This window comes from Diadema antillarum, unplaced genomic scaffold (assembly GCF_040938485.1).
Source record: "Diadema antillarum isolate AM-2024a unplaced genomic scaffold, OU_Dant_1.0 seq00000597_RagTag, whole genome shotgun sequence".
Classification (NCBI taxonomy): Eukaryota; Metazoa; Echinodermata; class Echinoidea; order Diadematoida; family Diadematidae; genus Diadema; species Diadema antillarum.
The window spans coordinates 1,244,696-1,388,874 of record NW_027271528.1 but is presented as its reverse complement, the minus strand read 5'-3'; the positions used below and the strand labels follow the sequence as shown (position 1 = coordinate 1,388,874).

Sequence of the window (144,179 nt, the reverse complement as noted above, 5' to 3'; positions counted from 1 at the left end):
AAAGGGGGAATGAAATTACAGTTTTGACTTGTTAATTTCTGTCCAGTTCAGATGAGATGACTATTTTTTGGCTTGGAGGCTCAGTGGCCGAATTGGTTGTATGTACCATGGTGGTCAATCTTAGTTTGGCTATACCTTATGCTACATGATTCACCATTACTCTTCAAATTTGGGATCATATTTCCACCACATATACAATAGTGAGTGACTTATTATTGGATTTGTGTACCTCTGTAAACTTGTATTTGCAAAGGGGGAGGGGCCAGGGTCCAGAATGTGAGTGAACAGGGTGTAACTGCGCCACGCCCTATCCATGAATGATTGGCTCAGCTTTTGGACAGGTGCTTTTAAGTTTGAGATACCTACAGTATGTCCCAGTGAATGTTTATGTTTGAAGAAGTGAAAAAGACATATTGTGCTATCAAGTATTCTTTAAATTGTATCATTTGTTCAGGTGCTCAGAGGTTTTAACACCTTGTTACTACTGTTATGATTTTTATCCTAAAAGCCAGTGTTAAGTTTCAGGAAGTGATTGGAAAAAAAAAAGGCATTGCAAAACGGTTCCATGACATTTGCTCCTGCGACAATTACTCCCATGATATATCTGCATGCTAAGCCAAACGTAAATTCAACCCATAAACATAACCCTAACCCTAATCCTAATTCTCACATCAAACTAAACCTAAAACCCTATCACAACCCTAACCCTAAGTCCTTAGAGAAAATAAGACCGGAGCAATTGTCGCAGGAGCAAATGTTGTGTCACCTTGCAAAACACAGCCTCATTTTCATAATTATACAAATATGTGATACATGCAATGCATTTGTAAATCTTACAGTGATTTTTTTTTTCTAAGAAAACTGCAGCAAGACAAAGGATGTGGCATTCATTATGAATGCACAAGTGTTGAGGTTTCTTGTCGCATATGTACATTCCTCTCAATACTGGATTATGTCATTGTCTGCTGTGATCTTCAGCAAGTTTTGTAATGTTCAACTTTTATTAACCCCATTATCAAGACTAGTGTAGATTTGCCCAATCAATATATCAGAACTTAACCCTTTAGCAACTAAACATTCGGTACTGATGGTTCCCTAGAAGGTACAGCATTATACTACTCTTATTTCAACAACTTTCTAAGTTATGTAAAATAGCTCACTGCATGTTTATATTTGTCTATCATAAGGTATGTTTATATGAAAGCCTATTCAGACTTTACCAAGAGAATTGTGGATCACAGAAGTAATTCTGACATACTTTTGTCGACCTTTCACCTCTTGCAAATTACGTAATTATATATTCTATATGAAAACAATAAAATGGTAAAGCATAAAACTATATTTAAAAAAACAGACGGGCAGTGTCTGGCATTTTAGGGAGTAAAAAGACGAGTGGTTTCAGGCAGTTCAGTTGCTAATGGGTTAAATTCAGACATACACCATTTTATCTCTCTCTGTGATAAGTACCCTGTGCAAAATGTTATCAAAAGCTCTAAAATCCCAGCTTGAACCAAACCTTCAAGAACAACAAGACCAATGGGTTTGAAGAAATTGACTGTGTGTGAGTGAGAAGGGCACTGATATCTTTCAGGTGTGAAGTGGGGGTCATAGATTCAGAGCACCAGCATGTAGAGGTTCAAATGTCAGATGAAATTGCTAGGTAGCTGCATACAATACATGGCTGCAGGGATACAACTGATGAGATTTGAGCCTGGTGGGGGCAAAGATGTCATGTATTACTTCACGGATATTGATGGGAATCGATTGGAACATATCCGATGGCCGTGGAAATTATGCATGTATCACTCCTGTAACATGAATCCATTTTACACTGAAAGAAAAAATATCTTTTGACAATTCATGAAGACCTACTAGTCACTTAAAAGCATTAGCGATAAAAAGTGATAATGATGATCGTAATGGCGTTGATGGAATTAGCAGTGACAGAAACAGTAAGAAACATTTGGTAAAGAATGTGCTTGAGGTAATTGTCATGCTTATATTGATTGGTAGACGATGTAATATAAGATACAGCCAGGGACAAGACGTGTATTGATCAATATCGATTAGAATGTATCCAATGGCCGTGGATATTGTTTAGCATGCCTGTGATATGTTTCCATTTGTACATTGAAGCATGATATATCTTGAAAATTCATAAAGATTAAATACATTAAAGAGAAATGAATGATGATGATTGAAATAATAATGCTGATGGAAGAAGCCGTGTTGGCAGTAGCAATAAACATTGAGTCAGCCTTGAGAAATTAGCCTTCTCTCAAGGCTGACGTGTGTATGCTGAATTGAAGGAAGATGCGACTCTCAAATGATAGGGTGTTTCTGTGGTGTTATACACGTGCATTTTTTAGGATACTGTGGAAAATGTATTATTTGAACAATTTAGCTGTTTGTGCAATGCTCTACATGTCATATAATTGAAAAAGTTGTCATGGTAAACATTGGGTAGATAATTACTTGTATGTAATAAGATATAGCAAGGGACAAGATACAATTGTAACCTGTGTATATGATACCACTTCATGACATGATCATTTCAGAAAGTTCATCAAATATATTTAGCAAATTTGGTAGAGAGTCACTATTCAGTATTAAATTGTTCTGTGTATATATTATGTCATTGTATTATGAAGATGGTCTTTCAGAGAGAAATACTTGTGTAGAATATATTATATATTTAATACAGCTGTTGAAGGACACACAAGTGATTTATATATATGGTAATGAAAATCAGCTCACATGGTAATCATAAGCATGACTGATAAATTGATGATTGGTTAGATTCAAACCACCTGTCCATCCACCAAGAGTAGCTTGAGACTACCTCTGGGCCCTTAATCTAGAATTGATTGCAATCTTCTTTAGATTTCTGGGAGATGAATTCTAAGGCAGAATCAACCAGTAGCCTAAATTCAAGGTCAAATCCTATCCATGTTCTAGTAGATGTTAATTTCAAAGTGAAGTGAAATAAAATGTACTGAAGATTGAATGTTTCACCAAGGGTCAGACAAAATATGAGAAATATCATGGAACTTAATAAACACATGCATTCCTCAAACGCTATAGCAGTGGCAGTCATATTAACAAGCATATTCAATGAGGTAATGATGAAGGGGCCTCACAAATCCCATTTGCATGCACCAGAGTGTTTACCAAAAGAAATACCACAGGTTCATGAAAAATACATTACGTCGCTGGGGTGATAAGACCTCATAGATACAAAATGTCCAGGAGAGCCAAAAAACATGGCGGCCAAAGCACTGTGGCGAATGGGATAGCCTTTCCTTTGACATGCCGTGGTGGCTTCATTTTTGGAGTAAGACAGTTGGGATTTGGACAGGACATCACTTAACCCATTATTTGACCATTAATCAAAAAAACTCATTTTCACCAAAATTGCAGATACAAGGTCTTATCACCCCAGCGACGATTATGTACTGTTCTTCCTAAATTGTATTACGACATATTTTGCACAAATCTATTGTGCTTACAGGCAAAATGACCCTGCTTTTCCACCTAAACTTGGCCTCAGAATACAGCAATGATGTTTATAAGGTTGGAATTCCTGATGCATACAAATTATCCACATTAAACCAGTAGGACAGTTGTGTGGACCTGAAATTGTTGCCGTCTCAATTTCATATCTGATTTCGACTATAAATAACCCTGTCTGCAAGTCATATCAAGTTTCACCTTCCGTACCTTTGCTTTTGTGTGATTATGATGAAATTTCTTGATGTTCCATTATGTTAGCTTAAATCTTCATGATTAATGAAGTTTAATACATGAGTATTATAGAGTAGATTATCCTTTTAACTTTGCTATAGGTGGACTTGTCATGAGTTAACCCTCAGTGACTAAGCCTACTCAAATGTAATCATGTTGTATCAAATATGTGCAAACTGAACTGCAGTAGTGGGCATCCTTGTGTCTGTGTGTATCTCATGAATGGTCAGCTGTATGGTGATTCATCATCACATTCTTCTCACTCTGTCCCCTCCCCCCCCCCCCCCCCTCCATGGTCAGCTGGTCTAAATGCAAATTAAGATCCCTGGAAGCTGTGAATGATGAGTAATGTGTTGACCAAAAACTCCCCGCTCCCACTGACCAGGACACTTCCCAGGACTAAGCTCAAGCTCTAGGAATTATAGCCACTTTTTGCAGGTTCCTCAAATTGTCAAGAGATGTGAAATTGTTATCTATGTTTACCATCCATTGAAAATCATATGTTACAATATCTTAGTTTGTACTCTTGCCTATATTATCTTGGCGTCTAGATATATTATTAAAGGCAATGGGTAATATCCTATAAAACCAGAAACATTTGCTGCATGAAATTTCAGCAAATTGGAGCCAGCAGCTTTTTTCATGGCATGAAAACTCATGAATTGCCTCTGGCATTTCACTGTCATTCACTGGCATGCACTGTGTACAGACAAGAACTTTCACATGAATTCTACCGTCACAAATCCTGTCTCCTTGCAAAATTTGCAAAGGTTTCATGCATACAGCACAATTATTGTATGCTACTTGAGAAGACAACCATTCATTTTGATACATGTATGACAGTATACATTAATTGTACTTGTCAGATAATGTTGCAGATCATTGTCATATGATTGGCTGAAAGTTGATGGTTACAAGATGTTTATTTGGCCTTCCTTGGAAACAACAGTTACCAACGATCAGTCATTCTAAGTAAATTAGCCATAGCTGATGGTGTAGCTACAGATGTATGTACCATACAGTCAGCAGGAGATGAACTTCTTTAAAAATAAAGTAAACGTCATAGTGAAGGAAGTAAAGGTGTCAAATGACGTGGATCCATAATTCTATCTTATAACAAATGACAACAGATAATGCAAATTTTGAGCAGTATGATTGATTAGCTGTCTGCCCATTATCTCTGTTTCATTGTGTCCTGCATACATTACTTGAAAGAGGTGTTGGTAAATTAAACATTCAAGTACTTGATTTCAACTCGTAGGCAGCTTCTCTTGAAGAAATTTTCTGGCCCAACTGTGCGGATGCTTAAATATTTCAGTATGCAGCAGTTGAACACTGAAGTTGTGAATATTGCATTCTCTTCTAATTAAATCTTTCAAATCCATTGTGCCCTGAAATTCTGTCCTACCTTAAGTTCTACCTCCAATGTCTATATCACTTCTGTGCAGTCTTACAATTTGTTGCAGTTTCAGAGGGGGACAGAATTCTGCGAGACTCACTTGTCAATGTGTCGCAGGAAATTTGGTCTGCAGATCGGGGATGTGTAACCAGAGCGTTGCACATTCCAGAATGTCAACTGACATGGTCCATTTACTTATGCCCACATCACAGCTCTAGGATAGTTTTGCAAGTGGAGCAATCTATCAAGACATGCTGTCTACACTTTCTGCCAAATTATTTGTTCTGCAAATGTCTATGCACTCTGATTCATGCTAGCAGGAAAAGGGAGAACAAATCCTGAAAAAAAGAAGGAAACGAACAAACACACTCACATAAAGTTTCAGAAACTGAAACAGAAACTGTATTTATAAAGTAGAAACTGCCAAACTGAATGTGGGTGTTTGAGAGTAACATATTGTTTGTGCAAGTAAGTTCAAGTTTCTTTTCAACTGCGAAAAATCAAGATGCCAGCGTGAGATAATTTTGTGATGTATTGATTTCGATATGGTTTGTTTTTTATACCATACCTTCCCTTGCCGTGTTTGGTATCTTCTACCTTCATACTGCAAAATGAATGTGAAAACAAGAGAGATATATTTTGGGGTGAGAGACCAAAACTATGCTCGTGCTGTGATGATTGTGGATTTTGTCTGCGTATATTTCCAAATTTCAAACTCTTGGAGGAATGTACTTTGCATTTTCTTTGAATACCAGAAATAACTCCCACTAGGCATCTCATTTCAGTCTAAATCATATCTCTCAATACTGAAATAATTTAAGTAACATTTAATGCTGCTGAACTAATAATCTTAAAGTCATATGAATGATAGCTCTGATGCTTCCTTATTTGATTTGACATCACAATGAGGAATCACATTCCTTGAATAGCTACTGGGTCACTTTTTAGTGTAAGGAATTGTTGCTCCAAAGTCACCTCTGTCGTATGCTAGCATTTTCTCTTATATCTTGTGTAATTTCCAGTTACCCTGACACTTGCCTTCTGTTTTGAACACATATATTAACCCTTTGTATTGTTGCATGTCAGTTGGCACAGACAACCCCATATTGTTTGACATACTGTCCAAAGTCCCTGGCACAGAAAGAGTTAAAGGTGCGTAGACCCGGTAGTTACGGGGGCGCTGTTGGATGATAGTGCCGATCACCGTTAGCATTGATACGAAGATTGCCGAAGTTGAGCTGTCATCAAGAGTAAAGCGCATAGGTGTTGCCAAGTAACATTGCCTTCATTGTCTTCTCTGCACATCACACAGTCTGTAGTGATGCCAGAGTGCTTGCTTCTTAGTATGACGTCACAGAAGAAGTTTGCTAAAGCTGTCATCAGCCGAATCATGAGCCGAACTGTGATCGGACCACTGACTGTAGTGGATCAGACTTCTTTGGACTCATGGAAATGGGTCACAGCATAAGCACTTTTAAGAGGAGTCGATAGCATAGGTCTCTGTAGGAAAATTGCACTGTAAACTACCAGGTCTATGTGTCTTTAAGAGGTGATTTGTCTCTACTCAAGTCTTGAACAACACCATAGAGTAGGGATGGCAGAATAGCTAAAAGCATTTTTAACTTCTTTTCAAATAGGGGAATGGTAATTGGTGTCTTGAGAATAGTATAGATCCCTTGGAGAATAGAACCAACTCATGTGAGGCTTGGGATGACATGGTACTCACCCATCAGGAATGCACATAATTAAGCTTCCCACTGGGGGATTCTCAGGCTTTGCTGGCTTCTATTTTGTACCAAGGGAGGAGCCATCACACAAATTCAGATGCGAGATTCTTGCAGTTCTTTCATTTTGAGTGTAGTTTTCTAGATATATTTTTAGTTCTCTTTGCCAAAGAGACAGACAGCCATCTAAGACAAGTGGCCATGTTTTCATCCAGTTTTGAAGAACATGTCAGAACCATGTAGTTTAGTGTCATAAGCCTGAAACACCTCAATGTATTTGCACAGAAAATGACGGATGAAATTGGAACGATTAAAGAATATACACCTACATACAAGAGAAAAGGGGTAGGGAGAGAAAGGGAAAGAATTTTTCTCTGAAAATGAATGATACTTGAGAATGACCTCTTTGGTTTGATGCTGTAAAGTCATATTGTGACCACTCACCTTTGTATTTCCCTTTATTCCCATGGATTGCAAAAGAGCTTTGCTACATTCAATGCAAGAAAGCAAATGCATTTATCACTATAAGCAAAACTGGAAGATGCCTGGAGCATCACAGAAAAAGGACTAAAAAAGAATAGAAGAAAAAAAGAAAGAGGATAGGAATGCAAAGAATGTTAAATGAATCTAAAGCATATTGTAAAGCCTAGCTGGCTGATATTGTAACAAAATTGACCTAAAGCAATGACCATGCCTAGTGTTACCCCTTCCAGAGAAATGGAACTCCCAGAGAACAGACCTACTTTGTTGTACATGTATGCTCCCTGAGCACAAGCTACGAGGTAGTAGTGTTTGTGTGAATAAGTGTGTGTGTGTGTGTGTACGAGAGAGGGGTATCCTCCTTGTGCATGGCAATGATGTTGGGGGTAGGCAGGGACCACCTCCCTGGTGTACACTGTAGGGCTGTGTACGCCCAAGATTATGTAACTAGCTAGGTAGTGAGAGAGAGGGAGGGAGAGAGGGACAGAAAGAAAGAGAGAGAGGGGATAAAAGTTTGGACGGTCAGTATAAAAGTCCGAGTAGATGGAGAGAGGAGAGAGTCTGGTTTTGGTCCTGGTAGAAGAAACTAATCTCCAGTGGACAAGTTTGTCTTTGTGCTGATCCTTGCCTGAATAAAGTCAACAGCGAACGGTATGTACTTGTCTTGCGACCTACTTTATTAAGTCTCTTCTGAGATGACTTGGGTATTGGTGATGGTGATTTGAGTACATGACTGCGTGAGTGGCATGATTGTCATGAATTTGCTGTGCGAGTTAAAACAAAAGGAGTGCCTCTTCAGCCATATATTTTGGCAAGCAACCCAGGCAGATTGTACATCGTGTTTTGCTCGGGATAGTGTGCTTGTATGATTAAAGCATTTAGGCACAATTCTTTCACAACACAAAAATACGTTACAAATGGTGGCAGCGGTGGGATAGACTTAATTTGGCATCGTTTTAACTCTCGTCAGCATCTTCCGTGCAACATGCAGCGTACATGTTATGCCATGGTAGAAAGCTATTCAAACTCAGAAGTGATGCAAACATTTGCTCAAAACTGAAGTTACCTCATGACAGTGACCTATCCAGACTCAGAAGTGATGCAAACACTTGCTCATAACTGACGTGAAGATGGACTAACTGATGCCTAGTTTGCTCAAAATAGTCCCTCACATGTAGTAACTCAAATGTACTCTCTTGAATTTTGAGAAAGGGCCTGACTTATGAGCACTCAAGAGTCCTCATGAGCACTCATGAGAAGCAGGTTAGAATGCATCTTTATGCAATTGATATATATGCTCATGGCAGTGCATTAATAATCAACTAAAAGTCCGGTTATTCACAGCTAGAAAATATGCCTTGTCTCAGTGATTGACGCAAGTATTGCTCAAGTCAAAATATGATGACAAAGGGGTATATACATGGAGTGAGGAAGAGTGGTACTCAGTCATATACACTGTCCGTGAGTAAACGGAATGGTCAAGATAGAGCTCACGAGCACCCAAGAGCAAAGTGAACTCACGAGCACACATGAGCAAAGTGAACTCACGAGCACTCACGAGCACTCACGAGCAAAGTGAAGTCATGAGCGCTCCTGAGCATTGTTGTTCATGCCTGAGTGTGTTATATGAGGTACAATAGAGTTCCATATCTGTGTATAATCAGTCAGTTTGATATTGGACTGTTATCAACTAGTTGGCGAGCCTAGAGTAAGTTTGCCTGAATTGTTCTGAATCTACTGTGATAAAGAGACAGACGGAAAGAAAATGGAACGTTCTGGAGAAAAGGTCGTGGAGATGGAGAGAGAGCTATCTCGGTTGAGGGAAGCATTGAACCGTTCTAGGATGGAGGTGGAATTGTTGGAATGGGAAAAGTCCCAATCTGAAACCCCAGAAAAAGAACGGCAGGGAAATGCAGCAAATCCTCATCCAGGGAAAAGCCATAATACTTCTCCTGACACAGAAAAACCAGAGTCTTTCCATGAAGTTGATTCTGAAGTAGCTTTCAAAGTCTTACATCCACCAAATGCGAACAGTGACATTGGCTCTACACAAGTAGGACAACCACAGGTGCTGACAAATCCAACCACACATTCCACCCCAAACAGGATGTATGATATCGCGTCCACTCCTCTTGCCCCAAAAGTTAGATTAACTGCTGGCATGGCAGACATTGGAAATGTGCCAAATACAGGGAGATATGAAATGTCTCACCCTCCAGGCCATATGAAGGGATATCATGAGGCTGCAGGCACCAAGATAGACGAAGTAAGGCCAGCCTTCAATTACCATGCAAACCCCTACACCAATTACCAAGGAAGACGGGAGAGACCATTGATAATACCGGACAAGTTTCAAGGTCAAACCTCATGGAGCGAATACATGCAGCATTTTGAAGCATGTAGAGAGGTTAACGGCTGGGACAACCGCGAGTCAGCCATATACCTAGCTGCCAGTTTGCAAGGAAAAGCGCTCCGTGCAATAAGTGACCTCCCCCCAAGCCTTAAGAATTCCTATAGAGACTTGACAAGACTCCTCGGACAAAGGTTCGGGCCCAGCCTACAAGCCGAGAACTATCTGGCAGAGCTGCGTCACAGGAGACAGCGACAAGGGGAGACAATACAGGAGTTGGGTCAAGCGATCCACGAACTCTCGGTTAGGGCATACCCAGAAATCCCTCCAGTCTCAAGGGAGAGACTGGAGAAGAATCATTTCATTGACGCCGTGGAAAGCCAATCGATCCGAGAGGCCATTCATAGATCACGTCCGGCATCATTGGATGATGCAATCAGGGCAGCCATAGAAACAGAAAACTTCGAGAGGATTGAAACGCAAAGAAGAAGTGAGCATGGAACTGGTAAGCCTGGGAGATATACCCGTGGCATCGAACATGAAACAGACCAGCGCTTACAACAAATTGAAACGGTCCTTACCCAGCAAGCAAAGCAGATGAGTATGCTGACAAACTTGCTAGTACAAAGAGAGAAAGAAGCTAAGGCTTCATCAACGTCTAACGGACCTCATCACAATGAAAGGGGAGGGCAATTCCCACAGAAAGAAACAAGAAAATGCTATGGCTGTGGCAAAGTTGGTCATCTAAAGCACAATTGCTGGTCCTCCAAGAGGAATGATAGCAATAAGGGAAACGACCGGCAGCCGACCGAAGGGTCCGCGGAAAAGCTGTCAGAGACAAAGGATCCGCCGAAATCAAAACCGAGCAACAAGGAATCAAATGCACAGTAAGCGATACAGTCATCACAATCCCAAATCTTGGTGCAGAGGCAAAACATGGGCTTTATGTGACAGGTAAATTGCGCTCAATGGAGTGTAAATTTCTTGTTGACACTGGCTCTACAGACACAATAATCAACTCAAGCGTCTATCACCTCCTTGAAAATGAACGCAAACCACAGTTGATGAGCCCCACTGTAAAACTCCTTCAAGTTGATGGCACTCCACTATCAGTTCTAGGTGCTGCCTGGATGGAAGTAAGCATTGGGAGAACAACCCAGTTGGTGAAAGTGATTTTTGCCGATATCAAAGGCCAAGCAATCCTTGGCATGGACTTTCTCCTCCCAACAGGAGGTAGTTTAGATTTTAGGACATTATCTCTGAACATCAACGGAGAACAAATCCAGTGCTCCAACTCTGTAGGAAGACCCTTTGTTGCGAGGATAGTGACAGTGCGACAAATCACAGTGCCTCCTGGGCACGAGGCTATCGTTCCCGTGAGGATAGCTGATCGTCATGAAGGGATGGGCGGCCCAGCACTCATCGAGCCAGTAGAGGGAGGAGGAGAACTGGCGTTAAAAGGACTGGTGCTTGGCAGGACACTTGTCGATGCTGGAACAGATGTTGTTCCAATGAGGGTCCTAAACCCCCATGATGAAGAACTTGAAATTCCAGCAGGAATCACGGCGGGAACAATAACCTCTGCCGAAATAGAGGATGATGCGTCAAAGGGGACAACACAAACTAACGATCTCCCACGACATTTACAAGACTTATACATCAGAAGCAAGGTGAATCTAGAGCCAAAACACCACGATACTCTGAGGCAGTGTTTGATCGAATATGCTGATGTATTCTCAACCTCCTCCCTAGATATCGGTCGCACTGACATAGTCAAGCATACCATCAAAACTGGAGACGCACACCCAATAAAACAAAAAGCAAGAAGACATCCATTCTCTCACCGACAAGAGATTGACAAACAGGTGCAAGACCTCCTAGAAAGAGGAGTGATAGAGCCTTCAGATAGCCCCTGGGCATCTAACATCGTCCTGGTCAAAAAGAAAGATGGATCCAGAAGACTCTGCGTGGACTATCGAGACCTCAATGAGGTAAGCATCAAAGATGCATATCCGATACCCAGAATTGATGAAACCCTGGACGCTTTAGGCTCCGCAAAGTGGTTTTCAACCCTTGATCTATCGGCCGGATATTGGCAGGTTGCACTTGATGAAGACGCGCAAGAAAAATCCTCCTTCATTGCACGCAATGGCCTCTACAAATGGAAAGTTATGCCATTTGGGCTAACAAATGCGCCAGCAACATTCGAACGACTAATGGAGAAGGTAATGAGGGGTCTTCAGTTTGAAATCCTACTCATTTACCTTGATGATGTGATTGTCTTTGGAAGGACAGTCGAGGAGGAAATCAAACGTCTCTCCCTAACCTTCTCACGGCTAAGAGGCGCGAACCTAAAGCTGAAGCCAAGTAAGTGCCAGCTCTTCCAGAAATCCGTCCTCTACTTGGGACACATTGTCTCATCATCAGGAGTGTCAACTGACCCAGACAAGGTGAAGTCGATAAGAGAGTGGCCAAGACCAAGCTGCAAGAAGGATGTCAGGAGTTTTCTTGGACTTGCCTCCTATTACCGACGATTTGTCAAAGACTTTGCAGAGATTGCATCTCCACTGCACGCACTTAGCGCTAAGTCAGCCAAATTTCTTTGGGACGATAAGTGCGAGGAAGCTTTCAATGAGCTCAAACAGCGACTTCAGTCGACACCCATACTGACATTCCCAACTCAACACGACGCCTTCGTGCTCGACACCGACGCTAGTGCAGATGCAATGGGAGCAGTGCTTTCCCAACTGCAAAATGGGGAAGAGAAAGTCCTGGCCTACTTCAGTAAGCGCTTCAGCAGGGCTGAAAGAAACTACTGTGTCACGCGTCAAGAACTGCTTGCTCTGGTATCTGCGTTGAAACACTTCAGACAGTACCTGTATGGCCGTACAGTAAAAGTGCGAACCGATCACGCATCACTGAAGTGGTTGTTGAACTTCAAAGATCCAGAGGGACAGCTTGCGCGATGGCTTGAACGTCTCACTGAATATGACTTGAAAATCGAACATCGACCTGGACGAAAACATGCGAATGCTGATGGCCTGTCACGTCAACAATGCAAACAGTGTGGTAGGAGAGATGAAGCTCCAGTAGCTACCAGTAAGCCTGATGAGGAAGACTTGTCCAAGGATGGGTCTACAGTCCACATCAGAGGTATAGGAGCTCAATCTACATTGACACACACACAACTGCGTGACATGCAATTAGCAGATGATACGATTGCATGGATTCTCTCTGCGAAAGAGAAGGAAGATCCACGACCTGAGTGGAGAAGTATATCACATGAGTCAGCAGCAAGGAAGACATATTGGTCCCAATGGAACCAATTGGAAGTCCATGATGGTGTGCTGTTTAGACGTTGGGAGGCTGACGATGGAAAGTCGGTCACGAGGCAATTGGTATTGCCGGAGAAAATGAGAAAAGACGTCATAACACACACTCATGGGGGACCCTTGGGGGGTCATTTAGGGTTGAGAAAAACCCTGGCCAAAGTGAAGGCAAGGTTCTTTTGGCCGAAGATGACTGCTGACGTGCGATCACATCTCCGAATGTGTAACCTTTGTGAAAGGAGAAAATCCCCATCCAAGAAACGGAAAGCACCATTGCAACAGTACAGAGTAGGGGCAACCATGGAACGGGTAGCAATAGACCTCATGGGCCCATTTCCTAAAAGCGACTCAGGAAATCAATGGATATTGGTGGTTGGCGAGTACAATACTCGCTGGATGGAAGCCTATGGACTTCCGGACGCTAGGGCTGAAACTGTTGCAAGGAAATTGGTGGACAAATTTATTTGCCGTTTTGGGGTTCCTCACGAATTACACACAGATCAAGGATCCAACTTTGAATCAAACCTTTTCAAAGAGGTATGTAACATCCTCCACATCAGAAAAACAAGAACGACAGCGTATAACCCAAAGTCCGATGGGTTAGTGGAGAGGTTTAATAAAACGCTGATTAACATCATCTCCATGATGATGGAAGAAGACAACACAAGGAACTGGGATGAAAAGCTGGCATGCGCAACCAGTGCATATCGGGCTTGCCCACAGGAATCAACTGGCGAGTCACCCAATATGATGATGTTGGGTAGAGAATTAAGTCTCCCCATCGACCTGGAAATGCCATCAGTGTCTGATGATGAGGACCAGGGAGAAGTGAAAGGTGACTTTGCCCAACAGCTACGGTGGCGCATACAGGCCGCTCACCATCGTGCCCAGCAATGCCTAAGCAAGAAAGCTAGACATCAGAAAACGGAATACGATCGACACACCCAGAAGGTAGGACTAAGGGAGAATGACTTTGTGTGGCTTCATGACCCTGCAAAGAAGAAGGGAGTTTCACCAAAGTTTCAATTACGATGGAAGGGTCCATTCCTAATCGTGACGAAACTGTCCGATGTCATATTTCGTATTCAGAGGTCTCCCAAATCAAAACCCCTAGTAGTACACTGTGACAGGCTAAAGCCATATTGTGGGGAGAATTTAACCCCCTGGACATGGAAAAAACCAGAAGATATTGTCATCTTGGATCCCTTGAATGACAAGGCGAACACAAATGAGGAAGTCCAGGGAAGCCACACTCAGGAACCTCCTGGAGTGGAAAGGTCCCCAACTGACAGCAACCCACCGTCTCACGACGAGAATCATGCTCAAATTCCAGCCTCCTCCTCAAAACCCCAAATGAACAGCCCCTCAGAAGACAATGCTGGAACACTGGGAAAGAAAAGCCATAGGTATCCCACACGCACCAGAAAACGTCCAGCTTACCTAGGTCAACATTCCAATTAATATTTCAACCACTATTGAAATATCCTCTCTATTCACAGACACGATGCCGAGGCATGGACGAGATACCGTGTACTGCCGGGACTGTGGGCGGAGATGCGTAAACAACACTGATCTCCAGCGCCATATACAGGATAGACACCGACAGCGGACCTATGCCTGCAGGCGATGCAATTACATTAGCAGCCGCTCCTCCAATCTGGCCCGACATTATCGGACTCAGCATCCCAGCCTTCCCCCACCAATCAAGCCAATAACCTCAACCGTTAATGAAGCGCCAGAACCAACGACCAACCTATCAAAGGCACCCACCAATGATAGACCTGCAGCAACTGTGCAACTTCCACCCAACATTCTGGTTAAGCCGTCACCCCCCGATGAGACTCAGCCTGGACCTGTTCCACCAGTCACCAATGCCACTACTGTGTTCGGAAGCCCAATGGTCTCCCTCTATGCGTCCCCGACTCCCTCACCATCGCCCCCCAAAATGACCGGAAAGCCCCTTTCCATGTTAATCCAATCTTTAGAAGAAGAAGAAGAAGAAGAAGAAGACAACGACAACTCATCCGATAGCGACGACGAGGAGAAAGACGAGCAACTTGAGAACTCAGAGGAGGGAAAGAAAGTTGAGGGCAATATTCTTGTTTCGGTTGTAGAAAGACGAATTATTAAGTATTTTTCTCGCGGGAAGCTAATTAAGAACTGTGACACTACAGATTCTTATGTCAAATCGGTACCGAAAGAATGGGATCAAAAGGTTACACCAGATTACGGTTTGAAGACAGAATGATTTTAACATGTTTATTCAGGAGTTGCTCGCTCTTCTTCTTAGATTGTTTAACCCCTTCTCCACCTCCTAAGTCTTCACTACTGTCTTATCCTAGTTCTTTTCTCCGCTTCTCTTCCTGACTCCAATATTTCTCTGTGCTTTTTCTGTATCAACTTAATTCTTCAAATAGGAGTAAGAATAAAGGGAAGTTCTGTTTGTTAAATGATAATTTCCAGCTTCCACTAGTTGCACGTAATCTCGTGGAACATTCAAGACAACTCTAATTGAAGGAGATAAAAGTCACATAATTGTCTTCATAAATGGATAATTCTAACTCAGGTTGGGAAGTTTATGCTTATTTTACTTTTGAGTTATTCCCTCCTTCATGATCATTGCCAAAGATTTGTTCATTATCCAGTGTGTTTGCTGAATCTTGACATCATTCACCTTGCCAGTGTGTGCAAAAGTTATGTACTATATGTCTATGTATTTATATAAACAACAATAATATAGGAAAGCCTAAACTGCAGTACTCTCCTGTCGCGAAGGGTTTTTGGAAATGTTTCAAAAATATGTTATTGGACATGTAAATTGTCTTTAGGATGCGATACACATTCCTTGCCATAGTATATTTTTGCCACATATATATTTTCTATTATCAAGTGACTTTCTATCAAAGAAACGGATGATAAACTGTGAAACAAATTGCTGCAGTTTAATGAAGTTTTATGTACGTATGTCGAATTGTGAACGCTTTACAGTTTATGAATTTTACATGTAGCCGAAAGAACATTCCTTAACGCGCGTTGTGCCTTGAGTTTCTTACCATTTTGTACTTTTATACTATTGTATTCAAGCATCATGTGAGTTATAAGCCTACCTCACAGTTTTTAATGGCATAAGTCTGCCTTGGAAGTAGTACATAGGACATAAGTCTGTCTATGTTTATAGTTTTGTATAAAAAGTATGTATATAGTTTTTTATTTGTTTTTTTTACGTCTGTTTTACAAAGCGGAATCTATTCTAGTTTACGTTTAAGATAATTATTTCTTTATACCTGTCCTTGTCTTGACTTTCATTTTTTTTCGTTCTAATCATTTCTATCTTTTTCTTTCCAACATTACCTGAAAATCGTACTGAATGGAATTTGATGATACCATTACTCGTGTGGATGAGTAATGTCCACAGCTTTTGTCATGGGATCGCATTTAAATGTTTTGAGTTTGTTCACATTTTTTATGACAGAATACATGTTTTTCTACATTTAAAGGAAAAGAAGTTAATTCTCAAACATTCACAAATGTATGCAGTTAACACATCTGAAAATGATATTGTTGGACTTGTGTATAGAGCTGCATCATATATTTTTCAAAACATGCTCCAACCGATTCCGAGAAGTTATCCTTAAAGTATGGTTTTGAAATTGGCAGGACATTCTACTTGGATAGTACAAAACGTGTATTATCAAAATTTTGCTTATGTTTGTTTTAATTGCATGTTTTATGTGTTATTTTTTGCAGAAGAATATTAGTCAAAAGATGAGAAAGTGAACGAAACTGCGTTAAGATTAATGTAGTCATGCGACATGTCTGCAGCACCAATGCCTAACATAAAAGGTGTAGGCATGATAGTGTTATTCGTATGGTTTTGATGATATGTTTTACCAGGCTTGTGTTTTTTTTTCTTTCGTTACGTTAGTTACTGTGTTTATTCATAGGTTAGAAGTAGTTTGTTTAAAAAAATTATATTACCGTCCAATTTTGTTTGTTATTCATGGAATCGTTTGAAACGAGGACGTTTCAAGCTGGGTAGGGAGTTGTGTAACAAAATTGACCTAAAGCAATGACCATGCCTAGTGTTACCCCTTCCAGAGAAATGGAACTCCCAGAGAACAGACCTACTTTGTTGTACATGTATGCTCCCTGAGCACAAGCTACGAGGTAGTAGTGTTTGTGTGAATAAGTGTGTGTGTGTGTGTGTACGAGAGAGGGGTATCCTCCTTGTGCATGGCAATGATGTTGGGGGTAGGCAGGGACCACCTCCCTGGTGTACACTGTAGGGCTGTGTACGCCCAAGATTATGTAACTAGCTAGGTAGTGAGAGAGAGGGAGGGAGAGAGGGACAGAAAGAAAGAGAGAGAGGGGATAAAAGTTTGGACGGTCAGTATAAAAGTCCGAGTAGATGGAGAGAGGAGAGAGTCTGGTTTTGGTCCTGGTAGAAGAAACTAATCTCCAGTGGACAAGTTTGTCTTTGTGCTGATCCTTGCCTGAATAAAGTCAACAGCGAACGGTATGTACTTGTCTTGCGACCTACTTTATTAAGTCTCTTCTGAGATGACTTGGGTATTGGTGATGGTGATTTGAGTACATGACTGCGTGAGTGGCATGATTGTCATGAATTTGCTGTGCGAGTTAAAACAAAAGGAGTGCCTCTTCAGCCATATATTTTGGCAAGCAACCCAGGCAGATTGTACATCGTGTTTTGCTCGGGATAGTGTGCTTGTATGATTAAAGCATTTAGGCACAATTCTTTCACAACACAAAAATACGTTACAATATCCACACAGCAGTGGGCGTATTGTAGGGTAATTGTAGTAATGCTTTGGGATTTCAGTATATACCAGAGATTCTGGACTTGCTTCCTACCTGTTTTACCATTTTTTACAAGGCGCATTTACATATCCCTCTCAACCTGAGGTAAGCAAATGAATGGGTACCTAGCAGTACTGGTCCAGGAAGGCAGGAAATCTACCCTGTGGCTGGGCTGGTAGTAGTTGTACTGTCACAATAGGGGAGAACCCTACAGTATTTAACAACACTGATCGTGCTACCCTTGAATGAATTTGAAAACACACTGTTGTATCAGTTGTGAGTTACCTACCTACTGGTTATTAGACACCAACTGATTGAAATGAATGATTACTGCTAATTGACCATAGCCATGATATACTGCTGAGGTGGTAGCAGCAATGAATTAAAGTGGTGCTATCGCTTGTGCTAAATGACACAGGTTCCAGATGGCAGTCCTATTAAAAACATGACATCATCCCTCGATGGTGTCAAAGGACATCTAAAGATAGGAGTATTTGATGGAAATTGAAAAGACAAGCAATTAGTATTGGCCAAACGCTTTTCAGGATCATCCAGTCCTAGGTTATCAATCACACACACACACACACACACACACACACACACACACACACACACACACACACACACACACACACACGAGTCATCATTTAAAGGGATGGTACAGTATTGGTTGAGATGAGAATTTGGCTTTTAACTTTTTTGCGAGATACTAAGAAAACACTTATGATATAGTACAGAGCATACCATTTTAAGAGGAATTCAAATTTTATTTGATGAAATTTGGGTGTGGAATGACTGAAACATCCAAAAACAAAGTAAAACAAAGCGATCGTAATAAAGTGTGGGTCCCACACCTTATTAGAATCACTCATTTTTGGATATCTCAGCCATTTCAAAACCAATTTTCATCAAATAAACATTGAATCCATCATAGAATTACATGCTCTTTCATATTTCACAAGAGGTTTCTCATTATCTCACAAAAAAAAAAAAATTAGAAACCTGAAATTAGGTCTCAGCTAAAGCTGTACAATCCCTTTAAGGGGAATTATTTTTAAGATGCAAAATAAATCACAGTAGGTTTCTGAGTCATCCAAGGGAAAATACGTAATGCAGTTTCTTGTCACTCAGACTTGTGTTAAACAGGAAGTGGTACATCTGTATATAGAATGACTAGATGTTCAGATATGAAAAAAGATTTATAAGGATGACTTATGACACACAGTCACCACAATATGATTCCCTTAATGCAGTATTTATCACTGCAGGACTTCTAAACCCCAAAGTGTCTTCAATATATTGAGGAAGAGTAAAAGAGGTCCTCCACTAAAACGTCTCCTCAGGAAATGTGATCTAATGATGACACAAATACTAGGAGACGGTTATATACTGAGCGGGCGATTTGATCCCGTTATTTCTCTCAGCCCTGCTGCATTGTGTCTGGATTTGCCGAGCTCCCATTCACAGCTGTCTCCTGCGCTCATATCTGGCTCAATTTTACTCCGCGAGCGATTCATGCCTTTGCCGCTGCCGACAAAGCCGTTGGCAGCCTCCCGCACGGTATTCATATCTTCATTTATACGTATGAAGTGGCTCTAATGATTTTTGAATTGGATTTAAATTGCCCAATGCTATGCTTGCTTTCATCGTCATCTTTTCTGCAGCAAAAACTGGCTTGGCCTTTGTTACAATTACCACTTCTCTATGACAGAGTTTTCTACATCTTGTTAATTTTGGTGTACTTGGCTTTCTATACAATGATTCACAGTTGCCAGAGGCTTCATTTAAAGCCCTTATTTACAATTAATCAAGGGGGAGGGGGGAAGGGAATTGAGATGAAAATTTGCTAAAGGTATCCCATAACAGTGATTCAGTTATAGCCAATAGGATGCTTGAAACATTAGATTTCCAATACGACTCACAAAGTCAGGTTCTGCATCTGATAACAACCGGATGAAGTCTGAAAATTGGAGCTGATATAAAATGGTTCCAAATGAACTAAAACACTACAATTTACTTGATCCTGCTCTAGGAAATTTACTTTGGATTGTGATTCCACATCACTCTCAAGTTGACTGTAAAAGATAGAGTAAAATGAGATAGACAGAATGGTAGAACTTTCATGAAGATCTGATGTATGATAAGGTTTTTTAATCAATCTTAATTTGAAGGTTTCATTTGTTTTATGAAACAGTGATCTTGGTGAGGAGCAGCCACATACACAATTGGGAAGAAGTCATGATTGTTAAGTCTGCCACTGACCTAGGTACAGAAATCTTCACTTGATTTCTTCTTCTTTGTTGTTGGGTATGAAATCAATAGGAATAAGTTTTGTCCTTTCCATCAAATCATTGTCATCATGTAAAATCCCAGCAATGTTAAGTATAGTGGGAAAGGGGCTGTAGTTGCTAAATAAATGCCCAAAAAACATAACTTTACAGTATTTTTATGTAGAAAACCGAGAAGAGAATTGAGGGAGTTGATAACATCATCACCACTTCTAATTTGTGCTAGTGGTTGTGGCTACTCTCACTACTGTAAAAGTGGACATTTTCATGGGGTTGAGATTTATGCATTTCTCGCAACACGAAACTAGGATTAAATTAAAAATGCACAATTTTGTTATTTGTATGTTATCTTATGATCTCCTTTATATCTATGATTTCAAGGTATGTGCATTGTAGGAGTAGAACTGCTATGTTATGTGTAGTTTTCTTCACATTTGGTAGTGAATTTGCATTTGTAATTTGGACCAATTACCTTTATAAAAGTGTAATGCTACCAAAGCCCTTAACTTCGGTGTCAGTAGTGAGCTGTTTGAAGTGCTTGGTCAATTGTAACAGTTGTGACTGTCTGTAACATTAGCATTACACTATGAAATCTCAAAATTTATTTTTTTCACAATGCGTTACACAATGAAATCTCCCAACATTTTTTTTTTCAATCTATATTTGTTTTTATTGACACTTCTGCCATTCCATTGAAGTCATGTGATGACTTGAATATGGCTTGGAATGTATAGCTATACAAATAATTTATGAGTTGTGAGTGCATTAGGCACGGATATCGCATGAGGCGCGAGATAAGCCACTGGTCTATTCAACAAGGCGCGTAGCGCCGCGTTGAATAGACCAGTGGCGAATTTCGCACCAAGTGCGATATTACGTGCCCCAATGCACGAACAAAATCATAAATTATTCGTTTTATACAACACCTTATCCGTAATCACAGTACTAAATCAATGAACGGCAACTCGGGAAGGTCCAAAAATAAATGTAACAATTAGGCCGAGAATTCTAAACCAAACACTCGCAATGATTCGACCACACAGTCACAGGAATCGCAAACTCTGCAGGGTCTAACGTTAGGACCTACCCATTCTAACCGTTGCGTTACGGCATTTACTGATCACACTATCGTTAGATCGAGAACGCTAATGCTAGGTCCAAGCTAATCTGAGATGTCGGTAGATCGTAGGTCTAGACTATGTATATTTCCGACAATGATTTTGTATAAAACCACAGGAAAAAAAAATCAAATTACGGCTTCTCAACTTGATTTTGAGATCACTGTGGTCCACGTAGCAGATCCGAGTCAAAAGTAAAAACACAGCCGTAGGTCCTACGTATGCAATACATATCACTCATATACAGTACACATAGCTGCAGCTGCGCACACACGTTGCATGTACTCAATCGCTGCGCCTTTCCTGTGAATGATCCCGATGAACCAGTGCAGCGCTCTGCAGCCAGCACATACAGTATGTACTTTGCTTGTGAAGTCGAGCGGCCGTGCATTAGTAGCCCCCGCGAAGCCGTGCATTAGTACCTGCGAGCCGTGCAATAGGGGGCCTAATGCACGGCTGTCACACTCAATGAGTTTGATAGGTATTTTCTAATGAATGTCATGTGACATGTTCTTGGCCAATCACAATTCGACATCATTCTAAGGTGTTGTATAATAAATTATATCGTATACGATCCTGCAGGCATATTGATAAATCTGTACCTAGTGTTATAAAATCACATTTACAGTTTGAAGCAGCATATAGCTACAATATTGGAATGGTATGTTACTTACTTGTTACTGGTATGTCATCTCCACATAGGAATTGAATGAAAAGAAATACTTGTAGCAGAAGAATGATATCTTTGACCATAATGACGGTATGCACTTACGTCATCAGTTGTGAATAGGTGTTGGTATTTTGGGAATAGGTGATGTGCGAAACTGTTTTGTCATGATTGCAAGATTACAGTTGCCAAACAAAAGTTATCTTATAGAGAAACAAGACAAACAGGAGGTAGCTACAACTTTCTTTGTCCCTGTTTTCAAGGATCCCAAAAGCTCTGAGTTTCCATGTAGTGATGAAAGAAAAAATAATTCTCGACTTGAGACAAAACATTGATAAATGCAGCACCGCTAGAAACCCTGTTTCCAGGCAAAAACTTGATAAGTGCAACCTGTGACATTTAAGATGAAAAAGGGATGGAAAGCAAAATTGAGGTCTCCTCCATGTGATCCACGAAAAGGACCTGCGTAGCAGAAATAAAAAATGAAAACATGTTGCTGCCGTGATGATAAAAAGTTCATCTAAACTTGGACGCTATCCTAGCTACTTTTAGAAGTGATGATGATTCCAGATTAGTTTAAAATCCCATCAGAAAGGCCAGAAGAGATTGAATTGAATCCACAACAAAAACTATTTCCATGGCAACCTATTAATTTCCAACCTTCAGATATGATCGCCAGGTTTCCTGTAGAAGGGGGGGGGGAGGCGTAGAGTGGTCTCAACAATAGAAAACTAAACATGTTTCAGAGGGTTGATGTACACGGTGGCTCCTAAACAGTGTACTGTTTCAGTATTCTTACAGTCATTGATATCTAAACCTTTCGAGGCTGGGTAGATACTCTAGTACATGTATGCACAAATCTTGTTCTGCTGATGGAACAATGGATTAGCACCTGAAAGAAGAGTCGAGCCACACCCAAGAGACAATAAACAAACAAACAAACAAACAAACAAGTCACATGCTCAACTGCACTGTACACATACACACACACGCACACACACACACGCACACACAAATACACACCATTACAGACATATAAACACTCTTTACAAACCATGGAAGAGTATTGTTTGTCAAAGCATATGAGCTGAACTGGAATATTGTGTGGCAATGAAGCATCTCTTTGCAGCCTATAACCATATACAGAGTACTCACTGGTTTGTGATATATTCATACTTGTATGGTTATCTGATGTATTGTTTGTAGATCTACTGTGATGTGATTCTGTCATCCAGAGAAAAATAATTTCTGTGAAATGACAACAGATACCTAATCAAATCAAATCAAGTTGGCTTTGATTAGCAGGGTAAATTGAAATTACACATCATTTGAAGTCTTAGTGTAATTGGACATGAAATCAGAGAAGTATGGGACTTAATAATTCACAATGTTTGCTGTGCAGAATGCATATCTAATGATGCTTGATGTAGGGCAGTTGAAACCATCTAGTTCACACTCAAACACTCTTTCTCTATCCCTCTCTTTCTCTCTATTTTTATGCCTCCGCCACGAAGTGGTGCCGGAGGCATTATGTTTTCGGGTTGTCCGTCCGTCCGTCCGTCCGTCCGTCCGTCCGTCCGTCCGTCCTTCCGTCCGTCCGTCCGTCCTTCCGTCCGTCCGTCCGTCCTTCTGTCCGTCCGTAATGAATTTTGTGGACAGGGTAACTATCAAAACCTTTTGAGGTAGACTAATGAAACTTGGCATGTATGTGTATTAGGGGGTGAAGTTGTGCCTATCAACTTTTGGGTGCACATGCTCAAGGTCAAAGGTCAAAAGGTCAAGGTCAAATGCTTAAAATTGCACTATTTCCCCCATATCTATGCAATGCCTGAAGATATTTTCTTGAAAATTAGTGTATACATGTATTACCCAATTAAGATTCTTTGGTGAAAGTTTGGGGTCATGAGGTCAAAAGGTCAAGTAAAATGTTAAAATTTCACTTTTTTCTCTGTATCTTGGAAATTGTTCAAAGTATCTTTATGGAACAAAGTATACATGCATGTACTGACTGTCAGTAGTTAGCTAGGGAATTTGGGGTTTATGGGGTCAAAGGTCAGGGGTCAAAGGTCAAGGGCAATACTTCGAAATTTTACTATTTTCCTTATATTTACGCAATGCCAGCAGGATTATTTTTTTAAAACTTAATGTATGCATGTATATTACCCACTAGAGATTCTCTGGGATTTTTTTTTTTTGCCAAGAAGGTCAAAGGTCAAAAGGTCAAAGATCAAGTGAAAGTGCTGAACTTACTACTTTTTCCATATCTCGGAAGCGGCTCAAGTAATCTTTAAACTTAGTACATATTTATGTATGTTCTGCCTGACAGTGATTCTCTTATGAATCAAAGGCCAGATGAAAATGAAAACAATTTACTGTTCAATACAGAAATTGCACTTTTTCTCCATACCTTGAAAATTACTCAAGTGCGTAAACTTATGAAAGGGTCAAAGTCGAAGTTAAAGTACATGCTCTCCTATTCATCCAATTAAACATAGGTCAAGGAAGGTAAACATTCGATGCATTTGTGACAAACATGTCATTTTAATATTTTGCCAATTTTGTGAAAATGTAATCACACATTGTCCACATGTACTATAGACCTATTAGGAGAATCGTGCATTATGGCGGAGGCATACCAGTCGCCATAGCGACATTTCTAGTTTTGTTTTGTCTCTTTAGTGTTTCTTCTCCCCCCCCCCCCATGCATCACCACCACACCCCCATGTATGTTGGTTCCTGTATTTTTATTTCCTCTTTTTGATACACTCTGTATAGCACCAGTTTATCTGCTGCGTTGATCGCTTAATGTGCGTGCGTCATATTGAGATACTCTGGTGAAGTCATCACAGTTGTTGTTTTCCTACGCGCTCCAGAAAAATCTCAGGGTGGTTTAGCAGCCACAGCCTCGGAGGATGTTTGCCCTGCGTTGCCTGGCAACGGACAACAATACAGGTCCGTATCTGCCGAGCAGCAAGGAAGCGGGAATGGTATCAGCTCCTCCCGTGTCCTGGGCAGTCGGTTACCCAGTGTCTCCTGTGTCACGTATAAAGTCCACTGGGGTTTTTTAAGGTGCTATGCACTTGGCTTCCCTCCAAAGCAGCTCTTAAATAATAGAGTCACTCCTCTCCACTGGAGAACTGTATTCTTATGACGACAGCCTTATAGACAGTATCGCATCCCTCGCGTAGAAAATATTCTGTGATATTGTAGTGAAAAAGAGCATTGATGTATTTCTAGATTATGCCAAGAATAATCAGACATGATCTCATGATGTATCATTGTGGAGTAGTGATTTGCACAAAGGAGATGTATATCCTTTTTTTTTTTCATAAGCAAAGATGGATGTACACACTAAAATGATGTTGAAGGCTGCATCTTGCGACTACTGGGAATGTAGTCTCATATTTCTATATTTCCGTCAGCTTGCATACATGGATAAATCACAGCCATTAAATTATTGAGTGTAGGAACCATGAAAATGGACCACCTCAAAGCTCTCATGGTATGGTCTCACATTCTTTGAACACAGGGCATTTGGAGCATATGGTTGACCAGTGTGTATCTTGTACACTTTATTTGTTCAGATATGTGCAACAATGCACTGAGTGAATACAGTGGACTCTTGTTTGAACGAAGTCCTTGGGACTGGCAGTTTTCTTTCGTTATATCGCAATTTCGTTATAACCGAATAACTGAACAATAGAAATGCATAGGGTGGATAATGTTGCAGCCTGAATTTTTACCTCGTTGTTACCGGAATTTCGGTATAACTGTATTCGTTGTAATGGGAGTGCACTGTGGTGGCCATTGAATTGTGAAACCATTTGTATAAATGCTGACCTACAAAATTTTACTGGCTCGATTGATAGAGGTCGAACACCATTCTCTCAAGGACAAAGATCTCTGTCACCATTGCACTTCACTTTGTGGAAATGAGTCATGGTTAAAGTGTAATCAGTACTCCTGAATATCAAAGCTTTCTCTCTGATCTTTACTTGATAACAAACTGCCATGTCACACAAGTTATTAGATTGGAAGGTTATGTATACCAGCAAGAGGGGTGGGCCATAAGACTTTGCTAAGAACGAAGTCTGTGAAATTGTGAATGTGTGTTGGTGATCACATATAACCATTAAAATATGTGGCTTTAGAACCAAATTTTTGAATTACAAACAAAGTGTTTAAATATTAAACATGTTTTCAAAATAGTTGAATAGCTTTTAACATGGAATACTTGCCCTAAACTTCCATATACTGAAAATATCAATTTTCGGTAAAAAGGTACTTTTTTTTTCCAATTTTTTCCTCTTTTTTTTTAGCAGCGAGCATAAAACCCTCTTACCTTTTGTCCTGATTTTTTTTTCTTTCTCTCCTTTTTCATGATGTCAAATTCAGTCACTCATTAAGTTGTGAATACAAGTCCCAATTCACAAAATATTCTACTTTCAAAATATATGGTAGATATAGTAATTGATTAAGTAATTAATCAATTGAATCTTATGTATCTCCACTTCATCTTATCAATTTCCATGTCAAGAACTGAAGATGAGCGGACCTAAGAGAGGAAAACTTAAACTAAACATGAATGACAAGATGACAATATATGTGTATGGGATAAGAAGAATTTGAAATGCCATGCAATAAAAATCAAACCTTTTCATTAAGGATTATACATGGAATATTCATAAAATACTGTACATAATGGAATGACTTGATTACTATTGTAATGCTGCATGCACCATATATTTAGAGAGTCTGTTTTCTTTTTGCCAATCAGGATTTCCTGAGGTTAAAGTTGTGATCTTGGAGTACAGTAGTGAACGGAAAAGTGTATGTATGCACCATGGAGCTACAACACAGATCCATGTATGCACATAGTATTTGCGTCTAGCTCAGAGTTGATATTTTCACATGTTGTTAAACTCACGAAGAGCTTCCAATCCTTGAAATTCACAAAAATAGTTTTAAAAATGCAAAATATATGTTGTGCATATAATACAGTAGTTGACTTTCAAGAAAGTATTTGGAGTTCACAACATCTTGATTGTTTTGTATGCAATTATGACTTTCTCACTTCAATAAATGTGGTATTATCATCAGCTGGTGTAATACATGTTCTGCCTTTCTCTCCTGTAAACCTTCCTTTAAAAAAAAAAAGCTGTACATGCAGAGCCGCTGGAGTTGGCGTGACACCGTCTTCCTCCGCCCACTGGTCCAGGTCATTGCTCTGTACCTCGCCCTCTACACCTGCCTCAGCCGCATCTCGGACTACAAGCACCACTGGAGTGATGTCTTCGGCGGAGCCGTGATGGGTGGCAGTGTTGCCGCGGCGATGGTATGGTGAGAAAGAGGAAAAAAAAGAATCACCAGGGAGATTTATTTTTTAATTTTGAAGGAATGCTGCAATATTGAAAGTGACTTTAATTGGTCTCTTTTCTTGTTTTTTTTTTTTTTTTTTTTTGATGTTTCATTGATTGGAACTCATTTCGGAATTCAAAGTGGAATGCACAATCTAAAATTTACCACACAAGAAAATGCCCATTTGGTTTTCAGGATGTTGTTGTGTGCAATTAAATACAAATTCTCTGTTTACAGAGAAAACACCAAGCAACATTGTTTGTTGGGGGACAAAATGACACAGACTAAGGCAAACTGCTGTAAACTTTTCAGTCTCTGGACAAATTCACCTATTATGATGTTTGCCAAAAATGATGTACTTACTTAAACAAATAAACAAAGTAACAGAATGGAACATTCAAACTCCAACACACATTACAGGAAAAAATGATACATTGCTGCACAATTTGTAAGCAACACATGCAAGGGGATGACAAGAAACATTGTCATCATGACAGCAATAAAATATCAAATTGCATGGGGGAGGAATGAAGGAATTTGTGTCCATTTTCTTTTCAATGCAAACTTTAAAATCTTGATAGTTTGCGTTTGTGACTTCTTTGGTTCTCAATCTCTGAAGTTTTCCCCCATAGGACCTGTGAAACAAATTCTTGTTCTAATTGTCATTTGATGGGTTTTTGTTCACATATCTTCCATTTTAGTTATGGAATGTCTAGCATGATTTCTTGCATGAAATGATTCACAAGAAAATATAGGAGAAAGTCTCACCTAATAAAAGGAATGAAATATCAGTTTTACTACTTTCTTTTAATCACCACTACCTGGATTTTTGTTACAAAATTCTGTGCTGGCATGCTGGTCGTACAATACATAAAATATCCCTTTTTCTGTTGCTTTACCCTAGCATGTATGTTATGTACCTAGGTTCCACTACTATTAAATTCTTTTGTGTTTCCACCTTTATTTTGTTCACCAGTTAGTGATTGAAAATGAAATATATGACCAAAAACAAAACAAAAAAACAACAAATCAACATGTTTTCAGACATTTTCATTTATTACAAATTACATCCATTGTCCTTCTTTATTATGGACAGTGACAAAACTTTTTTTTTTTGAAGATCAGATACATCTAGTTCAGGATTTGTTCACCTTTTAACAATCTGAATGGAAAATCTAGAGCAAGAGCAAGTTGTTACAAATTGTATCTTCTATACATCAATGGTAACAAACTGCCCTTTTATTTGAAACTAATCACATTCACCTTAGAATGATTTGCCTTCTCAATACTCAACTGAAATATCAGAAATACTCTCAGAACCATTTTGATTGCACCAAAAATAATGGTCATTAAAACTGTTAAGTATCATATCTACTAAGTAGGTGAAGAATTATATTTTTCTCAATTTTGAGAACAAATCTACTAATGAAAGAGACTTAGAAAGCAAAATATTGCTCATATGAAAGAGACTTAAAAAGCGAAACATGGATTCACAAATGCTCAATTAGTCTTTTTTCCCCTCAAAAGTTTAGCAAACAGCCTGAGCTGCTGTGAGACGTGCCAGACAAATTTGCAGCATCGTCTAAAGATCTAGAGATACAAGATGACTCAGCAGTGTCTGATTAGACTACAGTGTCTTCATGGAAATCATTTCTAGGGCAGCAAAAAAGATAGAAAGAACCACTCCCCCCCCCCCCCCCCCCCCCCCCCCCCCAAAAAAAAAAGCCCTGAAAATTCCTCCTGATATGCCAAATGCAGGAGATTTGGTCACATCACAGGGTCACATCCATTATCTTTGATCAGCTGGCGCTTCATTGCCATGGCAACAGGGGATGAAGTGATGGAGCTGTCCGGATGATGCGTAGTAGTTGTTGACAGATGCTATCCCAGGTCTGACTTTGAAGTGAGTGGGTCTAGCATATACATCTAAACTCACACCCTTATCTTCATTTCTCTGGAGGAATAATCCTTAATGATGGCGTTCCCTTTGTATATTGGATGTGCCAACAGGGCGGGGGGGGGGGGGGGGGGGGGGGGTATGGGTGTGGCTGGGATGGTGGAGATTTGGAGGGAGTAGGTTCCATGTACAATCAGATTTTGAGAGCTCTTCAAAATGCAAAGCAGTATCTATATTTGCACATTATGATGAACAAAGCTGATTGGGTGTCATTTTGTCCACCACCACCATGTTTGCTTGTCTGCTGTCTCATATTGACACTGATGAATATCCAGAATATACATAGCGCTATTAATTAGTAGTGATATACCACATCAATTTTGCCATTCCTTCTACTCCTTGGTTGATGATTTTTTTTCTCTCTCTTTTTATTCGTATGCAATGATCATGAACTAACAGTGACATATGACTTGCTCGTGTAAATTATGGTACAAAATGAGTGCTTAGCTGCAGATGCATATAATATTTGTCTGTGTTACATTATACAAGGTTCTGCATCCATGCTTGATAAACCTAACCAAGATATAGCAGTAGATGATTTCACACATACTAATGCTTTACTCTGAGATTTGTTTAACTTCTGTATTGCATGTCATCTAGTTGTCTTAATAAGAACCAAAATTGTTTTCTTTTTTCTCTTTATCTTCTTCTCTTTTTTTTTTCTTTTTGACTGTGTAAATCTCATATAATGTTCATAAAATCTGTATTAAAAATATGTGTAGTTATTCAAATGCCTTGGCCTTTATATCATGATCTTCCTCATCATCATCTTTTACCCCTCTTTCCTGTCAGTTGCATACGAAGCCTTGGTATAATTTTGGTATATAATATACAAAATCTTTTGATTTGATATGTTGAAATTGCATTAACAAGGTGGAGTCAAGATTTGTTTGTATGCTGCCAAAAACTACCCGTGCGGAAATAACCTATTTTGATTCAGGGACATTGTTTACTGTGAGGGTGAAAATATATTTGCCATGCCCAAAGTTATTTGGGTCATCACGCACACAAAGCACTCAAAGTATTAGGATCCATTCACAGGGGGTTACAATGAAAATGCCACCCTAACCAAAATTAAATGAAAACATATATATTTGAATAATATGTCAAAATGGTCAGCTTGCCAATAGTTTGTAAACTTGTGAAATACTGCATTTCTTCTTTCTTTCATTCAGGCCTCAATATTGTCCTGTGTATATCGCTGCAATTCTGCCATCAAATTGTCATCCATAAGCTGTTCCTTTGAGGACAAATAAAATCCGCAGCAAGGCATTGACAAATTATTTCCTGTAGGGTGCATTTGTTTATGAGATGAAGGTTCTGTTTGCCATAAGTGGGTGGGTTTACAGTTTGAAGTTAATGGTGCAGTTGAATAATCGGCGTTCACTGTACAGCTATTTCAGCAATCAAAAGTTTGTTGATAGTTTTGACCACAGTTCTCTGTCATAGTTAACCTATGGCATCTCACAAAAGTTACTGATTGCCAGCTCATTGCTAATGCAGCAACAATTAATTGTGCATTCCATGCTTATTTACTTTTATTCAGACACAAGAATTAGTGTAACTAGCATCAGTCACTTAGATTGGTTATATTTGTATACATTTTGATATCAATTTGTGGCTGTAGATCTAAGTTCTGAAATATGAAGCACCAAATGGGTACATGTCACAGAAGTAGGGAGCTTTTAACTGCATAATAAAACGTATTTAAAAAAAATGAAAACAGCAAATCTGGTAGCAATATTGTTCTAAGGCAATGCTCTATTTTATACTCCTTTGGGTAGGACTTGGATATCCTGTGGAATATATGCTTGAAATACCCATTGACGTGTATGTTTGCTGAAACAGAAACTCTTGGATGCCTTATACCATAGATGCTTGAGGCGTGGTAGATGATGGGTTAATATATCTGGGCGTGTCCTCAGGAAGGGTGCCAAAATTCCCTCCTACGAGTCTGTCATCTACCAGGGGTGTGTCCTTGGGAAGCTCCTAGGGTTAAGACCCATTGACAGTCTGGATAAGTTTAACTAGTTCGTTTGGATGGTGGTGGTGGGGGGGGGATCTTTTGAGGGGTGTTTTATGGAAGAAAAAAAGAGAGTATATCCTTGAGAAAGTTAGGAAACTTCTCGTTGTCATCAAAATCTATTTTCAGCATGCTCACAAGTTTTTAGCGTGTATCCTGTTCAACTCTATTTCATTTAACTTACCTCATTCCATCTTCTCTTCTGTACATCACACACCAACTACAAGTATCAGAAAGGCAGTTAGTCAGTGTACTTTATGCTGTCAATACCTTTTGCCTCTCAAACCATTGATATGTAAAAAAAAAAGGTTAGAAAATACTTGTTAGATTGCTGACTGTAGCAGCTTCCCATCAACTTCGTATTGATTTGTTTTTACCCATCATATGCTATAGATGCCAAATATTTGTGGGCATAAAATTATAAGATTCCAGAAATCGGGAAGTAAAAGACTATTTCGCAGTTGACTGAATTCAAGAACATGATTGTAAATATCGTGCTGCTCACGTGCGCTCAGCATGTAGGCATGCATGTGCACATACATGTAGTAGTCTGAGCGTCTTAGTGCAACTGCTGCCTGCCCATATTTCATGTACATTGCTTGCATACTCTGATAGTACTTATGCAACAAGAGGGCAGTATTTTGTTGGTTTGTTAAATTATTTTTTTTAATAAAAAAACTCACAGAAATACAAAGTATACAGCATCTATAGCATACTCTCTATTCCATTACCACGTCTTCCTTTCTGCTAAGCACATTTAAAGGATCTCCTCTTCCCTTATTTGTCACTTTACTGTTCTTTATCTTCTATCCACTGTCCATGTCATCACTTTATTTCTTCTCTGTTAATTTCATTCAGCTTACTAGTTTCATGAATCAGCCTGAAGAACCAAGTTATTGAGTACTTACAATTGCATAATGAACATGTTAAATTTTTCTCATTGCATTGGTATGCCTTCATATGCATTATCTTGATGTAAGAAACATAAGAGCACAATTTTTCTAGAGTACCGGTATGAATATATTCAGAGATTATAAATGAAAGCTTATGAAATGTGCTTATGAAATGAAATCTTTCTTAGTTACCTCAATACCAGCAAGACTTCACACAGCTTTGATAGTAATACTCGCATGGATGCATTTGTCAGTATGAATGTAAGCATTTATATAAAGTCTAAATTTGATCTATTTCTTTTTCTTTACCCCCTCCCCCCGCTTTCTCATGCACTCCAATCTCTCCCTACCTATCTACACTCTGCTTACCTATGTATTATCAAAACCAACCCCACCCTCACTAAAATTACTGCACCCCATTCTCCTGTGCATTCTACCACCTATTCTTCACTCTAATACTCTCCTCACCCCACCCATCGTTCTATTTTTAATACCCTCTTCCAATTTTACCCTATCGCACCTAACCCCCTCCCCAATCCTTTATCCATTCAATTCCATCATACTCTTCCTCCCTGTATCCCACTCATCCTCCATCCATTTAACTATCCCCCAATTCTGTCCCCCTCTCTCTCTGCTCCACCCCAACTTGCCCCACCTGTAATCCTCAACCGACCCATCTCATACTTCTCTGCCTGACCCACATGGCCCCACCCTTTCTCCATTGCAACCTCCCTCTATCCAAACCCTTCTCCCTCTACCATTCCTCCTCTCCCCCTAACACTTGTTACTTTCATCCATCCCACCAACAACCCTCCTCCCCCACCACCTCCCTCTCTCCGTGCCCCCTGCCCCACCCCACCCCAGGCATTTGGAGTCTCAGATCTCTTCCAGCCAGGCAGCACCCCTGACAATCTCTCAGGGGGGCGGGGCCACGACCTCGTCTTTATGGAAATGAACCCACGCAACCGGCACAAAACAGACGGCCTGATGTAAACCTGAGTTTAACATCGCTGCCAGAATGTATTTCATATTCTTTCTCCATATACTTCGTTCTTTTTTGGCAATTTATGGCAACTTCTAATTCATATCCAGTCTTATTCATATTATTTTTTTTTTCATGTGTCTTTTTGTGTTTTCATAAAGCTGCATTTCAGATATTGGATGATTGTTAAAGAGATGTCCTATCATTATTCAAGGAATCATCTTAATGTGCCTGACACCAACAGGTGATCATTAAAAAAAAAAAAATACTGCCCTTAAATTATTTTTCGAGGGGGAGGGAAAGCAGTTGATCTGCTTCCCTAACAATTTGCATACTCTTTAAAAGAAAAAAAACTGAGAATATAACAGAATCAACTGTGATCGTTCTGAAGCTTTAATGTAAAAAGTGATCTTTTCTCATAAAGAGTATGACTTATCATATGAACTACTCATCTTAATCATGTTTTCCCTTTTTTATGAGAATATCATTTTTAAGTGTTATCACTTTCCCAAATTTACCATCACCCACTGGGTTATCAGTTGATGTCCCAATTGATGTGAAGGAATATTTTCTTTTAAAACTTTTTACATTACCATACTAATCGGTGCCTTTGATATTTGCCACAAAATGTTTTTGGTAATGCTTAATGGGATTTTAGCTGGTGATGTATATTCTGTAGGTTGGTGAGATGTAAAATATATGTCCCTTCTTATGAGTCACTGTCAGATATATTTTAGGAGGTAAGCATTTTATTCCAATATGGAACATCTGCTGTCTGGTATAGGTTCAGAGTCTCAGTAACGTAGAAGAATTCTGTCTGTTCTCCTCACCAAACATGCATAATCTGAAAAATGTTGATAGTGAAATTGAAATCTGTCAAAACTTGGCAGAAATTGGAATAAAAAATGTGAGTTTTATTCATGGGAATGTATTTGTAAGCTTTATATTTAGCATACCAGTAGGTGTGGATTCACGTGTGTACATTGAATACTCACTTGTATTAAAGCCATGATGGTTGTACAGGTGCAGATGTGTAGAACACAAATGCATCTTTGCCATGATGAAGCCTGAAAGGTTCCAACTGCTGAAATAACTTCTTACAAAATTATGATGACATTTCCACAGATGTGAACACTGTTTAAGGTGCTTTTCTTTTTGTTGTGGATTAGTGCAATAAACAAAACATTTATTTTTTTAAAGCTGCAAATGTTCCACGTGCATGTCATCTTGCAACTTTTAATACAAAAGACTGTTTGTATACATAACTTGTCCTTGATTGCTGTTGAGCAATGTGTGTTCATGTCTCCATCAGAGTCATAAGCCATTGATATTAAATGTGCAACAGGCATCAGTGCATCTTTGGATTTCTATATGTGATTGTTGTTAAAAGATATATGTGTGAAATATGCTGATAAGCACGAATCCTAAAAGAAAGCAAGGACATACTTCTATCATGGTTTGTTTGACACGTCACATTGTTGGTCATATTATTCACACTTGTAGGAGAATGATAAAGCTCATTTGCTATTTTTGTCCGTGGAGATCAGCCATGACAAATAATCCCTGGAGCATGAGAGAGGAAGGGTTAATACCTTAATGAGAGGGGTCACATACAGCCACCATGTCAGACAGGTGTTTAAGGAATTGGACCCTGGTAGTCTCCCCCCTCTGGGGATGTCTCCGCTGGCCCCTGGAGGCGGTTTGGGTAACATTTAGCCTCACATCCTGTTGTCAGTGATAGCGGCACCTGCTGTCCAGTGGAAAGCATGCATGTGCAATATTATGTGCCCGGGCAAGCCACAACCTCGAGGTGAGCCCCACTCACACTTGCAACATAAGACAATTCTTTTTCAGGATTGCACTCATGCTAGGCTTTCTGTATGAACTGGGACATCACCACACCCTTGGGCATTCTCGTACTGGACCACTCATGTGGACCATACCTAACTCAATCTGCTCTCTTATAATAAATCTCGAGACTACTTTAAAAGCCGTAGGTCACAGTATAGTGGTACACTGTATATATTATACTAAGTGATGCTGTTCACATTGTTAAAGTAATTTTTGAGATCAAATGCCAATGGTATGTCTATAAATGAGATGTACCATTGCGTCAGTCTTGAGAATTCCTGCACAGAATGTTCGTATTTTGCAAGTGTGAATAGGGTCAGATTTTTGCTAGGATTAGCTTACATTGTGTCTGAGCTTTGTCTCTGCTTCCTCTCTCTTCCCTTTGTGGTCCTTCTTGTCCGTACGGCAAGTGACACCAAATGTCATACAAAAAGCAGCTAAAAATGATACCCCTTGTTCCGTAGATAGGTTTATGAAACCGCAAATTCCGCTGCTAAATCTGCCGCCATTGTTTCAATCATCCTTCCTTAAACCATGGGACGAACAGCCTCCCAACATCGTTACCCGAATATCTTCAGGCAACAGCATGTGACATGAATGTAATGCATCTGCGGTACACCTGGGCTGAAAATATTTGGATTTTTCTAGATGTGGCATACACTTGCATCATACTGATCGACAGGTGGTAGAGTAATCCAGTGCCAGTGACTTTTTGGCTCAGTCAGTAAAATGTGGTCGGCAGGTTCAGCTATTTACCCCAACAATACAAAACTACGGCTTCAGATGTTTGAGTGTGTCTATATTATGGTGAGGTCTTTGTCAATGCAGTTATCAGAGTATGATAAATGTGAATGGCCCAAAGTATGCCCAGAATGATAAGAAACTGTCATGTGAATTTCAAATAGGGCTTGATGAAAGATTTCCATGTACAGAATGACATAAATCATTACCTGTCCAGCAGAAGGACCCTAGCATGAAATTTCTATCCCAGAATCAAATTTTGGTTCATGACATGATTCAACAGAGTTTTGAAAGCTCTTTCATATGATGTAACCATAATTTTTTTTTCAGTGACTTTTTAAGTGCAAGATTTAGGGCCCTTCTTCCAGGAAGGCGAGAAAATGGTCTCTGCACATTGTTGAATCTCAATGCTTTCATGATACTATTGCCAAAATTTGCAAGTGAGGGGATGTACCGTGTTGGAAGACTCATATTGGCAAGGTGCTTGTTATGTAACATTGAAGAGAAAATATACGAGCCAGCTGCAATACTGGCTGTCAGTGGATGTTTGCCGTAAATAACTTTCCCCTCGCTCTTCGTGCATTGGCAGGGAATGATGTCTACTCGATGCGATTCCCCGTCTGAGATGTGTAGGAAGGGGATAGGGCGGAGAGGAAGTAGGGAATTTAGTCGAAAACCTGTCTGGGATTTTCCCTCGGCTCGGCCGGCTCTTGGCAAAGCTTATCACGCATTACCAGTCTGACTCTGTCTGTCTTCTCTCACACCTTCTTTCTCTCTCTCTCTCTCCATCTCTATCTCCCCCTCTTTCTCTCCCTCTATCATGTCTTTCTTTTTTATATATCTTTCTCTATCAAAGCTTTCTCTATCATATGTTTCTCTGTCATATGTTTCTCTGTCATATGTTTCTCTGTCATATGTTTCTCTATCATATCTTTCTCTATCATATGTGTCTCTGTCATATCTTTCTCTATCATATCTTTCTCTATCATATATTTCTCTATCATATCTTTCTCTGTCATATCTTTCTCTATCATATGTTTCTCTATCATATGTTTCTCTATCATATGTTTCTCTGTCATATGTTTCTCTATCATATCTTTCTCTTTCATATATTTCTCTATCATATCTTTCTCTGTCATATCTTTCTCTATCATATCTTTCTCTATCATATGTTTCTCTGTCATATGTTTCTCTGTCATATCTTTCTCTATCATATCTTTCTCTATCATATGTTTCTCTGCCATATGTTTCTCTATCATATGTTTCTCTGTCATATGTTTCTCTGTCATATCTTTCTCTATCATTTGTTTCTCTGTCATATCTTTCTCTATCATATCTTTCTCTATCATATGTTTCTCTGCCATATGTTTCTCTATCATATGTTTCTGTCATATGTTTCTCTGTCATATCTTTCTCTATCATATATTTCTCTGTCATATCTTCCTCTATCATATCTTTCTCTATCATGTTTCTCTGTCATATCTTTCTCTATCATATCTTTCTAGTTATATCTTTCTCTATCATATCCTTCTCTGTCATACGTTTCTCTGTCATATCTTTTGTTGTCATATCTTTCTCTACATATGTTTCTCTATCATATCTTTCTCTATTATATGTTTCTCTTACTCTTGCTCTGATACTTCGTCCATCTTTCTTCTGATGTGTCGTAGTATGCCTCTGTTGCTGTTTTTTTAGATACATGTGTACATTTATTTCTCTCTCTCTCTCTCTCTATATATATATATATATATAATATATATATATATACTTATATGACTGTCTTTGCTCAATTTCTCTAGCAGTGCTGTTAGTCTCTTCTTTTCTATTACTATCTTTTCCACTTTGTAGTGTTGGCTGATAAAAGCAGCATGCCAGGGCACCATGCAATATTGTCTGTCTGCTGCTTTACAAATGCAACAAAAAATATTCATTACTATAAAATGTGTATCATAATTCCTTGTGATAGCTTTATCTCCACTGGAAAGTGCTTAGAGCAGGCTTCTTTGTTAGTTTTGTTCACTTGTTTATGTGCCTGATGCAAATATGTGTGGGATATCATTCAGATTTTCACACGTTTTTATGGTGAATGCAATGGTATCCCCAATAATTTTCAGTCTCATTGACAATGATGGAGGTCCATGTCTTAGAGGCGATAATGTCTTTCTGATCCCTGGGATTTTTCTAAAGGACTTTGTGGAAAAGAGTAAACCTAATGATAAGGACATGTACAGCTGTCTTGTGGATTCAAAGGTTGTAAATACTCAAAAGTAGTCATCATCTTCTTTTTCTTTTTTTTATGTCATGTACATGTATCAAAAGTTTATGAATGTACAGAATGCATGGTCTAGCTGTTTGCAATAGAAGATCAAGTTTTATTGATGTCTCATGTTGATAATGGAGAGAGGGGATGGGAATGAAGTGACAAGTCAGTATGGCATTTGTTCAAATATTTGTCGCAGATGTCCAGATGTCGCACGACTCCACTATCACCAGCGGTTTGCCTGGTGCAGAGTTTGCCATCCAGCAGGTGTATATTGTGTATGGACATTTTGAAATAGGTGCGATGAATAAGATCATATTCATATGGGGAACTTTATAGTTTATCTGCATCTGCTGACTTGATACTTCCTACCTATCTCCACAAATCACTGTATTTCCAAGATTGTTTGCCCAAAGGTCAATTTTGTATGCTTGATTTTATCTCTGCATTCCCATTTTGTACATTAATGTGACACAGAGTTAATGAAACAAAGTTATTGAGTAATATCTGAATCTAACAGAAAAATAATTGAAAACAGGATGATTAACTTAAATGTGCAACATTCTTTCATAATAATACAACATGAAGATGAGCACGCGTCATTTCATGCAAATTCAAGATTAAGAATCTCACATTCTTGTGGTTCAAAAAAAAAACACAAATCAAGCTAATCTAAGCATAATCAAAATACATGAGACGATTATCATAAGTGTTGAAGGGTATATTCTAGCTGTGGCTGTTTTGTAAAACAAACAAAGCTCTTTTGTGAACATTGATGGAATGCTGATGTCCATGATCGCTGTTATATAAAAAGATTTTTTTAGATATACTGTAGATGAGATAAATAGTTCACCATGATACTTATTTTCCACATGAAAGTGTAAAAAGTGTCCTCTTTTATTGTTAAATGACAGTAGCAAGCAGCCGTTTCAACCTCTAAACTCTAACACCAAATAATGTAGAACTTAATTAGAAAGGGTTTCTAGAATTTTTTCATTGCTTGTTGGCTCTTTTTACTTCTGAGCCTTTCCTTGTGTTAAAGAACACACAGTTAATGAAGTTTATGATACACAAAGTAAAATGATGGTGTATCAATCTGATAATTGTATGTATTGACACAAAGACTTGCAACTTATGTGAAAGATATTTTTCTATCATGCTAGGTTAATTGGATGTAGCAGCATGTTATTACAGAGAACCTAGAAGATGTGATTGTATAAGTTCTAGTTCTTTTGTTTTACCAGAAAAGAAAAATTGTGTTGCATGTTGAAAAGACAGAGAATGTGTAATGATTTAGAACTTTGCTTATCCTTCATCTGTTATATACCTTCAGCTTTCTTACAGATAACATTACAAAAATGTTTCAAAATTAAAAGTAAATGATCAGAGGACAGTATTTCCCCTGTGTTTGTATTGTAAGTGTGTATACCAGCCATGATACTTTGTGTTAATGATGTTTTGTCAGTGTCAAAGTAATCATTAGTAATTGTGTTGTTGTTTTTTTCCAAATCAGATATTGCATTTGTAAATACATGTACAAGCAGTATAACCACCATTAAATATCATTGTAGTGTACATTTAACATCAGTGTTTGTGCGTGATTCAATTTTATTGTATGTGTGTAGTTCTCTCTGTCTCATGCTCATTGCAGAAAAAAAAAAATTGGTTTGCTAACATATTCGATTTACTTGCATACCTTATATAATTATGACAAAGTTATTATGACACAGCATTTTATTACAAATAAAAAAGAAACTGCCTGACATAGCATCAACCAAGGCATGCAAAGTTGATTTAGCAAGTCATGAAATGCATAGTGTATGTATAAATGTTGATGGAATTATTTGTTAATCAAAGGAATATTATCCATAAATTTTATTATATTCATAAACCAACCTTTTGAAATATAGATATGAAAATATATTTTAGTACGAGAATATCTTAGAGAAATGCATACTTTCCTTTGCCCAGTAATTTGATTTAAATATCAAGCTGATTCAGGGGAGATATGAAATCAGCAAAGCTGACCCGCTTTCTCCGACTGTACTCGAAGGGCGTGCCCTGATGACAACTTGTATGACGTAGCTCTGACGCTGTTCTCTGATTGGCGCGTCGAGAGTGCTAAGAGATCGAGGCGATCATCGTGTCTCGTTCAATCGTTCATCACACTCTAACGAAAGTCACGCATGCATCGTGACAAGGCATCACCGTGAATAAATGATTCTGTTCTCTACACTTCACGTATGCTTAGAGTTTGAATGAGGTTTACTGGGATATAATCTTTCTCATTATATCAATACATTCTAAGTGTTTGAGAACTTCGTGAGATCGTACTGACAAGTATAAAAAGCAAACAAAATAGTTTGGGTAAATCGTTTGGAAGGAAGAACAGAGCAAATCTTTTACGGATTATGTTATTGGTTTTCAGAGGGTTTCGTTTTTTCAACACGGCTAAGGGGGTGTTGTAAGAAAGTTGCAATCAATTGCAAGTTACAGTCGATTCTGTTGCAAGAAAGTTGCATAACTTTGCGATTGATTACAAGCTCCCTGAATTCTTGCAACGGAAACTTGCGATTGATTGCAAGTTGCAATTACTCCATCTATTGCAAATTTTGCAATAGATATTTGGGTATTGATTGCAACTCGGCTTTCTTGCAACACCCCATACGAGCTGTTTATGTACAAAGCCACACAAAATGCCTTGCATTCTAATAGTAGGCTACTTGCAACTGAGCAAAATATCTACAACACGGATATTGCATACATAAACACCGAAAAACTTACGAAGTATAACATAATGTGGGACACAAAGATGAGAGAACTCATGAGCACGATCCAGTTTGATGACAGTCGTTAATGTGCAAGGCTCGGTGGAAAAGATCGCATACTCTCAGTCGTGATTCGTGAGGTTGCTGGTTCGAATCCCCTGGCTACTGCAGCGGTCAGGTCCCTTACAGGCAAGACACTTTATCCTCATTGTGTAGACCTTTAAAGGGGGCTTAACGCTGCCATTCCGATCCCTTGGTAGCTTGGTCACTCATGCAGTGGCCACGTCAAGATGAATCCCAACGAATTTAATCCAAACTAGAGAATCCATGTTATGTTACCAAACTTGTGACCACGGAGCATTTCCCTTGAGATTTATCCAACCGCACAGAAGATCTCGAAGCGAAAATAATTTTCACGGCATAAATAATGTTTGATCGAAATATAATCACCCCGTTCTTGTTGCCACTATTTTGCTGCGGAAACAACCATCAGCTTGGCAGACAGGATGCCTTGTTACTGTTCTGACGTGGCATGGACAAGCAGTATAGATCAAACCTCAAATAAACCAGAAAGCAGTGCGTCTTTTGTTTCCAACTCTTATGACAATATCTATACAACAATATGCATCCCATATATATCTATGACATTAAGGGTCAGAAAAAAAAGACCCCACAATAGCTTAATTTAGCATAGAGAGGTTCCTCTATTATGATTGCGCTCAAGGCAAAATCGAAAACCAAATACTTTTGTTTCTCAGTGTTCTAGAGATCCAAGTTAAAAGAAGAACATATCGAAGATAATGATTATTACGGTATTACATGCTTAATCAAGAAGCGTTTACTAGACGCGTTACTAATTAGACAAACATATAGCTGGAGGGCGATACTAGCACTTTCCCTCGTACAGAAGCAATACGAACCGTAACGTTTACGTGTAAACCTTAGAACAGGTGCGATATGATTATCTGTTGTTGCTTGGCAGCCTATTGTTATCAGAAGTTTATTTTCCCCCATTCGATGATAAATAAGGACGCATGGTCTGAAACAGAAAGAGGACTCGGGCTATCCAATCCAGCGATCCAAACGGTACAGCTTCTAGTCCCGAACACGTCATTTCGTCAAATTTCCTAATTAGAGAACGAGGCGCGGAAGTGGTCATTAAGCCCCCTAATGCGGCTCACGAGCATGTGGAACACGCGAATAAAACTGCCACGCTCTTTTACTCGCCACCTGACGTCTGTTTTCGACCATACATGCCATCCAGCCATAAAGGTGTATTTTTGTAGGACGCGAAGTGCTAACTATAGACGATTCGTGAAGCGAGCGAATTATGACATGATTCAATTTAAAAATTTACCACCGTTCTATTTTCAGATTTTGCGGTTTGGGGCACCTAGAAGAGAGTGTCATTAAAGACCCCCTCCCCCTCTTTGTGTGTGTGTGTGTGTGTGTGTGTGTGTGCCTGTTATGTCATGTATCCCTTTCAGGTTCAGAGCATGGCAATATAATATCTATATCTATTAATATGTATATAAATTAGGCCTATAGATGAATGTTGAAATAAAATGGTGAGTAAGCAATCATCAGTAATATGCAGCATTTAACATTTGTCACTATGAATATAATATGAGAAAAGTGTAGTTACAGAGGAAGCCTATGCGACTCATGAAATATGAATGAATTAATCAATATGTCGTAACACTAATATACAATATCATGTATATAAGTCTAAGGCAACCCTCAATGAAAAGATGAACCCCGATCGTGGTTCTGCGCTCTGCACGTCGGTGAAAAGTCAACAGAAGGTGAAACCTTGTACAATCTAGAGTTTATTGAACGACTCGGATATTCAAGTAACCTTGCCTTGCAAGACTCAAACATGAAGACTGAATCCAATTTTACTCTCTTCAAGTCCTGTCAATTCAAACCAGTTAGATTTTTAATCCGAAAACAGTGCCATATCACTTTCAGAGCTGTAGCTTTAGATGGCGCTGTTGCATTTACTAATCTTGAAACCTTCTAATACAATCATGTAGAGTGCAGTGGGATAGGAAAGCCACGGAAGTTCAAATCACGTGTCATAAATCATTCCTGATTTGGCAACAAGCCTATAATACAACGAAAACATCTTTCATGGATATATCTTATTATCCCATGACAATAAGTCATTATGTTTTAATGCCAAGTTTGAATTATTTTGCTCGTGAAAGAAGTCTTGAGAATGATAATTAAGTTCGTTGAAGACTCACCCGCATCATAATGAATCATTTTTTCGATATCACTGAGTATGCGCTAGCATCAGTGCTCAGAATTACATTCATGTCAATGTTTTATAAAGCAATCATTTTCCATCTCTGATTCACAAACACGCCACATGACAGTGGCGGATCCAGAGGGGGGCGCAACCGGCGCACGCCCCTCCCCTTTAATTTTCATTAAAAACAAAGAAAATAAAAAGAAAAATATGAAATGAAACCCGGAAGTGGCACCAGAAATATTAGTCACGCCCCCCCCCCCCCCTTTACAGAATTCCTGGATCCGCCCCTGCATGAGATAACATCCTGCTATTCTGAACTTTCATTATAATATCTTTATCTGCTCATCTCTATAAGTTGTAAACTTTGTCAACATTGATCGGCACCCCCATTTGACAATCCATAATTCACTCTGATTGTAACAAATAGATAATTATCTATTTCATAGTACAATAGCTTTAATCTTGTTTCCCTGAAAATGAAGCAAATTGACGTGATAAAATACAATAGCAAGAATTTTGCAGAGAGAACATCATATAATAAAAAGAGAAAATCTTATGCCTGTATAGGACCGTAACCATTCATGAATGATTTGATTGGAAATATAAATCTGATGTTCACGAACTTTTCTGACGAATATCGATTCACTGAATAGAGAATATCTATGCTCAAATTAGAACCAATACCTTCGTATGGAGATAAAAACGGTTTGTTTTCTACAATTATTTGCTGTGGTATTTTTCTTGAAGGGAGAAGGGGAGTTATGAACTAAAAGTTAAACGTTACCTGAAAAATAATAAAAGATTCTTTGTTATGATTTTCGGAAAAGAAACTTTTCAACGAGTCAAGCATGAACTAAAAAACATATTATCAATCATGCAACTTTGATAGTGTGCCGATTATTGCCTTCTATAATATTATGGTTTTATGTCCTAGTTGATGAACACCAGCTGCTCTAGGCCTAAGGCTTACATGGACCCCAAATACGGAGAGGGGATGGGATGGGTAGCTGCAGTCCCTATAACCCGCCAATTTTGGCTGCAACAAAAAAACACACAAACAAGCAAACTTACAAACAAACAAACAAACAAAAAAAACGCACCAAAATTACATTTTGGATTTAGAAACAAAAAATACATTTAAATTCTGGAAAAAGACCATCAACAAACCATGCTTAAACCAAAGATTCGCCAAGGCATCAGAATATATATATATATATATATATATATATATATATATATATATATATATATATATATATAATTATGTATATATATGATATTTCCAGGAGCATTAATGTCTGTAGAGGATGGACCCTGGACACATCCAATTTAAAAACCGTTCTGCGGCCTGTGTTTTAACTATTATACCAACGTACTCTCTCCTCAGCCAGTATCATTTTCAGTTTTTCAAACTCGTGGTTGGTTACTGCTGCATAAATTACTAATATCGATATTCCTGTGTAACGTTCCGAATATTTGTCACACATTGACTATTTCCGTTGACCCTTCGCTTCCCGAGTGGATCCCCCCCCCCCCCCCCCTGTTATCAGTATATGAGTATACTATAATGAATGCATTCTCTCTTACAAAGTGTAGCACCTGAAAGCTGGACACTATTAATTAGATAAAAGAGCTCCCAAGTGCTTAAATGCTTAAATTCAGGTTCAGTACGTATCAATTGTCGAATGAAATGTAATAGAATGTGCTGTACAGCGTACATATCTTCAGACCAAGTGTTTCAAAAGGATACACATCTTGTGATTTTTATTTTTGTTAAAAAGTGGTTTATAAGCCTATAATCTACTTAACCCTCTGCGTACCACAGTAATCTCCTGTCCATGGTATGTGTGTGAAATAGGCTCATGTGCACATTTTGACTCACTGGCAGATAAAGGGTAAATAACAGCTCGGATTTCTCTTTAACTTTACACCGATTTATTGCTTTTTCTTGTCAATACTGTTAAATCCTCATCTTATTATCGAAAGGACACAGTCCTGAACCATTTCCGGGGGGGGGGGGGGGGGGGGGGTGTGGGTTATAATACACTCCATCCTGATGGTGCGTGGATCTTGAAAGCGCATAAGGTAAATCTAATCTTGAAAAGCTCCTCAAAGGAACAGCATCAGGTTAGAGTTAAAGTCGTTTTGCTTGGACAGGAAAAGCACAAGTGAGAGCGACTCAATGATTCAACTGATTCAACCGAAACAGGGTCAGTCAACAGAACGAAAAATAAGATAAAGAGAGGGTGAGACAGTGAGAGGGAGAGAGAGAGAGGGAGAGAGAGAGAAAAAAAGAATCCTTCAAGTTTCAAGAATGTCCAAGTGACCGGAATGGTTGCCCGCATTTATCCTTCCGTTGAAACCACTGACTTGTTCAGCCGTATCATGCAAATCGGGATCTCGCCAGCACCTACAAAAGCACATGGCACACACCCACACACATATACACACAGCAGGGAATAATTCTTACCATTGTATATAGTTTCTCTAGAGCTACACACAACTGCAGGGACCATCAATCGTTCTGTCTGTCGTCGTACTGAGCAAGTCCTGGATTCTACGTTCAGTCTTGCCATTTTAAAGTCTTTAGTTTAAACTTGGCTATTCAACACTTTACTCCCAGGGTATACAGTTCATACGGATGCTCGGACCGTTATGTTTTGTTAACATTCCTATTGCGGAATGTTCTTGTCGTCATGTAGGTATACTAAGTAGGCTACTTAGTAATCCAAGACACGGACCTTTAGGGATGTCCATATAGGAGCGGTCAGGTATACAAAACAGTGCGACTCCGGAGTAGAAAACTATCCCTTTTTTTATCACTATCTTGCAATCGTATTCCCGCTACCCAGCATTTTGAGATGTTGTCGTCTGCAACTGTTGGCGCCATGTTCGTGGGCTCTTCACTGGCCTTCTCGCTGCTCAACGCGGCTCTGAGGAAGAGTCCGCCAGACGAAAAGTTCGTCGCCCCGGCCAAGAGACACAAATGGCGGAACGAGGTGTGCTCGCTGACACACGCCGTGGTCGTCGCCTTCGGAGCCGTCCACTGGTAAGCCCCGGGGAGTTTTAATATCGTTGCGAAAAGAATACCCACGAGTTCATTGATACAGCTTCACAATCATTAACAGAAGGGGATCGAAGAGTTCCTTTTGTACCCCCCCCCCCGATAAATTGAAAAAAAAAGAAGAAAATATATTTTGTTACAAAACACATTTATATAGGTAGGAATTTCATGTAAGAAGAGCAGGTTAATGGAATGGCTCGTATCTATGGTCCCGGGAATGAAACATCCATAAATTTGAATGCATTACGAAAACGGCCTATATGGACATCCGGGTTGGACATAAATGTAATAATAATGATAATAATAATAATAATACATACAATTTATATAGCGCCGTTCTCCACTTTGATTAAATGCTCAAGGCGCTTTACAATTGTACATCAAAGCAAACAGACTGAAGATAAAGTACATCATCGTAATGATGTACATAAACTCTCAAACAACTCTGGTCGGGTTACTTTCAATGGGTGCGGTCAACAGTTAAGCATGCAGATTTAGGTGTTTCTGGGTATGTGTTGTAAGACCGTGGTTAGACCAATACTTGTCATTTCTGATGATCAAGTGTTCATCTCCAAATTGTAAAGTTACTGTCTGGAATAACTGGCAGAGTTTGTTTTAACTAACCATTCCAAAAGAAAAGACAGAACCCAACAGAGGAAAGCTAAGACATTGATTATAAATCGACACAATAGGCTAGGGTTGGCGATAAATCTGTGGTTCATTGTAGACTTTAATCCTTTCACTTGTGTCAATTTCTTATTACCAAATTCAGCTGTTCAATCGTATTAAAAGCTGTACGTGAAGTTGCGGGTGTTTTGTTCAAGTGCAGTTGAGACTCAAATCCTATCTGGATGGTCATCGTTGAAGTTATTCAGCTATGGGTAACATTCTTGTTTAATACTTTTTACAGCAGAAGAATGTAATTTTCGTTAGCTTTTTGAACGCTGTAAATCAATGGAAAATCATGAGGTAATGACATCATTATTTAAACATTTATGAACAATATACATTTAGAATATTTATGCAAAAATAAGCGAATCTTTACAACATCATAACTTCCTTGTTTCAATCCGATTTAGATTAAAATCCGATTCAGATTAAAAGAATTGCATTGATGTGCTCGTAAAGTTATTGTTTCTCTTTTTTCTGTCTTAAAAATCAAGCTATTTATGGTCCGTGCAGAAAAAAATTATTTTCAGGTTGTGTATACAAGTGGTACTCAGACCATGTGCTTGTAACAGTTTTTTATTTCTTTATCATTCCTAAGAGCATTAGTCACCATGCATGATGAAAACCTCTTGTAATGAGCATACAATTCTAAGAGGAATTCAAAGGTTATTTGATAAAAATCGGTTTTGAAATGGCTGAGATATCACAAAATAAAGTACAACAAAGTGGTCCTAATAAAAGGTATAGGTCCCATCTTTTGTTAGGACCTCTCTTTTTGAGGATATCTCAGCCATTTCAAAACCATTTTTCATCAAATAGACTTTGTACGCTCTTTCATATTTCAGTTCCGAAGAGGTTTCTCATTATCTCACAAAACAAGTTGAAAAACCTAAAGCCCCATCTCAACCAAAACTATACCATCCCTTTAAAAGAAGAAGAAGGAAAAAAAAGCCCGTACCACGAAGAAAGATAAACTTTGACTGCAATGGGGAATAAAACCTTTATAAAACCAATGAGAATATCAAAACAGATCCGTGAATATTAAAACGAATCAGACAGACACGTAATATCGAAGTTATATATAGGATAATATTGAATGATCCCGCCTTACCATCACATCTTGAAGGGCGAAATGTTTCAACATTTGCTCTCCAAAGATACATTTTCTTTCTGACCTTACCCGAGATTACTATCACTTAGTGTATACCTGCGTAAGATATCAAGTAAGTAAACCCATCACGTTGGTATATTTGTGTGCAGAACTCGAATCATTTAGGAAGTGACGTCATGGTCACGTGATGAAGACGACTACTTCTACTTCCAACAGAAGATGACTTGGTTTGTGGTACAAATGTATTTCCATATCTCATATTCCTTCATACTTGTCAGATTTCCCTAATCTAGTTCTCTGTCGTCCTTCTTGTATGACACCGCGTGCCTAAATAAAACTCGCCGATCTGCTGCTCGAATCTAACATCGTTACTTATTGCAGTAAATGGATGCCTTTTCTGATCACACGGAGTGTCTGAAAGTGTTCTGGCATGGTTTGTTTGCACTTTTTTTTTTACCAGCACAGGCACACCTATCTCAATACTCATATTCAGTGTGAAGCATTTAACTTTTTCTGTCCAGTCGGTAACATATTTGTGTATGCAATGTCAATGGCATTTTAAGATTGCTTTGCAGGAGGGGATTAATGTTCTTTCTTCGTGTATCTAGTACTACTATATAAAATACTGGTTAGTCCTGATATAAATCCAGCAGCTCCCAACCGATTGCTCAGAGAGTAGACAGAGGGTTGTTCAGAATTTTTGTTTGATTTGTTGTTTATTTTGTGGTGTTTGCGTTTTTGTGTCACTTAAAACATTTTTATGAAAGGGCGGGAATGTTAGAATGAATGCATAAAAGGAATGCACAGCCATGTGAACTGGGCATGATTATTTGTAGCACATGCCTGGTGTCAATAACAATAGCCTAAAGACATTGGAATGTTATATAAAAAGCTATCTGAATCTTAACGTCTAGACACGACATGAGTCAGATTATTCGCTATCTATATCATGGCAGCATATATCCGGAATGATGATCTGACTACATTTCAATGCAGTACATATGAACGTATACATTTCGATCTACTTGGTGCGCGCCTATATCACAGATCAGCATGACTTCGTGTGTAATATTGCTAACTTTGATGGCGAAGTAACAAAACAGTATGACGAATTTGACCCCTACCATCAAATTGCCCTTCGAAAATTGCGAATGCTAAATTCATCCCGCACACCCATGCATACCCACAAACTGAGTTAGTGTATGTATATGATACCATTTACTATCATTTGTTATCTGCATTTTTCAAAGACACGTTGGGAGGCTCGTTTTCTAGGCGGTTAGTTCGCTCCCTCTAGTACGAGACCTATAAAAAAAAGGTGAACAAAAAGGCAGGTACAATAGTTTTATTTCCCCGCACTCTACGACGTCCTTGGTAAGTTTATTCATTTCCAGAAGAGTGTAAAAAGACGAGAGAGCAACTAACCGTAATAATAAATACTGGTCCCTGGTGAAGGACCCCATCCCTTCTATTTACGGTATCGTGTTCTAGACTCACTTGAATGGATTTAGGGGATATTTCTTTAAAAATCTAAATATGAGTACCAAGGAGACACGACCTCAACGCATCGAAAAGTCTGAACAAAACACAATTCAGAAAATCTTCTCGAACTTTTACTGACCTCTGGTTTTAACCTGACAAGAAAGCATACTTCACCTGCCCCCTGAATAGAAGAAGTGAAACAGACTACACAATTTGAAAGGGAATGGGGAAGATAGTGGCGGATCCAGAGGGGGCACTTATCTTTCGTTAAAAACAAAAGAAATGAAAAGAAAGAAATGAAATGAAACCCGTACTGTGGCACTAGAAATATTAGTTGCCCCCCCCCCCCCCCCCCCCCTTTACAGAATTCTTGGATCCGCCCCTGGAAGAGAAGGGAGTGGGGTTGAACCCGTCGTTCCTCCACCACCAGCGGGGTTTGGACCAGAAATGCTGGATCTCAGAAGCTCTATACGAACAACCATTCATGAGCGCAAGATGATGGTGATAATGACGGTGATGGTGAGACCAAAAGCAACAAACTCCATCTTTCAGAAAGCAACATGATATCAATTAGGAACTGGAGCACGTTCCCAGAAACTCACCAAGACACGCCAAAGACTGGGCAACTTCTTCAACCAGAGAGTATAGTCACTCTTTTACTGACCTCTTATGCCCAGTCCAAAGACTGGGCATAAGAAACAACTTTTTCAACCATAGAGTAGTCTAGAGAGTTGGAGCAAACTCGCAGAAGATGCAGTGTCCAATCACCGACACTTTTCACATTCAGTGACATTCAAAGAGAAATTGCCCAATTTGGGTTACTGACGGGCCACAAAGCCCCCTTAACCCCGCCGCACTTTGCAATCTATTCGTGAAGAAGGAAGTGTGGTATTTTGCAGTAAATTCAAGGTAGATTCATGTGCTTATGGCGTACCGATGATCAGAATTTTATCAATGATGAGAACAAAATGATGATGATGATGATGATGATAATGATGATGATGATGATGATGATGATGATGTTCGTGATAAAATGGTGAGTATTATGATCATAATAATGACTATAATTCTTACCATTATCAATACTAATATCGTTGTTGGTATTGTCATTTACTGCATTAAAATCGATCTCCTTTTTAATATTTTCTTCCCTTTGTCTTTCGCTGTAGCTGGACTATGCTACCTCCCGGGGGCAGCACACAAAAAGACGTATCTTACTTGAGGGAGGCCGAGGTGTTTGGCGCCATTTCGTCAGGTATGGAATAGTCGCTATAAAAAAAACATGTTACACCATGTGGTTAAAAGTTATCTCCGTTGAACGAATGTTTTCGTCATTTTATGACACATTCTTCTGTCATGTATTATACCGTGTCGTATAACGTATTATGGTGGTTCGCGTTAAAGGGACCATGCAGTGCAAATGCATGTTGGCTCGTATTGATGCACAATACCCTGTTCATCGCTTTCGTAGCCAAAAGAACATGTAAATACATATGTGTCATATATTCTATAATGATATTTCTATCATTCTTTTTTTTCAGATTAGGAAGATACGCCGACAAATAAATCTCCCAGACCAAGCTTTTGCCTGTGTCGTAATCTCTCAATCACTGGCAAAGTACTGATATGATTAACAAGGACACATAGACTGAACATAACTTGCATGCTTTTCTGCATTGTCTTTTGTTATTTAATTAATAACATGGAAACTTGGAAGATTTGCTTAGTCTAGGGAAAGGTGCATTCCAGTGCATTTTCTAAATCATATCATTGCCTTAGCAATGATTGACAGATGATGTCCTTGACAGAAACTGGGTTCGGATTTGTGTGTGTGTGTGTGTGTGTGTGTGTGTGTGTGTGTGCGTGTGTGTGTGTGTATGTGTATGTATCCAAGCAATCTGAAAAAAGTAGTATAAGAAACAGTGGTATAAGATAATTATATATGGCATGAATTTGATATTCATTTTGCTACATAAGTGATGTTGAGGGTATCATTAAATCAACACGAGCTAACATAATGCATTTGCAATGTACTCTTCCTTTGAGCGTTCGATGTAACCTTGATCCATGCTGTGATGAGACAACATTACCTTCTCTGCCGAAAAACAAAAACAAAAACGTGTAACTTCCACACCCTCGGGGAATTCCCATACAATAGCATATAACTTCCAGCTGAAAAGTTTCAAATGTTTGAAAACATGCAGACAAGAATAAATGACGAGAATCATTGTAATCATACATAATGTACAATTCATGATATATAATATATAATATATAATACATAATATGTAATATATAATATATAATATGATATGTAATATACAATATATAATATATGATATATATAATAGAGGTTTTCTAGTTTAATTCATCTATGCTCTATTCAGACTAACGAAATCTTTGTTCTTGTCCATTTTTCACAGTGAAATAGTTTCAAATGCAATTACACTCTATGTTTGGTTGACTTGCACTATACGGAGAAAAATCGTGCAAACAAAAAAGTAAAATTCACCGAGAAAATGACAGACGGAGTATATAATTTAATTTTCATATAGTTTTACAATATTCATGTAGTGACATAGGTCACAATCAAGTATACAAATTAATTAATGCTATGATATAATCACCTCACTATATACTCTCCATTCAATTTCTGTATTATACACAGATAGAATAAGATCACTATTTTATATGAGACCTGATTTACACGTAGATCGATAGTTACGCAGCTGCAAACTTTGTCCCTAGGCGAGAATCATCATCATCATAAGCAACCATTTGGCACAAAGGATACAAGTGCTTTCTTCTTTGATCCTATAATATTCTTCACAGGATTTTGGTGAAGGTTTGTGTCCAGGTCATTGGAAGACCGTCAGTATGGAGTGATGAAATCATCACCTCAGCTAATTTACATACGTGATTGTGACCAAGACATGGCAATTAATTAATTGATTAATTCATTCATTCATTCATTCATTCATTCATTCATTCATTCATTCATTCATTCATTCATTCATTCATTAATCAATTAATGGCGCTGCTCCGAGAAACTGTATTAGTTTCATATCAATGCATATCTTCCTCACTTTGTATGTATCCGATTTTCATGAAACAATTAGCCTATTTAACTGCTTTGTTTATTCATTTAAATTCTGTATAGCGTTCGAGCCAAATTGAACATGTGGAATTGGACCAATGATTATACAGATACAACAACAACAACGACAACAACAACAACATCGACGACGACGACGACGACGACGACGACAACAACAAAAAACGAAATTATCTTGCCAGGGTTTTCAAAATACTATCTTTACGGAACTCGATATCACAGATACATCGTTTGAAGACGATATTTAATTGTTTTGCCACTTAACTTCGCGAAACAACGATGCCATTTTCGCTCTCAACGTTTTTGAAATGTCACGCGAGCGACCTGTACATGGAGGCAATGCTGAGCAAAACATCAGCGACTGTACGGAATATGTAAAGTATATATATATATATATATATATATATATATATATATATATGATTACACTTTACAATCGACGAGGTAATAAAATAAATGCAGGTAGCCTTAGTAGCTTGGAAGATGGCGTGTCAGGAAAAGAAAGAGTGAGTAACCTATAGTCTCATCATTACGTGTTTTCTCCACAGGTTATTACCTCTACGACTTCGCAGACCTGATGCTCCATAACTCCCTCGCCAGGGTGACCGGCTTGTGCGTCCACCATGTAGTGGTAAGTTTGTCGGGGGGGGGGGGGGGGGGGGGGATCAGAGCGATCTTTGAAAACAGTGTGTCGAACAATGGCATTTATGATTATACCACCTCTCCTCAGGAAAATGCTGCAAATAAGTGTAAGGTGCATTGTTCTATTTCATGGTCACTTTGACTGTAAAATGATTTTTTTTTCATCTTTTATATTTCATTTTTTCTTGCCTTTTTCAAACCAAAATTATAATAGAAAGTAGATTGAACAGTTATTGAGTAGGCCTAACAGGTATTGAAAGTTGAATTACTTTTTATATTCTCCCTAAGCTGCACTCAAGAGGTTCATGATACAACCCAAGAATCTCCCAAAATAGTTGAATGTATTTTCTAAATCTGAACCCTTAAAAAATCAACAAGAAAGATCTCTCTGAATTCGAAGAAATTGTAGAGCATGTCCCGTCTCACTTCCTATTCATCAATTGCCTAAAACCTCGCTATTGAAAAAAAAAAAGCCTGTGATTTTATACAGACCATGGTATGGATATTTCAGAAGTGACAGTGACGGAATACATCTTAAACGGATTAGAATATAGCACTTTATAGCTGTCGATGAGAGTTGTTGGCTGGATCTAGACACAAATTCGTGGAGAAGGGTTCAACGACCTAGTCAGTGTCCCCTGTCACTTTTCACCACCGCCTGACAATAGCGGTTGTTAACCCCTGTTGAATGAAGAGGTAAAAATTATTAATGTTACTTTGGGGAATTCTGAATATGATTTTATTCTCCCTTTGATGCCAATAATTACTTCAGTCTGTCGGGATGGTGTCTTGAAGTTTAGGCAGGCGTCTTCGTTTCAGAATATTTTCTGGGCGCGCTGACGAAGAACTCCATAGAGAAAGAAACCATTTTACTTATATATTGACTCACTTACCATGCTTTTTAACTTGTTAGGTTAATAGCTCAGAGTAAATTTATCAGTTTTGTTTCATTCGGTTTGTATTAGGTCCAATGAGTGAATAATAGTAATACTAATTGCTTTCATCTACTTCAATAGCAACTAGAAACCCTTCCTTCTATTCCTTGAAAGGAGTGCATGCCCGTTCAAAATTGTTTCCCGAATTGATAATTAATCAATTATGTTAATGATGTATGAAAATTAATATGCTTTTTAGTATACTTATGTGAGCAACTCAGTGTTTGAATTTGTTTTCTTGGTATTCTCTCGATCCGTTTTGTTTTTAGCCGAATCAGTATATAACAACACTTGATTACACCATTGTCGTTATGATTGAACGGGTCCTTAGCGAGTCATATTTCTCAGGGTTTATCCCGCGAGACCGACACCCACGAGTCATACGGCGCACGAGTTCGACATTGAAAAATGGTCCATGAGTCAGACAGCCCGAGAGTCATACGGTCTATAGTCTGACACTAAGGCAAACAGGGCCCACGATTTCGACACTAATCAAGAGATCCACGAGTTTGACACAAGGCAAAAAACGGCCTACGAGTTCGACATTACATCGTGGGGCTTTATGTGTCGATCTCGTGGGCCTTGTTTGCTTTATGGCGAACTCGTAGGTGGGCCTTATTTACCTATATGTCTGACATAAGGGCATTATTTGCTTGGCGTCAAATTCATGGGCTGTATGCTATAACTCGTGGGTTGTTAATGGGTGTCGAACTCGTTGGACGTAGCCTACTCGCATCTGACATCATGATCGCGTTTTAAGTTTTTTTTTTTTTTAATTTCCCCCCTCTCTCTTGCGGCAGGGTATCGGTTGTTTCTATACCTCCTACGTAATGGGTCGCTTCTACGACTATTGCGTTTACTGCATGCTCGTGCACCTTGCCGGCATTTTCCTCCACCTCCGCATACTCATGGTCATGCACGGGATCGACAAGGGTCATCCGATATACCGTGCCAACGCGCTCGTAAACGTTGTCGCCTTTGCCACCTTTCGGCTGGGCATAATGTTCTACGTCCTTGTCATGGTACTGGCGGAACCGGGTCTAGGGGCGATCGCGAGAGTCATCACGTCCATACTCATGGGCGGCCTTGTTCTCCTCAACGTGGTGCTCTTCAAGCGGCTTGTCGTGAGCGACGTCCTACCGCTACTAACCGGGTCATCGCCAGCGTCCGCAAAAAAGAAGGATGACAACATACTCGATACAACATAACGGATCCTCCGGGGATCACTGAACGTTTGTATCTATCCAACTGAATAAATTTGTCGACCAGCCATTTACAAAGTACTATACCGCACCCACGTTTATTCTCAGGAAGATTTTACACCGCGTGCTTCCCTAAAGTGCTTTTCATCGCTCCCCCTTTGTTTTCTCCACACCTTTGTGGACTGTGATCGCTGATCAATATGTCTTCATTCAGTTTTTATCAGTTTGTAATCAATTTAAGTTTGTAATCAGTTTAAGTTTGTAATCAGTTTAAGTTTGTAATCAGTTTAACCTGATTACAGAGATTGCATGAGAAGGCAAAGGATATAGGCCTACGCAATATAGATTTACATCTGGGATTTATGTTAACTTCTGAACACTTGTCTTGGTTCTTACTTTTGACAATAGTTATGGAACTGTTATTGGTGGTAGATAATAAGCACTAGATTCACATGATTTTGTATCTTGATGTTTTACTTGAGTACTGTTTGTGTAATTCTCAGGGATGTGAAACATTCTATATTTGCCAATCACCAACCCGAAGCTCATTTTTTTTTTCAAGCACAATGATATCTTCCAAGATTGAGTGATGTTCACAACTCTTGGCTATTATAGATAACAAAGCCACATAGTTTTAGTCCATTTTGTGATATGTGTCTCTCTCACTGCCAAACATTTTTTATGGTGTCGAACATATGGTGTGATTCGGAAATGCAGGCGAAGCCAGTGTCGGCATTGTTTGGAAATGTTATCAACGAAAAGAATCCTAGTGAGAGGTAACACACGGGGAATGATTATAGGAAGGTTGCTTACTGGTAAAATTTGAAAGAATCGGTACAGTAGATCACAGGATTAAATCATAACGTGACGGAAAATCATTTCTATGATTTTCACTGCTCTGTCTCTTTCGTTCGTGCATGGCGCCATTTCATGGGAGCCCTTTTCTGTCGCAAATTGGCAATTTCTACTTGTTTTCCCTTGAATTTGTGAAGATTTATTGAATCTAATAACTAGTTTCCATCTAGTGTTTCTTCAGCGTATAGGGCCCTAGATACGTAGTAAAATCCATAATTTTATGTGGATAAAAGGTGATTTTTTTTTTTTAACGCTCGCCGGGTTTGATGGATTAACTGGGTATTCTTGAGGGAGTATACTAACAGTACATACGATGTACCAACAAGGGAAATGGTTATTATAATGTTAACATGTACAATTAACTACAAGAAATAAAAGTTTGCAGTCAGTATACATGTAGTTTCATGAAAAGTCAGCACCAGACAAGGAAGGATTTACATGTACATCTCAAGCAACTCATGCATGCATTCCTTGCCCATGCATTGTATTCCTGAAGGTGACGGTGGGTCACGTGAGATGGTGGGTCACGTGAGATAGTGGGTCACGTGCAAAATATTTATGACGGTTTCGGAATCTCAGATGAAACGGATTAAGACTGTATCACTGAAATACCATAGAGACCCGAAATATCTAACCTACTTGCATGTTGTATGAGCAAATGCATGCATTTCTGTTAACACCATTAAGTATGATAGTTGCTTGCAGTATCTATTGAACATGACTATTATGGTGTTGTACAAGACAGTATTCACATTATTGAATATTCGTAATACTGAAATGTTGTGTTGCAGTATTTTTTATAGATGTGTTTTTCTCGAGCTTTTATCAAAAAGCACCTTTCTATATCCATATTTTAAGCATTCTTCTTTCATGAAAATGGTCTTTCATTGACGAGATTGTAAACTTGTACAGTGAAGCCGCAGCAATGCAAGATTGATTGTGTACAAATCAGGACTATAACGTTGAACACTAAAGCCTGCAACTCACGCTATAGATACACTATCCAGTTTGAGGAAGAAACATTAAAGACAGTACTTGTATTTATCAATTAACTCTCTCAGAAATGTGATAAAAAAGATGAGTCTTCATCTAATAAGGTAATAGAGCTGTATTAGTATATCTTGTAGAAATGAAATGACCATAATGTTTTATTGTGTAATACACTGCGAACTGTTACATATTATTATGTAACACTTCGAAATGTATCATGGTCTATAAATAGCAAAATAATACTGAAGTTCATGGGACTCGCAAGCAGTGTATCGAGAGCTAATACGGTAAACACAAACAAACAATGAAAAACCCCAAACAAAGAAACAAACAAATACCAAAGACCAATCATCATCTCGGTGTATATCTATCACAATAACTATAATGCAAATTGTTTCACGAGTCTTTGTTGAATTTAAAGTGTCGAGATTTGTCTAGAATTTTTTGTAAGTGTAATATTTTCATTTTTCCTTTCTTCTCACGACAGTTACATGTGTATAATGTATAATGCAGGATAATCACATTATTATGCAGGATTTATTGTATCTGCGCAAATATGAGTAGTTTCTGTAGGCATATATCTTCCATAGCAGAGATGATTTTTTTTTTTAAATATAATTGAGATGAAGGCCTCACTTTCAGTTTACGACAACAAAAACTTCTATAATAACGGATACTCTAATCAACAGTGCTGGGTTTTAGATATGTAGGCCTATATAGATGTCTAACATTGATTCGTGTTCATCATCGCAACGATATATTGTTGGGAGGGGGGGGGGGCAACACATTCTTATGGCCTTCGCGAAGCACTGAAGCACAGTATTAAGTTGCAGTCCATTTTTTTTTCATGCATTTTTTTTCGGGGGGGGGGGAGGGGTGTTTTTTACGTCCGTGAGATATCATGTCCGTTGTTTAGTGTACTTTCATTCCAGTAAATGATAAGTTTCTATGGGTAGATAAGTAATTAAGAAAAACTACCCCACACGCTGACTTCATTTTGGCTAATGTTAATTGAAGAATTGATTTTTAATTTATCATTTTCCAAGTACAACGTGTATTGTTACTGCTTAGGTTTTCAGTGCGCTGACCTTTGAGAGTGCGTTGACCTTACAGACCAGATCAGTAAACTCCCAAACAAGCTCCATAATAATATATCCCTGCGACGATTTTATGTAATCTACTAGTATTCCGGCATGATGCATCGTAAAATAGGATTGTGTATGGAGCGATAATGCTATACGCGGCTCAGAGTACCCAAATAGGCATAACAATTCCCAGTACGCATAATTATCGAGATTGCGTAACAACGTGAACATTTCCTCGAAGAGCGGGATATAGAGTTATGACTGTGAGTGCTTGTCCCTTTTTTACCTCCGCTATGAAGGGTGAAAGAGGATTCCATTCTACGAGAATAGCACTGCACTTCAGTAACTTTTAACGGGTAAATGATCACCCTCACGTCACTCGTAACGTCATAAAATAGAGCTGATATACATACACGCACACACTGAGAGTTCATGCCTACGGTCTAATTTTCAAAACGGCTCGAGTTTGGCATTTTTACGCAAAGAGACACGTTACTGCACGTACAATGACCTTGCGGCCCCCAGTTAATTACCAAAGCCCATATAACGAACAATATTAATACAAGTCCGTGTTGTGTATGAAACAGCCGCGTGATACGGAATGTGGCTTTAGTAACAACGCGCATTATTATCATGCACCGTGCCCTGCCTAGGCCACAGAGCATTATCACAATCATCAGTGACATTAATTTATTTTTCTGTAGAATAGTTGCTAGTGATAGTATATAGCAAGATTGAAGAGGACAACCTCAAGCGGTAAACATTTCGTGACATTGTATTCATTCATTATTTTGACCTTCATTTTGTTGGTAGGGCCTACTTAGATGACTCTCCAGCGTTGCTTATACGTTACTCCAAAAATTTTCACTTTGACAAAACTTCTGATAGATTGCTTCTTTGAAGAAATTTTGGGGAACCTCTCTCAGTGTTCTAAAAGATGGTACAGTATTGTAAAGGGGAAGGTAATGCACATTGGAAACAGGAAATAAAGCGACATCCCTGAAATGTGCCCTTTTACTTTGGAAATGCCCACCTAGGTATACTTACCCTTGACAACTAATGCATGTACAGTGTATATATTTATATTCTTTTCAGATATGATAAAAATTGTGATGCCCATTGTGTCACTCAGTGCCTGCAGCTGCAGCTGCTTGAATAAGATATGATATTACACCTGTATCATGATAATGGGAGTTTGTGATTAAAGATTACACCTGTATCATGATAATGGGAGTTTGTTATTAAAATATGCGTTCTGTGTCTGGGTAGGAAATTCATCACGGTGAAACTAATTGGCCGCAGTAGCATTGCATACCATTAGGATTTTTTCTTTCTTTCTTTCTTTTTTTAAGGGAATCGGTGGGATTACTAATTTATGGATTTTTTTCCCCTTCGGAGGCCTTCTTGGAATAAAACCTCCCCACCCATCTATACATTTTTCATGCACTTCAAAAATGGAATCTAGCTTGCATACATCAAAATAATGTTGACCAAGCCTCAGGGAAACTTTGTTCTAAATGCATGATGCACAATATTTGCATGTGTTGGTAAAGCGCTGCACTGCCAAAAAGTATACAAGAAAGTTTTGTAATTCCATGTGCTGGCTTATAGCTGTGTTATTGTGGGTGATATCTTTCTAGCTTTTTTTAAATATAAATCTTATAACTTGAGTCTAAACCAGTTGTATTTACACGTTTCTGCAAGGGTAAGGCAGGTTTGGACTAGACAGAAAGATCCGTCTGTCCGGAGGAGTCTTTTACTTTTGTTGACGTTATCACTCTCCTCCGTAGGAGGGGATCCGTGAAGCCAGACGCAGTCTCCGCGGAACATATCCCCGACGACCAGATACAGACCGATCTTTCGGTCAAGTTCGGACAAGCTTTCTCGTTGTCAAGGAATATCTTCAGTTCTCAAGTTGTAACATACAAATATACTATAGCATATGAATATAAACATGATTGTAACATAGATATATTGTAACCTTTGAATATGTTGTAACATGAATGCATTGGAGTGTACTATGAATACATTGTAACATATGAATACATTATAATGAATACATTGTAACATATGAATGCATTGGAACATGTGAATGCATTGGAACATAATATGAATGCATTGGAACATATGAATACAATGTAGCAAATGAATGCATTGTAACAACTCCCATTATTGCAGAGAAGTGAACTTGAAATCATCTTCTTTAATGTGTTTGATGAAAACTTGCAGAATGACGACATGGGAGAATTACGGCAAATAATGATATCATACAAAGCACATACATTGCATGTTTACTCATCTATAATTATGCTTTACATATGGCAAAATCAGTACATGAATAAACGCTGCTGTTCTTAAATATGGACTATAGTTTTGTGTTGTAAAAAGGAGGTGGCTCCCTGGTTGTAATGTGAATCCATACGCCTGATCATATGATACATGTATGCAAGACTAGTGTAACACGTGGGCATGTTTCTCTATTTAGTTATCTATCTGTTAACCAGTGTATTATGTATGTATGTTTGTATGTATTTAAGTATGTACATTGTATATTATATATGTACAAACATGTTGAGAATTCACGTATTGGCTCCAATATAACGAAGAATCAAGAAATAAACTAGTAATGCATTTTTTTTTTTTTTGCCAATAAAGAATGAGTTTATTGGACTCCAATAAACTCATTCTTTATTGGCAAAAAAAAATGCATTACTAGTTTATTTCTTGACTCTTCGTTTTATATATATATGTGTGTGTGTGTGTGTGTGTGTGTTTGTGTATATATATATATATATATATATATATATATATATATATATATATATAATATACAATTTCTGTCATATTTTTGATACATACATATGTAACACTGTATATGTATGTATCAAAAATATCACAGAACTCAATCTCACACAAAGATCACTTGATGAAGGGCAAGGAATCCAAAAATTTGTGTGTCAAAATATAAAATGTTGGTATTGACATGAGCTTGAGTTCTGTTCTATTTTTGGTATCATTTTACCAACACTTGCTCAATATACTCACTTGCTCAATTACTCAAAGCATAAATAAATATATTACATATATAATATATATATATATGTTTAAAATATATATATTATATATATGTATAATATATATATACAATGTATATACATGTATACATATAATATATATATATACAATGTATATACATGTATACATATAATATATATATATGAAGAGTTTGTTTGCAAAAACCGATAAGTCCATATTTGTCAAATGGAGATATTTGCCATTAAAGGTCAAGAAAAATAAAGAGAATAATAAGAAAATTTTTGCTTCTTTTGACCATAACTTCAAAAATATACCTTCATATGTAGTGACCAATATATCATTTAAAAGGTATTATTTTGTACTTTATGACAAAGACCGTACTTCAAAATCTTCAAAAATGGACTTATCGGTTTTTGCAAACAAACTCTTCATATGTATATATATATATATATATATATATATATATATATATGTATAATATATATATAGTGTGAGAGATAGTTCCGATAGTAGTATATCAACTGGAGTTGTGTGTGTATGTGTGTGTATGTGAATATGTGCGTATGTATGTGGGTGTGAGTGTGTGCGTATGTGGATGTATACATATACGCAATGCAAATAGACATATGAACATGATATATATGTATATGATTCTGTTTGTGATCATCATGTTAAGAATTATAAGACAATATGATTATTATATGGTAGCATTATGATATAAGAATCTATTTATATATATTTTTGGATATATGATGTTATTCTGATGATGATTTGAGGTTAAATTGGATATTTGTATTGAATTGAATGATTGATTTGTGTATATAAAGGAAATGATTTAGAAGACTGGTAATATATGAAATTGCATTATATATTATATGACACATCAGGTCATTCATATAATAATTATTTTGTTGGTAGATCCTGACGAAGGCCTAATGACGGGCCGAAAGCTTGACAAATAAAAGGGAGACTAAGATCGAGAGCAACGTCCCGCCTCGGTCCAATTTCTTTCAATATATATGATATATATATATATAGGCTTATAACATAATCAACACATACAAGATACAGATATACATAAGATGTTAACATATTACATGGGCAGTGTAAATAGTGATGGTTAGATAGGCATCTTCTCAAGAAAATTTGTGGAAATTGTAAATAATTTTGAGGGAGATTTGTCTTCTAAACAGTGAAAAATGACATACATAATAATGATTCGAGACAGTGTACACTTCTCTGGAATAGGTTTGTTTTAATGAGTCACACTTGGGAATTATACACATTTGGAAACCCAAATCTTGCAAAGTTTCCCCACCCACGACCAACATAAGATATTCCATAATAAATGTGTGCCACATTCATAGAATAAAGACAATTTCTCGCATATAGAGTTTACACAAAGTTCTATAAATTTGCATGATGCTGCACTGAAAACATATTCATCGTGCAAATGAATTTGTACACAAGACAAAATCACAAACTCAATCATGATAGTGAAAGTGGAAGTACATGTAGATATATGTCACATCATTTGTATAAATAAATTTAACGTGCTTCAGAAGACATAATTACTCATCTCGGTGATTCTCCCTGTAATACATAATGCATTTCATTTAAAAAAAAAAATAATAACTTCGTGACTTTACCACAGCACATGGAAAGCCCTGGATATACAATCTTGAATATTGAATACAGTGCCAATGATTGCCCACAACTTCAAAGAAAGTCACTAGAAAGCTCAGAAGAATTGTCTTTTTTTTTTTTTTTTTTTTGGGGGGGGGGGGGGCGGGATTCTTGTACAGTTTTCTGCCCACAAGCCCCTCTTGTTTCATTTGTGTCTTTTTTTTGGGGGGGGGGGAAGGTATTGGGGCTGAAGCTAAACCATGTTTTCTACTGAAGCTTACAAGGACGTTGACTTTCGGACGATTAACAATGGATACTTTTTCAGGTCACTGATTTTCACAACTCTGACCCATGGTGCACAAAAGAAAGGAGAAAGAGAGAAAGAAAAAAAATGAGGGTGGTGGAGGGGGTTAGGAACAGGAAGGGCTGTTTCATTGATTGCATCTATTCAGGGCCATACATGTGACTCCAGTTAAAGCTGGCAATGGCTTTGGAAAACCACAACGCAGAACATTGGGTCCATCAACATTAAACGGATGAAAATGACGAAGATTTAAAGGCGCAATCAGGGAGGCGACTGCTTGCTACAGGCATCTCAAAACAGGCAAATATAATAGACCGTTTTGGTAATGCATTCAAATTCTATGCATGCTTTGTTAACAAAAGTTGCCCTTGACAACCACAAAGCTTGCTGGAGGCTTGCCCCACCTAGCAACAACTAAAAGTGGAGAGAACAAGAGAATGAAATGAGTCGTTTCTACGATGGAGAAAAGTTCTCTCCTACTGCTCAAAACTCTTGAGGTACACCCCTGGGTCAAATATACCCATAAAACATAAATTGACTTTTCTTCTAATACCATAAGACTAATGATAGGCATTTTCATTAGAGTGAGTGAGGCTTACATTACAATTGAATGTAAAATACCTACTGGCTCTTGAGAAACAAAAATCAGATCTTTAAAACCAAAGAGGTAATGAGAATCATGTCAATTCATATGCCTGTGTACAATGTATTACAAATGCATCGCAATTTGTTTCTGTGTGCAGCTTAATTAGCTTGCAGCTCATGCTGGTCTGGAATCTTGCAAAAATGACTACCACAGAATCTGAACTAGATCCTGTCATCACTATCATAAATGAAATGATACCCATTACCAGGTCGGGCGTTAGTAAAAATACACTTTCCGTAACTTTTGAACAGTCCAAAGTACTATTTGGTGGATGATTGTCACTAATGCCTTCTGCAATATACATTATGCGTACATACAAATGACCTTTAACCCGTTGAGGACGGACTGATTTTGCTATAACACGCATTTCCCATAGACACTTACCCCAGTGTACCTGGGACTCCTCCTCATCGGATTAAGAAAATACACTACACTACATCAGGCTCATCATTGAGCATACAGTGGTCATATCACTCTCATTAATATAACTCCTAAAATTGTACATCACATTGGTTTTGCCACTCTCTCATGACAAAAATGTGTAATGACAAAATAAATACTACTTCAATAGTGTCAGTTTGTCACTTCATAGAAAACAAATTTGAAAAACACACAATCAAAAGCAGAAAAAAACGATGTATGTATTAGCTTTCTGGAATGTACACTTTAACTTTAAAAAGCAAATGATAACAAAAAGATTCTCATAATGTTAATCAAAAGTTTCATTACATCGTTTATTTGCCTAGCAATCACAAGTAAATTCTGACTGTTAACTTTGTGATTTGCACTGTATGAAGCCTAAATTCATTACAATCTTTACTTTTCAACCACTCTTCCTTAATCTACAAGTATCAGAGAACATCACATTTTTGGAAGGGGTGACAAATTTGCAGCAAATTGCTGAAGTCGCTGGTTATTTGAAACCGAGATGGGCAGGCGAGACTGAATTAAGCTATCATTGTGCGCTCCGGGGAGAGTGGTGACCAAATACAATCAAAATTTGTAATTTAATTACAAATTTTGCAAACCCTAGTAGGGTAGTAAGGTCCAAATGTGTGCGCTCTACATTCAATGTGCAGAATTATTGTACTGTTTTGTATCTACCTGTACACCAATCACAATGTCAGGCAATTAAGCCTTTGGGCTGCTATGTGCCATTTCTGTTTGATCAGAACAAACCAATATCTTTCCATCTATCTACATATCTATCAAACTGGTTTAGGGAGACAAAGAAAAAAAAAAGCCAGCAACAAAGATAGGAAAAAATCAATTTACTGTACATGCAGCCATACACAAATGCATGTAACTTGCATTACATGTTCCTCGTTCTAACTTATCTCTTTGATTCACCCATCATTTCACATTACAAAAATTACAGTCATCTCTTGATATGAAAGAAATTAGGTCAATATTTTCTTCTCTGGCAGACCAATTAAAAAAACAAAAAACAATGACAACAACAATAAAACTTCTTATTGATTCTTCTATCTCACCAACATTCATGTCTTCTTTCTTGTAACTGTAGAATTTGTGTGGTCACGTTGTTGGCCAACTGACCCACAAATTATTAATTTAGACGATTCAATGACGTGAAATGATCTGGCAAACTTGGCAGTTCATTGTTTGCCATTTATTCTGCCATAATCATTGTACATGTAATCATCTACATGCAAACAACAGGGGGCGCTAGACCACAGTGGTGGTCTGCTACATTATACAGTAACCATCACGATGTCTTCAGGGAATTACATTTAGCGAACCAGAAATGAGGGTATACGTCAAAAATACAGACCGACATATACCCCATTTATACTATGCAAAAGTGGGGTTCTGAAGCCTCCCTGTGCAGCCTTGAGCAGCCTTTCAGCTCAGTATAAACAGACAGAAGAGATCCGATCAGATCATGTTCTGAAACCCCCCAAAGGGGGTGGCTTCAGAGCCTCCTATAGCAGCCTCGAGGAGCCTTGGCTGCAGTATAAATGCTACAGGTTTCGAGAAGCTGCCTTATCATGGTCAACCCGGAAGTTAATCCCCGAAGGTCATCGCCAGCTAATGTAAACAGACCAGCTATTGTGACTGATCCCCACTAATAAACACTGCACAACTTGCACACTTTTGCACTCAATCATGCTTTTATGTGATTTTATTTTTTTTTTAAATTATAAAAAATCAAAAGCCCACTCTATCTGTTTAATAGTGGGAAACTTACAATGGAGAGGGAGCCTGCCAGGGCCGAAGCGGGCGACCAAAGCAATACAAACAAACAAGTGACCGCTTTTTGGAGAGGGCTTAACCTCTCCCAATTTTGCTCAGCATTCCTGAATTGCAAAACATGTGGTATTCTACAGTAATTGCCAATTGCACTACATCTATACAAATGTGATGATTGTGTTCTTAAATAATATTTAATAGTTTATTATACTATACCAGCTGTGAGATACTTAACACAAGCAAAACATACATGAAGTGTCTGGCGTATGGTACATGCGTATCTTGTATCAACAAAAGTGTTATCAGGGCCACCTGTATTTTACATTGAGAATGTGATCTTTTCAAATATATTGTTACAGGAGTATATGCAGTCTTTTTTGTTTTCATTATTGCAATACACTAAGAAACTGTTGTGCAGTCAAATAATCTTTCCACTGGCACCTTATCTTGCCTTAGGAAAACTTGTAGGAAATTACAACAGAGACTAGATATATTTGGCCACTAGCATTTCAGTCAAGGTACCATCGCCACCAGTGATTAAGATAATCTGCTGCCTCACTTTTTAAAATTGGAAAAACATGATACAGTCAAACCTGTCTTAGCAACAACCTGTCTATAGTGGCCACCTATAGTGCCATATACGGCCACTAAAAGCAATTCCCTTGAAGAGAAAAAGCATGGTAATGAACCTGTCTATAGCAGCCACCTGTCTACAGTGGCCACATGTTTTATATCCCTTGGGTGGTCACTATAGACAGGTTTGATTATAAAATGGGCTTTAGAATCTCTGCAATCTGATTGGTCAATTGCCATGCATTGATTTTTACTGATCCACACTGAGTCATGCATCCGGTAAAATCAGAACACATGGCTCAAGTTTTGTATGGTGTTGTCTGAAGAGTACCGGACGCATGGTGGGGGAAAATGGTTCTATTTCATGAATTTACAGACCCATTTTATAACATAAATGATGCACAGGCCTATTTCGGGATCAGTGAGAGTTGGATGCTCTCGTTTAACATTTCTGACCGATCCAGTCTGTCCTGTGCATCCAGTGATTATATACTGATCCATGATTTGCTTTAATAGGCTGCAGTGCCCTCCAACTGGGATGAGGCCAAAGTACACCTCCAGACGCCAATACAGTGGACAATTTGAACGGCATCCATGCAGATTTGACTGGAACCAGAAACAGGTGGTACGGTGGCTTGAGGATTACCTTGAGGAGCGATGTGAGTTCCGTTGGTAAAAGCGAGCATTCTCATCCTCCCGGACCTGATGCAGAGATTCCACCAACTCCAGAACTACAGACTACCTCAGCGCTTTGACGGTGCAGAGGACTTTTTCCTGTGAAGGCGAATAAAACGTTTATTGTGATTTGGTACACTTTAGAATTCCCGTGGCAAACTGATTGACCAAACACTGAGTTAAGAATTCTGACATGCACAAATAGACACAAATAGACATACTCGTATGCACAGACACAGGCACACACACACACACACACACACACACATACATAAAATTTAGAATGCTGCCCATGTACGGATTTTCTTTTCTTTTTTTTCCTTAAGTGTACCAAAAGCTCATACACAAGTTAGTTCGCAGAAATCATGTACTCAGTTGAGGGCGGTGAGTTGGCTCAGTCGGCAGTGCGTCTGCCTCCGCCCCAAACGATCCGGTTCGAACCTGAGTCTGGACTGAGCAATGTTGTGTATAATCATACCGTCCCCTCTAGCAAGAAACAAAACACTCTGTCCCTCGAATAGGACATAAAATGCAGGTCCCGTGTGTGAGAGAGTCACAACTCATACACGTAAAAGATCCCGCTTCATTCATTCATTCATCGCAAAGAGCAGGGTGTTTAACCCGGTGAAGTGGTCCCGTCTCACATCCAACTGGACCCCATGGAAGACCAGCTTAGCATTGCTGAATATGGGCTCCAGCCATCTTCTCAGATGGAAAATGAAAAACAAAAAAACAAAAAACAAATCAAGAAACTCTACACCAAAGACCAGCCGTCCAAACTTGTCCCGCCAGAAAACAAACTCAACCCTCGTGTGTCACAAAATGACGAAGGAAAAGCAGTTTGAAAAGGTGGATTGGTGATGATGGGAAGAGAGCAAAATACCAAGGCATGAGCTTATGAGGAATACTGGCTTGACAGTACGCTGAGAATGACAGGCAAAGAGACAAAAACATATACAGACAGAGACAGAAAGATTGGCAGAAGAAATATATAGAGTTCCTTTTCAAAAGGTGCTCAATCCACTTTTGGTGGTACAGTGAAAAACCTTGATTTTTATTTCACATGCTTCTAAGTGCTTTCAGGCAATGTCTTTATGTCCCATGATAGTACTCCATAAAGGGACAAGAAAATGTGCCTCGGAAAAATGTACACACTGATTTTAGATAATTGACATTTTTTAGACTTTGTGGATGTACATGTGTAGCATCGTTAGGAAGAGGAATTTTAGAATGGTGATGTACAAGTAAAAGTGGTTTTAGTGACTATTTTCGGTGACTTTGTAAATTTACTAGTGGAAAAATGAGCAACGAAAATGGGATTCCAGGGGATTTGAACCCGAGACCGGGGGGGGGGGGGGGAGGGGGGGGCAGACCTCCAGATGCTAGCCCGGTGCTCTACTGACTGAGCTTTAGAAAGCCCTAGTTCAGTGTTCATCCCAGAAACCCTAAATTCTCAATGCTCGGATGGTCAGAAGTTATTGCAGTGTGTTTGTGTGTAATGCACATGCACACACTTAAACCTAGCATAAACCCGAAGGATAATTCAACTTGGGGATAAATGCGAGGGATCATCGAAGTGATGCAGCTTTTTGAATATGTAAAAAACGCAAACAGAAGAAAACTGACCAAAAATGAATACTCTGTAAATTCGTCTGGACTTTGTAACTTAACACATTCTTCTCCTGTTTTCTCCATCTCTCCAAAGAAATTCTATGCAATGAAATGAAATATTTCACTGCTAACAATCAAAGATTATGTGGGTCACCTGAAAAGCTACATGTACACAAGCAGGGAAGTTGAACAGCCTGGCCTTACTATGGGGTCAAAGTGTGGTCAATCATGCACACAGCTTTTTGAATGGATCCTGCTGGATCTTATTCTAGCACCTTTTGAACAAAACAGATATGGATTTAGCACCTTTTGGGACAAAAACCATTTTCATTGCCTAATTTCTTCATTTCCTGACAAGAATGTGATACTTACCACTGATCATTGCATTGCATTAGTTTTTTGTTGCGCATAATGTGCAAAAAACTTCTACTTTTGCAGTACATAAAATAAAATAAGAAGATACACAGATAGACAGACAAGCAAAGAGAAAGCGAGAGAGAGCGAATGGGAGCAAAAGAAAGAGGGAGAAACAGGGTGTGATGTCATTATCCAAAGCAGTCCCCCCCCCCCCCCCCCCCCCTTCTCTATATCTCACATCTGTGACTTTCGCTGGCCACGTAGCTGATGCATCTTCTTGTGGCTGTGGAGTGCAAGGGCGCCCTCCTTCGGCCCCGTCCCGTGGAATCTCGTCCCTGGCCCTCTCTGACTTTCCTCCCCCTCTGCCCCGTCCTCTGTTTCAGCGGCTCCTGTGGTGAAACTCTCCTCATCGCTCAGGTCTGGCATACTGGCGCTAGGGGGTCCTGATATTCAAAGGCAGGAGTGTAAAATGTATCAATCAGGTCAATGGAGTCTCTTTGAATAGGAAGCAGACCTTACCATCAGCTCTAATTCTCGCAAAGGTTTTATTTTCTCATCTCATTCACTCATTGTAAAAACTGCAAAGATTTTTTTTTTTGTTCTCCTTTTCTCTGTATGTTGGTTTTCTTTTGTGGGGATAGGGGGAGGGGTAGATTACAATGATTTGGCCAAACTCCTTATACTAAGTTTCAAACCAAAAGGGCGAAGAACATGTGCATACTTGTTACAATTGTGATTTAAAAGATGAATGACTAATAATAGTGACCAGAACCTTGCCATTAATGAAAATACTGGCTTGACACTTTGGCTACGGTGACTTCCAATAACGGCATAGCACATACGCATGCCATAACGATTCGCATTATGGCATAACAAACAACCAAACTGCACTTTAACAAAAAGTTCATCGAAACAAGCAATGGAGTATGATGGATCATTTGGAGTATTACATCCAAAAATCCTCAACAGGGTTTTTAGGCTTCCTATGTACCAGTGTATTTTCTTATAGATGAAAGAGAATGAAAATACATACCTGATCAGGAAGCACGCATGCAGCATTGTTAAGGTAACTCTGAGTTTGAGAAGCAGTACTAGTTAAATTATGGAGGCAAAAACAAAGTGACTGCTTATTGGCAACAATTTAACTTTGGTGAGAGACTAGGGTTATTGATCTCAAAGTGATTGAAGTGATGCTAACTCCCAGGTAGTCTTAAGATGATTATTTACACAGTGTTAAGAGTTAGCATAATTTGTTTACCTTGTTTTCCTTGGCCTTAATCAAATTTCAGATTTATGCATGTCTTGCTATTCATGCAAATTATGATTTAATTAAACAATTTACAGAACTGAACAGAATGGTGACGTCTGTTATTCACATCTGCTGGCACTACCTCACTCACTGGGTTTGTGCTTCAACATTGACAAAATTGACATTTCTGTGCTTGGGAATGTACTTGGGAATGTACCAGCCAAAGATCTAGATGACTTACCATGGAGGTCGGAAGAAGCTCTGACACTCTTGGCACTGTCATCCTCCAACTTTATCCTGATGTCATTGGATTCGATGCATTCATGTTGGTTCAGCTCCTCAGCTGAGGTGCAAGATTTCTGGCACATGTGGCACACATACGACTCCATCGGGCACTTTTGGGTGTGAATCTGTTCCTGGGGCAGGAACACGGCGGTGCGCGTGTCGCTGCGGAAGGCTTGGATCTTGCAGCCATGGCTCCTCAAAGCTGTGATGTCCTTGAAGAGCCTGTTGCACCCATAGCAGAGGAACAAGCCGCCGGGATGTGGCTTTCCGTCTCCAGACACAGCGCCCAAACTCTGCACGGTGGTTTGAACCTCTGGTGTCGATCCCTCTCCAAAAGGCACAGACCTATTCTCTGCAATGGTTTCAGCTGTCAAGGTAACCTCAGCTGTGGAGCTGCCTGTTTGGGTGATGCTGCATATTTTCATGTTGGATGGATTTGTTGTTCCAGCTGAACACTTACCACTGGAAACATGCTGCTCCTTTAGGGCTGCATTTGCATTGGAAGATTCTGTCAAAGCCTGCTGAGTGGGCCTCATTGGTATGTTCACCCTTCGTTGTGGTAATACATTCTTCTGAACATTACTGAATTGCTGGTTTTGGAGTCCTGCATTCAGAGTGTTTGATGCCGGTGCGAGGCCCTGCACAGGCAGTGTTTGCAAGTTCTGGGGCTTGGGAACCACTTGTACCAGCATGCCACTTTTCAAAGAGGGGTTCCTTGCCACAGAAAATTGGATGGGACTGGCATGGCTTTGCTGATTGCCCACTGGAATAAGATAGGCGGTGGAGTTCTGTCCAGCTGGAACACTGCTGATAACCGGGTGCGGGGCAACCCTTCGGAGCATGACGACAGGATTCATGGCCTGGTTAGCATTCACCACTGGTGGCAAGTTCTGCTGGCCAGGGGCCACAGCAAGGTGGCGGGGCAAGGCTCCAGGTAGTGGATTGACAATGGAGGCACTGCTGCATGGCTGCATCTGCTGGTTAATCACCTGGCAGAACTCAGGCTGCTGGACCTTCACTTCTTGTGGTTTCCCTTTTGCAGCCACTGTCGGTGTGGGCAGGTCTGTTACGCTGTCTCTCTGGGTGACAACACCCTTGGTGCTTAGCACAAGGGCCGAGGGCTTATCCAAAAGTGATGTTAATAGTGGGTCGGACGAGTTGGTAACAAGCTGCTTTTTGGCACTGGAAACTGGCCGAGTGCAAATTTCTTCCTTGTCTACTCCTGAGCTGACTGACTGGATGCTGGACACTGGAGGGCTAACAGATGTTGGGGGACTGATGGAATTTGTAAAACTGGAAAATGGGAAGGTTCTCCTCTGGAGGCCTCTCTCTTTCTTGTGCCACGGCAGATGAAGAGTTAGCCTCTCCAGACTTGGAAACACCTGGGGGCACTTGGAGCACTTGAAACGGCAGGACGGGAACTGCCCAACCTTCTGCAGGCAAACTGAGCACAGGTAGGACCTGGATTTCTCGCAGACTTCCTTCGGAAAGTCATGCTGGACAACACGGGCACACATGCCGCACAGCTCTTTGCGGAACGTCTCGAGCGAAGATGTGACGGGTGGAGCTGGCAGCGCAGTCCCTCTGCCCGGCTCAGGTCTCTTGCGGACTTCATAGTAGCTGAGCACCTGATTAGTGACCAGCTTGATGAGAATGTTGGAATCATCATTTGCTCTGCTTCCTGCACATGGTTGGATCAAAATGGAAAGTTGATGTCACAAAAGCTGTAAAAAAAAAAAAAATTATATCCTGCACTACCTGCTTCTTTAACTATGCTCGATTTAGCAGAAATCACTATAATCATTTCATCCTGATTTTGTTCTACCATTACAGACACCATGTGACATGCCATTTCATCCAATCATTTCCTTGGTCAATTAACACGTCTAGCTATGCCACTGGTATGACGACATCTTTTTAAACACTTCTTACTTTTTAAATCTTTTTATTTAATTTTATTCATACAGGGTGGCCTGGTTAGTAATCGAGAACTGTTTTCCAGAGGGCCCTGTAAACAAATACATTCAAGATAACAATCATAACAAATAACATAAACATAACTCATCAAACAGAATAAAACAGTATTTGTAAAGAGAACAGAGTATAATAGTCCACATGTTACTAGTTCACTTGTCAGTTGCTGCACGGCTGAACAAGCAGCTTGGTTGACTCAGAAACCATTATTGGTCATGTACGTTACTTCTGAAAGACTTTCAGCAAATAACAAAATTTATCTTAGGAGCATCTCAAATTTCAATACAGTTGACTCTTGTCATAATGAAATCCTTGGGGCAAAGAGTTTTCTTTCTTTATATTGAAATTGTGTTACTATCAAACTAAGGAAGCATACTAATGGATAATCATATTGGGACCTAAATTTTTACTTTGTCATGACAGGAATTTTGGTACAACCTAGCCTTTTATAACAGGAGTGCATTGTATTTGCAAAACCTGATCCTATGTTTTGTCCACTGACAGAGACACAATTGCCAGATCTCACCACTGTGGCCTGTATCTTCCACTCTTCCTCCTTCAGTGGCATCAGGTTTATCCTGCAAAGACCCTGCTCCTGTCCGCTCCCCCTCATTCTCCTCCTCCTCCTCCTCCTTCTCCTCCTGTTCCTCTTCCGAGTCACTCCAATCTTCATAGGCATGCTTATTCACGAGGCACTTGTGGTAGCCCAAGGCGGACGCGTTCCAGAATGATTTCGAGCACAGCTGGCAGGTGAAAGATGTGTTCAGGACATTCTCAGTCACGGCTGGGAGGTTGCTTCCCCGCTCATTCCTCATACTTCGCAGTTCCTGGAGGTGCACGGGATCTTCAATCTTCTTCTTCTTGCCTTCTATACTTTCTCTATAATCCTCCTTGCACTTGTGCCGATTGAATCTGAACAGTGTCTTGAACCAGAACTTGCACGTTGTGCAGACATAGACAAAGTCTGGGGCTGGCTTGATCTTGTGTCTCTCCCCAAGCTGTAGATGATGCCTCTTCTTGTCTTGTTCGTAGAGGGCCTTGGACATAAAGAATGTTTCACAAATCAAACAGACAAAGTGCAAACTGTCCCCAATGCCTTCCCTGTGTGCCTGGTACGACGCTACATCTGGGAAATTGATGTTGCAATGGTGGCATATTTTCGGCTCCTCGGTGACGTGGAGGGTCTTGTGCATGTTGCGCGTCTTGTTCTTGTCGAAGACCTGGCAGCACATCGGGCACACATACTTCAGGAGCCTCTCGGCCAGCTGCTCCTGGCAGGCGTGCTGAATGAGCTTCTTGGCCGAGGGGAAGATCACACGGCAGTGCCGGCAGCGGACGCTATCCAGACACTTCCGGACATGCTTCGAGTAGGCCTTGTGGTGATTGAAAGTGTCCTTGCAATACTTGCATGTGAAGCTTACTGAGGGCCTGCACATAGAGCACAGACCTTGCAAGGCTTGGGGTAGGGATTTTGCCGTTTGATGAAATATCTTCATGCATTGGGAGCACTTCTGCATATTCTTCCTTTGATAGGCCATCGCTCGAGAGCTATTCACCCCCTCCCCTTCCACATTTTCATCTCCCTCCTCCTCGTCTGTGGAATATTGCGCCTGCAAATCCCTCTTAATTTTGTTCCTAATCTCCCTTTTAACATGTTCTCTCAGTAGCTGCTGTGGATCAATGGCTTGTGCCGTATCCACAAACTCTTCTTGAGGTTCCTGCTTCAGACGAACAGTGATGATTTTTGGGGGCGGCTCAACATAATCTGGGTCATCTTCGTTGACTTTTCGCTTACGCTTGGACCTCACAAGCAGCAACTCTCCCTCTTCTTCCTCTTCTTCGGGGCTCAGACTATATCGACTGTCGTTGTAAGACGATGGTGATGCCTGGGCTGGGACAAACCCGTCCTCTTCTGAGCCATCATCCTCAGAATCCTGCGGCTCCTCCTTGATCCATGACGTATCGATGACCATGGCCACCTCAGCACCTGCCTCTGATGAATTCAAGTCTCTCTCATGGTTTTCTGTATCCTCAGACCCTGGGTCAATCAAACACAAGACATGTTTCAAGCTGATTGTTTCTATCACCATCTTAATTTGTACAGAGGAAACATTGTTGGTAAAACTTCAAAATGCAGGAAATTACAACGAGATAAGCCCAATCCAGAATTGTCAATATTATAGTAGGAATGCCCTATGAAAAAGGCAAAGGAAATTGCAATAAAAAGTTTATGATAAATGAGAACAGCTTTACCAACTGAAAAGCTCTTTATATGGCATATGAACACATGCCTGCATTTTTTGCTTTTCTTACTGTCCAGCTGTTATTGCTAGGGTTGGTGAAAATCACATTTTCTTGTTCCAGTCCAACATTTCTGCTTCCATTACAACGGTACATACTGTCATTTCCAACTTCCATTTTATGCAATGAACAAGAAAACATTTTACAATGATACTAAAAACTCAACGCTTTATTTTATTAAATGCATGTACTGTAGGGACATGTGAATCTATGATCAGGACATATGACAAAAGCATATTGGAGAAACTCACCTTCCATTTTCTATGTAGTTCACTTCATTACAGTGATTGAAACCCAGAGTGTCTTTTCATTCTGTAAGGTTGACAGCTTCTGTTTCCACCCAGCCACTTGACCAGTAGTTTCTCTGCATTCCTGCTGGAAAAGAGAGCAGATGTGAAGCCGAAAGTACTTAATAATGATAACAATAACAACAATTTAAGAGTCTCTATGAGCTTTATTTACAAAAATCAATCTTATACATTAAAAAAGGCACAATAATGTACGTTTTGAACAGCTTTACAAATTTGCTTAGTGTCTGTTTCAATGAGATGAATATCCGGGTCAAAATAATGCCTGCTGAAATCTCAAAAATGGATTTTGTATTATAAAAGTAGGAACAAAATTGTTTGTGGCCTGGGGTAGGTGCATCAAACATCTTGGAAATCTGCATATTATTCACTTGTCTGCTTGGGCATGTGATGATCACTTGGAAATTTCCCCATGAAATAAACAATATGACAACGTCTGGGTTGAATTACGTAAGAGATCGAGGCACTCAAAAGAGCAACATTTTGTAAATGATGAGCAGAGTCAGTGTCAGCAGATAGACACACAGATAGCTAAATGAATTGATTGCATGTATAACCATACAACAACAAATTAAACATTACCACAGGAAGCCAAATGCGAGAAATGCATTAAAATTTCTTTCATATATGGACCCCAATACCGTACCCGTTTTTATGTTTTTTTCCCAGAATTTTTAATGCAACTAAAAAAACGATGAATTAAATCTTGGTGTTTTTATTATAGCTCTGTGCAAAAATGTAAATTGCAAACACTAATTTACAACAACTTTTCTTTTTACTGGCTTGTATACCATACATGATGATCAGACTATAACTGGTCATCAGTTGAGTCTTGCTAAGAGTCTATCTGAAAATTACATCAAAGCGCCTTTGAGTGCTATAAAAATGGTTTATCATTAAATAGTTAATATGCCTCTGTGCAGTGTTTTTATCCACTTTTATTGCAAGACATATATACAAACTGTACGGTACATGTGTCATATATAGATCTTGATGGTATGGTGCTATTAATTAAGTACCGGTATGACATTTTTTTTTTTTTTAAGAACAAAAAAAAAATCTGAGTTTGAACATCAAATCCACTGCTCTGCGGCTGCTGGTGATATCTCTGTGTATTGAAAGCAAAATAAAATTCGTGTCAATAATCACGTAGAATCTATTGACTATAGATCCTATAATCATTCATAAATTACTTAATTCTTCTTTTTCTTCTTCTATCCTTTTTTTTTTTCTTGCTATCTGGTTGACATGTTTACGTTTGTTTTTAATTCTAACATTGTGCATTTGAATATGTTTTTGTATCTTTTTATTGTGCAAGACCCCTTGGTAGAGCAGTTTTTTTTTAACTGAAACGGCTATCCTGTTGAAATAAAACAGAAATAAATAAATTACTGAAGGATGTTAATTATTAATTAGCTCCTAAAATTTGATTATTCCAGATGAGGCTTCACATTATATTAAAGCAATTACTACTAAGTAGATGTCTACCAAGGATCACTTACATGTATAATGCTGAAGGCTCATAATAAGAACCAGACTGTATTAAAATACCCACATTCTTTATTTTCATGTGCAATTATCACTTGTTTATACCTACAGTGCTCTACACTGAGCGGTGCAGAGCACTTCTATATTCACGCCTCACCACACAGGCGTGTTGCTACTCATTGCACATGGGAACCATTGCACATTTATCCAAGCTGTCTGTGTAGATGTGCGGCACAGGCATTCGGGATTTGCCTACTGAATGGGGTGGGATAATTTTAATCGGGAAGTTGAATGTCGTGTCTGGAATTTCGATAATTGCAGCCCCATATGCTTCGGCCCAAAAGCAACCTGCAAAGTGTTTTAGTAGGGTCCAATGTTTGTTTTCTTTTATTTTTCTCGCTGAGACACGCCGCGGCACGAAAACGTAATTCTGTAATTCTGGTAGGCCTAATCCAGGCACTTCTACACACACAACCAACGACAACGTGTAATAACGCGCAACCCAATTTTAGCTTTACGGGAACCGACTGCGGCAATGTGATATTGAGAGAAAAATATGTGCGTTATTCGCTGACATGTCCAGAGTGGATTTGGCAAAATTATATGACCTAACATCCATTAATATCATGAAACATAGAGTGAACATACTGTCAAGTTGCGTAATTTATTAGATTTTCAGCAGTCAACACGAACATTGGGAAATAACTGCGCACGAAATATGTACGGAGTAGCTTCGCGCAGAAGTACGGCCACGGCGCATGCTGTACGTGGTGATCAATGCGGTAGGATAGTAGTGCTCTGTGTTTCCTTGATACTATGCGGGTTCCGCACACAGGGCGCTGCGTGCATGATGCCAGCATTGCAGCGCGTTCAACCCGTGAGCCTTTCTGGCGTGCAGCAGTCACCACTCGACGATAGATAATCTTCGCGTTTGAACACTGTAACAAGGCAGTACACAAGAAGTGCAACCGTTCTTTGAGGTACAATTATCCCATCCGCCTTGTGCTTCGAGAGCCAACCAGGCTGTAAAATAGGAACTTGTTGAACTACTGAATACTTACCCCACTTTTACAGTCATTACACGACATTTACAGGCCACTCAATCCACGAAATTCCACCGATTTTGAGGTGTTCTGAAGAGAAATTCTCGTGGACGCAGCATACGCGATGGCGGAAATGACGTAGGCCACAGGGGCGCGCGTACGTTCTACTGACGTCACGAAGTATGTTGACCTCATCCTGTACTAGTAACGTACGCAGCAGCCTTGGTGTGCGTCCGTGGTGCTCGAGAATTTCGTGCTTTCGGCATGCAGTGCTTTCGAAGAATTTCGAGTTTTGACACTATGTATGACAAGAAAAAAAAAATGTATTTTTCATAAAACAATAAGTTTCATCAAACAATACAATACGCTTGGTTTGGAAAAATATGAAATAAATAAATGTTCTGAGAATATATTATGTTTTCGTTTTCTTTGCAGCCTCTTTACTACTACATTGATTGTAGTTAGTATCATACAGCATGCCCCCCACCCCCCCAAAATATATATATATAATCAGATTTTCGCTTTGGTAACTTTCAATTATGATGAACTGTCTGAATGCTCTTTTAATTCAGGATATAAAAATGTATACCGTCTTGTACCTTTATTTTGCGGAAAACCCCATTTGATTTGGTTAAGTGGTCACAGAGAAATTTAATTTGTCATGGGTCTGTAACTCTTCCACTTATATCAAACTTACATACATTAATTTTGAAACTTGTTTTTTTTTTCTTCTTTTTTTTTTTTTGGGGGGGGGAGGGGGAAAGGGGGGGGGGACATTCCCATATATGTGTAGCAAAACAATCACATAAATGTCACTACATCAACAACAACGTAAATGTTCCACAGATGTAATGTAACAAACAAACACACACACACACACACACACACAAACGCATACAGAAAATAAAGAAAAACAAAAAATAACACACACACACACACACACACACACACATACACATACACATACTATATATACTTACTACATATCCTAGAAGATTGTTCAGATTGTACGACACTTTGTAATAGATGTACCGGAGAGCAGTGGCGTATCTAGGGGGGGGGGGGGGGGGCAAGGGGGGCACGTGCCCCGGGCGCCACTCCTTGGGGGCGCCAAAAACGAAAAAACGAAAAAAAAAACGAAGAAGAAGAAGAAAAAAAAAAGAAAAAAGGGGGGAAGAAAAGGAAGAAGAAGAAGAAGAAGAAAAAGAAAAAGAAGAAAAAGAAGAAAAAACCCTCGCCGGGACCGGGGGGGGGGGGGGGGGGCGGGGGCGGCGGCAGAAAACCAAGTCAAACAAGATAAAAACAACACATGAAGATGATGCGGACAAAATGACAATGTATATTGTGTTCACACATATCATTTTATATTTAGCAGGCAAAATGTCACACGGAGCAGCGGCTGCAATTTCTTTCGTTCTGAAGCGATCGCCGATTGGATCAAAGGAGGGCGGCAACGGTTTCGAACATGGGGGGGGGGCGCAAAAAATCAAACAAGATAAGAACAAAACGTAATGATGACGCGAAAATATACAAATTTCGACTCACTCGCTCGTACTAGTTTAGAGTATTCTCTGTTTGTTGGTATAAATCGTTATCTAAGTAAAGGCCGTCACTATTATCGTGATTAGAATTGTAAGATTTAGTAAGCAAAAAAATGACAAGAATTCAATGTTTTGTAAGCTGAAATACAAAGTTTTCGGCTCCCTCGCTGCGCTCGCTCGCCAAAGTTTATCAAAAAAAAGCAAGAAAGATAAGAACAAAATGTGATAATGACGCGGAAATAAACAAAGTTCGGCTCACTCGCGCGTACTAAGATGGAGTATTTTTTCAAGTCCTCAGTTTGTTCGTATAAATCGTTATCTATAAGGCCGTCACTATATCTTGATTAGAATTGTAAGATTTAATAAAAAAAAAATGACAAGAATTGCATGTTTTGAAAGCTGAAATACAAAAATTTTCGGCTTGCTCGCTGCGCTCGCTCGCCGAAATTTATCAAAAAAAAGAAGAAAATAAGAACAAAACGTGATGATGACGCGGAAATATACAGATTTCGGCTCACTCGCGCATAGTAATTTAGAGTATTTCGTCAACTCCTCAGTTTGTTGGTATAAATCGTTAGGTTATCTATTAGGCCGTCACTATATTTTGATTAGAATTGTAAGATTTAATAAGCAAAAAAATGACAAGAATTCCATGTTTTGTAAGCTGAAATACAAAAATTTTCGGCTCGCTCGCTGCGCTCGCTCGCCAAAATTTGTCACACACAAAAAAGATAAGAACAAAACGTAATGATGACGCGGATATATGCAAATTTCGGCTCACTCGCGCGTACTAAATTGGAGTATTTTAGTTTGTTGGTATAAATCGTTATCTATAAGGCCGTCACTATATCTTGATTAGAATTGTAAGATTTAATAAGCAAAAAAAATGACAAGAATTCCATGTTTTGTAAGCTGAAATACAAAAATTTTCGGCTCGCTCGCTGCGCTCGCTCGCCAAAATTTGTCACAAAAAAAGATAAGAACAAAACGTGATGATGACGCGGAAATATGCAAATTTCGGCTTTCTCGCGCGTACTAAGTTGGAGTATTTTAGTTTGTTGGTATAAATCGTTATCTATAAGGCCGTCACTATATCTTGATTAGAATTGTAAGATTTAATAAGCAAAAAAATGACAAGAATTCCATGTTTTGTAAGCTGAAATACAAAAAAAAATTTCGGCTCGCTCGCTGCGCTCGCTCGCCAAAACTCATCACGATTTATTACATTTTAATCACTCTCAAAAAGACCCCTTTTAAGTGCTTGACAAAGCATCCAAAAGCATAAAGTCCCTACCAGGATGGGGTTTGGGTTGAACACTTTTTCAGAAATTAGGGGCGTAGATTTCCGCGCTTGCCCCGGGCGCCGTTTTCCCTAGATACGCCACTGCCGGAGAGCGATTTCACGTTTCAACGCCAGAAAAATAGAAAGAGAAATGTTACAACATTAATATGTCCGTGGCGCTGCTACACCGCGGCTCCGGGGTGGCGCTTCCGATCCAAACTTTGATGAAGTACCGTATAAGAGCAGGTGGTACTGTGACGTAACAGAAGATGAATGATTGCATGCGCGCGCGTGCAAGCAGTAATATACGGCGCCATGGATACTGGGTAATGCACACATTGCGGCTCGTTCAATTCATCGAATCAGAAAATGAGCTGCATTTACATTGGATCAAAAGTACAAGCAGAGGGAACAGGTGAGATCTTAAAGCCATTTTACGTCCAGGATTCTGTGCGTCTGTGATGAATTATTACCAAAGAGGTTACATACGTGTACTGTATTATCATCGCTCTAACTATGTTGGCAGTGTTGTTTCCTTAATCCTCGTGTGAGTATATTCGTATAATGACGCTGAATGTAGAATTAAGGCAATCGAGAAAAGTGGCACCTGCATTTCTGTGGGTGTAGGCGTAATACATTTGTGCTGTATCAAGGCCCCTACTTTTGTTTTCTTTCTCTTGTTTATTTTTTTTTACACTGATAGATGCAATTGAGATACAGGGTTTCCCCTCTTGTACAGTCTTAAAGGGAACGCAAATCCAAAGAGCAATGTGGATTAAGTGAAAGCAGCAACATAAGAAGAACACATCAGTGAAAGTTTGAGGAAAATCGGACAATCGATGCAAAAGTTATGAATTTTCAAAGTTTTGTTGTTGGAACCGCTGGATGAGGAGACTACTACAGGATATGACGTATGAGTTGACAACAATACAAAGAAAATATAAAGAAAATTCAACAAAAATTCACTTTTCTAGCATTATGAAAGACCACTTGACTAACCGCTTTCAGAAAGCAAGGGAATGATTGCTACCCTCAACATAATTATGTCAGTATCAAGTTGATGGAATTTGTAATTTTTATGAACAATGAACTTTTGTGGAATTTTCTTCATATTTTCTTTATTTTGTTGTCCACTCATACGTCATAACCTCTAGTAGTCTCCTCATCCAGCGGTTCCTACACCAAAACTTTAAAAGTTCATAACTTTTGCATCGATTGTCTGATTTTCCTCAAACTTTCACTGATGTGTTGTACTAACGTTGTTGCTTTCACTCAATCCACATTGCTCTTTGGGTCTGCGTTCCCTTTAATGTATTCAAACCGGTTTTCAAAGTCACATTGCAGTGGACCATTGAATGTAAATGTTAAAAGCAAAACACAAAACGAAACGAAACGAAACAAACACCACATGCGATACAAGACACAGTGTATGTCATCATTTGCAGGTGTATAAGCCTACATTGCGAGTATAAATTGTTTCAATTAGATTTCCAAACTCAAAAGGAGATGATCAAATACATCAGGACATACAATTTTTGGAAAGCACCAGCGCGTTGTGTTCAGTAACAAACCAGAACCGGAAATAGATTATTTGGCAGTCCTAGCTCTCACTATAATTATCAAGATAGGGAAAGAAACATGCAAAATCACAGTTAAAATCTTGAAGTATGATATCGATCATAACATAATTTCAGCAGACAGTACATCGTGTGGAACAAACTTCGAGCGCGTTAATTTCGTTACTTTATTTTCATCTGAATGATTCGGGAGATCGATTCCTCGAAGAGTGCATAAAACAGTGTTTAATTAAAAGCACGTTAATATGACATATTTGTAAAATTCAAGACTAGAAATATTTCTTCGCTATTTTGTTTGTCCGTTAACATTTTCCAATGGTCGATGTGATTTTGCAAGCATAGTGTGCCATAACGGGCACAATTAGCATCATGGATATAAATAGTAAAACGAGTTTCTCAGGAATTGAGATTGTATTGCTTTGATATGTACGTGATTGAGGCAGGAAAATTATTCTGAAGTAAGTCTCCTTTCCTTGTACTATTTGTCTTGTCATAATTGCATCAGTATCATGGCCCACATGATGGAAATTACAACTTCCTCAACAACTGCAAGCTTGTTAGTGTTCAGATAGAGTTTTTGCTGAAAATAATAATATTGATGGCGTTGATGATAGATAGTAGCTTACCGCAACTGCGATACAAATATATATAAATGAGAGAAATTGTCATTAATATGATGTCACTTTTGCAATGATCAAAATAGTGAAAGGAACAATGAAACAATCAAAGGAGTAAGTGGACCTGCATGATGGAGAACTATAATGATATACGACACTAATTCAAAGCGCTTTCCGAAATTAATGCGCTTATGTGTAATATCTGTTTATCCCCATGTTGAGCGTGGATAGACTGTTCAGAGACTCTTAACGCCGGATAGATAGACGGAGTAACGAAAGATGTTTGATAACAAGAGGTACTGATCGAAATGGTAGACTGCGAAATGCTCATGCGTTATAAAGTTAAAGTGTCGTACTGGACCCTTTTCATCGATTCCTGTTTTGGGGGATTATACATGCGTTAGGCCGAGTGATGGCGCGATCTCGAGAGATGCTGTGAACGTGCTGCCTCAGTTCTGGGATCGCGCTATCACTCGGCTGAAAGCGTATAGTCAGGAAAAAAATGATAAAAATAACAGTCAAAAATTTGACAATATCTGATCTTACGCGGCATGGCGCAATTTGTGCTTTTTGCTGTTACAAGACCAGTGAGTGGTTTCCAAAAGCTATCCCGCAAAACACTGCACAAAATGAGCATTTTATAAAGTTAAAATTGACATGAGAATGATACAAATATTGGTGATGATGGAAAGTTATGATTTATTGTGGTATCTTAAACACAAGCACAACGCTCTTTAATTCTTTATTTTTTCATCCTCGGTTGCAGACGAAAAACCCAACTAAAGGCAAAGGAGGCTCTCTACCACAGATTCAACCATGAACGCGTTGACGCGGAAGCAGGAGTCGGCCGTGATCGACCCCGATGAGCTCGTCAACGCCGAGGCGGAGCTATGCCAGCTCAAGCAGCGATATCGCATCGTGCAAAACGATCGCAAGGCCTACCTCGATGAGTCCAGCAATGTTCTTCGAAAACAGCGGTAAGGAGGGGTCAACGTACTTTCTCACGAATGATGATGTATATCCAGTTTCCTGTTTGAAGATCACTATAACTATTGAGTACTGTTGTCAGGTCTTTTCGTTTGGCCACATGTATTGCGTGATCATCAGGGAAATCGATTCAAGTCAACATTGCATTTTGCATTCAGATTAGGCATCCTGATGGGGGCCGATCCTGAAATCTGTCAGTTGGTGTTCATATAAGCGGAGTAACATGCTTTGGCTCAGTCCGAAAGAGGTCGTAGAAGTGAATAGTGAAAAGACTCTACTTGCTTGTGACGTCATAATAAAAGAACCGCATATTATAGGCAATGTGTAGGCCCACATAATGTCCAGTCTAAGAGCGGATGAAATTAATAAAAGTGAGATTGCAACCATATTGTCAAAAAGATTGGTTCGAGTAGATATTGTTATTCTACATTATGCGCGTGCTCTTTCTATAACTGAATATTCTAGCATATTAAAAGGTTACAAAATACGAGTACAATTTGTATAGGTATAGTCTCTCAGGAAGACGACGAGTCATTCTTTTCTTTATACTTTGCTATTTTCATCATCAAGGAAATACATAGAGTCCCTACTGGAAGAGAAAGACGAGTTCAAGATGGACATGCGATTGGTCGAGAGCATGACCAATAGGAAACGAGATGCAAATGACCTAGAGACTATGACGATGCTATTGGCCACTTGCAGCGAGGGGAATCGGCAAATAGAGGAGGAGAAGAGTAACATCAGAGCATGTGACCTGAAGGCAAGTCGTCTCCATCAGATTGTAGTTTGAGAGGACACGGGACTTCAAGCTCGTAACCATGCCAAAGGCAGAAATTTGCACACGACACGTGCAATCGAAGTAACGTCCGCACCGTCAATCAAAAGCTCCCCTACTTATATCATAATTTCTGTTACACGTAAGCACGAACACAAATACTAGTACATAATTATGGAATAGATGCTACAATAATTATCATGATATGATATCAAGAACAATATCAATCAGAATGGCCATAGGTAATAGATAACGACGACATTCATCGTTATCACTAGTTTGTTCTCATTCTCATTAGAATCATTATTATTTTCATCATCATCATCATTATAATCATCACCATCATCATCATCATCATCATCACTATACTGTAATTTATCATCCCTATATAGGTAATTATCATACATGGAAAACTGAATGTCAGTAGAAAACAATTTGATTACTATGATAGCAGTTACAGTATAATGATTGCATCGATGGAAATGACAGTGATTGTATGTTTTATATAAGAAATTAAAGAAGTGGAGATGATAACGGTGGTGACAAAAAATAAGAACTGGTAACAACGTTAAACGATATTGTCATAGACGCAGTATCACACTGTATAATTATAGAGTAACACGAGTGTAGCAAATCAATGTGTCTCCCTTTATTTTGCCATGCGAAGCTTTCGATCGCTAGTGACTCGAATCTGACTCGACTGCGAGTTCGAGGAGGATGGAACGCCGATCAAGTCCGCCAGATGACCAGTCGAAAGAAGATCCGGACAATGGAGAACAAACTCGATAAGGTATTAACATGTTTCATATCGTTTGCGATTTAGAGGTGGCAATGATTCGTTCATTTAGTTTTTTGCTCATCAGCCGGGCTGTATGGAAATATTCTTCTTCTGAATTGTAAAAAGAAAAAAAGTTCGGAGTTTGCGATAGAGAGAGCGATTGCGATTTTGTTGAAAATACACGCTTGTGAAATGATGTGACGGATTATGAAACAAAAAATAGATCAATCTGGATTGCTGGTGATGTGATAAAAGCATTCAAAGGAAAATGTAAATATAAATGCTGTGTGAGTTGTGGGAAAAGGCAAATGTATATAAAATTATCATCAATATTTTGTCAGATATAAGTGCTTCTTTTTTAATATTGAATACTAATGCCTAACTCATTGTGGAAAATGGAATCTTGATGCCCTGATCAAGGATATTAAGTAAATAATGAACATTGTACAAATGAGAACTGAATTATTGCGTTGCATGTGGAATTGGCTTGGATGTAAAGGTGAAATTTTCCCTATATCACAAACTGTTCGATTTAAGGGAACCCAAACCCAAAAGCAGCAACATTAGTAGAACACATCAGTGAAAGTTTGATGAAAATCGGACAATCGATGCAAAAGTTATGAATCTTTAAAGTTGGAACCGCTGGATGAGAATACTAATAGAGGTTTTGACGTATGTGTGGACAACAATGTAAAGAAAATATAAAGAAAATTCACAAAAATTCATTTTTCTATTATAACATAATGAAAGAACCCTTGACTAACCGCTTTCAGAAAGCAGGGGGAATAATTGCTACCCTTAACATAATAATGTCAGTACAAGTTGATGGAATGTTTTTCATGAAAATGAATTTTTGTGGAATTCCCTTTATATTTTCTCTGTATTGTTGTCCACACATGACGCAATAACCTCTAGTAGTCTCCTCATCCAACGGTTCCAACACCAAAACTTTAAAACTTTATGATTTTTGCACCGATTGTTCGATTTTCCTCAAACTTTCCCTGATAATGTTCTACTAATGTTGCTGCTTACGCTCAATCTACATTTCTCTTTGGGTTTCCTTTAATTTGCAATCTCATAACTTCGGCAGAGGACCGTTGCATTCAATAAAGCCCTGGCCACGAACTGCGATCTCCGCGATCGAATCCAGCAGCATCGCCGAGAGCTGCAGCTCTTCAACGGCACGTACCAGTCGCTGCTTACCCGGCAGGCCTTGCTCAAGGAGGAGATGAACGAGACCATCGAGCAATCAACGGCGGCGTACGACAACAGGTATCATAGCGATGGGCGGAGCAGGGATGGGGTGACGAAGGATTATTTGTGATGAAGATGTGACAATGATGATGATGGCGGTGGTGGTGGTGATGATGACCACTTCGACGACGACGATAATGATGATGATGTTTGTGTGACGATGATAAAGATGATGATAATGATGTTGATAACGATGGTGGTGATGTTAACAACAATGATGATAATGATGATGATGATGATGATGTTAATGACAAGATAATGACAACGACTATTATGTTAACGACGATGATTATACTATAATGATGATGACGGTGATAATGAAGAAACTAGGGAGCTTTAGATCTGCAACGGGGAAGTTAAGACAACGATTGCGTTGATCGTTTTCCTCACTTCCCGCGTCGTGTTGCAAAGCAACTTTAGATTACGAGAAGTCGCAACCTATAATATTGACCGATTCTGTGACGCGCTATGTGTATTTTTAGCATAGGCGCAGCCATACTGGGTGTATCAGCAGACCCCCCCTCCGCACTCCCCCACCCCTCTCCCTACATTAGCACGCGCGCAGAATGAAAAACTGCTTTAGCCAATGGGCGTCTCGTACTGAGTGCGCGAATGCTTGCTTAGTGCGCGAACCTTTGTTACAAGTGCGTGATAAACATGTTGCCCCGGGGTGGGGGAGAGCAGGGGGGGTCGGCTGATACACACCATGGCTGCGCCCTGTGCCGTAAAATGTCTGCTGCCCTCAACGAACCCGAATCGGTCAATAGAGTAAAATTTCACCCCATAGGATCACTGCATCAAGTTGCTCTCTGCGTCGTGAATTTGAGCGGACGCTAAAACGGCCCAGAACCGACCGTGCAAACTCAGACGACGCGAGATCGATTTTTAATAGCAAATGTGCGCATGGGCAAAATATGTGTTTTTTTTCTTCTGGAAATCTAAAGCTCCTTAGTATCCTTATTATGACGTAGTTGATAATGAGGCATTTGATGACGAAGATGAAAACGATAATATAGTTGATAATGCTTATGATATAATTCGTGGAAATTAGTGATGGGATGATCATACGAAAAGATGAAGTATGATATGATTTTGATGAAAAAGAAGAAGAGGGAAATAAGCAAAGATGATGATCACTATAAACTATAAAGATGATGAAGTTGCAGCATTTGCTGACGACAACGATATTTTTGTGATCTGTAACGTACGAGAAAGATGATAGAAGATCATTACAATGACCACGACGGAGAAACATGGTAAAATAAGGAGAATTAAGACAGCAACATAACAACAATGGCAAAAAACAACAACAGAGAGGTAAATGATAAGCATTAATTTTTGTTAGGCCTGTTAAGTAAGATTAAGAAGCTGAAGACACTGTTGGTGTTTCGCAGGGAAGAGTGCCTGACCAGGATGGCGACTCTCAACGAGCGAAACGAAAAGGACGAAAGCCACTACAACAACACGATCAAAGAGCTCAAGCGCATCCTCGCCCATGACCAGAAGCTGAAGGAGTTCATGAGCCTCAAGACACAGGACAGGTCGGAGCTCCTCAAGGCTGCCTCAGACATCGCCAAGAAGAAACAAGGTATAGGCTCTATATTCCGGTTGATATCAATTCTATTCAGATAATGACCAATGATGACCAGTGACTTATAGCTGACTGCACCGAAAAATGGGTATGTTAACTTCAGTATTCAAGCAAGTAGAGTCAAACCTGCCTTAGCGGCCACCTGCCGTTATATGCAGTCACTAAAAACAAAATCCCCCACACATTAAAAGAGAAAATCCGTGTTAAAGGCTCTGTCTGTAGCGGTCGCCTGTTTATAACGGCAATTTTATTGTCTCCAATGGGTGGCCGCTATAAACAGGTTTGACTGTATTAAATAAACTTCCTAGCTGAAGGTTATCATCAAGACAATATTGAAACTATTATTTTTTTTTTAACTGGAGAAGTCGAGGGGCAGAGTCAAAAGTTAGAGCTAATATGCGTGTAAGTGAAAAAGAAAATAATTATGTAAAAGGAAGGAGGTAAAATATACGGCGAGGAAGAGGAAGAAGAAAACGACGAAGGTAGTGATATTGGTAATGATTAGTAGCAGTTGTTTATTATTAGTATTATCATTATCATCGTCATTATTATTATCATTATCATTATCATCATTTTTATTGTTATTATTATTATTGTTATTATTATTATCATTATTATAATCATTATCATAATCATTATCTCTATTGTTATTGTGATGATGATAGTGATGATTATCAGTAGTAGTAGTAGTAGTAGTAGAAGTAGTAGCAGCAGTAGAAGAAGAGCTGTAGGAGGCACTAGGCAAAATTCAACTTAATTTTTCCCTCCATCTGAAAGTGAGGAGGATGAGGAGAAAGAGTAGGAGAAGGAAGAAGAGAAGAAAAATGACATATCCCGCCAGGAGGAATTCTAAGAAATATTTAATTCAATATTTTTTATCAAAGATCTTGAAAGATTTCGTCTGTCAATAATATTGCGAACTCTCGTCCTTGTCGTCACTATTGTTTTCATCTTGATCGCAGCCAAGAGCAACAAAGTGTGTCTCCACAAAGACGAGATCAAGGCCTATCAGGTCGTCTTCGAGCGCCTCAAGCAGCACTACAACGATCCCGACCTCGATCACCTCATCCGCTGCTTCCTCGACCAGGAGGGCGTCAGCTTCGCCCTCTTCAACTACAACAGCGAGCTCAAATGCGACATCGAGACTCTGACGGCTCGAAACGAAACGCTGAAACGCGACATCGAGACCTTCCTCGAGCAGGGGTCTCTGCTGGAAGGGGAGAGGGTGCACATGATGAAAGACCTCGAGGTGGGTAAAGGGCGTGGTAGACGGGAGATAATCTTCCCCTTGGATATGACTCTAAACAGCAGAATTCTAAAAGATTTAGATTGTCTGGCCCACAATCTTACAGGAAAGAAGTACATAACAGAAAATGTCTGTCCTCAGAAGGAGAAAAAAAAAACATAACTATGGTTACTTGAACTTTGCTGTCTGGAAAGATCTCGGAAGAGGCTGCATGTGATTTTAGCAGAAGTGTAGGCAGAAACACTGGGCGAAGAGTGCTGTGTGAGCATGGTGAGCGAAAGAAATCGTCAACCAACAACCAATGACTTTGGATATTGGTATCAAATTTCTGACTCCTGTGGCAAACGTGCAGTTCGGCATGATACATTGTTGTAGCTTCTTCCAAATTGTCATGACTTTATGCTAGGGATATAATGTAGCACGTATTTTCGTATCTATTTTCAACCTTACATTTATCTAATAGTATTTTAAAAGTAAACAAAATCACTTCTACCATGACTATGTTTGGTTACATTTGGCAACAACGCGCTCTAATTACACTCTACCTGGTAGGCTCCTATATAACTTTGTATCATTATTACTGCTTGCAGTTGTTTTCATTTTTGCAGACTTCTGCGCGCTGTTCATTTTTCCATTTTCCTGCTGCTCTTCTTCTATCAGGCCAAGTCAAGTGATGTCATGTCTACCGCCGACGCCGTCGAAAATCAGCTCAAACGAAGTCGCAAGGACCTCGACATCATTATCCGCGCCATCGCCACGTTCGTCAGGAAGCTTGGCTGCGACACCTCGGCGGCCACCGGTCGCCTGGGCTGCCGTGGCACCATCAACGACCGTAACGCTATGATGTTTCTCGGGCTCGCCGAATCCGTGTGCGATGACATGATACTTATAGAAGCTTTCCGACAGCACGTGGTGAGTTTTTTATTTTCAAAAGACAGATTCTTACTCGATTTCTGCCCATATCTGCAAACGAGATGGAGCATAATGGTTCATATAATCAGCTTTCTCCGTTGACGTCAAACGGTGAATGAGAGGGTTACGTCACGAGTTCGACACCCATGAATCATACAGCCCCTAAGTCATACAGCCCATGAATTCGACACTAAGCAAATAGGGCCCATGAGCCCAAAACGTATCTGAACTCTTGGGCTGTATGACTCGTGGGCAGTATACAACTCAGGTACCTTTTTCATTTTAATGTCGAACTCGTGGATGTCAGTCTCGTGGGATGACCCCGAATAAGATTCCCTGAGAGACACCGATTTCGTCGGCATCAGATTCCGCGAAGAATATGATTATCTCAACAATATAAGCCTTCCCTTACAAAGGGAAACAAAGGAAAGAAACATTGAAACTAATATCCTGTATCATGTAATGTATAAATTATGTCACAAACAGCAAAGAAATGTTTGATTTTGTCTATTTTCTTTTGTCTCTGGTTTGGCAGATAAATCTGAAAAGTACTCTCAGAAAGAAGGCACCTGTAGGCGCTCAGCAGGGAAGCATCATTGCTGCTAGACTTCGCCCCAAGTCGCCCGTTGCAATATCCATCAAGCCCCCGTCAATCGGGTATGTCTTTGACACGGAAAAAGACTCTTCATATTGTGATGATTCTGACCCGCAGAAAGGTGTTCGAAAATTTGTTTTCCATGACAGATTAGTTAATGGAATATTTGACCAATTTAAGTTTTGTGAAGAAGGCACTATCATGCGCTGATGTGAATACAGTATTTGATAATTGCAAGAAGGTTCAACTTTATGTTCAAATAGTATCAACAACGCAATAAGCGTAAAATGCGACGAGTTTCTAGAAGTCGTTTCAAAATGGCTGCGCTACTATAACACAACGGTCTAAAATAGCATTTTAAAAAGAAATATATACATATAGAAATGGAGAAGGTGGCATAACGAATAAAACTCGCGACTTCCAATCGGAGGTCCCGAGTTCGAATCTCTTCAAGTGCCTATACGTCCTTGGACAAAATGTTTTAACCCACCATGTTCGTCTCAACTCGGGTGTAATAAGTATAGGTACATGATAAAATTGGATAATAGTGATGACAAAGCCTTCAGGTAGAGCAGTGGCAACACTGATCAGAGCCATACCCTGGATAAAGAAGACAATACTATAATCTCAGCAAGATGGATTTCCTCTTGCATTTGGTGATCTTGTCTTCTAGCACGGAATACCCTAACTGGATGACTCGAGAATTAGTCTCCTATTGTTCTCTTTTCCCTGTATAACTCAAGCAGATTCTCATAAATTTTTCTCTTCTTCTATCCAGGGAGGACGGTGAAATTCCTGCCGACCTGGAGGCAATTGCCAGTAGCAACATGGACGAGTCCCAGCCGCTCTCGCTGCACGAAATTCGTCGCAAGGTGGTGACAGCCATAGAGAAGCGCGAATTACATCACGCCTCGCTTAGAAACGACTGTCATTCGCAGTCTACGAATCCAAGCTCGCGAAACGACGCGTCAGCGGAGGACTACCATTCCGACCACGCAGACTCACACGAGGAATTGGTCATTACTTCCGGGTCACATGCAAATACATTGTAGAAGCAACCCCCATCATTCCAAATTTGGACATTTTAACACCATGCAGGAGTCATTATCTAGATTCATTAATTGCAAAATTGAATACATCGAATCTAAAGTGCAAATGAAGAAAAGATACATGTGCCTTTTAAATCTTCCTGTTATCAAAGTAAATATTACTGTTTCTGCTTTTTGACAGTTTGTAGAAAGCTAGGGATGCGCAAGTAATGGTCTATTTGATGTAGAAAAAGAATGTCATCATGAAACTAGGAATAAAGAATTGTTCTGTAAATGAAAATGACCTGCTTGAGAAAAGATGAAGAAATGGAGACATGATGCTCAATTTATAATACCTGAAAAGAACTTTGAAATATGCGATTCTTGTCCATTAACTTGAAATTCTATTCAAAACTGAAGTAATTGTATCATCTTTTTGCAGTTGCACTTGAAACAAAAAAAAAATGAAAATAAATCCCTGCAACTACATTTCAAAGCAACGAAAATCAGCATATTATGTGAAGTCATCATTATTTGAGATATGTATATGTCACTCTATGGGATTATGGGGCTGCATGAAAATAAGGTGTGTGATACATTTCGTACATTGCAGTACAAGGCATATATTTGACATTCCCCCCCCCCCCCAAACTCATGTTATGCCCCATCCTCTCCCATTGTCCTGCATTCTTGGGCAACACAACTTAGAACTACATTTACTCATTTCCACACCACAGGCACATACTATTATACAGGGGCGGATCCAGGAATTTCCTTAAAAGGGGGGGGGGGGGGGTACAACAAATATTTTTGTGCTACTTCCGGGTTTCATTTTTTTTTTCTTTTTATTTCTTTTGTTTTAACAAAAAATAAAGAGGGGCGTGCACCTGGTGTGCCCCCTTCTGGATCCACCACTGCATATAGGCACACACACAAACACACTTCTTGACAAACTTGTATCACAAGGGAAAAGATACTAGTAGTCCGTTGTTCAAGCACTGGTTACACTACATGTATACTTTTTGCCTTGGGAGACGATATTTTCTCTCTGAATCATTTAATATTTTGCCCTCATTTGTCAAATATCACACACACACACACACACACATACAAACATACCGACGTACACACAAGTTTATTCATCTTGCCTAAACTTAGTACAGTGTAATCCATATGGCAACTCATTTTGTGATGTTAAAAGCATGGAGAAGGTAGCACCATTCCATAGGAGCTGACAACAAGACTCATTAAAACCTCACATCCCTTGTCAAACCTACAAACACACGCAAGTAATCAGACACACACACACACACATCTTTATTGGAGAAGCTAGTATTATTTCATGGCATTTGAAGTTCACTTTGCCCGTAGTTCCAATTTGCATCTCTTGTAACACACTAAGCCAAGAATGACAGGACACACAATGTGTACAGCATAGAAAGTATAAATCTATTTCTGTATCAAAATATTACATTCATCACAATACTGACAAAAAAGCAATCCCATTCTGTATGCACCAATAACACTGTATATTGTACTAATTCATGGAGATGACTTCTTTTTTTTTTTTGCCAAAGTAATCTTCATTTTCTAAAGCCTCTAAAAGGAAGTGCATATTTAGATACTGTGGTAAGGGAAATTTAAGGCTCAATCACATGAATTTCTAGATATTCTGGGCCATAAAAAAACAACAAACAAACAAACAGCAAACTATGGTGTAAAAAAAAAAATGTGTATCAACATTTAATACAAGAAATGAATGAAAGTAGGCAAGGTCCTAAAGGTCAACACATGATTGTCTAAAAGAAATTTGCACTCTTACTCTTGTACACCCTGTTATCTAGGAAAGTCATAATGCAGGGAGAAAATTAAAACTAAAAAAAAATGAAATGAAAACATACAATAAAATCAACTTGAAAATTTTCCTCTGTTCATATGTCAATGTATGAAGCCTGTCTCTCCCCCCCCCCCCCCCCCAAAAAAAAGTACATTTTTTGGAAATCACATAACAGCCAATTTGACAAGTTATACATCTGCCATTGTATGCACATGTCTCATATTGCTCTCAGACAAATTTATCTCTTGAACTAATGATGCATGCATATTTGTGGTAAATGATGATGCATATAGACATATATGAACTAGTAACTGATGACTGAAGTTAACCAATATCATAAAACTTGAAGCAAATCTCATGGGAAATTAGAGAGAAAAAGAAAAGAGACAAAAAATTTACACATCAATATGATTACAATACAAATATAAGTGAAAATTTTAATTTAGTTTCAAAGTTTTACAAACTGGCAGCAGGATATGATGGCTGTGTTTCTGTACATCTTCTGTGTCTATACATATAGGGCTACATATTCACAAACAAGAGACCCGGGGGTCTCGAGCTCACCTGAGTATCGCAAGTTCACCTTTCATGCATTCTGGCAGACTCTTACCTGAGAACATTGGAAACTTGTGGTGGGGTAGCTTTGAGAGCTGGGGGCATGGTGTCCATTTGCATATTCCATCACACTGGTAAAAATACCTGCAAGGTACACTGTACTTTATAGAATGCTGGACTATGCAGTTTTGAAACTTTTGAAATGAACAAACTTGGAACTACAGTCATCAATGTACAAACACAAAGTAATTTTGCTTTATCAAGTCTGGTTCTACAGAAGAATTGTAAATATTCCTAAATGTGGGGGGGGGGGGGGGGGGAATTAGGCCCCCTCGGTCCCCAAAGGGAGCATGGTGCCATGTTGAAGAAATTGAGATCTTAACCAGGGGCGGATCCAGGAATTCCGTAAAGAGGGGGCGCGTTTACAAAATTAAAGGGGGGGGGGGGGGCATGCACCCCTCCCCCCATTTTTTTCTTTTTATTTCTTCTGTTTCAACAAAAAATAAAGGGGGGGGGGGGTTGGGCGCCGGTTGCGGTCCTCCCTGGATCCGCTACTGTTAACTCCCTGGCATGCAACCTGTCAAGTTTGGTGAATATTCATGAACATGTACAATTTACACCACCATTTGGACCCATTCCACCCCACTCCCTTGGGTCAAAAGGGGGGGGGGGGGGTCCCAAGGGGGAAGGGGCACCCCTGATTCTGCCATGAACAAACTTGAAACAACAGTCATCGACTCATTGTATTAACTTAGCTCAATCACTTCTGGTTCTAGAGAAAATCTAGTTACACCCCTAGATTCCTTACTGGGGGGTGGGTTGGGCCCCCTGGGGGCCCCCCAGGTGGGGCATGGTGCCCATTTGATAGAATTGAGATTCTATTCCCCTAGGGATGCTACCTGCCAAGTTTCGTGAAAATTCATAAAGGGGTTTTCAAGAAAAAGATGAAAAATTACAATTTAGGCCCCAATTTAGGCCCCCTGGGGTCCCCCAGGTGGGGCATGGTGCCCATTGGATGGGAATTAAATTCTATCCCCCTAAGGATGCCAACTGCCAAGTTTGGTGAAAATTCATAATGGCATTTTAAAGAAAAAGATGAAAATGTACAATTTGGGCCCCATTAGGACCCCTCCCATCCCCCTCCCCTAGGTCCCAAGGGGGGCACCCCAGATTCCGCCATGAACAAACTTGAAACTGCAGTCATCAATGTACTAACTCATAGTATTAACTTAGCTCTATCATTTCTGGTTCTAGAGGAGAAGATTTTTTAAGATTTCTTAATTTTTTTTTTTTTTTTTTTTTTTTTTTTGGGGGGGGGGGGGGTTTGGGCCCCTCTGGGGGCCCCCCCCCAGGTGGGGCATGGTGCCCATTTGAACAAATTGAGATCCTATCCCCCTAGGAATGCTACCTGCCAAGTTTGGTAAAAATCGGTCATGGGGTTCTCAAGAAGAAGATGAAAATGTAAAAAGTTTACGCACGACGGACGCCGGACGCCGGACGACCCACGACGGAGGCCGGACGAAGAGCGATCGCAATATCTCACTTGAGCCTTCGGCTCAGGTGAGCTAATAATGTGTTGATATGACTCACAGGAAATATAAACCTGCTATGCATGGTATACATTGTACGACATAATTGTAATAATTTTTCCAAGGCTAATAGTGGAGCATTTTTACAAGTTTGCCTCAGCTTTTATTTCTCTTCATTTGTTTATTGATCAACATTGCGTCATTTATAAAGGACATGACTTTTATTCAGGCATATTGTAATATAGATCTATGGAGAAGAAATATTCATATAAAACTCTGAATTTCATCCACAAAATATAATGTTTAATTTTTGATTGGAAAGCATGACACTACTACCTTTGTACAGAATACATAGATTCTTCTACTGAACAGATGTCATCATTTCAAATATATGTATGATCAAATTAGCCAAATCTTATAATTTGATTAGTAAAGTTTATGGAAGGCTAAAAAACATATTGTATAAAACAAGATTTTTTTTTTTAAAAGATTTTTAGTCTAAAATAAGAATTGGTACCTCCTGCATCTTGGATCTTGGATCTGTTTTCTATCAAATGTCATTCTAAAGGTATTAATATCAGCCCTTCATATCTGAGATGGCGATGTGAAATTGACAAAGTCTACCGCCCTCTTGTGATCAAATGCTGCAGATAATATGTTGCAGCCATAATTTGTCAATTCTGCATCTCACAATGCTCCCCATTAACAAGGCTGTTTCCTGGACTCGCCTCACATTGCCTGGCAGCTGAAAAGAAGTTTTTCCTCGCCTGCATGGCCACAACAAGTGTGGGACAAGCACTTTTGTGGTGTGAAAAATTGTCCTGGTATGCTCTGATGATGCTGTTAACATGATTTGCTCGATTCCATGATCTTCTTGAAAATCAAACCACATTCTTTACTGATTAATGTTCATAGAGATATTATATTGCCATGATCTAGTCTTCAGCAAACCACACTACTTGCATCATAGATTCCAATGCATATACATGGATGGCTCCACACTACACACGCCATGTGACGTCCAGTTCAACTTTCATCTGTTCTATGGTTTGGCTGCTTTTTTCGCTTGCTTCTTTGCAAACCACTCGTCGCTTTTGTCAGCAGCAATTGCCTGAAAAAGAAAATGTCAAACAGGATTACATAAATATTTATCTATTTCAGGAAGATATACAAAGTTCCTGTGATCTAAAATGCTCAAAATGGGTATCTGCGTACAGTGATGACCAAGACACACATCTAAAAGAATCATAATTAACCCTATATAGCCTGGCCTATTTTGAAACTGCATAGCCTGTGAAGTTAAAGTCTTAATCTCCCATCTCTACCAAACCTATACCATTCCTTTAAAATCCTACTCAAGTTAACGTCAAACATATTCTGCAATTAAAGTTTCAGGAAGGACAATCAGATGAATGATACCAGTAACATTCATCTCTCAAAATACTGATGGATCAAATTCTTCTGACAAAGGACAGTTAAACTAGTACCAAAAACAAATGCAAGGTTAAGAATATTGTTAGAACAAACTCTTCAGAGGCTTTTCATAAATGGCTTTTCAGGCAAGCCAACAGGTGCATGTTGTATCTCTGACAGGAGGTAGTTTCTCAAGCTCTTTTACACAATGAACACTTAGAGGAAACCTAAACCAAAAGAAAAATGTGGATTGAGTGAAAGCAGCAACATTATTACATGTACAACACATCAGTGAAAGTTTGAGGAAAATCAGACAATTGATGCAAAAGTTATGAATTTGTTAAGGTTTGGTGTTGAAACCGCTGGATGAGGAGACTACTAGAGTTTATAACGGCATGTGTGGACAACAATATAAAGAAAATATAAAGGGACTTCTTCCATATTTTTCATGAAAATTACATATTCCATCAACTTGACTCTGACATATGTTAAGGGTAGTACATAATCATTCCCCTGCTTTTTGAAAGCAGTTAGTCAAGTGCTCCTTAATTATGCTACAAAAGTGAAAGCATGTTGAATTTTCTATAAATTTTCTTTATAATTATTGCCCACACATGATGTCATAAACTCAAGTAGTCTTCTCATCTAGCGGTTCCAACACCAAAACTTTACTTCAAATTTTCACTGATGTGCTCTACTAATGTTACTGCTTTCACTCAATCCACATTTCTCTTTCGAATTTTGGTTTCCTTTAATGAGGGTCACCTGTACCGCCTCTAACAATTTTTTACACAATGGTGAGCTCACCTCGTCTAGAAGACTGTCGGCTTTGGGATCCATCTGTGAGAGTTCCTGGAAGGCCTCGTCTCCGACGAAGCAGATCTCATGTCCATCCTGGGGAGATATTTAAAGATTCAAGACTCAAAGGCCCAAATTCACAAAGGAGGTACAATTGAAACCATGGTTTACACAAATTTCTTCTGCATAAATGCGATTGACATATTGCGTATGCCAACAGACGTCCAGGAGCAAACACGCATTGATAAGCGCATGTTAAAGGTACGCCTATTGCACGCTAATTTTAGACCATGGTACAAATTCTGTCATGAAAATGCTTGCATAACATTCGTTTTTGGTCATGTAAGTGCACTTATATTACCAATAGTATATTATGATTTAATACACACAATAGCACAGACTACACACAATGGACATTCCATATTGCAATCCCTACAACAATATCTGATTGAGTTTCATTTTATTTCTGAATTTCTTTATCATACATACATGAAATACAAAGTCTATTGAACAAACAAATTGAGCACAGTATAATTTGAATCTGACAGTTAAGTAAACACAGTTTTAGAAACAAACTTCATTAACCCTACTCAGGCCGGGCTTTTATGGGTGTTCTGTGGCCGGGGGAGGGTTGATTCAACCCCCCCAAGATCTCGGCCGTTGATCGCGCAATTGCCACGAAAATTGGCTAATGCGTTACCTGTGGTGTAATCTACCAAACTATAAGAAAAGAAATGGAAATTTTTGTCATAATGATTAATTATACTAATATATGCATAAAATCATTCATTTTGCTCTAAATCAGAAAGTAAAGCTCCTAGAATCCTAATTTTTGGTGATAACATTCTTTGTAGCAATCCTAACAATATGCTTGAAAAAAAATCTGGAATCAAAATTAATTTCTTTTGTATTTTATTGTTTTATGAATTTCTTATGCATTTCTTTGTTCTTCGACCTTTTGTTTTAACATTTTTTTCACAAAATTTATGACAGAACCTATTTCAAGTGTAATTATGCTAAATCAATTAGTTTCAGCCTATGAAAGTGAAAATAATCATATCTTTATGAATAAGAAGAGAACACTCCATTTGCATTAGACTTTATACACAAAATCATGTTTTTGAGCCATTTTCAGTCTGACAGGCATATGTATAAAAGGTCGTGCAGAGTCGTAACGGTCAGCGCGATTTTCGCAAAAAAGGTGTCAAAAGATGCGCGAGACTTGAAAGTAAACAGTCAGAGAACGGCGTGGTCAAAAATTTTGCGGAGCGGAGAAGTCGCGAAAAATGTCGAGGGGGGTTGATTCAACCCCCCCGGCCCTTTTAGGGTTAAGAGCTGAAGAGGCAAAGGAAGTGATGAAATAATGCAGAATCGAGCATGTTGTACAACTTCTAAGGCTCAGTCCCATCCAGACATGTATGAAAATCAAACTACTAACCTGTTGTTTTGTTTTATTTTTTGTTTACACAAATTTTTTTTTTTTTACAAAGCCAATTGAGTTAAGCAGGAGTCACTTCAAAAGAGCCATGTGAGACATTTATAAATCAGAGCGCTCTCATACTAGAAAGGAAATGGAAAAATTTGACCAAGGTGTTGTAGATAAAACAGAAATATTTTTGTGAGGAAAGTAGAAATCGTTAATTAGGAGTGAATATTCACAAATAGTTCTAAACACACATTGTGTATAGAGCAACAGACCTGACAGGGGAAGGGGAACCCTACACATTCTTTCCCCCAAGGTGATGGGGACACTGCTACCACTCCCACCGGCATTTATCTTCTACATATTTAGGTCTCTCTTTGCATAATTTGGGCCATCCTGTGATGATCCATGAATGACTATTGGTCTTCACGTATCAAATCAGTTACCCTCCAGATACAAAAGGATTACACAGTAAAGATTTCTTGATATAAGGAAGACAAAAGATTCTTCCCTTTCTTCCCCCTGCAAACTTTTGCATTAAATAATGGATAATAAATTGAAACAAAAAAAAATCACCAAATTTTCATATCTCTCCTGGTCAACAGTGATAATTCTTAAATAAAGCTTTTCATAAACCTCTAAAAATTTTACATTTTAAAAGGATGGTATAGTATTGCTGGAGATGAGAAATGGGCTTTTAACTTTTTGCGAGAGATCAAGAAACCATTTACTAAAGAGTACAGAGCATACCATTCTAAGAGGAATAAAAAGTTGATTTGATGAAAATCGGTTTTGTAATGGCCAAGACATCCAAAAACAAAGTAAAACAAAATAGTTGGAATAAAATTTGGGTCTCACCTTTTACTAGTATTGCTCTGTTTTGGGTATCTCAGCCATTTCGAAACAAATTTTTATCAAATAAACGTTGAATTTCTTGTGGAATTGCATGCTCCTTCATATTCATATCAAGAGGTTTCTCACTATCTCACAAAAAAATGTTATAAACCTGATGTAAGGTCTCAACCACAACTATGTGATCCCTTTAACCCTAACTAGGGCGGGGGGGGGGGGGGGGCCTCCGAGGCCCCCCCTCGACGTTTCGCGCGATGTATCGCTAACGCGAAAAGCTAATGCCGCAACGTTTCATGACTTTTTTCTTTCGAGTCTCCCGCATCTTTTGACACCAAATTTGCGATGCCCAGGCGCGCGGTTCCGAAGTTGCGCATAAATATGTACATGCATGTCAGACCAAAAATTGCTCAAAAACGTGAATTCGTGTACAATTTCAATGCAAACTGTGCTTACAGGCAAATTTCATAAAAGCATGATTATTTTGGGGTATTATTGATCAAAATCAATAAATAACGTATTTTCTTGTTCCGAACAATGTCGCGGACAAGTTTCATCGAAAGAACAATGAAAAACATAAAGTCAAAAAAACAAAGAAATACATAAGAAATTCAAAAAACAATAAAATACATAAGAATTTTTTTCAGATGGCACAGTTTTTTTCTCTTATATTTGCTCAGGAAACTAAAAAGAATATTTACACAAAAAATGTGCCCATTTTGAGCTTTATTTAGTGATTTATACCAAATTGTCTGATTTCATGCATCATTATGCATAAATTAACATAATTAACTCTTAACGTGCCATGGTCGCCGATCGGCGACCATAGTCCTGACGTGCCATGGTCGCCGATCGGCGACTAAGAAGAGCAAGAAAACTCCTGCTCATTAAAATGTTTGTGGTATCATAATTACTTGCACTATGAAACTGCCATTGATATATAATGACAGCAGATAAGTGTATCTATCGTTTGAACTAAATATTTGTGTATGCTTACATAGGATTTTTTAGAGTAAATTCATGATTTTTCGACAAGGTATGTTTTCTTCGCGCCGGGAAAATTCGGCGTGAGCGCACCCTCTGTGAGCTGTGTATAAATCAAAAGTCTCATTGGTAAACCACGCGTGTGTACGCTATTGAGTCTGCGTGTCTTTTCTATGAGGTTCCAGTCGTCTTGTTCCGCTTGGATGCTGTCCTGCGGGACGGCTGAAAGCATGCTTTCATTTTGTCCCTCAGAGAAGGTCAGCTTTTATTTTGACGGTCAAGCCTTTCATCCTTTTGTCTGTTTGATGTACTGTAATCGTCCCGACGCTTACATACAATCAGATACAAAAGAAGAAAACGCCTTTGTCCTTGTGTATGCACGCGTACCAGCAAGCGAAAACTTGACTCGTGAACTAAGCCGCACGGCACATCCATATAATTTGCGTTGACGTGATCGTCATTGTTTTTAGCCTGTCATTGCCGGTCTCCTTGTCCAAATGAAAGTGAATACCAGGAGAAATTTAGGTTGGCGTACTTTAGGACTAAAGACAGAATGGTAGAAAAAGAGGGGGAGGTGAAAAGGGTATAAAAATACCCAGGTATAGTCCCCTTTTGTGTATGAATGTGTCATTACATAATATCATTAGCGCTAGAAAGAGTTCGATATACACACCTTGAGAAAGGGAAGTACTGAATACATAATGCAGCTGATATGGTATTGCCCGACATCATAGTAATTTCGTACGCATATTTCTGCGTACTTACGATCTTCAATACTCGCGGGACCTCGTAGACTGGCCTCACAAATCGTTTATAAGGACCGAAACCGCAAAAATAGAATGCAACACAAAAATGCATAAACGTTAAGAAATTCACATTTTACCTCAGATTTAGAAGAAGATGTCGATTTATCGCAAGATTTTATCATGGGAACTATTCAAAATGTTCGTATTAGACATTTTGCGGTGAGAAAAAAAATGAGCCTCATTAGCCGATTCTTTTTCTCTTTGTCCTCCCCTCGGTAAGAATACTAGTAGGTACATGTAGTGAACCTTGGGTAAGAATTGTGGTTCTGGTGCAAGAACAAGATGTGAAAGCATTGACTATGCCATTACGAAAATCATGTACCTAATTATAATGCGATTTTTTTTTTGCGGTTGTAAAAGACAACTTTTGATTTTTTTTTTTAAATTTTTGGAGAAAAAGATATGCTTGAAGCCTATTCTCCAAAAACCTGAGTGAATAATTTGCGTACTTTTGCTGAATTCGTATTTTCAGGACTTTGTGAATAACCGGTGTTATTTTTTGCCGACATTTCATCCACTTTGTGCTGAATTCAAAGCCACAAAAAAAAAGGCGTTCGGTGATACGATCCGCTCTCCTACTGTATACATAGTAAACGATTCATAGACATTCACAAAGCACACATCGCGATAGCTAATGTCCTATCTTTTTGGCCCTTTGTATGCGTTTATTGTGTACTTTCTTCTGACGATAAGTGTCCCATGTTTTGCAAAATGGTAAAGTGCTCAACAAAACTAGTCAACAAAAGGAATTCCAATGTTGACATTGATCAAATCCAAAAACGTACGTGAAGGACTTTCCAAGATAGCGGAAGTCATTCAAACTGACTAAACTCTCACTAAACTGACTAAACTCTCCTGTGGACTTACGAACCTTATTGCTATCTGCACCGCGTAGTGCGCCGTGTTTTCATTTCTGTTGTTGTTATCGTACGTATCGAGGGCTGCAAATTATTATGACGTTACACTTCTGAAGATCGTTTTATAACGGATTTTTGACTCGGTGAAAAATCCATCGGAAATACAAAATAAAGATATTACTTTTGACATTTCTGGGCAATGAATCGAACCGCGATATGTCTTTATTTCTTCTTATTGTTGTTGTGTATCAATGAGCTCCTCATATACTTGGCGAGCAACTCTCTTGCACTTCCTCTTCTACAAAATTTCGTGAATAAATTTGGCAAATACAACAGATCACAGTACTGTAGGCTGTCTTACTTGACACCTGACGCTGTTTTACGTAATTTGTGCAAAGTGCAACGTGATTTTGACCTTTTTTTTAGCTTAGCTTTTTTGTTCTAATCTAAGATAGAACTAAGTGTACCTGTATAATCAAACCTTTTGTTGTGGAACTTGCCTTGATTCTTGTTTGTGTGTTGTTTGATATGTGTGTGTGTGTGTGTGTGTGTGTTCTTTTTTTTTGGGGGGGGGGTACTATCCATACAAACGATCAAGACGCAGCCTTTTTCAATATTCAATAATTGGTGCAATTTGGTCATACAAGAATGTCGTTAACTCAAATCTTTACTTCACAAAATAAGTGAAGAAGTCGAGGTAAAATTATTATATCTCTCTATGATATATGAATAACTTCAAATTATTGTTGTAACGTTAACCTCAATATCCATCTGTCCCTTCTCTCTCTCTCTCTCTCTCTTTCTGACAGAATCGCTTTGTCTCTCAAACTCTTGTTGTTACTAATACCCTATTGGCGAATTTCATTTCTTCTTTTTTTTTTTTCTCTCTCTCTCTCTCTTTTTTTTTGGGGGGGGGGAGAGAACTATATACTCTAAAGAGGAATTGCTGTACAAGGCTTCGTGCATTGTTTCTTCGTACCTTGCGTCTCGTATGATTTGATGCGAATATAAAAACTGTTAGCTTACATGTTGACGTTGTTGTACAGTACGTTTGCATGGAGTGCATGATTTGATGAATTCCTTTGTTGTGCATGTTTTCAGCTTCGCTTATTATACTTTTCCAACCTTACATGCAACTAAGTGTGCTAATAATCATACTCTTGCTTTGTTTGTATGTGTGCTTTTGAGTCTTGTTTGTCGGTTGTTTATTTGATTTTGTGTTTTTAGGCGAAGAAGAAACTGACGACCTCGATCTATGTATGTATACAATATATATATATATATATATATATATATATATATATATATATATATATATATATATATATATATTTATATATATATATAGAGAGAGAGAGAGAGAGAGAGAGTAAGAAATATACGCATATTATATACTTATATACTTATATATATATATATGTATGTATATATACATATATATATATATGTATATATATATATATTATATGCACACATGTTTATTATTATTATTATTATTATTATCGTTATACTGTATGTCATAGATAACTATTTTTGGAACGTCGAGTTCCATTTCCATTCGTCACTTTCTCTCTCTCTCTCTCTCTCTCTCTCTCTCTCTCTGTCTTTCTGGCAATAGTATTCTCTCTTCAAACTGATCTCACTCCACATATACAACCTGTTACTGAATATACATTGCACCTTCTCTCGTAAGATACTACTAGTATCCTTCAGTAGTTACATACACTTCAGTTTTGCAATCTCACTATAATTGATCAGCTTTGATCTGACATTACACACTCAGCAACGCTGATTAAATTACAAATAAGAAACAGATGAGTATAGTTTATCTCTTTCACTCGTCACTGTGAATAATGCTTTATTTTCAATTCCTCATTCACACGATGACTAGTGATATCCGGAAAAGAATTCACTGCTCTTACATTGACAACTTACATGCATGTAATATGTGGTGATATGACAATTACTTATTCAAATGCGATCGTGGAACTCGCTGTAAAATCATAACAGCGGCTACTTATTGTTGAAGAGCCAAGGAATAATTACACAATGACATAAATAACCCCACATAATCTAAAGTTTGATAAGATACACCATTGAATTCATAAACACGACAATATACCATCGAGATTCAGAATTGCCACTGACAAGTATACATTGTAAGTGTAATGAGCACTACACAAATCCAAAATTCCATAATTTGTCGGACATATGTATGTATACAAAATAAATTACTAGTACAAGTTGATAATAAACTTGCTAGTGGCACAATCACTGGCATATCACTGGTTACTCATGGGGATCGATTTGACCCATAATATCAACCTTTTCTGATAATACAAGAACTTGTGAGCTACATCTCAATAAATTATCACATTGTCATTGATATTTTGTGTATAACCATATCATCAATATGAACGTTTATCTCTTTGTACAGTATTTGATTTTTTTTAATGCTATTAATTACTATTTCGAAGACTTACGGATGATAAATAACCAATCCTTACAATTACGGGAATATCACCATTATTGTAATGTACATACATTGTGTGTACACTGTAAATAGGCAATGTAATATGAGAGATAACTTGGCAGAGAAATTCATGTCTAAAGATTTCACGTTACCCTGGCTAATGACATAATCATTGGTAATTGGGATCGATTTGACAGACAATAACCACCTGGTTTTGTGTACATGCAAATGAGTACAAGTGAGAGTACACGGAACGTTTCTTTTGGGGTGAAGTTCAGACAGATATCGCGATTATACTTCAATACATCTCAGTCTTGGATCGTAAAACCAATAATGTCCATGTAATTACAATGAATCATGCACCTGGAAATGCTTGCCATCTGTGAGCTGTAATTTGAACATGCATATTCTATAAGCAACGGTAGACAGGCCTATACACGACAAGTTCATGACATTGTTTAGAGTTCATGTCATCAGAAGACTCAGTGTTTGTGACCTATGATCGGAAATCTTTTCTGGTGTGGTAGATCTCGAAACACGGGATGCAACACATAGCAAGTCCACATTGTCGGCAGTATGTCCTCGTCTGTCTTCGCCTTCCCCTCCTGCGGTCCGAACACACGTAGCAGTCAGGACGATGTTGTCGATCTTCGAACTCTGCTGGGAAGTGGCGCTCAGTCAGTCTTGCCTCGTTGTCGGCGATGGGAGGTGACGGTGTCCGACGATAGCGAGATGCTCTGTAGCCGTTCAGCAGACCCTCAATCACCCGACATCTGAAGTCGCGCGTGGACATCTTGTGGCCAGCCATGCGAAATGCGATGTAAGCGTTCACGAGAGCTACTTCCATGGTGAAGTGGTAGGTTACGCGGTATCCCTTGATTTTCTTATGAGGGTAGCGGTAGTAGGACATGCGTTGATCCATTTTGTCCACGCCGTTCATGAACCTGTTGTACACGTCAACAGTTGCTGGCTTCTGAATCGTACGGCGACCTCCTTCGGCGTTCTTACTCCGTATCTGCTTCTGTTTGAGATCGTTGCTGCTGACGGTCGACAGCACGTTCACGAGTTTCACGTCATGCCAAGTCACTGCTGACATCTCCCTCCCTTTGGCGAAAAACACGGGATCGTCACCTTTCGCAAGGTGCAGACCACCACGTCGGATCTCTTCTGGAAGTCCTCGTCGGTTGCTCCTCACCGTTCCACAGGCTCCAAGTCCGTTCCGTGACAGATCCTCGTAGAGCTTTACGGAACTATAATAGTTGTCCATCACGATCACGCGATCCGTGTTGTAGAATGGCTCCGTCAGCTGTTTCACCAGGGCTTCAGTGGCGCTGTCCCCATTGTCTTGTCCCTCGGCTCCGACATACTGCCGCCACCGCAGACAAAATCCCGTTTGGGCGTCACAGAGCATCCAGAATTTTATCCCCCATTTCCGTGGTTTGTTTGGGATGTACTGTCTGTAGGAGATTCTTCCTTTGAACGGCGCCAAGCTCTCGTCGATTGACAGGTATCCCCCGGGAAGGAAATGCTCAAGGTACGTCGGCTGGGACATATCGATGAGAGGGCGCGTCTTGTGAAGGGGGTCGAAAGCGGGCTGTCCACGGGGCACGAGCTTCTCGTTGTCATTGAAATGTAGGAAGGTGTTCAATAGCTGAAATCGATTCCTGGAAATGACGTCGGCAAACCCAGGAGTCACTAAGATGTCGGAGTTCGTTTCCCAGTACTGAGGCACAGATGGCTTTGACACCAGTCCCATCGCTATTTGAAGTGCGGTGAAAGCGCGTATCTCCTCCTCATCGGTGTCCAGCCATACGCCGAATCGAGAAGCCTCTGGGAGGGGCGCTGGGCAATCGAAGAATTGTTGCGCATACTTGTTCGTTTCATCTGCTATGTGGGCAAAGATGGAAGTCGGATAGAACTTCGTAAAAAAGTCCACTGGCTCCAATCCTTCAGCGTCGAAAAGTAGTCTGGGTTGGTCGTCATACACTCGTCGACTTGACTTGAATCGCTCGTCAGGCTCAAGTCTCCGCCAATCGTGATCGGAGAGTGGTTCAGCATGAGTTGTTGGATGAGGCGCAGGTAGATCATTGAGGTGGTCATCGTCACCTCCATCAGCTTCGTCGCCTGACGAGTCTTCAAACAGTGATTCACCGTGCTCTTCAAACTCCGGGAGAAGACGTGAGGAATCACGTTCTTCTGTGCTTTCACTGCTACGAGATGATTGCGTGTCTTCTTCCCAGTTGTTATCTACAATATCCTCGATTTCGAAGTCAGAGTCCAACATGAAATCACGGACCTCTTCGGCAGTGAACTCACGCCTTCGCCGTTTTCTCGGTGGAGCCATAGAAGCGAGCACACTTTAGCTCATTCAGGAGAGACTGATAGAGTATTTAGAGATTATGAAGCAGTAACGTTGTTGAATCGCAGGAGAGATCGAGATAAATGATGATCACTGGCAATTTCCCCCTTCTTATGTAAGTCAGTGTGATCAGTTCGGGTGATAGAATAGCAGGATTAAAACTATCAACGTTCGATACCTTCGCCAATCACGTATAAGCAAAGGTTATTATAGCTCTAGAATAAAACTATCGTTTGAAAGACCTGAAAAGAAAGAGTACCGCCTATTTCCAAAACCTAGCCCATAATAAAGACGCGGCACGCGTGAATAGATGTTTCATGGCCACCGCCACCTCACCGCGGATACAATAAGAGTGCCTTATTTGCATAGATGAAAGCGCCTACCGAAAGACCGCCTCAAACAAAAGAAGGACTTGACACCCAACCTTGGTCATGGTCTATTACATTCGAAAAACATGTGTCAGTATTTTGTTGGTCAAACTATGGAAATACATGAAAATATCCTGTCGAAACAAGAATATCGGTCTGTAAACACTCGTAAAATAATTGGGAATGAGTGTTTTGAACTGGCAGTACTTCAATTGCGAATGTCAACCTTACCTTTTCCCTGTTATATTGTACCTTTTCTGCCAGCAGATTCAAACGCGTTAATAATTGTGACAGACTATAATTATCATGCAGTTGATTTTAGTCAGTAAATCTAAGTTTCATCAAATATGTCAACGAACTAAACATTGTAATAAAATGAAGTACATTCATTTCAATAAACCATTACCATGTCGATTTAAAAGACACATGTACATATATATATATATATATATATATATATATATATACACTCATATATACAGAGTGGGAAAAGATAAAGGCATTCATGGACGTACAGATAACTCAACGTACATGTTTCACGTATATACAGTATATACACATTCGTTGAACTACGTTCGTGAATGCCCTTATCTTCTCACCCTGGATGAATAATGAAGTAGCTACTGTACACTTGTTCTGTACAAGGCGCCTTCTCTTTCTCGCTCTGTCTCTCTCATTTCATATATATATATATATATATATATATATATATATATATAAAGATAAGTAACAAAAATACAATGAATAGTACAATAAAATAAAATGAATTTTGTTATTGTTCTCTCAGTATCAACACTTGAGAAAGGGCGGCGAGACGCTCGAAAATTTGTGTGAAGAAATAAACCGTTGGTGAATACAGCATGAACTTTGTTACAGCTTTGTTACTTATCTTTTTATCTTGCCAACACGTGGGCTACCTTATCAACATATATATATATATATATATATATATATATATATATATATATTCATATTTTAATACACATATGTGTATCTTTATAATATATATAATTTTGCCTTATTCTGTTCAAATGTATGCAAATTGGTTGCTTTTTTGCGCGCTTTTGTGTTTACGTCCCAAGCCCTTGAAAAAGACTGGTAACTCCGTCGAAAGCTTGGGAGAGTAAAAGGCTATTAGTGAACATTACTGCAACGTCTGCGAGCAGTCTTTCCCCTCACACCTACACATAAATATAATTCAGCACCCACAACGTAGGAGACCAAGCCCGCTTCACCTTATATGTTGTATATATATATGATTATATATAATGAAACGTTCAGTCCGCGTGTTGGTACCAGTAGGTATAGAAAAGATGAAAAAGTAGAGTGGTAATGCATTTTGACAGTCTTCATCTTCATCATCATTTTTTCTGTCTACATGTATATAGAAATATATATATATATATATATATATATATATATATATATATACCAAAATATATGTATCTTACATACAATTATAAATTCAGCAATGTTATAACAACTGCACTTGATAACCTAGGACGGCGCTTCTTCTCTGTCATAATAGTATAGGACAAAATATGTACCATGTAAAGCAGAACATAAAAATGCTTCTCCTTCATGCTTCAGTCAGATTTTTTTTTTATCCCGTTTTGCAAAGCTTCTTCAGCATACATAATACCGTGTTGTTGTAGCCTATAAGAAAAGCAATCAGCTTCTGTGAGAAAAAGGAAAGAAAGAACACAGACAAGTTTCAAACGTAAAACTTGCCATTCATCTCTCTCATCTTGACCACACAGTGGTATAAACACGAACTAAAGATTTGCCACGCAAACGCTAAGAGGACGTTAATCAGGCAGATCATTATGTTCTGAACATGCGCGACACAGCCAACAGCCATAATCATTGTCCAACACGGGAGGCTGCGCCGTCTTGATGTTAGCGTCGCCGATCTGAAGAACTCGCTGTTACCACAGATCAGAATTGAAGATCGCGGGTAGTAGAATACCCATTTCCATGAATTTTGGATACTAGAGGTATTCACATGTGCATAAAAAAATCACACTATCGATCGAGATAAATGATGATCACTGGCAATTTCCCCCTTCTTATGTAAGTCAATGTGATCAGTTCGGGTGATAGAATAGCAGGATTAAAACTATCAACGTTCGATACCTTCGCCAATCACGTATAAGCAAAGGTTATTATAGCTCTAGAATAAAACTTTCGTTTGAAAGACCTGAAAAGAAAGAGTGTCGCCTATTTCCAAAACCTAGCCCATAATAAAGGCGCGGCACGCGTGAATAGATGTTTCATGGCCACCGCCACCTCACCGCGAATACAATAAGAGTGCCTTATTTGCATAGATGAAAGCGCCTACCGAAAGACCGCCTCAAACAAAAGAAGGCCTTGATATCCAACCTTGGTCATGGTTTGTTACATTCGAAAAACATGTGTCAGTATTTTGTTGGTCAAACTATGGAAATATATGAACATATCCCGTCGAAACAAGAATATCGGTGTGTAAACACTCGTAAACTAATGGGGAATGAGTGTTTTGAACTGGCAACACCTCAATTGCGAATGTCAACCTTACCTTTTCCCTGTCATAATTATTGTACCTTTTCTGCCAGCAGAATCAAACACGTGAATGATTGTGACAGACTATATTATCGCGCAATTGATTGTGGGCTGTAAATCTAGGTTTCATCAAGTATGTCAACGAACTAAATATTGAAAAGAAATTAAATATTCATTTCAATAAAGCATTGTCATGTCGATTTAAAAGATATACATACATACATAATATGCAGAGTGGGAATAGATAAAGGCATTCATGGACGTATAGATAATTCAACGTACATGTTCCACGTATATACACATTCGTTGAACTACGTTCGTGAATGCCCTTATCTTCTCACCCTGGATGAATAATGAAGTAGCTACTGTACACTTGTTCTGTACAAGGCGCCTTCTCTTTCTCGCTCTGTCTCTCTCATTTCATATATATATATATATATATATATATATATATATACATATATATATATATAATCAGCAACAAATAGTTTCTTCTCGGAGTCCTAAGAAAGTATAGATTCACTACAGTAGGTCAATATAAACTCCGTTGGAGACGTAAAGTGTCAAATGTATTGACTTGACAAAGCCCTATGGGCGAAAATGCGTCAAATTTACGTCTCCAACGGAGTTTATATTGACCTACTGTTGTGAATATATATATATATATGTATATATATATATATATATATATATATATATATATATACCTTTATATACGATTTTGCCATATTCTGTTCAAATGTATGCAAATTGGTTGCTTTTCTGCTTTTGTGTTTACGTTCCAAGCCCTTGAAAAAGACTGGTAACTCGGTCGAAAGCTTGGGAGAGTAAAAGGCTATTAGTGAACATTACTGCAACATCTGCGAGCAGTCTTTCCCGTCACACCTACACATGAATATAATGCAGCACCCACAACGTAGGAGGCCAAGCCGCTTCACCTTGTATGCTATATATATATAGATTATGATTATGTATTATGAAACTCATAGTCCGCGTGTTGGTACCAGTAAAGAAAAGATAAACAAGTAGAGTGGTACTGCATTTTGACAGTCCAACAGTGCTATTTATTAGCACATTTGGACTTTCAAAATTCATTACCATTCTACTTCTTCATCTTTTCTACCGACATGTATATAGAAGTATATATATATATATATATATATATATATATATATATATATATATATATATATTGACAGTAATGTTATAACGACTGCGCTTGATAACCTAAGACGGCGCTTCTTCTCTGTCATAATAGTATAGGACAAAATATGTACCATGTAAAGCAGAACATAAAATGCTTCTCCTTCATGCTGCAGTCAGATTTTTTTGTTTATTTCGCTTTGCAAAGCTTCTTCAGGATACATAATACCGTGTTGTTGTAGCCTATAAGAAAAGCAATCAGCTTTTGCGAGAAAAAGGAAAGAAAGAACACAGACAAGTTTCAATCATAAAACTTGCCATTCATCTCTCTCATCTTGACCACACAGTGGTATAAACACGAACTAAAGATTTGCCTCGCAAACGCTAAGAGGACGCTAATCAGGCAGATCATTATGTTCTGAACATGCGCGACACAGCCAACAGCCATGATCATTGTCCAACACGGGAATCTGCGCCGTCTTGATGTTAGCGTCGCCGATCTGAAGAACTCGCTGTTACCACAGATCAGAATTGAAGATCGCGGGTAGTACAATACCCATTTCCGTGAATTTTGGATACTAGAGGTATTCACATGTTCTTTAAAAAAAAATCAAACTATCATTTTTTAGCTCTGTATTATTCAATTTTTTAAAACAGATTCAAATTCTGTCCATTCCTGTTGCATTACTCCTGTCTCGATACCGGTGGGACGTGGCTGTCGTGATGGGTCCGTACATCATGTATTTCCATAACCATCCTCCATCATGTCTATAGCAACGTGGATTGACTGTATGCATTGTGCCAACGATTTTCGTGTACATTTTTCAAGAAGTGATTATGTCAGTAATGCATCTAATTGTTATCAAAAAAAGAAAATCAACAAGCTGTATACAGGTACTTGAAATACGTGGGGTACCTTGTATGAAGAATGTGGTAATGACAGGGTGTTGAAGGAAGGCCTCTGATTTCGACGGACTGTGAGAAAAAATTGAAAATGATTATCATTAGCGCAGATAGGGTCTTTACCAAGAAAGAAGAGTCAATCAGAGCAACGTACAGAACAGAAACCAAGAATTCAAGAGACCTCCCCTGATGGTAGCATAAGTTGTGAAGATTTGCATGTTCAAAGGAAGCTTTTGTTCATGAATAAACGCAGTATAAGCATATACAAACTTCGCCTTTTGTGAGAGTTCTTTCGGTCGACTTTCAAATGCAGTGAGCATCGCGGAGCTGCAAGAAAACGATACATGTTTTATGAAGACTAGAAGAGCCCTATGATAGTTATAGTCGAAGCCTGTGAATGAAACTTATATACTAGCGTGACACCTACGCTTTATTGAACATGGTTTGAGTTTTTAGGTCAGTAAAACACGTTTCCAAATTAATCTTTGACAGGAATTACTTCGACTCCCTTTGCCTATAGCATATTTTGCTTCATTTCTGTGCACAACAAAATATGAGTTTCAGTACCACCTGTGTTCTGCATTCATTCCTTGAAACCCTTCAGTTTGTAGCGAAATGAAGCATCATCATATATGCATCCTACAGCATACGAGTGATTGCATGGGTGTATACGAAACTACAAACGTGAAAAACAGCTCATTCTGTATTTGGCGTGTACATGCATTCATTTATTATGTATAATTATTATCATCATTGAGTGTATCTAATTGAACTCATGAATCAGACGGCGAAAACTTCCCCTTCCTTTGCAGCGATAGTGATTACTATTGACATTGAGATTATCGTAACTTCACAGTCAATTATGCCTAATGTGAATAACAAGTCAACGATCAGAAATGAAGAAGTTGAGGGGCAAGATATAAAGAGAGAGTGAGGGAGAGAGAAAGAGAGGGGGAGACAGAGCACATACTTTGATTTATGCAAAGGCACGATCAGTGATCGAAATCATAAAAATTGATAAAGAAAAGTATGAATAATGAAGCTAGCATTCTACGCTACACCGGGACGACTGAACTTCGACAGTATAGAGTGTAAATACTGTTTCTGCTAGAGGAAAAGATGACACTCTCGAGTTACAAGACGTGTAGTGAACAGAATTAGCAGCAATAAGAAAAGCGCCTCAGATCTTCCGACAGAAGATAGCTGTATTGACTATACTGCTGAATAACGTAAACTAATCACGAGCGATTAGCGAGTAAGGAGACGTAATTTCAAAAGAGAGATAATGACATCAAAAAAGCCCACATTAGCAGAGTTTCTAAAGGTTGTCTTTATGTTTGTAGTTTCTTTTCGTTGTTTGTTTGTTTGATTGATTGACATCTTGTTTCTTTGCTTGATATTTTGTTGCCCCGGCGGCTCAATCCCACTTACCAGCATTGCCTTCTTCTTTATAGCTGCTACACGGGTACGATGATTTTTGAAGTCCTTTGATTCTCTCTTTCTGTCATTTTGCATCATGGTAATTTTGTTGGAAAGATTTTAGTTTTTACTGCACCTCAAATGTTTTCCCTCATGTTTTTTTTTTTTTTACCTCAAATAACGTGATCATACTAATCATATAATGTTTAACAATTTTATATATATTTTCTTTTTTTTTCAAAACATAAGGATGCGTGCTTGACTTGATCATATTCTTTGATGTGTGGATGCATGACTTTCGCGACGGATGAGTGCTAGACTTTACATTCTGATTTTGCAGTTTTCTCCGATATTACTAAGGTTGTGAGACGTTAGCGGTTAAAATGTCGGGAAATGAATCTGCCGTCATGCGAAGGTCCAGCATCAAAACACTTTTCCGAAGTGAAGTACAATTTCTGGGATACCTCTAATATCGCTGATATTCTGTTTGTAAGTGTTACCCAACACCCAATGTACCGATCACGTCAAAAAGCAAAGTAATAGATTTTTTCACATGGTCATAATATTGGTGCGATACGAAAATGAAACTCACTAAGCTCCAAAATAATTTCAGTAAACAATGATATTGTTACCGATCAAAATCTTTTGAAATATTCAGAAATACGCAAACCAAAAATCACTCTCTCCCTTTCTTTACGCCTCCCCCCCCCCCCCCGAATCACCGCACTGCAGTGCACGCAAATGAACTATCAGTAACCTTTGTTTATTTCATATGGATGTGTAGTTCTTGGTCTGTGTGCCATTATGTCCTTCATTTTGAAATAGACTAATTAGTTTGAGAATTTCATATTCCTACAAAACGATGTTCGCATACAGTTTGCGGGAATATTAGACCTAGATGAGGGTCTGATTGCTCTTCAAAATCTGGTGAACGTTTCAGAATGAGGATTATGTAGATATGTGTAGTGCTATATTTTCAAATTCCACTTTGTTCCACGTATCTGGTTTCAACCAGCGCTAGGCGCAACAAGCACGTGGCTTCAACTGCAGGTTTCAGCGGCTGTCCTCGTGGTGCTGTGAGTAAATCGCTTGTTGTGAGCCAAACACGCGTCGTTGTTATGAAGTTACTAAGGTTACACTTTAGTCATGCCGCGATCGCTTTGGTGGTGGGTAGCTACGCAAAACAAGGAACTGACCATTGATCGATTACTCGTAGACTTTTGATGAAATAATAAGGAAGGCATGCGCCGCATTGTCAATAAGATATTTTTTGGTCCGACAGTGTAGCACATTGTTCAAGGCATCCTCGGATTATCTCCGCCTGTGACTATGGGCTCGCACGCGAACGAGCCCCTCACCGACAAAGGACTGCCGATTTCAATAGGGCACGCTCGCCCCTCACACTAACAAAAGAGGGATTACTGTTGGCACTTCCTGCTCAAATGGATAAAAGAGTGGAAAGACTCTCCTCCAAGACCCGGGACAATTACCTTTACTCTCAAAGAGGAACCGGGACTAAATAACCAAAGTTTGGGAATGAACTACTCGGTCAAAAAAGTAAATTGCCTGGGCAAAACAAACTGCGAATATCTTTGAAAGTATACGACTCTAGTTGACAAATGTGGTATCATTCGAAAGAAAAAATGTATATCTAAAACTTTGTCACAGAGTCAAACACACGTTCTATTGAAGAAAATTCACAATTAATTCTTCCTTTTCATGCTACCCAAAATTTCTTAATAATTTTTTTATGATATGATTTCTTTCAGCAATATTTCAAATTAGGATAAATATTACTGCAAACTGACGACATGGCACGAAAGAATTACCATTTCTCCACATTTTTTGTGCAGACAACATTTCAAAACAAGCAGTAATTACAGAGATATGACAGTTTGAAATTACCCTGTCTATCCAGATTCGGAGCTTCCGAGCACTGGCTAAAAATCTCTGGCACGTTAGGGGTTTTGGGCCTGGCACATTAAGAGTTAAGCATAAATGATAATTTTTTAAAAATCTAACTTCGTGGTAGTTTAGATTACGTCATAGGCAATGTGTGTGCGAATTTTCGTCGCGATCGCACGGTCAACGGCCGAGATCTGGAGGGGGGGCCTGGGAGGCCCCCCCCCCCCCCCCCCTGGCTCTATGATCTACCTAAATAGCCCGGCCTAGTTAGGGTTAAAGCAGCAGGTAACCAGTTTTAATCTCAGAAAGACTCACCGGGTCACCGAGAATGACCACCTCAACAGTGGCCTTGCCTGGTGTGTCCAAGCTGACCAGTGGTGTGAGAATGGTGTGTCCACCTTCCTTACTGACTGCCTCAATGCCTGGAAGCTGAAATGAGGACAGTTAAGACAATGAACATGGAAGCACTGCCTACAATATGCAAGCATCCAAAAACAGCTACAAAAAAACCCCACAGCCTTACGATTTCTTGAATTATTGCGTCAAAAAAGTGAAAAAGAAAACATGCAAAATATCTGATATGGACAAACTAATTAATACATGAATGCACTTACATATTACAATTTCTCTTCATTAAAGAATCAACAAAGACTTCAAAAACATAGTATTGATCAGAACTATCCTTTGGAGAAAACTTGTGCTTGATTTAGAAGAAGAAAAAGACAAGCGTCCATGTACATCCATACATGTGTGAGTGTATATGTGTGTATATGTGCACTTGTCCATTCTACAGTAACACCATGACCACTGATAACAGTAATGCAGTAAAAGAGATATTCCCAAATACAAATGGTCAGGGAGGGAGGTTTACCATGATACCTGACATATACTGGTACATTCCAAACACCATTCATGCCATTTAAAGCTTGTCTGTTGCTATTTAACATACCAGTATTAGTACTGTTCGCCCAGGACTGTATAATGTCAAAAAATATCACATTGCCAATCATCTTGACAAAAAGCACAGTCTACCAGCACTATGTTTTCTTGATTTAAAGGACAAGTTCACCTTCATAAACATACGGATTGAGAAAATGCAACAATGTTAGTAGAACACATCAGTGAAAGTTTGAGGAAAATTGGACAATCGATGCAAAAGTTATGAATTTTTTTAATTTTTGTCTTGGAACCGCTGGATGAGGAGACTACTACAGCTTGTGAGTCATATGCGTACAACAGTATAAAGAAAATGTAAAAGAAAATTCAACATATTTTCACTTTTTTCGCATAATAAAAGAGCACTTGACTTGCCTCTTTCTAAAGGCAGGGGGAATAATATTACCCATAACATTTGTCGGTAACGAGTCAGGGGAATGTGTACTTTTTTCAAAAGATGGAATTTTGTGAAATTCTCTTTATATTTTCCTTATATTGTTGTACGCATGTGACATCTAAGTTATTCATACACTGCAGTAGTCTTCTCATCCAGCGGGTACTGCACAAAAACTTCAAAAATTCATAACTTTTGAACGGATTGTCTGATTTTCCTCAAACTTTCAATGATGTGTTCTACTAATATTGCTACATTCTCTAAATCCTTATGTTTATGAAGGTGAACTTGTCCTTTAATGATTATTTTCCAACAGCATTAATAGGAAAAGAACTCCCGTCACTCCTCAAGGGATGACATTATACAGCTCTTCCTGATTCAAAGCAGCATATACAACTACATTCATGGATCCAAGGGAAAAGAATAATGGAGGCAAAAATGGTATCTTGGGAGTGTCAGAAATAAAGAGTGACTGCACATGTATTTGCAGAAATATATTGTCGCTTGGGCGAAAAGACCTCGCTTCTACAAAATGTCAAATGTTCAGGAGAGCAAAAAAACATGGCAGCCAAAGCACTGTATCAAATGGGAGAGCCTTTCCTTTGACATGCCGTGGTGGCTTTATTTTTTGGGTAAGACAGGTAGGATTTGGAAAGGACAGCACTTAACTGATTATCTGACCTTTAATAAAAAAAAGGTCATTTTCACTAAAATTTGAGATACAAGGTCTTGTCACCCCAGCAACGATATGCTAGTGTCACATACATCATTATCATACACCACAGGCTTTTTAGTGCCTGATAGCTTTTACTCTTTAAGTACTTCAACTACTGATCAGTGATTACATACAAAAATGACATGTCAGTCTGACACAATATGTTATACCCAGCCACGATAGATCATTCTCATGTAAAACAAATGGCAACCCTTACTGAACATTAGAGCAATGCTATTGTAGTGATATCAATGGAATAAATTATTGTATTTATCATATTCTATTCGCCGACAAAAAAAAAAGAGCCACTGATAATCTTTGTCACATATGGGGTTGTGATTTACCTCCTACTGCACTCCGTTTGCAAATTGGCCCATATGTCTGGAAAATAACTGCCAATTATTAGAGATAACTCAATCTCTTCAATTTTTATTGTGTCACCATGGCCTTGCTGTATGACCGAGGCACTTTGTAGGGGATGGCTAACTTTACACAATTAGGTAAAGTTTGGATGAATCATCTGAACACAGCTAGGAATTTCATAAATTTTCAACTGTATATGGCGGCAACATGTAGCCAAGCGTATATAACTACCTCCGCCAAGGGAGGCGGTTATGTTTTCTTCGGTGTTGGCTTGTTGGTTTGTTGGTTTGATTGTCCATGTGCAAAATAACTCAAAAAGTTGTGAACAGATTTGGATGAAACTTACAGGAAAGGTTGAAAATGACACAAGGAACAGATGATCAAATTTTGGTAGTGATCTGGAATTTTTATGGATTTCACGAAGGATTTTCAATATTTTGGCAGGTAGGGTCAATGAACTTGGGAGCTCAGGCTGCCCGTATTTGAGGTTTTCATACGCACACTAAAGTGCGTGCTCTAGTTTCTGCTAAGGTGAGGTGCCCCACGCAGCTGGAAATTGATGACTTACAGTAACAAAGGCTTCTGTATTGGGGAAATCGGGCGACTTTCAGCACGTTTTTATGGGTGGAAATCACTGATGTATGGAAGAACATGATCATGCTGGAAATGAGCTGCTTGGCGGAGGCCTGCGCTCTCAGAGTGCTTCTCTAGTTCATTATGTTTTTCTGCTTTAGATGCTGTGCTGTGCAAGCGTGGCAAACAGTTAGTTAAATGATCACCGATGCTGTGTGTAGTCAACCGCCATTCAGGAATAGTATAAACTTGTGTAAAGCTTGCTTGCTGTATATGCACACTAGTGTGCAATAACGCAATCAATAACAGCATTGTTCAGTGTATGAAACACATGCAAATTATACACGTACATGTACATGTATGCACTTTGTATGTATGCAACGATAATACATGTATGTGATACATACAAAATGTTCGAAACCTGTCTATAGCAATGACCTGTCTACAATGGCCACTATTTTTGTCTCCCTTATAGGTGGTCACTACAGATCCAGGTTTGACTGTACTGATGAAGGTGGCGTACCTGTTCCCTCGGGCAAGCAAAAGCTATTCTCCCGAACGCCGTCTTGTGATCCACAGCACCACCTTGGTCCTGGAGCTCTAACTTGCACTGGCCATTTCCGAAACCAAGGAGGGCGCTCTTCGGCGACTGCTCATAGAGGGTCATGCCGCAGAGTTTGGTCCAATAGTCTTTCCAAGACAAAAACAAACGATAGTCAAACTTTTCGTTTCCCTATTGAAAAACACATTGCACATGTTATCACTCAACACTTTACCCTCACAAACACTGTTTATAACCTCTGGCAACGAAGGGATTATGTTTTCATAACATGCTGGTTCGTTTGTCAGTTTGTTTGTTTGTCTGTGTGCAAAATAACTCAAAACGTTGGAAAGGGATTTGGATGAAACTTGCAGGAGAGGTTGAGAATGACACAAGAAAAAAATGATTAAATTTTGGTGGTGATCCAGGAATTTTTTATAGATTTTATGAAGGGTTTTTGATATTTTGGCAGGTAGGGTCAATGAACTTGGGAGTTCAAGCTGCGCATTTTTTAAGGTTTGCATACATGCACTAAAGTGTGTGCTCTAGTTTCTGCTATTAAAGGAGAGGCGCTGCGCAGCTGGAAGTTGATGATGTAACAAAAGGCTTCCATATTGGTAAATCATGCGATTTTCAGCATGCATATGTATGGGTGGATATCACTGATCTCTGTGGAAGAAGAATTTATGGTGAAAATGAGCTGCTTGGTGGAGGTCTGCGCTCTCAGAGTGCTTCTCTAGTTTTTGTTGTTATTTTTTGTTGTTGCGTAATACACATGGCAGCTGTAAACAAGAGATATCTGCTTAATAGCAGGTTAATCCTCAAAGCATGAAAAGCGCGAAAATAAAACCACCGCGAAAGAAACCACTTTTACAGTAATTGGAAATTTTCATGAAATCTGAATCTAAACACATTATGAATGCAATACATGGCTAACATCTGTCAAATTACTTCACAAGTATTATTGTTTGAATGGTGAATTTTATATGTCCAACTAAATCATACATTGCACACGCTGCAGCACAGTCTAAATTGTTTCCGAAGTGTTGTTGTTGTTGTTTTACTTCATACTTTCAAACCACTTGCAAGCAGTTTGATGATTTGTTTTGAAAGAAAACTTGTCTTCAGGGCACCATTTCATGAAAGCTGTTAGCCCTGACAAGTTGTCAGTCTCTGACAATCACCATAGTAACAGTCAGTGACCGGAGCTTCTCAGCCAATCAAAACCAAGGATTTTGCTGAAATTGTCAGAGACTGACATCTTGTTAAATCACTGACAACTTTCATGAAACGGTGCCGGGATCAGACTCTGATCTACCGTGTGCATGGGTCAATCATCTCACACAAGATCTCGTTTTATGCTTACCGACTGATTTCTGCAGGTTTGACACCCCTAGTGCCACTTTTTGAACAGGATCTGTAATCAGGAAATATCAGATGAAAAAAAAAAAGAATTAAGATAAAGCATCACTCGAGATCACCTTGAGAATGACATTAAAATTCTCATCATGAGGATGTCTGCTTTTAGTCAATATCAAACCTATCATTTCTTTGACAGAAACTTGCCAAATTTAGCGCAAATGGAGTTTGTACGAAGAAAAAGTGTGATTTCAGTATTAAGTAGTAAAATCTTAGCATTTTGACCCTATGACCCTAAAATTCCCAAGAGAATCACTGTCAGGTAGAACATGCATAGATATTTACTAAGTTTCATGATGATACCTTCAGTCACTTTCGACATATGGTGGAAGAAGTGAAATTTAGCACTTTCACTTCACCTTTGACCTTTTGGCAAGAAACTTCCAAGAGAATCTCTATTGGGTAAGATATGTATACATTCTGTTTCAAGAAAAATCCTGCAGGCATTGCATAAATATGAGGGAAATAGTGAAATTTTGAGCAGTTGACCTTGACCTTTGACCCATGACCCCAAATACCCTACATAATCACTGCCAGTCAGTACATGCATATATACTAAGTTCCATGAAGATACCTTGAGCCATTTGCAAGATATGGAGGAAAAAAAAGACATTTTAATATTTTTACTTAACCTTTGACCTTTGGACTTTGACCTCATGACCCCAAACTCTCTCTAAAGAATCCTCATTTAGCAGTACACGTCTACATTAAGTTTCAAGAAAATACCTTCAGGCATTGCATAGATATGGGGGAAATAGTGAAATTTTGAGTATTTGACCTTGACCTTTTGACTTTTGACCTTGAGCATGTGCACCCAAAAGTTGATAGGCACAACTTCGCCCACTCATACATATACATGCCAAGTTTCATTACGGTAACTCAAATGTTTTTTTAGTTACGCTGTCCACAAAATTGATTACGGACTGAAGGACGGACGGACAGATGGACGGACGGACAACCCGAAAACATTTTAATGCCTCCGGCGACACTTCGTGGCAGAGGCATAAAAAGGGTAAAATTGCTTGGATTCTTAAGCACACAACCCCCCCCCCCCTCAAAAAAAAAAAAAAATATATATATATATATTGATTGACTAGTGACTGTTTTTTTTAATGTTTATGATGAAATGTTTAATTAAACTTTCGCAGTTACAATCTATTAATCCAGCTTTAAATACACACAGCTGCATGATTACAATCTATTTGTTTATTGTAGTTCCACAGCACATTTCTATAATGATATTATTCTATGCATGCCGTCACTGGAACCAACCCTGAAATCACCTTCTGGACATTAACTCCACTCCTGAGGAAATATTGCAGCCACGGCAAATCTTTACTGATGCCACTTCACGGTTCACATACATGCTAAAATTACTCCAAGACAACATTCAGCCTCCCACCATGTCTGCCTTTCTACCTGTGGGTAGAGAGGGCTGCTGTGGTCCAGTGTTTTGTGCAAAGGACATACACACACTATGAGAAGGTTTGAACCCTTGACCTGACCATCCTATGAAAGTGCAGGGTACAGTCCACTGGACCACAACACCTCCAAATACATAACATTGCAAACTTCCAAAGACGACATACAGTATGTGTGCCTAACCAGTGCATCCCCTACAACAGATATCAATTTGAAAGGGGACATCATATATTCTTTGAAAATATATGTATTTGATTTAAGACACAAGAAAATGAAACATGGTCATATGACAAGAAAGATATTGATTTACACATCTGCTCCAATATGTAGTTATGGTTTACATAAAACATAGCATAATGATAAGAACAAGATGAAATCAATTAAAGGACAAGTTCACCTTCATAAACATAAGGATTGAGAAAATGCAACAATATTAGTAGAACACATCAGTGAAAGTTTGAGGAAAATTGGACAATCGATGCAAAAGTTATGAATTTTTAAAATTTTTGTGTTGGAACCGCTGGATGAGGAGACTACTACAGCTTGTGAGTCATATGCGTACAACAGTACAAAGAAAATATAAAAGAAAATTCAACATATTTTCACTTTTTTCGCATAATAAAAGGGCAATTGACTTGCCTCTTTCTAAAGGCAGGGGGAATAATATTACCCATAACATTTATCGGTAACGAGTCAGGGGAATGTGTACTTTTTTCAAAAGGTGGAATTTTGTGAAATTCTCTTTATATTTTCCTTATATTGTTGTAGCATGTGACATCTAAGTTATTCATACACTGTAGTAGTCTTCTCATCCAGCGGGTACTGCACAAAAACTTCAAAAATTCATAACTTTTGAACAGATTGTCTGATTTTCCTCAAACTTTCAATGATGTATTCTACTAATATTGCTACATTCTCTCAATCCTTATGTTTATGAAGGTGAACTCGTCCTTTAAGAAGGGGAGGGGAAGGAGTAAATTTGAGAGGAAAACATTCAAAGACCCTATTTTGTCCTCCACCAAGTCTCCATTTCACCAGAGATGTAAACAGAATAAAAATTTGCTGCCCTTTGGAAGCATTTTGACAAACGGCCCTTACCAAATGTCTACTTAAACTTCGCTCAAGCACTTAACAATGCTCAATGAGAGGATTATGTACAGAACAGCCCTGACTAACCAAACTCTTCCTTGTGTTGAACTGTTGCCATCACCAAATACTAGCCTACAGTGCATACATGCGTCGTAAAACCTAATGACAGCTCAAGGAACATCGAGCTCCTATGCTGAGTTGAGAATTAATGGATTTTGTTTAGTGTTTTAAAATTCAGCTTTCAAAAACTGCTAAATTTTGGGTGTTTGTGTGTTTAAATTGAACTAGAGAGGTAGAAACATCACTAGGATTAGCCAAAAGATGAGAAAATTACTAAAGTTTTAAAATGCACCTTATTGATAAATGTTATTAGAGGCAACCACATATGCAATGTGAGGAGGTTATATGTGTCTCTAAGTTTCCCACTCATTTAGCTGTCAACAAATCTTCACCAAGTTTCATATTTTGACAAGAAAAAAAGAAAAATCTAAACCAGGAGTATCCTCTGCATCAAATTAGTACATGGAACACGTAGTAACCTAACTATGGAAAATAGGATGTACAGTGATTCAATTTATCCACAAATCAATCAAACACATTATTTGTGAGATATTCTGTACACATATGCTCAAGTGTAAAAGCTATATTAGGTGATGACATCATCTTATCTAATCTGCATATGATGCATCACGCGTTATCCCGGGAAACCGTAATACCCCGGGGTACCACGTTGTGTAGCGCCATCTCACATCCACTCGAGGACTGCCGCAGAGAAATGCATGCACTGTGTGTGCGTGTACATCGTCATTCCTATGCTACTGCATGTTATACATGCTTGTACTATGCATACATGGCATGCTGTGCTAGCAATAGCATGTGTGTGCAGTGCAGTGGCTAGCGCGCGCTAGCTCCAGCACCAAAATAATTTCCACTTTTTGGCAACCAAGGGTACAACCTTTAAAAAAAATAATAATTCAACAAAATGGCTGATTTTTATTTGGTACCCGGGACACCATTTATGTCATCACAATAAACGTGTAAATGAGATGACGGCATCACATCATCTCATCTGAATAATTATGAAGTAAAAACTAAAATCCCTAGTGTATAAAACAGATGGCACCTTTAAATGACTCCATAACTATTTCATTTTGATGGAGCTCACATCATGCTATCTACTCAAACATGGAATGGAGGTGCACTAACCCACTGAGGACAAGCTATAATTTTGCTATTTAAACACACATTTCCCACAGACACCTGCCCAAGAATACACAGAACTAGTCTTTAAAATACAGGGAACCTCATTACAAGGACCTAAAAACCATGATTATTACCTTGTTACATCAGATTTCTCATAATATCAGGGTTTAAAAAAAAGTCAGGACCTGTAAAATCACCAATCTATTTGTTATATCCGACTATGTTATAACATGGTTCCATTGTACCCAGATGGCTTTTTAGTTAGACATCTCCTACCTCCACTTGGGGCTGCTTTGTCCACCAGGTAGAATCGGTATCCCCCCGGCGCCTCGACGGAGTATTCCCCCTCCGACACAGAGGCCAGGGTGAGACCGGCCTTCCTGGCGTTGGCAACGGCCTCGCTGGATTGGATTGTGATTCCCTGGGTGGAGGGAAAAAGGGGATGGTGTGAGAGGGAGGAGTGTCAACTGGACAAAAGGATAATGTTTGCATCTTTTACCTACCATGAAAACACTTCTCCAGAAAATATTGACAAAATGACATCATTGCGTGCTGTATCATAATGATGATGATGATGATATTGATAATAATAATAATAATAATAATAATAATAATAATAATAACAATAATAATGATAAGGATAACAACAATAATGATAATAATAATAATAATAATAATAATACTAATAATAATAATTATCATTATTATTATTATTATTATTATTATTATTATTATTATTATTATTATTATTATTATTATTATTATAATCATAATAATAATAATAATAACTAGAAAAGCACTCTGAGAGTGCAGACCTCCGCCAACCAGCTACTTTTCACCGATGATCTTGCTTTTCCCAAAGAGATTTTTTTTCCTCTCCACCACTTGGGAAAAGCTCTTTGGGCTCTTCCATAGAGATCAGTGATTTCCACACTGATAGGTATACATGCTGAAAAATCGCCTGATTTCCCAATATAGAAGCCTTTGTTACGTCATAAACCCTCAGCTGCGCGGTGCGCCTCGCCCAGCTGCAGAAACTGGAGCATGCACTTTAGTGCGCGCTTGAAAACCTCAAAAATGTGCAGCTTGAACTCCCAAGTTCATTGATCCTACCTGCCAAAATATCAAAAATCCTTCATAAATTCCCCCAAAATTCTTGGATCACTACCAAAATTTAATCTTCTGTTACTTGTATCATTCTAAACCCTTTCCTGCAAGTTTCATCCAAATCCATTGACTAGTTTTTGAGTTATTTTGCACATGTAAAAACTAACTACTAGTAACTGACAAACGAACACACAAAACAACGGTAACGAAAACATAAACTCCTCCCTTTGCGGAGGTAATAATAATAATAATCACACAGGCACAACTTTCTCACAAAACATCAGAGGGTATGAGAGTACTTGCAGATTTGAGTCCGACAAAATCTGAAACTGATGAAACAGAAGTTTGAAATGCATTAAATTGTGAAAATTTCAATGCATTTGAATTGCTAAAAAGTCTGGAATCAGATTAAACTCTGAACTCTCACATCCCTGAAATATACATTTACTCAGACAAACATACAAACAGATAGACGTTCACAAATGATTTGGATTGAATCTGACAGCATGCTGTGTACTTAGCCCCCGGAAAGCAAGCAAACACTCGTCCCTGTGCAGTGCAATGTCCATGCTCAAACAAGCCGAGGAATTATCCATTATGCCACTTAGTACACTGTGATACCATTTTTCAAGACTCCGCCCCTTCATCCCTTCAAACACATATCATCCTTGAATACATTTCTCATTCTGGCATGCAAGTTTCATGAAAGTCCAATACCCATAACACGACCTGTCCAAAATCAATGCTAAAATGCTCACATTTTCCAGATCAAATTAAAGGACAAGTTCACCTTCATAAACATAAGGATTGAGAAAATGCAACAATATTAGTAGAACACATCAGTGAAAGTTTGAGGAAAATTGGACAATCGATGCAAAAGTTATGAATTTTTTAAATTTTTGTGTTGGAACCGCTGGATGAGGAGACTACGACAGCTCGTGAGTCATATGCGTACAACAGTATAAAGAAAATGTAAAAGAAAATTCAACATATTTTCACTTTTTTCGAATAATAAAAGAGCACTTGACTTGCCTCTTTCTAAAGGCAGGGGGAATAATATTACCCATAACATGTGTCGGTAAGGAGTCAGGGGAATGTGTACTTTTTTCAAAAGATGGAATTTTGTGAAATTCTCTTTATATTTTCCTTATATTGTTGTACGCATGTGACATCTAAGTTATTCATACACAGCAGTAGTCTTCTCATCCAGCGGGTACTGCACAAAAACTTCAAAAATTCATAACTTTTGAACGGATTGTCTGATTTTCCTCAAACTTTCAATGATGTGTTCTACTAATATTGCTACATTCTCTCAATCCTTATGTTTATGAAGGTGAACTTGTCCTTTAACATTTTCCCTATAAATTTTGAAAGACGACTTCTTGTTCTAAACTCATCCTATATGAGCTGCACAGAATGCACTTCTTTAGTTTAGCAACTTGAGAGGTTCAACCATGACCTTGGCTCAACCATGACCTTGGCGGCATCAACTACAGATTGTGACCTTTCACCTTACCAGGAAGTCATTTCCGAGGTCGTAGCTCTTGACCCCATAATTGTAGGTCAGCTCCATCACAAAGTGGCTGTCCTCCGCTCCGAATCCCACCATGGACTTGCTCCACTTGCCATCGTACGGTCTACAAATTTTTTTGTGAGGATGACAGAAATATTGCATTTGTAAGCTAGGATATACCACGAATATCATCGAACATACCAACATTTACACACTGCCCTCTTAGGGCCATTACTCATGGCAGATAACATTCAGACAAACATACAACAATTTTATGCTTCCCTTGTATGTGAAAGAGACATTGCATGCGATTGCCTACACATTATAAATTTTGATGGATTCCAGGATAAAAATTTAACCTCTAACCTACAAGATTCTCAGGGCCTCACCAAGCTCTTGCATGCAGTGGTCTGAAGAATATGTTTCATTTTGGTTCTAAATTACCTCTTAAAAGAGGCTGTAAGCACCATAATATATATATCCACATCTCACTTAATTACAGTTAAAGACGTGAACCATCCAACATTGCATCTAGCTCGAGATTGAAGTGGGTTGAGAAATAAACTAATGGGCATGTTTGCCAAGTCATTACATAAATGTCAAGTTTATTGGCATCACATCTTCCACGCTTATGAAATTGATTAATGAGATAATGGGTAATCCCAAAAACATCTTGGATCTCAAAGGCTGGCAGACTCACCAACATTTACAGCGCATGTGAAATGTGCTGAATCATTGCTCCTCAAATCAAGCTCCTTTTATCGACACTCAGTCTCATTGTTTCTTTCATGTACCCACACCAAGAATTTACACGTTGTAGTTTGTTTTTTCCATACATTGAACGCTATTTCTGATTGTCTGGCAGGCTCTGATACAGCACACTGTCATTGTGTTCTGCTCCAGTGTTGAATTGTTATGCATACAGCACAGGTCTTACACTTCACACCTTATACATTGTATATCTTGATTCATCTTTGCTAGTTACTACTTCCAAGCTGCTTCTCAATGCGTGCTATTCTCTGCTTAGCACTAGAAGGTTGCTTGCAAGGCTACTTCACACACTGGTGTGACTGGTAAATCTCACACATTTTTTGGACGGGTTTCAGATAATAGATAGTTGCGTACCATACCTACGATGACTTACTGTTAGTGATGCGGGGATAACATGAAAGTGGCAGTTTATCAAATGTGTTTTCACAGACCAGTCCACTACATACAAACACACATATTATGATGCACTGTGTGCAAGGAGTTGACTGCTGAATGTTTGTTCTCATTTCATTTAAAAAAGATGTTATGACAGCAAGTCTTGCTAGAAATAGCAACTTCTTGTAGCAACAGCCAATCAGGAAGCAAGATTCTTGTCATCACTAGGACACTTGCCAATGAGACAAGATCGAGAGTTGATATATCACAGCAACTTTCTGAGAAATTGAGCCCAGGAGTTTATGGGTTTAAAAGGAAGCCGATACCTTTGTCAGCTAAATGCTGTGGTTGGTGGAAACTTGGAAAAAATTATGCTAGAGGGCATACACAGCCCATTGACCCCCTCACAACTTCCATCTCATTTACAATACTGTATACCATGCCATATATTTTAATAGCGAGTCTAAATTTTTTGCGAATCAGGATTTTCAGACAATTTCATGAGTGGTTAAATGCGCGATGGTGGAGTACTGTACTGAACAGAGAAATGTATACACGTGTGTGCATCACATTCATATCAGGATCAGCGTCATTATTTTCATGTGTCTTTAATTTCGCGACTGGCACCCGACTCGAGAAAATAAAAACCTCACTATTTTAATAGCGAGTCTAAATTTTTTGCGAATCAGGATTTTCAGACAATTTCATGAGCGGTTAAATGCGCGATGGTGGAGTACTGTACTGAACAGAGAAATGTACATATGTCTGCATCACATTCATATCAGGATCAGAGTCATATTCTAATTTTCATGTGTCTTTAATTTTGCTCCTGGCACCGGACTCGAGAAAATAAAAACCTCACAAAATGTATTTGGCGTATACTGTATTGCATATCATGCTTAACCCTCAAGTTATGACATGGAAAACCTTTTTCCTAAAAGGGTTCTAAAATCCCTTTTGAATCTGTGCAGGATTGACCTGGGTCCAGACTTACCAAGACTCATGCCCCAGAGCTGTATAGAGACCCATCTCACGCTCACTTGCCCACTCAATCACTTTCTCACAGCTCTCAGGGGAAAAAAACAACCCCAAAACAAAACAAAAACTGAGATCATAATGAACATCAAAGGGGAAGACAGCTAGCCTAATGCTGAACTGAGTGTAAGGTAAACTTTTTCTTTATTCTCATTTTGTTGATTAGAAGATACCTGCTGGGCTTAATCTTACATTTATAGCGAAGGTTTTTTTTTCCCCATAAATTCTAAATGGATAATTCAAGAGCTAGAAAATTGTTACTACGTCATGCCTGTCATGTTTTAAACTCATTCAAAACTGGCCAAATTTTTGGGAAAAAAAAAAAGCCCCTCCTACACCCTCCCCCCCCCCCCTTCTTGGCAGCCGGTTGACAAACTTGGCATTTCTTTGGGTCTCGTCAACAAAGAGTTCAAGTGGAGGCACACTCACCCATTACAAGTCGCCTTGCAGCCTTCCTCAAACTCTTCATGCCTCAGAAACTGTAAAAAAAAAATAATGAAAATAATATTATGACAAAATGAATATTCATCTTACAGACATTATGATTCATGACGCTGTCAATTTAGGTTACTCATTACCCAAAACTCTACCAAAGACTCAGTGTTCGGCATTGGCAAGAAATTACTGCATGCATTAAAAGACACTCTCTTCAGCCCTTGCCGCCTGTTTGGTTGGGTGGTTAGTCACCTAGCTGTGATTTTAAATGCATGCAGTTTTCAATAGGGATTGATATGCCACTTGCCCTGCCCTGGGCTAGCTGACAGTGCATTTTTAGAACCTACACTTGTGCAAAACCTAACTGTGTGAACAAAGTGAAGATACAGTTCACATTCCTTAAACCATGTATCGGGTACCACAAATACTACAAATCATGTTTTGTTCTTACTTTCCACATCTCTTGAGAGTCTTATTGTCTCTGAAACAGTTGAGTGCACATGGTTGTGACACTTTTGAACACTTTAAACCTGGTGTTGGAATTTCACAACACATTAATGCACTGTAGTGTACGCACACCATCTTTTACAACCCCTCACTCCTCCAAATCTCCATCATATTTGTCGCTGTCATCACTCCTGGTTTCAAGATAACTGATGTTGGTGGTATTGTTGTTTGAAGAAGGAGGAGAAGAAGAATATAATTCAATCAAAATTATTTCATAAATACTACATTTCCTAATTAATACACGATTGAAGATTGCTTCATGCAGTGAGTGTGCCTGTGCTGTGTTTGGTACAAACATGACAAATGAATTCATTCTGTGCTGTTTGCTGTGTAGCTGTGTGAGCCACTTACGTTAGTATTACATTTACAATACCACCAATCAGTACGATAGACAGAAAGATCCGTCTGTCCGGAGGACTCTTTTATATTTTGCCATTGACGCTGTCCTCCGTAGACGGAGGGGATCCGTGAAGCCACACGCAGTCTCAGCGGAACATTCCCCGACGGACAGATACAGACCGATCTTTCGGTCAATCAGTACGACTACTATTTCAAAAAATAGTGATTCATAATCATTGTTCACGTGAGAGATTTCTGCCATATTTTCTAGGTGAAAAATATTTTGCTAACCTGCATTTGTGCCGAACATACTAACGTAGTGACAACAACGCATCTAAACGTTTTAGATCGAGTCATCGAGAATTACATAACTTTACAAGGACAAGTATTACGTTAGATAACGATGTGAATGCTTATAATTTGTACCGTGTACAAACCTTCATTCCAAGAACTTCTCGATAAAACTTCGCAGTGTTGGTTCGATCACCAACTTTGAAGACGAAGTGCAAAGCTCGGCGACCAGACATCTTCTCTTCGTTCAGGAGTAAGTTAGTTCAAAATAACCGAGACTTTCGGATACAAATCACACCTACTGGCTACGGAGTCTTCCCTTCAGAACTAGCGGATCGGTGTTCCCTACGCAGCGCCGCAGTTTGGCAGGCAGGTCTGATAAGAAGAAGCACGGAGTGGAGTGGTGGAGAGGGTGGGACCGAGCAGGTGCGGCAGCGGCTGTGCTAATGACAGAACGGCTGTAGCTCTCTGCTGCGCAGTAGTACAATACCACGTGGTACGTGCCTGCATTTTGTGTTTACATCATCGTGCGGATGGCCAAAGGTCAACATCGGAAAGAAAACAACGTCCAGTACCGGTACGGTGTACAGTATTCCATCTTTCTGGACAGGGACATAATGGTGTCCTCGAAAACCACACTCCTTCTTCTGAAGTACTAGTAGAGGGATAGGGAAAAGTACAATGAGCAAAGATGTTCACAGGTAGGTCGCAACAAGATTAGAAAGATAACTACGATATACGAATCCCCAAATAAAATCACACTCGCCAACCAGGGGATTCACCTCCGTGCATTTAGTGTCACGCACGCACACGCTGAAATCATGGAGCTACTAACAGTTAGTAGCTCCATGCTGAAATAAAGGAGTGACTGCGATTATCCAGTCATTTTGATAGCACAAGAATCGTGTCTCATTCTTACGAAGGTTGGGTGTAAATTCTATTGGGACTCGAGTAGGGTAGGGGGATATCCCGAAAAATCGTTGACATCATCATGTTCGTTTAGTATTTCAAAAAAAGGATAAATATATTTTCTACATATATAAGGCCGGGACTCGAGTAGGGGAAATCCCGAAAAATCGTTGAAATATAGGTTTAATAAAATAAATTGTTTTTGCTTTTTTTTTTTCATTTTCCCGCGATATATCTTCACTTATCTGTAGTTTTCAAATCTTTCCGAACAATGCTGAAACAGAGTCCCGAATAGGGTTATTTTCAGTCCTGAAAATCCCAAAATATACAGGGATAATGTTTTGATGTTCTTATGTTTGCGGTTTGTTAGTTTTGGTTTGCTCTTTGTTTTGTTTTGTTTTGTTTTGTTTTGTTTTGTTTTTTGTTTTTTGTTTTTGCCCCGATTCTCTTGAAGGTACAGTACTTACGTACTAGCCTAGATACTATGTGCATGTTTTCCTGCAAAGGATGCCAAGCTTTACAAGCTTTTTACTCGCACTTTTCATCTGGGAGCTTCTGGGCACTTGAGCATCACAAGTGCGATGATACGCCAAAGGCGGTCTGTATTAATTTACTGGAACTTGGAAGAAGAAGAAGAAGAAGAGGAGGAGGAGGAGGAGGAGGAGGAGGAGGAGGCTGGTCTTCTTTTCGCAGAACATTTCGCCACATGGACTCCATGGCTACTGGATCCGTCATGTTGCTTTCCCAGCTTCCCTTCCAAAAACCTGTGATGGGGCTAATTTTGATGACCTCCCTTCCTAAATCTTGTGAAAGATCATGAAAGAGGGTTATACAACCCATTCCCATCCTTAAATGGGGTGTCTTTATGAATATGGAACAAGCATAATGATTATATGTAATATGGTTGACTGCACAAAACAAATTATCAAACAAACGACAGCAAAGAAATCTAGAGGTTTTAGGATCATGTCTTTCATGTAGGTTGTATAAGATGGCAATTCCAATTCAAGGTTCATAATTTTTATAATACTCACCTTTTTTTTGGTCTTTTTCTTTCCTTTTTCTTTTTCGTTTTCGGATTAACGAATCTGATTTCATGTTCGGAATGATCGAATCTTCGGAATAACAAACCACAATTATTTCATGTTACTACTCGGATTAAAGAACTTTTGGAATGGCGACCCTCCTTTCGTTTTTGGAAGGCCGAAGCTATAGAAGTGATTGTTATGTCCATAGATATGCAAACAGTGTCTAGACACCCATGGAAGCCATTGTTATGTAACCTAGCTTAGCAGGCTTGTTCCTTATGTTTTTTGTTTAAAGAGCCTTGAGTACATCCAGTATGCAATCCAACAATCCTGCCTGTTCCAAACTTTCTTTTGATGGGATATCGGTTGGAAGTTCTGTCATAAAGTCATCTTCCATTGTTAGGAATCTTGGAGTGTGTTTTGACACGCATCTGAACAAGGAAGCACACATCACAAATGTGTGTAAATCATCATACCATATGATTTATAACCTCAGACGTATCAGGAAATATTTTGATGAGAACAGTATGAAAATGATTGTCCAAGCATGTATTGTTAGTAAATTGGATTATTGTAATGGGTTATTATATGGACTCCCTGATTCTCAAGTTGGGCGCCTGCGGCGAGTCCAAAACTCCTGTAAAGCTTATTTGTATATAACAAACCTAGGTTTTCAAGGATTACTCCTCTTCTGAAAGATTTACACTGGCTTCCGATTCGTAAACGAATATTGTTTAAGATTTTGTTGATTGTGTATAAGTCACTTATCGGTCAAGCCCCCAGTTACATATCCGAATTATTAGTGTTTAAATCTCATCGACATACTCATAATTTGCGCAGTTCTAAGGACATTCTTCTTTTACAGATTCCAACATGTAAAACAAAAGTAACATTGGGAGACAGAGCATTTGCCTGTGCAGCTCCCAAACTCTGGAATGATCTATACCATTAGAAGTCCGGAAATCCCCAACAGTAGCAGTCTTTAAATCACGACTCAAAACACATCTTTTCATTTAACTGTTCGTTATTATCAAGCACATCAGGAGCTTTTGCAGCGCAGAAGAATATATGTCTATAGGTTTTGCGCTTTATGAATTGATATATTATTATTGAAATGATTATGCTCTCGAGAGAGAGGGTCACGAGAAACACCGGGGACAACCATGCACTGCTCTTTTCTGTTTCTCATTCATTTTGTCGTGGTCACAATATAGCTTATGTTCACGGAACCCACGTGATCGAGACGTCAGTGACCAGGCTGTGTAAGAAAGTTTGTATAAGTTTAGGTCCCACAATTCCCATGCACAGTTATGTCTGAAGAAATGTAGTTTAGATTCCGGAGTTCTGAATGATTACTGGGAGCTGTCATAATAAGAACAACAGTTGGCGTAAAAATATGCGATCATGAGAATTCGTCTAATTTCGAGCTACATGTATTAATCAAAATCTTAAAAAAATTAAAACTATTGCCTTGGTGAAACACGGCCTGTCTTGATCTCCTAAACCAACGGACCCAGAAAAATAAGACCAGCAGTCGTTTTTAGTCTTTACGGATAGCTTCACCAAAGGCCGTTGTCCAACCGTCGCTCAGGAAAGGTCAACATCGATAAGGGATTTCATGAAGAGAGAAAAAGGAATTACAGTCACATCAGGGTCTGCATACTTCATCGCTCGCGAGTTTTGCAAAGCTTTATGTATAATAAAATCTTGTTCCTGCACACTAAGAAAAAAAGGTTCAATAAGGGAGCTAGAAGGGTTGGAAGTCGCGAAAATGGGTGCAAACTACACGATTTGAGAAAATGATGGAACTTTGCTTCTTATATGGTTCATTTTGGGTTCGATCTTGCCACGGTCATTGACGGTGCAATATTACGCCCCAAACTAGTCTCAAAACAAAGGCCATCCTATGGTGTTGCTCGGTACTAAAATGCAATATTACATATCCTTGTGCTGATATTATGAACATATATTTTTTGATATCAGGAAACTTAAATTTCTTTCATATTCTTTAATCATTCATCGAGAGTATATTTTCAAATTAAGTTGACTCCATGATGAAAGGGGTCTACTAAAAAAACAAAAGTAGAATACCTGATTGCTTGTCTGGTATTGACCAATCACATTGTACACATAACCTAGGAGGTTTAACAGATGAAGTTCCAACTGGATGTAATTATTCAAATAGTCGTCAGATTTCTATTGCTATACAAAACAATTCCACAGGTGCATTTGTGCCTTCGCTGATCGGGATTCGATGCCGCCGTCTCACTGAGCAATCTGAAGATTCATTTTGGACGTTTACACAATTTTGGCTATATTTTGCTTCAAATGAAATCCTATACTTTAAGATAAAAACATATAAAACAAAAGTCAATTCTGAAGAGAAATATCATTGTGCAAAAGTGTTAATCAGAGCTGTTTCATTGTGAAAGTGTTTAAACTGTACCCTGGATAGCCGGTTTATTTTATCACTTTTCCTCATGATTCTGACAAAGCAAACTGATATGAATCTTCAAATAGAATTCTCTATCAATAGAAACATCAGATTACTGCCCAGGCATGCCTATTAGAATAATGTTCGTTTTATTTCATTTTTTTGGAGCAATTTCTATTCGTGTATCCCCGTGTCTTTAACATTCACCTAACCTATCTCTTATTGGTTGGGATGTCGAAACGTAATTACCATTACAAAGACATATCTTCCTGTTTGTGGTTCATTCTTGCTAAGGTGCAATATTGAGCCCATAACAAGTCTCAAAGAAAGACCCATATGGTGTTGATTGACACTTGAATACAATATTGCATACCGTCGTGGTGCTACTATGTACATGTTTTTTTAAAGACATCATAAAACTTGATGTTCTCCCATAATTTCATAATCATTCATCGGAGCATCTTTAAATGAAGTTGAGTCTTTGATGAAAGGGTCTGCGAACAAGCTAACGAAGAATACTTGACTGCTCGTCTGGCATTGACCTATCGAAATGGAATATGTCACAGCATTCCCTGCATGCTTACTGTGCGATGATGGAATCAAACCCTACTACACGCTAAAGATTTTCGTTGCGACTCGATCTCGGGACAGAAAAAAGAAAGTCAATATTTTTTCAAGGCCCTCAAATCTGGAATTCCATCCACTCTGATGTGAAATGTAAGAAAACGGTACAAAGTTTTAAGGAAGCTTTAAAACGTATTTTACTTGAAAGGTTTTCTGGAAGTTACCAATATCATTTTACGAATTTATAAGAGACTAGCAAGATAGGGTGTGTTTGTGAAAATGACATCTTGTGTATTGCTAATATGCGCTGGTCCATGTTTTTGTCTGTGTATGCATGTGTGTGTATGTGTGAGTATGTGTGTGTTTGTGTGTGTGTGTGTGTGTGTGTGTGCCAATGTTTTCTCTGTATATACAATGTATTTACTTTTCCGGGATTAGTTTTAAATAAGGCCAATTGCCTTCTCACTCACCCCTTCACTTGATATCTTTTGCTGTTTGTTTGCTTTGTTTGTTTGTTTGTCACATTGTCATTTTATTCATACCATTGTCACATTTTATGTATGCATATTTTATTGAGTGAACGTAAAGGAAATGATAAACTAAAATCATTTAGAGAGCAAACTCGCGGATATATAAGGGTGCAAACTACACGATTTATTTGTAAGGGTTGATTTTCCCCCCCTTTTTTTTCATGGATTCATGCACGGTAAAGCCCAAGGGTAAAATGCATGCACATGAAAAATGTAAGCACATGTTTCCGTGTGCTTGCAAACACCACATTTTAGAATGAATAACGACTAGCTGTGATAGTGGAATTTCTCATGAATAAATAATAAAGCATTAAAACCCTGGCTATTGTTCAACACCAATGTCAGGGTGTTAACCACATACTCCCATACACACCCATTGACCCCTGTGCAAAGTGAAAATTTTGTACAGAGGGTTGAAAATAGAGCAAAATCTGTAACCTAACTGTGAAATTGATCATGGATTTCATGAAACTGATTTGTGTTTTAAACCACCTCCAACGAAATTGTACACTATACAACTATCTCCCATATCAATGATATTGTTATCTGATATATAGTTACTGAATTATTAAGAATCAAAAGTGGAATTTTTTTAAAACACCTATTAATCCATAGAATACATTCGATGCAAAATAATGACATGGATGTTTCCTAGAGTGTCAATTCACGGACCCAGTAGTTTGGTCACCTGGTGTGGGCATGTTCATTCTTTTCTTGAACATAATTTATGAATTCAATGAATTGTTGAGTCGTGCAAACTTATGTGCACATAAGTTGACTCCCAGATGGCTCATTGTACAGCTCGTTCATGCGTGTTTGAGCTGAGCATCTAGCGCAAATTCCATTTCCATAGCACATCAGCTCTTCTGAGGCTTTTCATAGCGGCTTACTGCAACTCTGACTTCAAAATTATTTTGTCCACTTCATAATATCAAGACCCCGCAGATTCCTACCACGTGGAAAATGGTGAGTTAAAACATCATCGTAAAGCATGATCTGAAATATCCACAATGTTCTCGACCAAGGCCTTACTCTCGATATTACCCTTCATCAAATTTCTTGTATCTGTCATGTTTTTGGTTGTATAGCCATGTCTTATAATGTAGGCTTGCAGGCAGTAATATTAAAATGTTCATTTTAGAGTTCTGTTAAAACTGGCTAGTTTTATGCGTGCTGTTTTCTGTTCTATTTTGTTTTGTTTCGTAACCATTCTGTGGAATTAGAGCAGCTTTAGCGATAAAATGTCTTGCTAAAGACGTCATGGCATTCCGATTTCAGATTTCAAATTCATTTATTGTTCATTTAGGAAATTCTTTTTGTTGGTACATGGGCGTGCACATAGGAATATCTACATACATGCATAAACTCACATATATTCATGTACATGTACACATTATAAATGATTTTTTTTTAATTTTTACTACATACACAATTATACAAGCATAATTTATACTCACAATACAGTGAACACATACATAATCACAAATTTCAAGTAATTCTTTATATTTACCAATCAACAACAAAACAAAATAGTTAAGAAAACGTGGAATCGGATATTCCTATAGGAAGTGTATCCTTAACATAACCTTTACGCCACCTCCCCTCCCCCAACACAAACACACATCCCCAAGGATAATACATCGCGTCGTGCCATACCACATTTGATTAATAACGAATAAAAGGAACGGAACTGAAGTTGATGAATAATTGTTGATAAACTTATGGATAAATAGACTATTGTACTAACTAAACTTATAATGGCAAACATTGCACGCTTATCTTTATGCTGGGATAATTCTCTGTAGTCAGGTAGTGTAAGTGGTGGACATAAGTACACCCTGTATGCAGCAAGGCAGTGCATAAAAATTGAACTATACATTAAGCTGCCATGGAGAGAGTTATGTAGTCACATTTACATAAGTTCGCTCTTCTGCAAAATTATTACACACGCATGAACAGTGGCCTTGAACTCATGACAGTATTGCTTTTGATTTTCCTTTTCAGGTATTCAAGCAAGATACAATAATTTGCGCGCATTCTCCAGATCACGTAAACTGATATGCAATTCTGAAGGACAGAGTGATTCCTCAACAGAATATGTAAGTTTCATTAATGGATTAATCCGTAATACATGTACACTTGTATATGTATTTTCAGGTTATTGATTCATCTAGATTTTCAGCATGTGATATCCGTGAAGTATATTATATTAAAGCGTATTATTACACATGAACGCAGTTTTATCAGTTACTATAATGTAGCCACCGTTTAGTGGGTTGCGGAAAATTTGATAAGACTATAGTGCAATTTTTGATACCATCTATAATCGAGAGATATGTTACTCAAGTGGACTATTGCGATGATTCATTCTTGCCTTTTCCGTTCTACGTCTTCTCAGTTTTTTTGGACTTTTTCCTGAAAACTCCATGATGGATTGTAACTCATACAGGCAGCATCTCTACCCCGCAAGAATCTTCTTTTTTTTTCATTTTTTATTTATTTATTTATTTATATATTATTTATTTTATTTTATATTATTTTATTTATTATTATTATTATTTATTTTTTTTTTGGGGGGGGGGGGTAATCTTCTTTTCTGTAACCAGTATTATCAAAGTAAATCAAATCAATGTTATGAATAAGTAGAGGGGGCTATATTTTCACTTTTTTGTGTGTGTGGTAGCAGGATTAGAGGTGTCAACCATAATGGGCATCATTACACCCATTGCCATGGCCAGCACCCGGACCATCATCTGTGGCAAGCTCAGCAACGGCTGAATGGCTGAGGTCTATAAGTCTTACTCCTTTCCTAACTGTGTAAAATATACAGCAAACTGATGTTAAATTGGCATGTAATTTGATGTTGTCTTACTTTGTTATTTTATGTTATGAAGACTTTGAGTTGGTCAGGAAAAATGTGGGAATATTTGAATATGCCCAATGTCATAAATGTATGCAGGCCTACATAAAAGGTGTGTATTTTCATCTCAGTCCGAATTCGCCACATTTTTCTTTCCAACATGACTTTACTCAGGCTATTCCACATTTATTCTTTTTTTTTTCAGCTCTAACTTAGTGATGTCGGGATGCTGTCTCCTAATTCCCCGTCTGCCTGGAGAGGACATGCTGTATGTCTGTGACAAAGTAAGTGCTGCACTTTTATTTTTTTATGGGAGACGGGAATTCCATCTGCTTTGTGACTAGAAAGATAAGAGGAATATTTCTTTGCAACATTATCATGTTTTACTTATATGACAAAGAGATGAAATAAATCTATCCGACCGGATTTGTTTAGAAACCAAAATCAAAGCTTAAAGGGATGGTATAGTATTGGTGGAGGTGAGGATTTGGGCTTTTAACTTTTTGTGATATACCAAGAACCTACTTATGAAATAATAGAGAGTATGCCATTCTAAGAGGAATTCTAAAGATTATTTGATAAAAATTGGTTTTGAAATGGATGAGCCATCCAAAAACAAAATAAAACGCAGCGATCGTGATAAAAAGTGAGTCCTATATTATATTATCATTGCTCTGTTTTGGATATCGCAGGTATTTCAAAACCATTTCTCATTATTTCAGCAAAAGACGTTAGAAACCTGAAGTAGATCTATGCAATCAATTTAATTTTCCATTTTCTGGTCAATGGTCATAGTTGCAACCTTTTAGTTTATGTAAGCAACAAAACCGCCTATAGTGTAAACGACCTATTTCCTTCGAAATTTTATTCAGTCATTATTTATTCATGCCAAAATCTCTTTCAGAACCTGACAGGACTAAATCCCACAATCTTCACTGTGAATGCCGCGCACTATTTGGCTGGATGGTTGTGAAATCTGCCCGAATTCCTGTATACAATCGTGTCTTTCTTCGCTACAATGTTTCCGGCCTGCTGTGCTCTGTGGCTTTCAGTATCCCAGACAAGGCAGAAACACCCGATGCATACTTCAGCAGTACATTGCAAGCCTTGATCTGAACAGGCAACTATCACGAAGAAAAACCTACGGCATTTCATTAACAATATTGTTCAATAATTGTCTTGATATAGTTTACCAGCCTAAAGTTTTCATGGTGTATACTTTTACAAGGAATTGTCACCAGAGAAATGATGTTGTTCAGCTTGTCCCTCCGTTCGTACATCAGTCTGTTATCGATTATGGCAACGTTGTATCACGAAGGGAAATGAAACGAAAAGTACAAGTGGACAAGTTAATGCAGGGAGATTACTTTAGCAGTTGAACACATCGTCACAAATTGAGGAATATCGGAAAATCCGTTGAAGAGCTATATATACACATATATTTAGAGTTTCAGTGCCGCCATTACGAGATGAGAAAGCTACATCTTTGACGTCAACCATGGAAAATTATATAAAGAAATGTAAAGAAAATAGGCATAGTTTCACGTTTCTAGCATTTCAAAAGGAGCACTTGATTTACTTCTTCCAGAAGGGGGTGGGGGTAATATTACCCTTAACATTATGGCAACGACAAATAACTGGAGGGAATTTGTACTTTTCATTTAGAATCAGATTTTATGGAATTCCCTTGATATTTTCGTCATATGCGTTTCCATACATGAAAGTGACACTGAAACTTTAAAAAATGCATAACTTCCACTGGATCATACGATTTTCCATGTTCACTTATGTGTTCTTATGATATTGCTCCAATCCACGGGTACATTTGGGTTTCATTCCCCTTTAAGTACTGTTTGAGGTATCCAAATGAAACTTTGCATATGTATGTACGATTCGATGAAGTTACTTCTACCACATTGTGGGTGCCAGCGTTCAAGGTCAAATATTGTAGGTCATTGTCAAATTCTACGATGTCATTTCGTGCTCTTTCTTTGTATCTCACCTTGTAAGCACTGTCGACATAGTAATGTGGTGTTCTTTTAATAACTTTCCACACTTTTGAGCTATATGACCACCAAATTCACTCCCCAGAACATCTAAAGATGGCTGTCAAGTGTTGATATTGGTGAAGTCCGACTCCGTCAACAGTCAAAAAGTCAATGAGCTTACATTTGAAAATCAGTGTAATCACAAATTCGATATGTGGGCAAGACATCACTTCGCTTTTACCTTGTTAGATGGTGAATATTTGTGAAGCTTCCGTTTCTAATTCATACAGCATCAGCATACCTTATGTCTGAGAATAGTGGTAAAGAAGATTAGATACTTTGGCAACAGCGTGTAAAATTCGCAAAATTTTATTTTGTGCCTTATTTGCTGAACAAACGTCGTAGGAGGACTACAACCTGCCAGGCAGTATGGCGGAACAATTACTCTATTATTAGCGTCATAGAATAAATGACAATGATGTAGTTCTGAAGCATGCTATTCATTAGATACTTTTGCAATGACTCCATGTATACTTTTAATCGAACTAGGTATATAATCATCAATATCTTGTACTTGAATAACGACAGAATGATTTCGGTGAGGAAAGTTTTCTGTCACGTCATTTAGGAATAAGGGAACGTGTCAATATTATGCTATTTGTTCCATAGTTATTTCTGGTGTGGTTAAATGTATTTTCCTTTTAAAAAATCATTTTATATATACCTACGTTGCATCCAGATGCTTATTCGTTGAAAAATATGGGCAATGTATTCAAAGGACAAAGATCATACACTAATGGGCCTAGGGTATACAACATTTCACTCGTTGTTGTTGTTTTGCTTTGTTTTGTTTTGTGTTTTTTTTTTTTTGGGGGGGGGGGACACGGTTCAAAGTGTCCTGAAACCTTGTATAATACATGCATTTAGTCATGTATGATGCCAAACTGTTCCCGCTCATACAAATGCAGCCGTTTCAAGGAAATAACATAAGAATATTCTTATACTCCATGATTTGGTAATGCTTAAGTGGTTCATAAGAGTCCAGTGAAACTGTGTACAGAACAAAAAGTGGATTTGACAATGGTATACGATATCCGCAATTTACTCTTTGACGGGGTCTATCATCCGATTAATATGTATAAGAACGGTAGTCCCCTATTCGGAAACTACAAGTTAGATAAGCTGCAATCATTTTGCACGCGACCATGGCGTTATAGCCAAAGGTGATCTGCAAATCCCTATGTGCCTACAGGGGATTGGAAAACGTAACAACTTTCTATGTATAGAACAACGAAACAGAAACTGGTGCATGTATTATTCTCAGTCACTTTGTTAGTCATTATGATGATTTGCTCATTGCAGTTCCGGAATCTCAGCTCGAGGGACTCGAATTGATCACCCAAAACAAAATCTGAAAACAAAACCATGATAACTGCGATTCTGCCTAGTCTCCATTGGTAGCCCATAAGGGCTGGTATCAAGTTCGATTTTCATATTATAATTATACCTTGTATTTAGATGTTTTCATCGAAATCCCCGTATACCTGAATATGGTATGCGTATGTCAGTTAAGTATCTAAACCATAATGAATTGTAGTCGTAATCTAAGTGCCAAGAATCTCATGATTTGAATAAGTGTGAACACCAAGACATGTCGTGATAAGGACTTTAAGACAATTGGCATCGTCATTATAAAACAAACTCCTAATTGTAAGACATGTTTTAAATTTTAGATAAATTCATGTCTATGCTGGAAACATATCTTTTTGATGATTCATGATGACGTCACTGTTACATGAATATTGTACGCATGGAAATATGTAGGCCTATTCGTTTAAATGCATACAAACAACTTGTTAAATCCTCTTACATTTTTTTTATATATAGATATGGTGCATACTTTAGAAATGTACGTAGCATGCTTTTGTTTTTTGAGGCTTTGTGTACTGGCAAAAAGCATATCTTATTCTTATAGATTATGTGAATAAGTACGTATTCAAGTACGTTTTGAATAAAACGTATCCAGACAAATGTATATCATATTTTTACCTCTTCCTTCATGCAGATGTATGCTCTTGCCTAGAGGGTTTGTTTGATAGATAGTGATAGTGCTCACCTCATTGGAAAGGTAATTGGGTAAATATTTGGTTTTAGCATGTCATTCAAACACAACTATAAGTTAACTTCTACATTAACATTTCAAAACTCACAAATTCCACGCACACATTTCATGATTCACAGGATCCAAATTACTGAGTACACCAATCTTATTTACTTTGCAGAGTGCAACAACAGCATAAGTTTGATATACTGAGCAAACAGGCTTGCATTAGTTCGCACTATTCAAGGTTCAAAGTAGTTAAGTAACCAATTGTACCTTGTTATGTATATTAAGTATATTTACCTTATAGGTATAATGTTGCAAATATGTGGTGCTTATTTCATCCATAACTGCTGCAAAATTGCTTCTTTAAAGGAGCCAATCAGTGTCACTGCCTGTTCCTCTAGAGACGCAATATTGCCCAGTAATCTCAAGGTTCACTTGAGGTTATACTGGGCAACATTGCGCCTCTAAAGGCGTAGACAGTGACACTGACTGGCTCCTTTAAAGAAGCAATTTTGCTGCAGTCATGGATCAAATAAGCACCA

The 144,179-nt window shown here is 38.8% G+C and overlaps 5 protein-coding genes across 6 annotated transcripts; 3 read left to right on the top strand and 2 right to left on the bottom strand.

The window, feature by feature from the left end:
• Window positions 1-27,080: 27,080 nt before the first annotated feature.
• Window positions 27,081-34,444, top strand: LOC139735744 (phospholipid phosphatase 3-like). Of its 2 annotated transcripts, none has more exons than XM_071646495.1 (2): window positions 27,081-27,252; window positions 33,013-34,444. In XM_071646495.1, exons 1-2 carry the CDS (start codon window positions 27,082-27,084, stop codon window positions 33,139-33,141), a joined length of 300 nt encoding a protein of 99 aa, XP_071502596.1. In that variant the 5' UTR covers window position 27,081; the 3' UTR covers window positions 33,142-34,444. The 2 variants fall into 2 exon arrangements, with proteins under 2 accessions (XP_071502596.1, XP_071502597.1); XM_071646496.1 differs by having other exon boundaries at window positions 27,081-27,257.
• An 11,424-nt stretch (window positions 34,445-45,868) lies between these two features.
• LOC139735762 (TLC domain-containing protein 2-like) lies at window positions 45,869-55,233 on the top strand. Its single transcript, XM_071646514.1, has 4 exons — window positions 45,869-46,056; window positions 50,503-50,588; window positions 52,997-53,079; window positions 54,826-55,233. The coding sequence occupies exons 1-4, from the start codon at window positions 45,869-45,871 to the stop codon at window positions 55,231-55,233; spliced, it is 765 nt and encodes a 254-aa protein (XP_071502615.1).
• A 14,197-nt stretch (window positions 55,234-69,430) lies between these two features.
• LOC139735761 (uncharacterized) lies at window positions 69,431-77,973 on the bottom strand. Its single transcript, XM_071646513.1, has 5 exons — window positions 77,863-77,973; window positions 75,257-75,377; window positions 73,231-74,742; window positions 70,687-72,411; window positions 69,431-69,639 (listed from the first exon to the last, which is right to left on the bottom strand). Exons 2-5 carry the CDS (start codon window positions 75,261-75,263, stop codon window positions 69,431-69,433), a joined length of 3,453 nt encoding a protein of 1,150 aa, XP_071502614.1. The 5' UTR covers window positions 75,264-75,377; window positions 77,863-77,973.
• A 5,704-nt stretch (window positions 77,974-83,677) lies between these two features.
• LOC139735760 (coiled-coil domain-containing protein 63-like) lies at window positions 83,678-92,051 on the top strand. Its single transcript, XM_071646512.1, has 9 exons — window positions 83,678-83,838; window positions 84,419-84,608; window positions 85,291-85,413; window positions 86,492-86,673; window positions 88,050-88,243; window positions 89,209-89,495; window positions 90,153-90,401; window positions 90,940-91,061; window positions 91,778-92,051. The coding sequence occupies exons 1-9, from the start codon at window positions 83,678-83,680 to the stop codon at window positions 92,049-92,051; spliced, it is 1,782 nt and encodes a 593-aa protein (XP_071502613.1).
• Window positions 92,052-96,614: 4,563 nt separating this feature from the next.
• On the bottom strand, window positions 96,615-127,583 carry LOC139735791 (glyoxalase domain-containing protein 4-like). The gene is made up of 7 exons (XM_071646542.1): window positions 127,468-127,583; window positions 125,121-125,265; window positions 121,078-121,128; window positions 119,694-119,860; window positions 116,505-116,618; window positions 98,169-98,255; window positions 96,615-97,059 (listed from the first exon to the last, which is right to left on the bottom strand). The coding sequence occupies exons 1-7, from the start codon at window positions 127,558-127,560 to the stop codon at window positions 96,991-96,993; spliced, it is 726 nt and encodes a 241-aa protein (XP_071502643.1). The 5' UTR covers window positions 127,561-127,583; the 3' UTR covers window positions 96,615-96,990.
• Window positions 127,584-144,179: the final 16,596 nt, after the last annotated feature.

Coding starts and splice junctions, on each gene's coding strand:
- LOC139735762 (XM_071646514.1), top strand. CDS start 45,869: ATGTTGTCGTCTGCAACTGTTGGCGCCATGTTCGTGGGCTCTTCACTG. Junction 50,589..52,996: donor GTTTGGCGCCATTTCGTCAG/GTATGGAATAGT, acceptor TTTTCTCCACAG/GTTATTACCTCTACGACTTC. Junction 53,080..54,825: donor TGTGCGTCCACCATGTAGTG/GTAAGTTTGTCG, acceptor CTCTTGCGGCAG/GGTATCGGTTGTTTCTATAC.
- LOC139735744 (XM_071646495.1), top strand. CDS start 27,082: ATGCAGAGCCGCTGGAGTTGGCGTGACACCGTCTTCCTCCGCCCACTG. Junction 27,253..33,012: donor GCAGTGTTGCCGCGGCGATG/GTATGGTGAGAA, acceptor ACCCCACCCCAG/GCATTTGGAGTCTCAGATCT.
- LOC139735760 (XM_071646512.1), top strand. CDS start 83,678: ATGAACGCGTTGACGCGGAAGCAGGAGTCGGCCGTGATCGACCCCGAT. Junction 90,402..90,939: donor TAGAAGCTTTCCGACAGCAC/GTGGTGAGTTTT, acceptor CTGGTTTGGCAG/ATAAATCTGAAAAGTACTCT. Junction 91,062..91,777: donor ATCAAGCCCCCGTCAATCGG/GTATGTCTTTGA, acceptor TCTTCTATCCAG/GGAGGACGGTGAAATTCCTG.
- LOC139735761 (XM_071646513.1), bottom strand. Junction 72,412..73,230: donor GGAAGATACAGGCCACAGTG/GTGAGATCTGGC, acceptor AACCATGTGCAG/GAAGCAGAGCAAATGATGAT. Junction 69,640..70,686: donor AGCTTCTTCCGACCTCCATG/GTAAGTCATCTA, acceptor TTTGAATATCAG/GACCCCCTAGCGCCAGTATG.
- LOC139735791 (XM_071646542.1), bottom strand. CDS start 127,560: ATGGTGGGATTCGGAGCGGAGGACAGCCACTTTGTGATGGAGCTGACC. Junction 116,619..119,693: donor TTGCTTGCCCGAGGGAACAG/GTACGCCACCTT, acceptor TCCTCATTTCAG/CTTCCAGGCATTGAGGCAGT. Junction 98,256..116,504: donor TGGTCATTCTCGGTGACCCG/GTGAGTCTTTCT, acceptor ATATCTCCCCAG/GATGGACATGAGATCTGCTT.